Genomic DNA, 144,179 nt, shown 5'->3' on the forward strand with positions numbered 1-144,179 from the left:
ATTTTCGAATTCTTTACTGTAGAAACATCCAACAGAAAATGTGAATAATTCTGTCAAATACACGGTAACACAATACACGATACAAGTCATATTTAAAGGTCATCAACATAACACTAAAAGTAAGCGACCCCTCGGGAATTAATTACTTATATATTTCATACAACGAAACTCATAACAAACTATAATTTGGTCTCCCTAACATCGTAAACTGAAGGTAACATTACGTTAATTTCACGGTATAATATTAATTAGTCGTTGAAAATTATTGTGTCACGGTTGGAACAATTATAACAGGTGTAATGAGTAAGTAGTAACGAATGACTAGCCAGGTTGGGGATGGCCTGATAACCAGAAGATATACACCATATATTTAATTTGAGGACGAGGCCAGTCTTTGGCTTGAATATTTGATTTGGATTTGTAGCTACCTACTGCGTAAGCTTCTGTACGCCGTCTGTTGGCCATAATACCTCGTATACATAGATGACATAATAGCTCACCCAGCAAACTTCGTACCTTAACAGTCGATGATGATAATGCTGACAAAAATACAAAAATTAAGTACTTCTCGCCGCTTTTCCGTATTTTACCACCGATCTTCCATTGACGTATACAAATATTTCAACACCAAAACTTGTCTAATCAGCTCAGCCATTCTCAAGTTTGAGCGGAACCAACGAAGAAATTTAATTTTTACACATATAGAAGATTATGAAGTATGTATCAGAATACTAACGCAACCATGATGCCTAGTACGCAGAAAACTCTTATCGTGAACTTGCCCCGTGGCGCTGGTTTCGTATACTCAACTCGTAATTCGAAAGTTACACAAAAATGATGTGTTTAGTCAAACAAAATTAGCAGCTAATGTAAGTCAATAAGCGAGTAATAACATCCCTGTATCTCCCCTTTATCGGGCCCGGGTTGTCGCAATCTGTTCATAGGAATTACACTAATCCAATTACAAGCGAGCGACGAGGAAAATAATAAAATTACTCAATTTCTCTTGTGGAATACTTGTAGATTTACATTCATCATTCGTTGTAGATTTTCACGAGGGGTCCGTTTAAGGGCTAAATGGCCACGATCGGGTAACAGTCGAGTCAAAGTGAATGCTATGAGTATGCCTCAAATACGGTGTATTATAATATTCTAGTATTCTCGGTAAAGCTTCTATTTTCTATGAACAACCCTAATAATAGGGATGATGACTGGGTATAAAAAGATAAAATCACATTAGTCAATCAGTTAGATAATTGGACACATATTTATTCCTTTTTCAGAAAAACTAGATTTGACAAAGATTAACTGCTTTAAAGTTTAGGAGAGGGGGCTTGTGACGTAACGATATGGTAAAATTTATATTCAATCGTGACATCACGCGTAAGTTTCATTCACTGTAATTTGTAAACACATTATTATAAAAAAAATACAAGACGGACATGCAAAAAAAAATTGACATCATCCCTATTACATTCAGCCTATATACTACATTTGTTCCAATAATACAAATATTTTAGTTTGATACGCCAAACAGTGGTAACACCCATTTGCATTTACATAGCTTTTTTCTCGGTGGCTAATGGCTTCTATCCGTACCGGGCTTGGGGAGTCAGCGTGCGGATATATCGGACATGCACCGACTAAACCACCTCGGTCCCACCTTGTATGCATTGGCTCCGACAGGAACTACATTACGTATACATGACCGGCCATCTAAATGTATGTGTGTTCTATCGAACAAACGCAAACATATAAAAACTCTTTCAATTACTCTTACCTGAACATTACCATAATTATAAGTCTGGTTTTTCCTCCCGCATGTAACATTGCGCCAAATTTTTAACACACCCCATAACCGCTGCCATCGCGAGAACACCCTAAACTCCTATATTATTTACGAGATCACTTTACTAAACAATTCCCACTTAATGTCGTTACCATTTTATATTAGACAAGAAGCCTACACATATCCAGAAGCTGCCGAAACATTTTGTCTTCCTCAAAGGTATATTTTATTTATTTACGTATCGCAAACATTCTTCTTTATTTATTGACTCGTGTGAAATAATACACGTGCTTCGGGCATACAGTGTCTGAGGCGGAGCAATCATAGATACACAATCATCTTAGGCGTTGATATCTACCACCTTATTTATACCAGGCCAATTATTATCAGTGTTACCTACAACAGGACAGGTATATCCACGTACTGCCACTTTATAATTAATAAACTTCTGTTACTCACACGTCAATTGTACGAATTACAGTAAAGAGTATAAACCTTTTATTAATGTTGGCGTCGCATTATCCTATAAAACGTATGTCATTAAAACTTTTAATCAAAAATATTATGTCGGCGGTTCATGACGCCACGTTTTATTAATATAATTCACGGAATGTTTACGAGTGCTTTCACTATTATTGCGATAAATAATCCTTTATTTATACAGAAAATGTACTTTTCTATAAAATAGAGCTTAACTAATACCTTGAGTGGCTTATGACCTACATTATATGGAATTCTTTGAGCGGTACGAGAAAATATGTGGTATGAGGAAGGAATAAACGAAGCGAACGTAAAGGAAAACGTGTAATCAAATCAAGTGACTGCAGTGAAAGCTTTTGTAATGCCGTATACATATTCCTTGTTCGATCAAAGGGGCATACTTTCAATCCGAGTGTCGTCACCGATTGATTGATATACGAGCGCACATATACAGATATCAGACGCACACGAACAAATAATGGTCATATGTCTCTGCCAAGATAACGCTCCCCAGGTACGATGATCGCGAGTTTTTGTTTGGCGTGTGACAAAGAGAAAATTGATAATTCATCAGAAGCCTCTATTGTTGCTGAGTGGTATTTGATGGGGTAATTCAAAAGGAACAATTTATTTTATTGCCCTTTGTTTTTACCTCGCTTGACAAACATTCTGTGTAATATGATTGTACGAGTATGTGTTATGAGCGAACATTTTCTGGGAATGTTTGCGACAATACAGGTAAATGGTGCACGAGAATAAGTACTGGCAATATGTGGGTATATCCCAATAACTTCTTACAGGATAAACAAAAGTCATTTACTATACATTTGTATAAAGCTAGTGATACAAACAAGAATATTAACTTGTTTCTTAAAACAGAACCACTAAGTCGATCCCTATTACAGGGTGATCGATAAAACTAATATCGAAACTTCCGTCTATCTTTAATATCTTTGGTAGTGATTGTTGTGCCGCTTTAAAGAAAAACCAACGCTACCACACAAAAGCTTAGCGTTCAAAAGCCATTAGCAAACTGTAAACAAATTATCTTCGTCGAAAAATAACGTTCTAAGCACTACACCTATAATGGAAATTCAAATTTGATGACAACGTAAACTAGATGTTTGAAGGTTATTACAGTATAACATTAATCACTTTTATAGACCAGCGTGAAAATGGCCGAATATAATTTTTACCGACTGGAATTATACATTACATCAGACATTTCGACATTATTTCACTGGGGATTTGAATAACGGTCGATGTTAAATTTCGGTCACTGGAATATCATAAAACTTGTCAAGTTAGTGTTTATAAATGATAAAGTGAGGTGTGTTAGGTTAGGTTAGGTGTTTGAATACGTACCTACGCCTAGTCCTCGCATGACAGGATAGGTGTGTCTGTATCTCAAGGCGGTGTATAAAGCGGGGTGTGTCAGGGCCGGATTAGAAGCGTCGCGCGTCGCTCCGCCTGCACCTGCTAACACAGATGAATTTAGGCGACTGACGCGAGCGACAGCTGTCTGACGAGAAATAATACGCTACTTATTCGTCGGTGAAATATGAAATTCTTCGCAGAGGATTATCTAGTGACATACCTGCGCTGTCATAAGACATGATATCTACATCACTGTGACACAATATGTAACGGGACTCGGGTAAAGGGGCTCGTAGTCGCGCAATCTCAGGTATTTGTTAATTCTTTCTCGACTCCATAATGTTGTAACATGTTGTGACGTTTTATATGTTTTGTATCTCTTTTGTGTTTTGTTACGTTTTTCATGTTTGCTTGTGGAATGTCTACATCAATGTTTGTTTAGGCAACATACAATTCATTTTTTTATCAAGATTTTACACCATTAAAAAATATTTTACTATCTTCACCCTCCTTGCTAAAAGTCGTTGTAATTTGTTTCTATTATATTTTTGCATCAGAAACCCTAACGGACATTGTTAAAAAAACCTTCTAAAATTCAATGACACTGATCAAAGTCCACAAAAGCATGGAGGACAAATATACAAAGGATTAATTTCATATACCTATTGATATTGAACAGTAGCCCGTCATGGATGTTGTACTGTCTGTACACGAGTATAATACTCCTTTAGTCTCACGTGAACTCGAATAACCAATCACAGCGCACTTTCAGCGACTCAGCACCTGCCTTTTTTCTCAATTCAAAATTATCGAACGGTTCTGACAATATTACTCTAACATTTAATATTCATTTTAGTTCGCCACATTTTCCTTTGGTTTATTTAAAAATCAGCATAAAAAGCGCTTTCCGCGGAATGACGAAATGAACGGCATGGAGTGCAAATAAAATGGAAATTGTTTGCGATCAATGAGTATACAATTAGCGCTTACCGCCGGTCACTGCGACACGTTTAGCCCGCTTTCAAGACTGCAATTTTCCTCGGTTGAAATTCTAACTAAATCCATTTTTAGTTTTCTTTGAATTGAATTCTCACCTCATGATTCAATAATTGCATCTGTTTTGTTTTATGTCATTTGTAAGATAAAAGGATTCCTTGAATCTTTATTTCAAACTAACATTATATTTACGATTAAACTAGTGTATCTCATCTTTTATAGACAAAAACGCTTACTTAAAACATAATCTAATTACAATAGCACCTCCTTACGACATTACGGTTGACATTCTAAAAACAAACATTTACGTGCCGAGAGCGGCGAAGTATAAAAAAACAAAACACAAACGCAGTTGACAATACAAAAAGCATGATACTTGAGTACATTGTTCCGTACGTGAGCATTGTGAGACGTGGACGCTCATTTTCGCCATTAATGTAACGAAGTTCGCGCCAGATTCATTAGGAACCCATTCATCCCACTGCGCTCACTAACTACACCTTTATATTTAATTGAAAAATAAATTACGGAGCAGCGAATCTTTCGAAGGATTGATGTAATTTTCCGTTTTAAGCCCGCGTTCGTTTAAAGAAATTTAATTTGTATTTTAATTTTCGTCCGGGTTAATTGTACGTGAGATGTTTTATTTTATTGAATTTGTGTTAATGAACTGTAGTTACAGGCGTTTTCGATACCATTAATTACATTATGTAATACAATATTTTTTTCAGAAGAAAAACATTCATCTGTCTCCAAAAATAACACTCGATGTATTTTATGGGACTAAAAGACAGCTTTTATACGTTAAATGAATATCAAAGCTAAAGAAACAACCGAATCGGTTCATCCATAAGGACACAAACTTAAAAAAAATACTGACAAATTAGGAACCTCCTTCGTTTTGAAGTTAGTTGACAAACAGAACTTATCATGGAGAGCAAATGAACAAACGCAAATAATATTTATAATTCATAATTTCGACTCTATCGTAGTATCGTACTCTTGTGATTCATTGCACAGTACTTCATTATGCTAATGATATTACAATTATTCCGAACGTGACGCCGAGACGATATATTGAATTCATGACGTCGGAGTAAGATAACTAGAAGTAGAAGTACAAGAGGAGTGCATATTTAAAACTAGTATTTCAGTCAAACCTACATCTGGCTGTGGTCTAGTTAGTGCTGCGGAAAGTTTGTAACTTGACAAATGTAAAGTTGAGCGCTCAAACGGGACGGCCGTATGCATTTAGTTGAAACTTTTCGCTTTGTAAGGAAAGTGTTCAGTTTAAACCATGCGCTCGCCTACCCAATATCCGTCGCGGAGTAAACACCGCGCGCCGCGCCGCGTGTGTGTTCAGGCGAGCGCGTCGCGCCGCGATTGTGTCGCTCAGCCCGCGAGTCGCGCCGCCGATAACAAACTGCGCTCCGCCGAGCTTATTGTCGCTCGCACACTTCTCCGGACTATTCGCCTCATTGTTCTCTCGATATTTTTCCACAATATTTTGTTTGCACTCATAAAGTTTTATATACGCGACTCGCCGTCTCCACCCCAAAATACCCCGATGAGCCGGAGTCGACTCGTTAAGTTGTTGTACGTACGCGAGAGGCGGTGTTTGTGCGCCGCCCTCAAAACCAGCAAACAGTCTCAAGTTACACCCTCGCAATCTCTGAAATAAACATGCGACGAGGCCACTACTGCTAACAACCTTACCAACTCAGGCCGCGAGAGCTTTACTAACTCCAGCTGGAGGATTAATCTTAAGCAAGATTCCGCTCATGTGTGTAACTAACTTAAATTACGATCAAATATTAATGGCAAGTGTTCTCCGGAATAATACAACGTCGGTGCTTTGTGAATTAATTCCTGCGACGATCCGCTGAAATTGTTTTTGTTTAACCAATTGCATGTGCAAGCCCGCATGTTCGGGCACGCACTGTATAAAGGTCGCTTAGATAAATAAGTGCCACGTCATTAACATTTTAACCCTTACCTGTTGACATATGATCTGATCCGATTACGGGTTGTGCCCAAATGAGCTAAAGTATCGTCCTTATCCGTATCGGATTTATTTCCCGTATTTATACCTGTTCAAAGAGGGTTGCTGATTCGTAAATTCCAGAAAGTCATTTGTATAATATATTTACAAAGAAACCTGTACTCTTTACTCTGAGGGTTTATTAAAGGCTTTTTCAGACTTCTATTTATTCACGCTTTCACAGGTAAACAAAACATTAATTTCACTAACTAGAAATAATTACAACGAAACACAGTCACTTCTTTAAGTCACCTAACCTTTGCGCTGGGTTTCCAGTATATTTTTCTCTTTTCAAGCAATTAAAGTAATCATGTTACCACAATTTAAATTTTAGTGAGTGAAAACGCGGAGGCGAGATAAAGAATTTGTTACAAGTTAGGGGCCGGCAAACTCCTAGGGGCTAATTACATTGTTACATGACAAAACTTTTGGGTCGGCCGAAGTTTCTTTACGTTCCTTGCTCGGGCTTAAGCTCTGCTGAGACTAATAAAATCACCTCTGCATCAGAGAACATACAATGTTATTGAACAGCTGATTTAATATTAACTTGATCGCATTATTTAGCAGCAGGAAAGAGGAGAATTTAGGGTGATTTCTGCGCTTCTCGAATTGTTTACCGGTTTTGGAATGGCCTCCCTTCGTTCTTTCGGTTACAAGTGTTACGGCATGTACATTGTGTGTTGGTTGTGTTTGTCTGTTCATAAATTATTACGAGCCAGTTTTTACACTCTACTACGTTCAGCTTTCAGCTTTAACAAATACGAGAATTAGGCGTTATTATGATTAATGAAACGTAATTCGCTTTAAATATTATCTCGTTTCATGCGTAATATATTTTTAATAGAATAATTAGGTTCGTTTGCTGAACCGGCATGTTATTCGGTTATTAGTTACGCTAGTTATTCTATGTAAATTCCAATAATCATCGCTAATTATATTGTCATATCATTAAAGCTACGCAAACAAAACACGAATCATTCAACGTAAATAGTTGGTATCTGTTTGCTTCCGTGTTATTCGTCAATAGAAAGTGCGTGGATAATTAACCTATCAAACATAATGGAAAAAGGAACTGAAATGTAAAAGCTAGTTAGGCAGATATATAGTGTAACAATTCCTTAACTCGTTAATTCAGATCTCGTTGTAATCGACAGGGCGAAACCATTCTGAAATTACTGTTCAATGACTCGCCGTATTTCCGTCCATGCTATAGGCATTTCCTTCCAAATTAAACGCGACTTAGCAACATTTATTCTTACTTATTCTTTCTACGAAACCTTCAGACGTGAGTATTAGAAATTGACGAACAAATGTTAGTCTTGTCTGTTTGAACAGTTAATAACGTGAATTATTTAAAAGTACTACGGAAATTTAAGACAAACATATCATTTGACCTTTTTCGGAAGTACAAAGGTCAACTCAAAGACCAAGGTCTAAGGACACGTGGGCGAGTTACTTATTACTTTTTTAATAACCTTCATTATGTACTTTCATATTACGTTATTAGAGGCACGAAAATCCATTTAAAAATAAATATTATTTACAAAACGATGAAAAGAGTAAATAATGGAAAATATATGAAACCTTCACAAGATTGATTTCAGTGCGGTTTTTATAAAGCAGTTAGTTCACAAAAATATTTATCCTATCGCCTAAATGGTTAATTAATCTTCCCAATTCTGGTCTGGGAAATTGAACACCCGCCTGTTCAAAGAACTGTTTCTTTGAATAGCCCGAAAAAATATATAGCGGTCGTAGATAACCAGACTACAAAATTACTTACCTACTTACAGCTTGTTAATGTAAAATTGTAAAAAAAAAACATATTTTTTTTTCCATTTCCTGTAGAATGATATACTTAAATGATGTCTAAAAAAGAACAGTAGGTCAGTCATTAGGTCAATTATAACATACGGCCTCAAATTTCTCAATAATCACTGCCTTGCAAGTAGAAATTAAAAGTCAACATGGCAACAAATGCTTTGCCTTGTGACATTGTCTTAACAGAATTAGCGCTTGTGTGATCTACGAATGCTTGTGTAAGTCTGGGTGTCTTTGTATATGTAACTTCACTCATGAAATCCACCTTGAAACTTGGATAACATTTTTTAAAGGGAGAGAGTTTATAAAGTAAAGTGTTGGCTACCCAAAAAAATAGAAGTCCAGTGTTTTATATTGAGTTTAAATCTTGAGTTTATTTAGGGGTTCATTTGTTAGAGATAATAGAAAATCCTGGGCGTTCAATAGAAATATGTATACAACCTAAATGTGAATCGATCTCAGTGGCGTGCACTTGGAGAGGCCTATGTCCAGCAGTGGACTGCGATAGGCTGATGATGATGATGATGATGAAATGTGAATGGGTAAATTCGATTCTTTTTAGGGTTCCGTACCTTAAAAGTAAAAAACGGAACCCTTATAGGATCACTTTGTTGTCCGTCTGTCCGTCCGTCCGTCTGTCCGTCCGTCCGTCCGTCTGTCAAGACCCTTTTTCTCGGGAACGCGTGGAGGTATGAAGCTGAAATTTATATCAATTACTCAGGTCTACTGTCCCTTGAAGCTGTGAAAAAATCAAACTTCTAAGGCAACGCAATCAAAAGATACAGCCGTTTATGCCGCAAATTTTCGACACTTGCAAGGGAATCAAAACCTACAGGGTGCTTCCCGTGAACTCAGAATCTTGAAATTTGGTACGAAGCAACGTCTTATAGCATAGATAAAGGAAAAATTACGAAAACCATAAATTTTTAGTTACATTTCAAAATATATATTTATATGACTCGATTGTCGTAATGAACGAACTTTGTAAACCTTGCAGGTTTGTACGGAACCCTCGGTGCGCGAGTCCGACTCGCACTTGGCCGGGTTTTTTGATACAAAATTTAGTAAGCATATGAACCATGTACGGATTTCCCTTAACTGGGTACATTTCATTGTTATATCAATGAAATAAAAAATGCCGTATGATCACCGATTCGTACGATCCCCTTTTGTTTCCGAGTTCATTGTTGAAAACCTATATATTAATTTACAAAAAGGGCAACACCCCGCTTGATCGGAACAAAAGGGAAATATTAAACGCAAATTTTATAAAATTATATTATTTGGAACCCTTGGAGTAACGAACCTATCTTAATTTTAAAAAAGAAATTAAGTTTTTTCAGGAAAATTGATGGTTAGGAACTATTAATAGGCACGAGGAAAAAAAATAACGGTTATGACTTCTACAGACATATTCTTCTACATACTTCTTACTATCTCTTTATTTATTTATTCATTTATTTGTAATGGAAAACCAACAGCTGCAATAAAATGAATATGAAACAATATTAGGGTACATACAGCCAATAACCGCCATACGCCTAGGCAATAAGACTGTCATTATAAGTTGATTGTATAAGAAGTGTTAATAAGTAAATGACTATATCAATAGAATACACTTTTTGTTATAAAACAAAGAATAAAACAGACAGCGGATCCTGAGTTATAGAATTCGCTTTTTACAGGAAGCTTAAAAATAATAGTTCTACGTTGCATCCAAATAGAAATTTCCCATAAATACCTTATTCAAGTAGTAGATTTTGGATGGTCGTCGAAATCCTAAGCTGAATCTTCCGAACTATCTACAGGGTGTCAATAAAACAATGCGTACGTGTTTCGAACCCGTTGGACCGCGTCCCATATTGCTAAATGCATTACCTATAATTCAACAATAAATTGCACATATCGTGAATATAAATCGTTGTATTATTAAAGCCATAACCCGTAGAGTATTTTGTAAATAAAATTCAATTTGTGTATTTTTTTTTGGAAATTAACTTTAATATTGAATATTTAATTGTAACAGTGCCATAATTATATGTTTAATATTATAACCAGCCTGAGATATTTTTCTGATGTAACCCATTTTAATAATTAGCACATCACCAGCTAAAATATCATGCGTCATAAAATCTTAAAATGAATAATACATTTAAACAAGTTAAAAAAAGTCTAAATATACAAAAAGAAAAAATATAATAGCCTAAAAAAATCTTCTCTCAAATATTAAGTAGATATAACTTAATATTTCAGCATCAATTTTGACGCCTCGGAGAAGGCCACTGAATAAAATTAATAACCAAACACCGTTGCCTCCCGAGCCTTAGGAAACTTAATTTGCATTCCTGAATCAAAATGTTATTGTAATTATGTAGGGTCAGATAATATTGCCCAGTAGAGCCTGTCGTTCTATTTAAAATGGGTACCTTCACTTCCCACGTCGTAAATTTGTTGAGAGCTCTGAGAACGGTAGGAGTGCTGGTATTACTTTTTATTTATCGATTTTTTCATTTTTGTTGTTTCCTCAATGCAAGCATATTTTTTTAATTCTTTGCTAATGCTGTTTCATTATATATCGCTCATCAGAATGAGTAACAATAAGTGTCGAGATTATGAAGTTAAAATTTGTTGTATTAAACAAATTATTTACCTAAAGAAAAACGAGTTTCCTCAAACTACATAACTATTTAAGTGAGATTTGGACTCTAGGTTCCAAAAACGGTTTAAGAAAAAATAAATAGGCCGCCACTCGGATTTATGACCGTTCTAACCGAGATTTCGATTGTAATTTTTGTATGCATAGACACAAAAAAAATATATCACTGTGATGATTTTAACTGTCCAGCTATATCGGTTCATGAGATACAGATTGGTGACAGTTCCCTTTTTTAATTGTCTGTTAACCGCTTAACCAAGGTCAAACTTGTTTTATCATCTACCGTCAATCGTCTTTTAATGCATAAAAGTAGAAGAAAAAGTATAAAACTACCAGTACAGCATTGCAGTAGTAATCAAAGGCATAAAACATTACAATCCGAGCAACGATACAAAAGTCGACTACGACACTAAAGGAACTTGTTACGTAAAAAAATAGACTCGGGAAAGTCGAAGCAAGTCGAACTCGTCTCAACAAAAACAACCGTATTCCCGGAGATCAATCGCCATCAAAACGAAGCTGTTCTATATATAAAACGGAAAATTCAAGGAACTATAAAAGTGGTAGACATTTTGAATGCATTCGAAAGTAATAAGAAAGTAGAACGATGCAGATAACATAGTTTGCAGAATGTTTTTATTGTTTATTTTAAATGTATATATTATTATGTAAATTGTAAATAACAATTAAAAAAAATCTTTTTTAATTATTTCGTGTTAAGTAGTTTGAATAGGTGATTCAAAAAGCGGGTATATTTTAAATCGTTATGTTATACTAATATTATCTATACTCTTTTCATTCACGGGCTAACTTCATGAGAAGAGACCCGGTCCTTTTTAAAGGCGTGAACGGGGACACAGGTCCAACGTGCAGAGGCCTTCTTGAGAACTTTAATATACAATGTGACGGGGCATCTACTAGGGATAATTCACCTCCGTTCTATGGGAGAACAGAGATGAAGAATCCAAAGTAGATGCAAAACTATTGCAATATGTATGTAAAATTAAATAGGCTTTTATATAAATGAGACATGTTAAGTGGACCAGTTCCTTAAAATTATTCGGAGAACTATGACACCTGCCTTTTTACACATGGTAATGCAAACAATTAGGCAGGCGGTGACTCGCCGCTCATTTATTATTAATATTATAAAGTTGAAGAGTTTGTTTATTTGAACGCACTAATCTCAGGAACTACTGGTCCAAATTGAAAAATTCTTGTTCTTCTTCTTTTTTGTTCAATAGTCCATTCACCGAGAAAGGTTTTAGGCTATATAACATCACGCTGCAACTAATAGGAGCAAAAATAGAATAGAAAATGTGGCAAAAACGGGGAAAAATATTCATCTTCGAGGGCTTCCGTTCAAAAATTCCTAACTTATATCTTCTACCCACGTGGACGAAGTCGCGGGAAACAGCTAGCAATAAATATAAATGCGAGATCGAACTTCGTATCACTTAGCACTAATCAAGCTATCCTATTGTTCAAGGTATCCAACTCGAACAATAGGATAGCAAAGCTTGACGAAACTGCACACAGTGTGCAAAATTAATTAAAATCGGTTGAGTAGTTTAAGAGTTCATCGCGGACAAACAACGTGTCGTGACACATATTAGGATGATTTAACCAACTGTTTAGGACTGATATTTTTGAATACATAGTTCTAACGTTTCATATCGGACTTTCGCAAGAATGATAATTATCGACAAATATCAATACTAACAAGGATCCAAATACCAAAAAGGATTGCTCTAAAATTCAACAATACCCAAACAATAAACCCAGTTACTAACCTTTGAGAATGACCGGTAGTCAACCGCAGCTGTGAGTAAAGTGCAGAGCCCAGCTTTCCAGTGCTTACACAGCGTACTCCAGCATTGTCCCGTAATACCTTAATGGTAGTGTGGACAGGGTTACAGGGTGTTGAGCAAGGGGAACACGGTCAGTCGGCTCCTTTACATCTCGACACAGAGGCCTTTGTAATGTTATCCCTAGGGCGAAACTCCCTTCAAGACGACTTGCTCCTGTGTAGCTTAAACGAGTTTAAATGTAATGGACATCCAATGTTATTGTTGCTTGATGCTCTGAAATGTGTTGTTTGTATGGGAATGTTATAGGTTTTGGGTGGGATTGGAATGTGTGTTTGGGAATTTGAGTATTTGGAGTCAATATAGTAACGTCTCGAGGATTGGTTGTAATAAAAACTTTTTACCAGAAGTGGTAAGGTTATGTTGCTCTATATCTTGTATGTATGCAACATTATACCGTAGTTAATTAAAGTTAAATTCACTTTATGTACCTTATTTGTTTCACACATAGATTTTGTTGAATTCCTTAAAACTTATTCATTTCGATTTAGTATTATTACCTATGCATATATTGAATTCTAATGAATGTAGCTAAAATGACATTATCGTGTTGATACATTTATATAGTATTAAAAAATCAAGACATTTATTTTCAGTGTATTTACATATACAAAATAGAGATTAAATTAGAATTCAATTCTTCGATCTATTTTCATTGCTCATCAAAACAAAACACGGAACTTCTCACGCACCAATACACCGCATTTATTCATAACCACTTCATTGCACATTAGAACGGATAATGAATAAGGGGAAATAATTTATAATGGCCGGCGTTATCGCTCTCGGCAATCTCGCCCCAGCAACCGGCGGACCTTCAGCGGAAGTGAAATCACAAAGAGATAAGGCCCGTCTTGTACATCAAGTACAATGCAAATGTATGAGTTATCTTCATCATTTTATATTCTGTTAAATTAATGTGTGTTTTGTGGTTTAATGTTTTATATTTTAAATGAAAGCTTCATATAATTTGCATATTATGTTTAATGTAGGTATATGCTTTATTGGTGCACGTCAAGTCAAAAGCAGGGAATAAACTGCTTCTAAATCTCATTTTATGTTTTTATAATTTGTTGCTATAACGGCAACAGAAATACTTTATCTGTAAATAACTGTCAATCTATCACAGTTCATGAGATAGCCTGGTTTTTTGTAACCATAGCCTGGTCGCATGAACTTTTGTAAGTTTTCGTTGTCATCCTTTATTTGCGGGACAATAAAAAAGATAAGAAAGTATAGTTTACAAAAAAAAAATAGATTTTGTTTTTATGCATCCTTATTCCAATTAAATAATATTTATGATTTGTAAATTATTATTTAATTGTTATAATTGTAGCTTACTGAGTAATTAAAGTACATTTGTAATGATAAAGGGTCAAGGAAAGAAAAACTACTATTTGACTTTGAGACCCTTTTGCGATCACTTAATTTTTTGAGCTTATTCTTCCACAAACCATAATTTGCTTTAAAAACTTAAGTATTAGATAAAAGAACATTTTCATATAATCGTCTCCGAACTTCAACAGTCAAAGGTACATAGATAACAATCAGTTGACTAAAACGCAGGGGCATATGTTATCCAAACCATTACCGCCGAATAAAAGGGGTATTCAATGGTGTGGGGGTCTACCATCCCCTCCCGAAGTAAGATCGTTGCAGTTACAAAAGCGAGATGGCGCTCTACGTTGTGTTATGTGCTGTCTCGCTTTTACAATTGCGAGTTACTTTAAAAGCTGGTGGTAGGCTCCCTGGCGTGTATACTCGGACTCATTTTACTTCATAATAAAAACATTATGTGTCAAACATCATGTTTCAACTTCATCGTAATTTATTATTTAAGACGCAAATATTAAATTGTTTTCTTTAATATTTTGATAAGTCAAGCAAGGGGCAGCACATTTAAGGGTAAACATATTTATTTGGAACTGTTTTTTACCCCAGGTTTTACTTGTTGAAGGTCGGCTGTCAGAGATCATAGTCTGAGTAACCATCACATTTATACTATTAATACCGAGTGGATCAAAAAGTGTGTAAATGAGGATCAATTCGCATGAAATAGAACTAGTTAGCCTGATCCATCAAATATTTTTTGAAGACAATCCTAACTAAACTAAACGTTAACATTCCACCACTGAATATAAAAATCATTATGTTTTGTGACACAAGGAAGTCTACCAGTAAGTCTTGAAGTAAAATTATTGCGAGTATAAGAAAGAGATGCCGCTCTACGCAATATATCGCGCTGTCACCCTCCCACAACTATAATACTACTTTGAGACATCGTGGTAGACGCTCTGAAAGTTTTCTGTAACACGTGTAGAGGATAAAAAAGGGGCTGATATCAAATCAATGATTCAAATAGACGGATGTATGGTATTGGCGGTTGATATAAAACAATAGAAATAAAATACTATCGCTGAATGGTAAAAGTATTGAATGTTTATTTGAGATCTTAGTGGTCCAACAATTTGAAGTGGGGATTGGAGTTAACATGGCCCCAGGTTCAAATCCAAGCATCAAAATAATTTTAGGATTCAATACTGAAGGGGTAAAACAGACCCGTGTTACGAAGGTTCCGCTTTCTTGACGGTCCTAAACCAAGCTATATCTCGTATACAAACAGGTGACAAACAAACGGACAAACCATGATAGCTAGAAAGGTAAAACTGTCACAGTTTACATATTTTTTTTGCCTCAAATAACGAAAATAGAAAAAATGCAGCATTAGAATGATCGGTCCACAACGTTCAAATTTCGATCGCCTTATGTCAGCATCACACATCATCAACTGGTGCTAAGCCACGCCTCCTACACCATTTTCTTTTCCTTTCAGCAAAAAGTATTTATTTATCAGCGTCTATATAGCCAGTTCTAGTTATTTAAGGCGGTATTAAAAAAAAACTCATAGTGAGCCGCCAAATATTAGCGGGCGTGATCGTGAAACTAGCCAGTATTTTTTATATGATCGGTAAAAACGAAAACGTATACAGGCATTTAAAAAAACAATTAAATGCGTAACGTTGGACCCTGTAAAAAGGTTAAAATAAAGAGAATAATTACATATTGTCACGTGAAACAATAAAATTACACAATGATCGGCAATGTTATGAAATTACAGTATTAATTATGATGGATGAGGTGTCTCACTATTGATAACAATATGGCATATTATGTAAGAGATTCTCATATATGCGCCCATTGTTTAACTTTGACATTTCCATCCTGTATCATTAATAATTACACCACAAATACACAACATGATACAAATACAGTTCATTTTAATAATGGTGTTATAGGACAATTTAAACAGAGCTCAGCTTGTATTAAATAATGTTTCTGTGCATTTAAATATACATTTTTTGCTTGAAAATAAAAGTTAATTATTAATCTCTTTATAATAATAAATTTATAATTTATTTATAACGGTACGTTATAAATAAAATTATGTATGGTAAGGCTTTTTATCGGAACAGTTTACGTGAGAAAGTTATTCATTTCTGAGACTAAAAGTGGTATTTTTAAACATGACCTTGCTTGAAAACACGATGTATATCACGAAAATTGTTGACGCTACAAGCTCAAACATTAGGCAATAAAAATACCATCCTGTAACTTTTCAACTCGGGGCAAAGGCGTTTTTGTAAACAGCCGAGATACAAATTCAAGTTCAAAAAGTTTCGGTTGCGGCATGTAATCCTTCTGGATCATCAACCGCCTTAACTTTGAGATGAGCAGCTGATACGTTCACTGTTTAATCTGCAACGCAAACATCAATTGTTTTACTTATAATACCATATTTTTGCTAAGAGATAAGCAGAACTGTTTTTAGCTGTATTCGTAAAACGAGATTGCCATGTATTGTGCAGAGGACATATTATTGTGTAGTTTTAAAAGTGTATGTTTTATTTTTGGTAAAACTGATTATAAAAGTTTCTGTAAACCCTAGCAGGAACAAAATGTATACATTAAAAAAAAATACATTATTTGACAATAGAATAAAAAACACTATTTAAAAAATCATTAGAGCCACAGCCTACATTACATTACACTTTTGCCTTATAATCATTTCAAATTGGTCTCTTAAGCCAGCTATACCCAACGGACAATGTTATCTGTTGATTATAACTGGTCTAAGTATAGAAAATTGAAAAGTAAAACTAACCAAACCAGAAACCAGTAAGCTCGGAAGCCGCTACAACTTCATAAACCGCAGCATTTCAATTCTGTGTACGCGATACAACCTTGATTACAATTGGAAATCAGAACCGAGACCAAATCTTTAAAAGCCCGTATCTTTATAACCGCCGTATCATCAGTTTCTACAAACGGTACGGTTCGCTGGGATCGCTCCACCTATTATTCTATTATTGTGCAGTGCTATTTTCCAATAAAACTACCCGCAAGTGGGTAGACTATAAAAGTTATTATCTTTCATTGTATTTGAACTAGCTGCGGTTGGATTTGTATTATTTATAAAATTTTATTTAATCAAATCTGTATCTGTGCAGAGAATGAAATGAAAAAGAAATATTAATAAAAGAGATCCCGAAGTTAATTAAGATTTTTATCGACGTTGCAAATAAGTGGAACAATTGTTGTGTAATCACGGTTGCACAGCTATGGTGAACCAAACCATCGCCGGTGATAATTGCTAATTGAATTGCTATTGAAAACCAACGCATGTAGTAAATGTCGTGCTAAACGTACAACAGTGCTTTGGCTAAATCGCATTGTATTTGTTAATACTAACTCTAATCGATTTTAGCAATAGTGAGAGAATTCGATGTTTTGAAATTGTCGTTTTATCTAGGGGTCAATATAGTTGTAATTGTATATTTAACGTTTTGGCATTTTCTTTTTTAAAAGCAACCTCGGCTGTATAGTATTTAATCCTCGTGTCGTGGGCAGTTTCACAAACATTTAACTTACATGCAAAAAGACACCCAGACTCAGGACTATCATTTGTGTGATCCTCAAATGCCTCTCTCACGTGATATGTCTCGCTCCGTGGTCTCTGGCGTGGTGAGTCCTACACAACTATTCGTAAATATTTAACTTGAACTTCCTATATGAGGGAAAATCATCACACGATTGTGTTAAACATCTGTAAAAAATGCTGTCCAGCGCTGTGATTGACAGGGTTTGTGGTCAACCAATCATCAATCAGCCTTGAAGGGTATAAAACTCGTACAATTAGTGTGCTTTTTTAAAACGTTTGTTGATGTCTACAGAAAGCATTCCAATAAACGATTCAATTTTAATCGACCTATTAGCAAGAAAATCAACCTGTCTTCGTGCAAATTATAAAATCAAAAATTTATCAGTTAACTAATTTATTGTGGCCGCAACACCAGGGGAGCCTTATCCATTACCGGGGCCTGATTTGTCACGGTAGCTGATTCATTAGAGGGGCATTAATCTTCGGTGGAGGTGCGAGAGGGGGGGCGCGAGGAGTGCGAGGGGTGCGGGACGCAGGCGTCAACTAGCGCGGTGATAAGACTTTACTTTGTTCAAGAAGCCGTGACGAGCTCGAGACATCGGGCTCCGAAAGCTCGACACTGGAATTTAATTAACCCAAATTTGTCCTTTTGTTTCGACTGAAGTGGCAGTCTCCGAAAATGTTTGTCAATATGTGGTCACAGTGACAATTCCGAGAGAAGGAGAAGATTGAAAAGCGATAGATCTTAGCGCTGCAGGGCCGAGAGCTCTCCGTAAACCATAATAATGGTCCAATTTAGAGTAGGCAGTTCCCATTTCTCTTGGTTCCTTTTTATTGAGCCATAAAACGGCATTCAAAATAATCAAGCTCAAGAAAAATCGCTGTAAACTGCTGTAATACTTCTTAACGTTTATCCTGTTCCTACTTATGTTTAACCTGTGTTTTTAATACAAGTTTAATGCGAACTAAATTAAAGAGAGTTTCTGGATCATTTTCAATTTGGACACAATACAAAAAAAAACAACATACCAAAATAAAAACTTTCAATGGAGCAGCGCTCTATATTTTTATCATACATGTACTCTACCCGCTCCATTCTCCACACATATTCAATTTACCAAAGGTAGAGACTAAATCGGAAACCAATGCAGCGTTCATCTAAAATCTAAATGCGTGTGTTCGAGACAGACGTAAAGGCGTGTCAAAATATCTGAGTGACGTACGGAGAGAAAATCCGGAAATAGAATAGCGAATACACAGAAATGAAATCAACTAGCAAATGAAGGCGATCGCTTCAAAAAATTTTCACGTCGGCCGGCGGGGAACTTTGTGACAGCATAAGTGATTTTTATTATAATGTCAGGAAGCAATAGGATGGCTTTATGGCTTTTTTGTATCCCTGACACGTGTGGGTGCTCGAATTATTCAACAAAATAGTTCTGTATTAAATAGTTTTACACGTGTACAACATACAAGTTCTATTGGAATCTTACCTGTAACGTAAAGGAATGTAATCCCCACAATCAAATGCACTTGGACAACCACACTTAGAAAAACCTCATAGTCAACTACTCACCTGTCAGTGCAGTCATTTTCAATTGGTAACTCCCTAAAAGAAAAGAGAAAAAAATCAAAAAAAGGAAAAATAATGTGCATAAAAACTTTGTTTTATTTTCAGTTGTTTATAAAAACAAACAAAAAACGGTTTAGTCGTTCACATCGTATTCACTTCGCTGCAACCATTTTTTTGCAACTTTTGAAATATGCTCACAAAGGATGTTTCATCAAAGAATATAGGCTATATCCTCACGCCACTGCTACTAGAAATAGTTACGTTGGACCAGTAACACAGGACATACAAGTATACATCTTTTTAATATCATTTCTGAACCATTTTTATAATATTTTTTTATAATAAAACAGAATAAAAATTAAGAGTGGACAACCCCTATCACTTAGGGGTATGAAAAATAGATATTAGTCGATTCTCAGACCTACCGAAGACCCATATAAAGTTTGGTAAAAATCGGTTAAGCCGTTTCGGAGGAGTACGGTAACTAACATCGTGACACGGGAATTTTATATATTAGAAAGTAGATAGAAACAAAACACCTTGACTATTAAAAGGAATGGCGAGTGGCTGTCACAGTGGGAATATGCTATAAAACAAATAAATACAAATTTTATTTTAAACAAAATACACAAAAAAATCTATAAAATAAAATAAATTTATTTGATACCTTCGCATGATTAAAATACTTGCAAACTGCAAGCATGGAACATTTATAAAAAAAGAGGCACGAAGCATATTCAGATATCGCAGACAGCTTCCATTCGCTCACTAATCCACTTCACTTCACCACCACGGGTTTATCAAAAATTCAAATTAATATTGTAATCAGGCTTGCGTAGTTTAGGCTTTGTGCTACATTGTCCTCATATAACTTTCATTGCGGGAACAATGTATTCATAAATATTGTAATATATTCCGAGTTAGGGTAACACCGTGTGAGTTTGTTGGAGTCGCTCTTCTATTGAGTGCTAGTGTTTGATAAGTTAGGGATTATGGCACGTGGACAAGCAGAGGTTTATGCAATGATTCTGTTGAAAATATATGAACAATGGCAGTATAAGTTACATGCAACGCTCAAACAACGCTCTAATCTAATTACCCACTAGTCCGATCTGAATAATTATTTCAGTGTAAGATAGACCATTTATTGAGGTGTATAAATCGTGCTATAGTTAATAGGAGCGGAGTTGTTTCTTACGTACACGGGGACAAGATGCGAACATTGTTTTAATAATTTACACATAACATTACAATATCACATTTTTTCTGTTGGCTGTGACTATAACTGGAACGTTTTCAATCATCTCTATGACACACACCAGTATAAATCTCGTTCTCTAATATATCACATGAGCAAAACAAACGGATGATAAATTGTTAGTAATAAGTCGCTTCAAGCCGAAAGAACAATTATGAAAAATTACAGTTCTTTGTTCAAAGCAAAGCTTCCCATTCGTTTAACAAGACAAGTAAAAAGAAACAAATAGCGGGGAATGTTCTCCAACTCTTTTTATGACCGGAATAAAGTGTGATCTCGATGCAAAGAGTGTGGATATTGGAAAGAAATCATAACTAACAGTTCCTTCCGGGCACCGAGGTACGCACTCCGAATATAATGCAATTACGTGAGATGGATTGCTTCACTTCGAGCCGCGAGGAGGTCGTATAACTTCCTTATCTCCGTGACGTATCCGCTTTTATGTCGTTTTTATAAAAAAGAGAATAAAAATATTATTTCCATGCTGATTTGGGGATGAAAGAAACACGTAACATGTTAGTCCCATGTCCCTTTTGTCGTTGTCGTATGTCGATGTACACACGGCGGTACATCCCTAGGCGACGGACTTTTAATCATGTCATTGCTCATTATTGCTGGCATTATTTTATCTTATCCCTTCTTAATCCGCGCCTTTTATGTATTGTGCTTCACATTGTTCGGGGAAGATGAAACACAAGTAATCAACTCAGATTAAAATGTTACAAGTACGAGTTGTTGAAACTGGTCTACAATGTTACTTACAACTGGTAAGAGCTTTAAGGTTGGCTAATTTTATGAACATATGGCTCGAATTTTGATTGCTTGCATCGCTTAATCTTATGACGGAAATGATTACCATAAACGAAGTCCAAAATCTAGTTATGAATTGCTCATAAAATATGGTTTGAATTGTACATGTCTTAAATCGCTTACCCTGTACCCTCACCCTGTACCAAGGCTTATTTTAAGATTATGTTTCTTTTCTAGAGCTATAGTAAAAATAGTTATGAACGGAGTTCAAAAGACAAACTTAATTATCTCTTAACATTAAAATAGGTACAGGTTCTTCAAAAAAGTATACATAAACAAACGCGTTCAAAAATAGACATCACTTAGACAGGCGTGAAGCACCCCAATTTGTATGCCATTGTTGTCACATAGACTCACACGAAAAAACTCAATCACTCATAACAATTACGGTGCAACTGGTATTGCAGCTAAAATTAGCTAATCTCACTATAACCCAATCCATAGTTACACCAAGGTAGACAACACAATAGGATCAAAGTAGCACTAGCTCTCGCTCCACTGGTACGCACACTCCATCGACCTCAAGTCAAGACAACAAGGTGACAAACACCCTTACATCTGCGCTAACACCCACCTCCTTTGTATCATTGTGGTTAACCAATTGTACTTACTATTTGCAGTCTAGCATGCGTGGGACAGATGTTGGATGAAATTAGGGTGTTTCGAATGTAGTAAGGCTGATTATTCATTTATTTTGAAGCCAAGTCAACAGATCAGGATTTTTCAACAGAATGCAGGGCATACAAGCTTTTTTTATGTTTGTAGACTAGCTGTGCCCGCGACTTCAAATTCAAATTCAAATATATCATTTATTCCTCTCAAAAAGGTTTAGATACAAGTTACAATAATACAGCCTATAATAAACCTTTATGAGAGCTGGAGTCCGCACTAGGTTCAAGACCTGTATGACGGATCTCCAGGCTCTCTGCCTCAAACTGTATATTCATAATCGCTGGCTTATAAATAATTACAACAAAAAGTATGTAATGATACGAAGTAGATATATTTTTGGGCATTAGTTTTAGATATAAGTAATAACATACGTATAACATGCGTATGAAACTTCGTACGCGTGGAGAAGTGACTCTGGTGGATTCTTTTGGTTAATTTTGAATTTTCGACTCTTCGTATACATGGATATCAAAGTACTTATAACATAGTCTAATGATGTTGAAGAGGCTAAACCTTTAATCCAGATTAAAAAAAAGGCTCTTTTCTTCGATCAATACTTCAGACTTGCTTATTCTTAGGTCAGTAGTATTCATGTATTTAGATATCAATAAACGGGTCCTCCCTGATCTTTATTTTTATTGTAGCGACAGCAGAAATAGGTCATCAGTGAAAATTTTACTGTCTAGCTATCACGAATGCATCACGGAGCCTACGTTATAAGGTTCCGTTTCTACTTTTTGGGTAACCGAAAGAACTAGTTATTTGGGTAAAAATCCTGGTGAAAATATTTATATTTGGCGAAAGTACACACATATTTCCCCATTGAATGATCAAAGCAAATTGGAAATACAGGAAGATTATTTTTAATGAAATAACCACAACATGTCCAGCTTTTTTAATTTTCTTTTTTTAAAGAAAACTTACTACGATGTGTAGTTTCATACTGCCAAATTAATATTACTTCATCAAATAGATTGTTTATTTATAAACATCGAGATTTTAATAATATTTCATAGAAGATAAGACAGCACAAAGCCTGTGGGCGCATTCAGACATTTATATTTCATCCAAGATTATTGAAATTATTTCTGACTTCACTTTGAGTATTTTCGTTTCATATCATTAAGTTTTATATGCCTATTTATAAAACCACTCTGCCCACTTAAAGGCTACTGAAATACATTGTTTTAATTTTCTTAAAAGCCTATAGTTACCACTTTAGCGCCATTTTACAAGCTTCCGAATGATGTTAATAGATTTAAGAGATTTATGAATATTAAGTTCAGGATTTTCTTAATGTATGTTCGTGTTCAAGTTTATAGAGAAATGTACAATTTTAAGTTGTTTCTTGGAGCTTAACCAAACTAAGAAAATAACTAGTAATTAAAATTACTTTTTTATACATTCCAAGACGATTTATTTAATTAACTAATATTTATCAAAAAAATATATTTTACAAGACATCTAAGAAACGTAAAAAACCTGAAAAATAACTCACTAATCAAAAATCCATATCCAAATTACTCCTACGTGAGATTAAAACAGACTTTTAATGCTACGAGTTAACGTAGCGCTACGAAGTCGCGTAGACGGCATAGCAGGAGGCATAAACAAAGTAAAGCTTTATCATGTGCCGCTGTAACCGCGTTCTAAGATTAATGTGCGCATAATGAATCAGCGGCGTGACAAATCAGTACCTATGCGGTAATGGATGCTTTTGTATGCCTCCAGCTATTCTGCAACTGTCTTATAGCCAGCTATAGCCGTCTACATATGTAAGTCGGAAGTCGTAAGCCACTGCGTTAATTAGGTGATTATCTTACCAATCTATGTCTAACTGTGCTTATTACGTGATAGTTTAGACGTCTGTCTGTTTATCAATCAGTTACGACAGAATTTTGACAGGTGAGGTTTATAATATGCATGAAGTGGTCGGTATATAACACACTAGCTGTTGCCCGCGACTTCGTCCCCGTGGGTAGAAGATATAAGTTACGATTTTTACCTGCCCTGTCTTTTTTCACATTTGCCATTGTATCTTCGCTCCTATTAGTCGCAGCGTGATGGTTTATAGCCTAAAGCCTTCCTCGATGAATAGTCTATTCAACACAAAAATATTTTTTCAATTTGGACCAGTAGTTCCTGAGATTAGCGCGTTCACACAAACAAACTCTTCAGCTTTATATATTAGTATAGATATAGATTAAATTTAATTTTGCAAGTTTATATTCGTAAAGTCATACTTTGATGATAAGATTTGAGGAGACATAAAAGACTAAAATTTAATAATATCAGTACGACTACTACGAATTCGCAATAAGCGAAAGCCTGTACGTTCTGCTTTAGGATCCATTGAAGGAAGATCAGAATTAATTCAAGCATATTCTGACAATATGAGTCGAGCTGCTAGGAGCACTTAGCTTTGAGCCATTCGCTAGCATTGCATCTGCATCGCGTGTTCACGGGATTAAACGGATATTATAACTAAAATTATTTATCTTATACCTAGAATTATATAGATTAAGGTTTTGCGGAAAAAGGTAAGCAGGCAACTTCACGTTAAATGAATGGACACCGATTGATAAGGGAGATGTTTTATTTATCCTATTTATTACTTAAAAAGAGGTTTTATGATCTTGGATTAATTAGAACAGTATTATCCCATCAAACATAATAATATAATATATCCTGGGACAACTCACACACGCTTATCTGATCCCAAGCTAAGCAGAGCTTGTGTAATGGTAACCAGACAACTGATAAACTTACTTATATATTTCTAAATACATACATAATATAGATAAAAAACTATAGTAATAACTAGATAGATGTTAAAACACGCGAAAAAAACCTCATATTGAAGCGCAACGTAACTCAATTTACGCGACCTTTTTGATTATGAAAAAGATTAACATACATTTACTTTAAGTCTTTATAATGAGGACAAGCACGTTTCCAACAAGATAACCCTCAATCGTACAATACCTACATAATATCCACGAACGGCTCCAGATCACTTAACGCCTACCTGAGCAGGTAAACCTTTAGTAACAACAGATGCCAACTGTCTCACCGCCGACCTACAATCTAAATTTTAACCCGAAAAGCCGGGTCGAGTTATAACTTTTAAGGCCAGGATAAATATTTTATAGAAGTCGAGTTAGGTAGGTAGGCAGTGTGAACTCTTCTAGCGAGCGGCTTAGAGCCCGCGGCCATCCACGGGGATCTCGTTACAAACCCGCGATTGAAATATTTCCGAACCAGTAGACACGCAGGCACGTAGCTCTATTTGTACACCGTCAATAAAGGAGTCACGCCTCTCAAAGAACTGTATTGTTACACGGAGTGGGTAAGGTGGAAGGACGTGGTTATGGCATGGTTAAGAGATGATGATCAGCATCGTCTAACAAACATCTGCCGAACTTGAACGAGTTTTTTTATTTTATATAATTAGTTTGTTTTTTTTATATCAAAGAAATAACTTTGTTAGTCTCACAGACGAAAAGTGCCTAAAGACGAGACGAAAAGCGAATAGATGAAGTATAGCAACTGGACTAACTGGTATAGCCAGGAGTTGCAGATTAGAGGCCTATCTAAGATGTGATGTTATCATTATTGTACTGTATTATTTGTATATAATTAAGTCAATGGTAAATAAGTATGTCTAATAAAACTATTTCCAGTACCAAGTCGCTCCCCCCCCCCCACCATTCCCCGGTCACGTGACTGAAACCACTTCTATTTACTTTTCTATGTTCTATGGTATTGTCCCTCGAGTGCACTGCCCTCTATCGCGGCCCCAAATGAAATTCTTACTTTCATAACACAATCTATTTGCCAAAGCCAGCCAGCGTTTGCTCGGCCACCGCGGTCACTAATTACATCGCAGCGCTAACTGCAATTGTGTTGATCACTGTTTAATGTAATATCACCAGTTCGCAATAGTTATCTCTTTAACTATTGGGAATTATATCTAAACTACGCAACTGTTTAATTCACAATCTATACGTAAGTTATTAAAGCATGTCATCATTGGCTAAGCCTTTTCCCAACTATGTTGGGAAAAGTCTAACCGGTTTCAGCTAAGTACCAGTGTTTTACAAGGAGCGACTGACTATCTGACCTCCTCAACTTGGGCGACACGATAACCCTTGGTTAGACTGGTTGTCAGACTTTTCAAGCTTCTGACTACCTGTAACGACTGTCAAAGATGTAAGAATAACAGCCGGTACCCATAATTTAACGTGCCTTCCGAAACACAGAGGAACTCCTAATGACAAAGATGGTCACCCATCTACGGACCAACCGCGTCAAGCATAGCTTAACCTGTGACCCTTGCACTCATGCGGTTATAGCTTAGCCGCGAGCTCCTCATCCTCCTATTAAAGCATGTAAGTGTGTTAAATTCTCGTACGTTAAAATAGCCTTTTGATTTATGATATTGCAGTAGACTTTGGTTGTGCCGAACGCTTAGTCAGTGCCTTTTAGGGCTTTAGATAATGACTCAGTAAATAACTAGTAAAGCTAGGCTCAATGAAAAACGACGCGTCATACCCAGAAGGCAATTAATAACAATTTGTTCACTAATTTATTTGTACTGTACTTCGTTAGTCGTTATATTTGTTAGTACGAATTAAAAATGTTTGATAATAATGCAAATAGTGTATTTGTTCCCCAATTTTACTGCACGGATAGCCAAGCGGTTAAGGTCACATTGCCAAACCCACGGAGAGCGAGATTCAATCCCCGCCTAGGTCAAGTGTATGATCCACGCATGCTGAGTCTGGGTGTTTTAATGTATCTGACTTAAATGTTCAAGAAATTCGCCGCGACACAAGGATTACAGAGTATTTCATGGTAAGATCCCAACCCAAGAACCCATTGATCATATTCTCCTCAGAACGGCTAGCAGAAAGCTTAATTTTAACATATTTAAAATGAAACCACAGAAACAAGCAGTAATAAAATTGAAAGCAAATAAAATGCGAAAGCAAAAAGACTAATTTTCCAATACACCGTAGGTGTTCCTCATATTCGTTTCCTGCGAAATTAAATATAAATTATTCCATTAATGTTTGCTTTCATGGCGAGAAAAGAGAAACATCTTTTTGATTAATAAAACGAAGCGAAGCCACAAGTAAAATCAAACTGCAAATAAACAATAAATCGCTTTTTATGTTAAAATTTACATTTGACTGCAATATTCACGAGACAAAAGTGTGGATGACATATTTTTCAGTTGAAATTTATATTTTCCTCGAATCGTAGTTATTTACAATCGAGCCAACATTTATATATAAGTGTTACTGAGTTTTCATTAAAAGTATCGGCTCATGTTTGTGTAACATAAATAATGAATTAAAAATATGAAAGGTTTCGTTATGAGCTCTCGAAATAATACTATCTGTTTAATATGAAAACACACTACAGTAAAATGCGGGCGCTTAACAACGGCTAAAAATCAAGAAGGTTCAAAGATGACAACCTTATGGGAGGTCGTGTTAACATGGATTAAAGGTACAAAGGAATAACTTTAGAATTACACGGTATTCAAATGTATTCGGGCGTGGATTCTCCAGCCAACATTAAACGCGTGCTAATAGAGGAGAGGGAACACTGTGCCAGATCGCATCGTTCCGCGGAACACCTATTACGTTCTCATTAACGTGGCCGTAGTGCGTTTTACCCTCGTTAACAATGCCCTACAGATGTGCTTAAAGCCTACAGCCTTAAAATAAATGCCGACGACCTTTTACTGATTGCAATCTTATATCTTAATTATAAGATTGTTAAATGTTGATGGTCGATCTTTTCTCTATCGTTTCACTCTTGGCAGAGTGACTGGGGTCATGGCAAGGTGTCCATATTGAGAGCCATATAAAAGCGTACACAGCTCTCTACCCAATCTCTCTCCATCTACGACGACGATGATGACAAACCAGTTGTTCTTTTGAGTGTTGTCGAAAGAAACTGATGACTGTACTACAGATGTACCCAACTCCTGCAATATCGACTCGCTGGTACCACACTCTGTAAAAAATATCTTGAGAATATCTCCAGCAATAAATGATGGTCGATAGCTGTTCATTAATAAAATCAAAGAGCTCGGTTGCCGGTCCACATTCCTTGCTCAGCCGGCTAACTACAAAGGCCGTGTCGGTCTGATCGAATGACGGGAACAACGCTTTCCAGTCACTGCACTTATCCCGAAGCTTTGTTTGTATCAACTTTATCGGTATTTAATTGAAACCCACAGAAACCATTGTCCATTAATCTTTTATCGTCTTTCTGAGAAAGCTGCAATTATTGCTGTATCACTTAAGTTTAATTCCGTTTTCGATGGTCAGAAATCAACATACAACCTTTATAATTATAGAGTTACTAATCTTCTGCCTAGCCTTTAGTTAAAAATCTTATTTTACATTGGGCCTAAACAGCAAACCATACGATCGAATAATACATAAACTATATCTATATGTTTATATACCTTAAAAAAGGTAGCCAACAATAAAGATTACAAACCTAATATACCACTCTAAATCAATCGTTTATTTGTTTAATATAGGTTCATGTACAACGACACACCAAGACTTAGATTCTTTATTAATTTACCTTCTTGTAGCTTAACAAATGGAGTACAGTCAAGGTTTAGGCCTTAAGGCTAATTAGTAACAAATCACGCTAAGTCACTATTTATAGAACCGAAAACATTATTCACACACGAAATCTTTGCTACAAGTCATTGAGTTTACGAAAAGCTTAATAACGTATCTAATTGTTTCCATATTAGTTATAACAATGTTATCTAACTGTGCAGTTTAGTTTTGCTCGGAGCGCTTAAATGCAGCAAAACAACATTCCCTATGGTAAACAGTTGCATGAATTGCTCTGGGTGATAATAAAAACAAACGTTCTAAACTGTCTCGAGATACTTCCCTGTGTTAGACAGTGTTATAACTATGAGTATATCAAGACTAACACGACTTACGGTACGAATCTGTTGTAAATATCAAAACAGAGTACGTAGACGTTTTGAGTATATTTTTAAACTAGCTGTTGCCCGCGACTTCGTCCCCGTGGGTAGAAGATATAAGTTATGATTTATACCTGCCCTGTTTTTTTCACATTTTCCCATTGTATCTTCGCTCCTATTAGTCGCAGCGTGATGGTTTGTAGAATAAAGCATTCCTCGATTAATAGTCTATTCAACACAAAAATAATTTTTCAATTTAGACCAGTAGTTCTTGATATTAGCGCGTTCAAACAAACAAACTCTTCAGCTTTATATATTAGTATAGAAGTATAGATATAACGCAAAAAGGAGTAGTGTCATAAGTTTGACCTGTCTTTGGCACCATAGCTCCTGAACGGATTCAGAGATTTCAATTTACCTTGTTTTTTATTATAGGTGAGTTATGTAAGAGTGGTTTCAACAAGGTTTTTAGATAAAAATGTTCGGTCAGCCATTTCAAAGCTTACCCTCAACTTTTAAATGGATGGATTGTTTTTTTTACTGCCAGGAATCTTTTTTTCTAACTATATCTCGTATCTATTTTCATGGATTTCAAGTAGGAATTAAAATCAATTACCGAATTTGCCACTGTTGAACAAAACCTATAAGAGAAACATTCAAAAACATGATTAAAACACCGTAGTCACAGGTACATACATCAATGAGGACGACCACATAAAACTGCTAACAGTTTCTTGTACAAGAATTTTACACATTAAGCATCCATTACGGAGCGGGAGGTCTTTTTATTTTTGTTTAAAACACGTGTCTGACGATGCAGCGGTGTTCAGGCAGCGGTTGCAAGGGCCAGGTGCGAACGCCCGATACAGCTTTTTGTATCAAACGATTCTATTTTTGCCGTCGCAACTCGACGAGGAAAATGTAAAACTATGAAAACTTATTTTTGAATCGCTCGCCGTAAAAAATCCTGTTACCTATGAAATGTTCGGAGTGTGGCTTGCAAATATGAAAAGCCGTTCGGAAAATGAATTAACAATGAGAATGGTTTTGAATGTTTCTCTTATATGCAGTAGGGTTGGAATTATTCGCTTTGATCGTGTACGGTGATTATGCAGGTTGTGTATGGATGGGATATGCGATCAAAAGAGCCTTTATCTATCCGTATCTAGGAATATGTAAGGGAATTTATATTGAAACGCATATACATCAAAATGACTAAAAGTATCGTTTGAAACAGACTGATTATCTGGTATTATATTGATACTCTTGCTAGGCCTGTGTACGTCATTAATCTTTTGTTTCAGTACATACAGCCGTCGAGGCTTACTTGCTCCGGTGTAAATCACTCGATCTATGAGGTTAAGCCGTGATTACCGCAGTCAGGTCTCGAATGTATGGCGTTAATTTCAGACGCATACACCACAGTTGCCGCTAATTAATAGCTATAGCAAAAACTACCTTATTCTTGTGTTCATAAGATCTATTACAATCATGCTTATTAACACAAAATTACATCGATTTGAAAATCCTTTCTTTTAGGTTTTCTAATTTACTTCAATAAAGTGCCTATCCATTGTTTCAATGGATGAATATAAAACATCTAAAATAATGAAACTCGTTGAGTTTAAAAAATAAAAATCAATCTTCGTGTAAGTAATTTGAAAACTTACTGGACCAAGTGACAGTACCAAATGTATTCGCAGTGAAATGTTTTCAAACGCTACAGATGAGAATACTGAAACAATTGTGTTCAGAATAAAACGGATGATTGTGTACCGCTATTCAGTTGGCTCTACAAAACCAACGGCAACATGAACTCTATAATCCCGACGAACATTCCGAATATATCACAATCCATTATTAAACGAGACGAATCTTAATAATAATATGTAATACATAGAATGCTAGGCGAGTACCCTCGGGATTTCCCGTGAAAATCCATTTTCCCCCTATTTTCCTATCCCGAGGTCGGATTTTAAAAGTTTCCTTCTTAGCCGTTTACGTTATGGGGGAAATACATTTACCAAATTTCATTTTTAGGTTCGCGGTGAGCTTGATGAGTAAGTCTGTTCACTTTGCGTTATTACGATTTAGTAACTGAGTAAATTCCATGATGTTCTGCCAAAACAGGATGTTTTAAGTAGACAGATAATGTAATTACTTTTTCGGTAACCTTGTTTTGCTTTTAGAACGTTTGATGTATTTTGTCTTTGTTAGTACGAATGCTATTATCAAAGAGCAGATTTCGGGGAAGCTTTTTCCACATACCAGCTGTTTTCCAAACAATCATACGTAACTTATAGTAACACAAAAATACGACTATATCAAAATCTATACAGATATTCATAAATAAAGGAAGAAGGCACAGAGTAGTCACACGCTTCGTCATCATCTGAATAACATAAAATTCATCACAGAAAATTTTAGCACAAAAGTCCACTTTAACGAAACCATATATTCAGCAAACAGTGCGCAGCGCTTTAAAAATACTTTGAGTTTTCTAGCTCTGTGTCACCCCACATTTAGCCACACCTGCGTCCTCCAAACACTGCCCACATTTGGCAGTTAACGGTATAGAGTATATCCTATCTTCGTTTCCCAAATAAAATTCGAATTCGAAACTGCAACTAAGCTTTTTTTAACACATCAATGTAACTCCTATCCATCGCCACTTTCCGGGAGTATTTTGGGCAGAAAATATCCCAGAAAGCAACAGTTAATTATGGCCCCGTCAGGCGGTATAAGTTTAGCAGGTCAAACATAGAGACTCGTTAATGAGACGGCTCCGTAGTGGAGCGGGTCCCGCGAGGACCGCGGAGCCAGCGACTGGGACACGTCACAATTGGACTGGTAACGAGCCGGGATTATTGATTGAATCCCACATTCCCATGCGAATTGTCGTTATTAGTGACGCGACACTGTTACTATAGCTACGCCTAGCTGACTAGGTAACAGCCACCATTTTCAATTGGAAATTTCCAATAAACAGTCGAACGATTTGTAAATTTTGGCGCTAGCCCGGAAAATATTCGAAACGCTTAAATAATATAAATGCCAAGTAAATTTCATACTTGACTTAAGTACATAATATTTCAAGTTTTAACTCAAGTTTAAGCAAGTTTGATAAACCTGGTAGTAAAGTGCTTTAAATAGAAATAAGTACATTAATCGCTACATGAAATTTATATTACAACCCTAAAACCAGTTTGAAACTTTGTAAAATAATATTTCGAATGTTCATCACATCGACTTACGAGTTTTGGGGTACATAAATCCTGGCAACATTGTTGTGTAGAGAGAAAATTATGAATACAAAGTGTTTTGCAGTTTATATTTTTTATGAACAATTATGCTAAGGATGTCACTTGAACGAGATTTTCCATTTAAGCCGTAGAAGTGGTTTTAATAAGGCTTCCCTGACAAACTCAACTAGAATCAAGATTAAACTACCGTACGACGTCTTATATGAATATTTAATATTATAATTCGAAAAATGAGTCCATATTTTATTTCTAAAAAATAAAAGTGTAAACAAATCTCGGCTGTCATTACTCGGGCAGTTGTTGCGTTAATCTGCCTTGGATTATCAAGCTTTAATATAGATAAGGCCGTAACCTCCTTTGCTCAAAAGACAAAAGATTGTTCAAGGTATAATTAAGGCCATTTTCGGCGTATTTACCTTCTAAAATCATTGGACTGTATGAAAATTAAATGACAGTATTAATACAGAGGGGCGGTGGGGCCGTGATTGCCTGTCAAACCCAGGGATAGTTGTTATCTGACGCACGAGATAATTATAAGTCGCTTTACAAGTTCAACACTGTTGCGGCCGGTGAATGGGTTATCTGACGTCACTCATGTTCGTAGCGTAGGTGACGACGTAAACACATCTAACCGCAAGAAACCCCTTAATGAAGTTCAAGCTTCTTAAAATGTTTTAATATGATGCTATAAACGGCGGTCGTCAAAAACTAGTAAAACTGTTTTAAGACCACTTTTTTTAACAAAAATAAGACTCTTTTAACTTCCCTAAGCAATGGTACATTTTAAGGACTAAATATTTTTAAAAGGTATTAAAATTTCATGTCTTAGAAAGTATGTCATTCATTTTAATTTGACTATAAATATATATTTGCGTTTATAAACCCAGAACATGGTTTAAGACGGCATATAATTAAAATCGTCTAAATTTATTTTGTATTACTGACTATTTTTGTAGTTAACTACTGAAATTGAACTTTGACTTGAAATACTACTGAACAGTGTATCACTAACTTCAATACACGACCAAGTTATCCAACGACAAAGGTTATACAATTAAAAAAGAATCATCATCAAACTAACAAAACACAGCTACACAATATCCAGCTTTAATATTTCTAAGAATACATCTTTAAAGCATGTGAACATTGTTCGTTCCGTGGTTCTCGTGATGCCCCGACCGCAGAGATGACGCAAGTTCCTCGGTCTCCACGCATGCAATGCTATCATTAGGCCAGACTCAGAGTTCCATTTCTGAGCGATGAAGACAAAACAATATTGATATTGGATAATGGAAAAATGGCGTGCTAGAAACGAATTACTAGCGAGGAAAATTGCCATTTCCTTGCTATTCTCCTATCTAGAGATACTTACTTACCGGAGTTGTTAGATTATACTGCGCTTGATAGCTTTCACCGCTCCTAAATACTTTTTATTGTATTAATTGAACGTTTTAAATAAACTGGTTTGGGCTTGACCTTCAAAGTCGTGTTCTTAAACCGTCAACGTCGATACACTGTGTCTTGCGAACTGGCGCTAATTTCAATATTAATCATAGTGAATGATCAGACTGGTAACTTAATGAGATCACTCTCTACTTTAAGTAAACTTCTCTAATTGGCGGGACACTGTCAATAAAAAAATACAGATTCATTCAAAATTAGATTTGCTTCTTAGACTGCGAACTTAGGACAATCTTTTAAAGATTTTGGTATGCTAAGCTATGATGATTGAATCTATTTTTGCTTAAAAGAGTGTCGAACGTGCACGTATGATCAACCATCATTGCTAATAAGAAAAAAATCAACCCAAACGCTGACAAGCTGCTTATCACCATGGCAGTCGTGTCCTGCTCAAAGCTTCCATTCAGGGTTTCAAGTAAGTACTTTCAACGATAATCCCCCTTACGTGTTGAAGCAACTCAGATTGTTACAAAACTTAATTATTTTCGCAATCTTTAGCTTACTCGTATCAAATGCCAAGATTACGCGGATGACACGCGGAAAAAGTTGAACTCAACAATTTGTAAGAGTCCCGTGCACAGTACACTGTAATTTAATGTAACGCGCACCTTAATTTAGGCAGATTATAACCTCAAGGTTCAAGTCGAGTTGCTTTGTGTTACATAAATAACATTACCTTTATAAGCCATGCTAATTCTAGCTTTGAAAGGCTGTTACAATAAGTGTTTGGCACTTGCCAACGTAAATAGAGTGGTTGGTTGTATAAATAGGGTACTAAGAACTTCTGTTGATACTCCCTGTAAGTACCTTTGATGATTCGTGTTTCTACCTACGTGGTTCGTGGAACTAATTGATAATTTCGTTTTAATTAACCAGTCCATATGTGGGTTTGGTAGTTTAGCTATTTTCATATTTATAATTAAAAATGCTTTTAGATGTTGATTCATTTATTTTAATTGAGTACTTTTGGTAGGTCAAAAATAAACAGCCAACGACTCGCCCACCTTCAATGCCTCCAAAATTCTCCAGTTAAACTACATTAAACTCCACAGCAGCAACAATACAGTTCAAAAATTGAACCAAACTGGCGCACTGTTTAAAATAGCTTCCATATTGACTTCGGTTATTTTAACCGTGCTCTCCGGGTTTACCGTCCTTTCTATTCACGAGGTTCACTCCGCGAATATTATTTCTATGACACTAGCAGCGATTGCCGCCTCAAGCAGACTCAAAAGCTAATAAAAGTGCATTCGCGGCGCCACGTGCGACGCGTATAACGACACGTACCGTCATAGCAACCAGAAACGTGTAGAATAGACCACCTAATATAACGCAATATGAAGCTACATAGACCTATAAAGTTTTACACCCCGCACGTAATGCGATGAATGTCGTGTGGATTTACGGTTTTATGAACGGCTTTGTTTGTGGGGTGGCGGGTTCGAACCCAACGTAAGTAGGTAACAATGTTTGTAATTCAAAGTTAAATGTTCTTTCTTAATTGGCGTATTAATTAACGTTACGAGAAAACCTTGACTCAAATTATCAATTCACTTTTCCTGTCTGAAAAAAGAGGCGTGTTTGCATCTATGTGACATATACAAGCTAGTATAATAATTATGAAACTACATAGACCTATAACCTTTTAGACAGCGCACGTACAGCAATATAACGTAATTATAATACCGTTGCTAACTAGGGTTAAGACAACATCGCCTTGTTCGTGTTACGCGGAGGAACTCCCCTATTACCGATACAATAGATAACAAGTTTCGATAAGGAAGTTCAATAAGGATGCCACGATATTGCGTAGGTATCGCCTTAATTTTGCGAACCTCGAACTTTAGGGGGTCTACTATCAACTCTTAAAGTGAGACAAAGCAGCTGAGGAAGAGAGATGGCGATCTACACCTCATGGAATAAGATCTCGCTTTTAGAACGGCAACAGTCTTTAAGATAATGTAGTAGGCCCCCAGTGTTTATTTTGTTAGGCGCATATTACGTACGTTAAACATGTTTGCATTACATCAATTAAGGAACGTTGATTGGCGCAATTAAGTCAATAAACAAGAGACTATTAGGAAGATTAAAATTATTATATAGTTTTTTGAAAGCTGAAAAGTTTGTTTTTTTGAAAGCGATAATCTCAAGAACTACAGGTCCGATTGGAAATATTGTTGAGTCCAGTATTAGATAGCCCATTCACTGAGAGAGGCCGCTGGATATACACCAGCATCATAACAAAAAAGAGCAGAACAGCTATGAAATATGAAACAAAAAACTGGGAGAATTTGTGTCTGCTGTGTAAAAGATATAAGATTACGTCAAAGACATGTATATCTTCATAAAAACGCAGAAGGAATAGCGCACAGCAGCTGCGGATAGCTCATGACCTGACGAGACAGATTCGCGATTCGAACTGTCGATGTCGACTCGTGACACCAAGTGCCATGTCTTGATTATGGACTCAAGTTGGGTCCGAAACTAGTCGGGCTGCCCTGATATATGCGTGAGAAAACGATTGTTACATATGTATGTGTGTTTGATTATGATTCAAAATCATGCAAGTCATTATAAGTTTAAAATTAACATATAAGTACACTACAATTTTTAAAATGTATTTAATAAAAAAGAAGTATGTAGATAACAAATAGTAGTTGCCTGCAGCCAAAGCGAGTCCGAATTCAGTAAAATTTTCCTCAAATGCAATATGGAATAGAATGAAAGCATAACTCATTTTAGAGACGTCGTTGCTAAAATAGAATATTTAAGCAAAAGATAAAAAAAGGCCTCCAAAAACAATATTTTGAAAAAAGCATGCGCTTTGTTTGCTCCAAATTAACAAACAAAAAGTAACTAAGTTTCTAAGTATTCGATCTATAATTTCGTTATATGAAAACCTAATTTAGTACGTACGTATGTTCACTCGGTAAGCTTTTAGGGTTCCGTATCCAATTGCAGGTTCCGTAGGTTACGGGACCATCTTACTAAGTTACAGATTTCCGTCCATCTGTCACTAGTCTGACTGTAAGTTACTCTGATAATAAAACTATAGAAATTATCAGTTACGGTATAGTTACGGTCTTAAATTTAACGGTTGTCCTGTTTTACGGAACGCTTTAGTAACCGACTCCTAGTTGACGGGTTTTCCAATTTTATTTTATTTTAATTTCGCTGCAGCTTGGCGTCCATTACCAGCTACTATTACTCAATAAAAACTAATCCTACCCTCATAAAAGACAGCTTAAAACCAATCCAAAAGAAACCATTATCAGGTACAATTTTTGATATATATTCTACTATCATCCAATAAATTTTGAACGAGAATATGCGTACTCACCATTAAGTGTGATTTAAAGGGCCGTAATTCAAATACGACACATAATCGATGGTCGGAAGCTACATGGGAAGGACATTCCACCCTTTCCTTACGAGCGGCAATTAAATTTAATTTGCCATTTATTTCTTTTAAGATCTGTTTGATTACTTTCGGTGTATATAGGTCGTACGTGCGTGGCTATTATGGTGGGGAGGATTTATTTCACGCCAGTTTTAAAGTTGCGATTGGAATGTGTTTGGCTTCTCTTGTTTTTGTGTCGATGGTTGAGAGAGATGGGATATCCCTTAGGTTGGTTTTTAGCTGATTTAGGTTTAACTGTATAATGCTCCTCAAGAATTATGGTACTGAAAAAGTAACACGGAGAAAACAGTGGTCTATCTCATCGGATAACTTACACACAATTTTATTTGTTATTGTATTAAGTTGATGAATAATTAGGTAAAAAAATATTTCTATATTTTATTTAGACTCATATGAAATTGTAAAATTAAACAATACTAAAAAAAAATATTTATGAGAAAAATCTCCTTTATTCACGAGCTAAATTCATTTATATTACTTTTAAGCTTACTTTTTAATTATTACATATCATATATTCACATTATCGAAGACAAAATATCAGTAAGAAAAACGCTTCATAAATTCATGCTTGAATCTACTTATAAATTATCTTAAATATGCAGCATTGTGTTCAATTAATATTTCCGTTTTGGTGTCAAAATGCAATGTTTCGGGATATTAAACATTGCTTTTATTGTTATTGTTTGGTTTAAAACATTCATATATAATGATTTCTGCGGTTAACGCAAATGTTAGGCATTGAAATTAAATTATTTTCAAACAAATACTATTTTGTTTTATTATTCAATACATAATTTTTAAAGTAGCTTTCGTGAAAATCATATTTAAATGATGCATAGGTTTACCAATTACTATTTGTCGGGATTGCCCGACTAGTTTCTGATCCAAACGGAGAACTGAATCATGAGCTGAAGTGGCGGCGGAATCCTAAGTTAGTCTTACAGATGCGAAATTTTTAGAACCTCATACTAATATAACAAATCGCATTAAAGTGTTTGTCAAAATTTTTAACTGTCGACGTAGGTAAAAATAAATCTTTGCAAAAAAGATGTCCTTACTTTGTTTCAAATATACCTTTATCCAATTATACTATTCAGTTTTAAAATTCTGGCTCCATTAGGTACCGTTCTAATTTTATAACAATATGTGTTTTATTTCACAAACCATACTTAAACCCTTCTTCGAAAATGTATTTTTAAATTGAAGTAGCAATTAAGTTTAAATTGAGTTATAAATGTATTTCGATGTCATTATTTACTAGTCTTCAATTTAAAACCTTTTTACATTGTGATCTCATTTGTTTAGAGGTTGTCTGAAAGAGGTCGTTGTGCGACGAGACCGCCTATTGTGCATTATATTAATAATTTATTCATTTTTTATGTTCATTGTTAGTTACAATAATAAAACAATAAACTGTTTTATCTTTTTATTATAGAGTTTTTTATTAATATTTATTAACGTTTAATTGCCTATTTTAAGAGTAAGAACCTATTACTTTTTATTATTTTTTGCATTTATTAAATTAAAGCGTTATAAAACTTGTATTTGTTATAACAAATGCCTGAGTAAAATAACGCCATAGTAAAAGATTTTGGTAGTACATAGTTCTAATTGTGTTTAAAGTCAATTTGAAATTTAATAACTAAAAGGAATCGCTGTTAAACGTCTATAGATTTACCTCAAACGCTATCACAATAATAAAGGCAACGCTTAACCACCAGCGAACATTTTCGAAAGCAATTTCTTGCCATACGTACACACGACGAACAAACAAAGGCACCAAGCAAATGTAAACTTACCTATTCCCCAAAGAACCATTGATAACATACCTCAAACTTCGATCAACACACGAGGTAAATTACATTTTGTAAAATATGTTCCCAGACACTCGAACAACAACAATATTATGACAGCAAAATAAACGCGCCAATACGATCCAATACGAGCCCTTTTACGTTCTGATTAAAAACATTGTACATCTCAGAACAGCAATAAATACACGGTGTCGATATTTGTCGCGGCGGCAACGCGGCGCGGTACAACGTGATAATGTCGTCATGCGCCGCGGATCTACGACAGCTCCCTAGTTATTGCGTTGTTAAAGTAAATTATCACACCTGCGACACGTTCCGCCTTCGAGGCCTTACCTGCCGAATCATCTCGGTACCTACGGATATTCAAAATAATCTCCGATATTTCCAATTAGGCCTATTCGTGACGGGTGTAGGTGAACCTGGGTAAACAGTGTAAGCCGCTGTCATTATTCACATTCCCCTTTGACGCACTGTTCTCGCTAGTTCGCCACACCGTGTGAGGGGATTAAGTGCCGCCCGTCTACAGCTGCGTCCTGTCGGATAAACATAATTTACTAACGACATCTGCCAACACTAACTTAATAATGTTACAAATTACGCGCACCTACATAATGCTATCGCGGTGGATTTAGTTGACGTAAACAAGCAATCTCGGGGGCACGTGGCGTAGGGTTTGTTTTCGTCGATTATTATAGGCGACAGGTACAATGGCTCGCTCGCCGGATTCTTTAAAAGAACGAGGTAAGCATTGCCCCTCTTGTCCGACGAAGATTTATACCCGTACAATGGACTAATCCGCTGACGATGGGATTGCGAAGGACACCTGCTACTCACCAAATGGAAACTGCTTTTCCTAGATTTTTTTTGTGACTCGAACTAAAAACTTGCTTTCATTTTATTGTGCTGTTGGAGAGCTCTGTAGGTAGGTATCGCGAGGCAAAGGCACGTACTATTCGTTGAGCACCAGGTGCGGACACTGGTGCACTATGAACGCAAATTATATTTAAATGTTTGTGCTTACGAAACTCGTAGTAAGCTACGTTCTAGACTTAGATTCAAAGAACATGTGCAACTCTTACACAGATACAAATATATCAGAAATGTTTGGACATTAATAATATTGTCACGTCTGAGATTACACGTGAGATTTTTCTTCAGATTTTATTGGAGTTGCTCGTCTTTGTTTCAAACCGCTAAGTCTTTTCATTATTTTGATAAGTACGTACCTAGCTTTATGAGTAGTAGTCACTCAATATTGTAATGGGTCATCATTATGTGTAATATTATATGTAATAGTCGTGAATCCTGTAGTGCACAGCGAAAGTGCTATAAAGGTTGAATGTAATACTAGGTAAGTATCGCGGGTAATTAGAAATTACTAACAAAGTTTTCGTTTTCTAATCGTACATCTAAGTCTGCCTTCCAAATAAATCTGTAGGAAACTACCCGGAGCCGGAGCTGAACATCTCACAGTCGACGTAATTATTCGTTCCATCGAAAATATTAATATCAACCCTTTTAGCTTTACGTAATTGGGCTTAATCAACTTTTAATTACATATTTCATGAAACGCTTTTGAGATATTAACATCAAATAATTTGACATTAAAGTGGAATTTTCAAAATAATATTTTTTTCATCAAAAATTGCTGCGAAGCGATAATAAGTCAAAAACATTTTTTTTTTCTATTTCGTCCACTTATCTCTGTGTTTGTGCACTCTTTTCTCAAAAATTGGTTATCCGATGTAATTTGATCTAACTCTGGGTGTCGCTATTTCACACGGGCACTTGTATTAATGGAATTCTTGCCTTGTATATTTATTCAACGTTGGGTCAATAAAAACAATGCTTAATTAAAAAAAATCAAATAGCGGACATGGCTAATGACACGTTAGTAATCCATAAAACCCTCGTGGGAAGAAATGCCGGTAAAATTAATAAATTCGAGTATTTCCGCCCGCAGTTAAAGCGAACTTTGAGAGTGCTCTGAATATTAATACACGGGTCAGAGCGAAATTAATTTATACGAACCAACCAACCTCTGTTTTACCGGAATTTTCTATTTCAAAATTCCGTTCTCGTTCGATTCCAAAATCACGATCATTCGACGTTTTTAATTCATTAATATATCTCACTAACGTTTTCAATTCAGATAGGTCTATGGTTTTAGATTTCGAAATTATTTTGCTATTTAAATGTAAAGCGTGACTGAAGCATCATTAAAAAAAAGGTTAAATTGGTTTTAAATCCGCAATTTACGTTTTTAGATCTAGATAGAATATAACAATACGTTTGGTTCTAATCGTTAAAAACCGTTATTAAATAATTTAATTTACTTTTTAGCAAAACGAAAGTTATTTCTTTTTTTAATCACGGCTCTCTTAATTAATGAAATGTTTAAAAAACGTTCAAGTCTCATGCACAAAGACACCCAGACTCACAACACTGATTCATGGATCACACAAATGCTTGTACACGGGGATTGAACCTAAGACATGTCGCGCACGGAGGATTTGACGTGGTGAGCTTAACCACTCGGCTACCGGCGCAGTAATTAAATAGTGTCTGTTGGACATACTTTTTTCACCGAGAAAAATGGTACAATTAAAGGCAACAACCACTAAAACTATTAAACAAACAAAGGATTTCAAATTTTCGATTCATACGGTCCTTAGCATTTCCATAAATACTTCCCGTCGCATTAATATTAGACATGAATTTATAATCTTCGATTAATTTCAATTCGACACGACATGACTTGTTATAAATCAATGGTTCCGACGATAACCATTGTTTATGTCAACTTAAATCATTAAAGCATCACATTATTCATAGATTAATTAATTGGTTAGTGACCGGTGAATGTACTGTTGCCATTGCGAAAGCGAGATGGTGAACTATACAACGAGTAGTCACATCTCGCCTCTACAACGCGACGGCGCCACGTGACATTTGCGCAATGTTAACTCTAATATTTGATAAAGTTGTCTTAAACAAATCCAATCAAAGATTTCCATTGTAAAATGTAACAAATCCTAGAATTAAATATAATGCAGTTGTCCACTCCCGCGTATTTATCGGGATTGCCCGACTAGTTGAAGACTCCGGTTACGACCAAAACTAGTCAGGCTATCAGAATGTTATCCTTACGAAACTTATTATAAAATATCTAGAATAATAGCTTTATTCATTTATACAAAAAAAAAGTGTCATCATCAAGTGTCGCTGCTGGAATAAAGGCCTCCAAAGTTGCACGCCACGCAAAAAGAAAGTATTACATAACCAAAATGAAGCTTAACTTGAAAACATAGCACTCTACAAAAGTAGTTAAAACGTAGTAAGCGCGCAATACGATGACATTTGTTATTTTAAATCACACTCATTCAACTACGGGTATTGAGTATGCATAGTCATACCTTGAACACAAACCGCGATACGATTTGAATAGCAACACAAATTCGTACAATCATTTTCTAGGCAGTTACCGTTCCGCGTCCCGAAATATGTTTACTAAAGAAACCGCCAAACTGTTTTGTCGCACGCAAAGCGTCGGATTCAATCCATATTCTATCAAAAATTGAATGTTCTATTTCATGTATTGGATTGTAGATTTGTATACTTAGCGATAAGACCGCCTATTGTGGCACCAAAAGGTAACTATTTTTGCACTCCCCAAATCAGTTTCTATTTATTTTTAGTAGGCCCTAGATCAGAAACTTTCAAATCATTAATTATATGAGTTTAGTTGTATTATTCCAAAATGTAATTTCTATGCAGCAGATCTGGCAAAAAAACACCAAACTCATGTACAATTTTTAGTATGCAGTTCAGTTCATACTTCAGTTGGCTAAAAATAGTAATTTCCAAACAAAAGAAAAAGTATGTAGCCTATCGAACTGTAGAGCATCTTGAGTGCTGTAATTACTGAACTATATCAAGTAACAGGCAACGGTTAGAATTTGATATACCTAGCACTTCGGCTGTACAACCATTATCTATCAAGACAACAATATCTCTGAATATCAATTATCAACCTTTGATTGATATTTGACTAGTAACTAAGCCTAACATAGTAAATGTTCATACTCTTCCTAATTTGTTAGCAATTATAATTACGGTACCTAAATAAAAATCGAAAGTTTTTATTTCAAATTGGCCATTTTTCAGGCAGTTTTAAAAACGTTACAGTAATAACTCTAGTTGTATGGTTCCAAATTGCCATTACATACCCTGGCACGCTTGTGACGTTTTCCAAAATGAATTCTAAAATCTTCACCCCGCAAAAGAGCCAGTATTATTTAGGTAATTATTGTTTCATCTAAACATAGAAAAGGCCTTTGCTCATCAGTGAGAAATTAATCGGCCAGTATTTTAGAAAACTTACGACAAAAAAGGACTCTTTTCCGAGCTTTCCACACAAAAAATAATACACTTAAAATGAAACAAAATAACGCGATGTCTATCCTTATAAAGGAATAGGAAAGCCTTATTTTTTACAGTGAAGTTCAGTAACATTAGCTGCGTATTATATGAAACGGCATCTTAAATTTCCGTATTGTAGCAAAAATAATATCTTTATTCCGCTTTTTATGAAACGATACCTGTTTTTAGTTCGCCTCATGTTTGTAAATTGACGGTTACCACTTATTCGTTAGAAAGTGAATCTTTATTCAGTTATTTCCCATGATTTTCGCAAACTCTATTTGTGTTCCAAATATGCTATGGTATACTTAATATTATCAGTCTTACGTCAACATTTTGCTAATAGTTTCTTCTCGGAATCAAGGGACTATTTTCGAACTCAATAGGAACCCTTATGATATTATAATCCTAGTTAAATTGCTAAGAGCTTTGCATGTATTCAAGCATTGTTCGTTTAGAACATTACTCATCACTTAAATAGTATATTCATGAATCGATCTTAAGATTTAGCTGGTGAAAGATACTTGTAATAGAAACAATAGGAAATTAAAAAAGCTCTTTATTTTTATTCCGTAAGACAGATTTTGTATAAAATATTGGACACGTATCTTCTATACTATTTCCAAAACAAAAAATTAAGAGGATACCATGATTTAAAATCTCATGTCACGTCACTTACCACTACGCTTTTTAATAGTAAGTGATGTTTTTAGCAACTACTATACTTAATTAATTTTTATAAACTTGTAAATTTGTAAAAAAAGAACAAAAATACGTATGTCTGGTGGACTAAACAGATTTACTTCATAAAATTTTATCAAATACCTTATGACTGTTATAAATCTTACGAAAGCTTTTCAGAAAACGTTGTCAATTCAAAATAACAATGTTGAAAATAGATTATAAGATTCACATGATATTTAAAATGGGTGTATAATATGGATTTATTGTGACTAGTATGAAGCACCTGTCTCTCTACTAACAACTCTTTCCCCCGTACCACAATCATTTTAACAGCGCGATGGCGAATAACAAACGCACTTCGCGACTCGCGATATCTTGATTTAACACCAACAACAGTTTACCCTAAACAGTTTCATAGTACAGGGTCAGGTATGTTTTATGTAAGACGTGGGTTGTAATGAGACTAGGTATTAGTCGGTCATCAATCATACAACGGCTCATGTACGGGGATTGTCTGTAGTCGACGACGCCTCATACGCTATGTCATCTCACACCTTTAAGATCGTGGATCACTTGCGGGCTATATTTTTAGGTTATTAATATTGAGGTGAAGGTTGGTATTATCCTTGTATATATATTTATTAACCGTAGGAATTTTTATTTGAACTTATAATAGATACAGCTTTAAAGAAGCCAGGTCTTTCGACTGGGCTGTTAATCTAGTGGTTTGTGGCCCTGACTGCTATACCGGAGGTCGTGGGTTCGATTCTCACCTAGAACAAATATTTTTTGATGGGGACGATCATTTTTTCGGTGTCTTGGTGTAATTTATCAAACCAAGCTTTGTTTATTTTGAAAATAGGTGGCGTTGTGTGAAAATTGTGGATTATTATTATTACTTACACCTGTATAATTTATACTAAAACACGCGCATTAATTATTTAACGAACAGTAGGAAAACCTCAACGTATCTAACAATCATATAAAGGTTTCTACGAAAAGATCTTATTAATTAAGAAACACAGCGCTCACTGCGTAAGCATTCCATTTATTTTAAAAATGCACATGTAGTTATGTTACCACAACATAAAATGTTCAACGAAAAGTCTAAGAAACCGGAGCCAGATAGGAACGTCTAGCTTATTACTTTTTCGAAGAAACCGGCATCAACTCAGACTCATCCTCATACTTCGCGTGTAATTTACAATTTAAGCAAAATTGTATTTACTTGTCGCAACAGCAAAGTCCAAAATTAATAAACTGGTTCAAGACGAACTACTTTCGTATACATTGACACTAAATATACTTTTAAATTCATAATTTTGGTACGTCATACCTTGATTTAATTAAAGTACTATTCGTTAATAAATACCCTGAGAAGTTGATGTAACACAAACAGCCGTTAATACAAGTTAAAGTACGTAATTAATTAGGTAGTGAGTCTGTAACAAGTTGTAAGTAAGAGGAACCGATGAATGAATGATAACTGAAGGAGCGCTCGAACCGAAAAGTCGCTGGGGAAGGAGAGGCCGGTAATTGACAGTGGTTGTATCAGCGCTGCAAACTTTTTATGACGACATAAACACGAGATGAAATTATATCCTAACGACCCAATAAACGGGAAAAACTCCTCTTAGCTACCCGTTATTACATGAACGGAAAGGATCAGTCCGCATTCGCCCGCCGGTTGTATTCGTATTTATGTTATTAGCCGCCTAAACTACTAACTTAATTAGCCTTTTTAACAGATAAAATGCGCGCGATGATTGAAGCATCGCCGCAATGTTTGTGCACAGCAGACGGACCTTACGTTACACAGTATAATTGGATTTGTCTTGCGCATCATTACACCTTATTGCTCAATATCGTTGCGCAAGCGAACGAGGCAATCGAATCCGTTCCCCCTGCCTTCGCTGAATCTCCCAATTAGCATTTAATTTAGTTTTTATCCCTCATTTCATTTCGATGCTGAATAACACCGAGCGACCCTCGTCAAGAAGGCTTCCGCGGGAAAATAAAACCTTTGTTTATTTTCTCTATCTTTTCGCGCGAAGTGCAGCTACTAACAACAATTACTCTCGGTAAATTAAAACTCGATCTTCTAAAACAAGTCTCTGTGCCTTATCTCAGTTACGCTGACTCAAACAACACGTCTTCAAGTTCATTTCGGAGAACGGCTGCACTGGATTTAAGACAACGAGATGGAACGTTGAACCGAGCCGTAATAAAGGCGGATCATACCTTTCGGTGAAATATTATTACGTGCTTTTGAAGTACTTTTAAGAGACGAAACCTTAAGATGTTTTCAAGAAAAAGACGTCATCGGTGAAGTATTTTAAGTCAATACGTTACACCGGCTGCCGGCGGGCGCCAGACAAACTTCACCAGCCCAGAGTTACACTACTCTTTAAATGAACAGCTCTTGTTGGAGTTGCGAGACTACTTCTACTCAATATTTACTCACCAATGGTTTAAAGATGCTGATTTTATTACGAAGTTTTAAAAACTGCACTTTCGAAATAAGGCTTTTGTTATTTAAGGTGCAGGTAGAAGATGTGCTGTGATTTAATAACGTTGGTACTCGGAGTAAAACCAATTTAAAGAAGTTATAACATAAATCAATTCTTAACCATGGCGGGAAGCTGAGGTCGAATACGAAATCATAATAGACGGTCTCATTAAAATTCATCGAAGCTATGCAATTCAGATTGAGAACAAAAATGTAGTCTTTTGACACGCGGAGCTATGAATAGACAATTAAGTTCTCAACTTTGTAATACCTGTTTAGTGGAATGTAGGGACCGTGGCGCAATCTGTTTAATTATTTTGTTGCTAAAGCTAAACTCTGTTCGTACCTATTTAAGTCTAAAACTAACTTAGAATTTCTAGAGAAAATTTCTTAAGCAAAATATTCAAGATCCAAAATTGTTTTCGTACCTTCTTGTAAATTCAAATATTATTTAACTTACAATTCGAACATTTAGTCACAGCATTAATATTGAACGCCCACCGTAAAAACGCATCGCATTATTTTTTCTGATAAATTAAAAGCCACAATTAATTGGTTACAGACCACCAATCAGATTAAAATATTTATCGTCACGAAAAGCAATTTACAGAGTTCGCCACAGCACAATACACGTCAGGGGCAGCTTGCATCTGCAATATCTGGTTGAGGTAAAACTGCACATTTCCCTCGAAAATAATTCCACAGTTATTATTTTTATATAAATTGCTTCCCATCACCTTTTAGCAGATTATGGCGAGGTAACGACTGCAGTGGTTAATTAAATACTTAAGTTATTGTTAAACAGTTTCATAACGCGAGACGTTAATAGGATTAAAAAGACGTTTCGTTTCAGAAGTAGTGCTTTTCTTCATTGTTCTTATTAGTAAAGGCTGGTACACGGTGCCTGTTTAATTTTTTTTTTACATTATTAAATGAGTTCTTTTTATAGACATCAAGCTCGTCTAATTTACACCTGATCTTCAAGCACCAGATAGCATGTATCAAATTTTCTAGAAAATCTAAACAGCCTAGTTTTAATATTGCAATTGGTATTTCAAAGTAAAAATACCAATACTAGAACCTCTCCGACTCGATCAATATAAATATGAAACCAGTTAGCAGTAAACGTTCAGCAATGGTCACATAAAATATGTGTAAAAAAAATGTTATATAGGCCAATAAATAAAATAAAGCCGTTATAAATTCAGCGTCACCAAAACCATTTGACCCACTCCACAAATAGTACCTTGAATATAACTTCCAAAGTCGATCGCAAATAAACGAAAAAGTATAAATGGGAAGGATTTATAGCCGTTTTTATATCCTAATACAACTTTCTGCTACTTTTGTTACAAATTGACATCTTAAAACCGACATAAAATAAAACTGTTTTACGGATTGCCAGATTAAAAGGAATATTTAAAGAGGAACGGTTTACTTCTTTGACTTACCTTTTTCCTTTTATTACTTGCGAAGCTTACGTATTGAAAATTGCAGCGAGTTTTAAGGTTAATTCTTAGTTAACGTAGCACTTATTTTATAGCATTTCCTTCGTCGAACTGGATTCGAAATATCGGAATCTGGTATCACCAATGCACGGTGCAGAAGCATGATAATCAATGTTCTTGCACATTCATTTCCTTATGAAAGAAGGAACAGATCTTTGCCCCAAACTGACATATTTGCAGTCTGATATTATTATTAGACATTACTGTTGCACCTGTTAAAAAGAATCATTTATCCCGTATTAGGCCATTTAAAGGCTGATACTTGTTTTTCAGAATCTTAGTTGAAGCAGACTGGTGATCAATGCTCATACTACTAAATTCCGTCACCTAGTACCTAGTACCGTCTAGCGCCATTCACAGGCTAGTATTATTATTATTACATTTCTCTACGAAATCTCGAAATAAGGTCAAATTAGCACATACTAGTACGTAGGATCCTAGCTACCTGTAATAGCACGATCAATAGTTAATCGTCTAACGATTTAGTTCTCAGTTCCAGCATCACGTCGTTGCGGCTTCGAGCGACAGTTGATCTATTGACACACGAAAGTTTAACTGAACAGCGCGCGCCCCGCTCAAAGCGTCCCACAAATTTCCCCTCTATAAATAGATACTCGTGATCTAAAGGATCATTTTCCTTAGCTAATTAGATCTTATTACTGAACATTTATAATTAAAACTATATTTTGGGATGAGTTTGTAATTAAGTTCGTTTCGTGTTTTGGTAAATATTTTGTTGTTAACTTAATGACTTACTTAGTGTTACAAAGTTGAAGATGTTCTTTTATTTTGTTGCTGGCAGTCTCACGAAAAAGTGATGTAATGAAATCATTTATTCTGCAAATAGGATAGATGTGATGCAGATATGATGACTTTTACATGCAGTTTTAAGCTAGCTGGAGTCGACATTTCATAGCCGGCTTCTGAAAAACGTCGGTCAATATGATCAATGAATAATAAGCGTTGATAATTTTAAGAGCACGGTTTCGAGTAATCCTGTGTTATCTGTACGTTGCATGAAATAGTTTCACTATCCGCCAACTCTCAACTAACCACATACGTGCCACCTAACCTTGACTAAACTTTGCTGTTATGGAAACCCTGCATTAACAATATGACCAAACGCAAATTGAAATTTACTTAACCGTTGATTCATAATTAAATATCCTTTCATGAAATGTCCAATCTTAATGTCTGAAGTTTGAATACTCGAAATCCTCTCGTAAAGTGACGAACTCGAAATTTGACCACAACATCAACATAAATTCATCATTTGAACAAAACTTGAAAGTGGAACAGGAAAAAGAAAAATTTAATACAGCCCTAATTTAGCAAACTTTCCGATTGTGAAAAGACAATAATTAACTAAGTGAAATTGAATTCTCTCATTACGGCTATATGGTTCGTACGATTGATTTATAAATTGATTTATTTATAAACGAGATTAGTACGGTCTATTCCGGCAAACCCCGATACAAACCGAGAGATTTTCGAATAGGCGAGCGAATGGCGCGAAAGCGACGCTCCTATTTATCTCGACTTAGATAATTCCCGCCGAACTGACGTAGGATGAGGGTAAACATCTTGACGTGATTAATAGTAATCCTCAGTAGTTTAATAGTGAAGGATTTAGTTGTTTGAATAATATTATCTGAAAGCGGCCACGGTAATTTGGTAACGGGGGCTTACAGCCCGTTTAAAGAATTACTCCTAGCCTTACAGGTCTAGTTAGCAGTTACACAAAGGCCGTTAGGTGTTTACCACAAAAGGAAAAATATAATCCAAGTCGTGCAGCCGTACGTAAGTTCAAACAGCTATCGGCTTTTGTTTCGAAGCTGAGAAATACGTATTATGAGATATCTGCTAACAAAGAGGCAGGGAGTGCACCTGAGACGTCTCACTATTTGTGAAACGCATTTGTTCCGGCGCGTGTACTCATTACAATAGACGGGGATTTAATTGACAAGAATTAAAAGGAAATGCTGTTAGAGCACTACAAAGGTTGTAAGTATGGGTATAAACAAACATTTTCAAACTAGACAAAAGTAAAATGTAATAAAAATTATGAACCAATTTCTTTCAATCGTTTGTAAAAGGTTATAAATGCAGGCCTGTAAATGTTCCACTCCCACTATTGGGAAAAATAAACATTAGAGAAGAGTAACCGCCATTGATCACGACGTCTACAAAGTAACATTGACACTAGCATGCCTGGTTTGAAACTGCAACCACGTACATAACACTGCCGGAAGTAAAATTGTAATAAGATAGTTTTTTTTTTATTCCGGCTAATCGGAATTGCGACACTGTACAATCCGTACAAAGAGGATAAATTCAAGTTGATTTCTTGGCTTGAGTTTTTTAAGTATCTGTAACGGTTTATGAGATACACCCTGATGACCGCCGGTCAAATAGTGGAGCCTTAGTAAACCGTTCTGTTTTTACCCTTTGAGTACAGAACTATAGAAAATAGAAAAGTCCACCCAAGCTATTGTCTAAAATCATGCGACATTTAAACACTTACCACTAGAAAAGTTAAGAATACTAAGTTATAACTTATACATACATGTACCTATGTATAAGTTTCTGTGAGTTCAAGTCAAAATGTCTCACTTTATTCTTGTAGTATCACTTGGATGTGCCGTTTGCGAGTGGCAGGTGCAAAGGAAACGTTTTTGAGTATGTTTTTACGAACTCACGAGCTTTTCAACATTGATGCCAGTGTAAAATGTACAAGGAAGACTGCGGTTCTTAAAACCCGAATACTGAATCGCAAACTAGGTTTGAGATGTTTTAAAATGTCTGTTTGCGAACAAACATTTATTCAAAAAAGGCTTAAAAGAAGCTTCTGTTAACGACACAAAATATACTATAATCTAGCTGTTGCCCGCGGGCCCATTGGGCACAGATCAAAAATGATCTCACTGGAACATAATATCCTAGTAAAAACTATCCTATGTGTTAATCCTCACAATCTGTGTATCAAGTTTCGTCCGTTTAGTGGGTTTTGTGTGAAAGAGGAACAAACATCCATACATGCATATAACCATACATACTTATTTCTAGAACTCCTTATCATCCGCCCTTCATCAGCTAGTGTACGCTTGAGAGTGATAGAGATAGAAGACCTTTTTATTCATTATTCTATCAAAAGGTTGCCAAAAGAACAACCAACTAATCATCCTAAAGTTGGTTCATGTTGGTTGGTTGGTTGATTGGTTTCATGTAATAGCTAGGGATGTAAGAATATTTAATAGTAACATGACAAAAACAGAACTGCTACTGATTAAGAAATTATTATGGATAAAAAAAGACATCACACATGCCCTGATTATATCACTCTTTTTTGTAGAGTTGTTTTACAATCAGTTTAATGTGAGACTTGTTACCACAGATATTTTTCATTTTTATAAATACACATCAAACATATTATCAAAGTAACGCGATTTGTCCAACCTCAATATTTTTAGTAATTTCAAAACCATCACCTTTTAACAATAATTTTCTCTCCTTTCAAAGTGGGTGACAAGCTCTAAATTGATTTTATACCGATGACAAGTACTCTGAAGATAGCCCATGGGGTTTCCTTTCGGTAAAATGAGAATTTTCTTTACAAAAGAAGCCTCCCTTTATGATCAAAATAAATTCAAAACAATTTATTCTTTTCAAATGGCCAACAATTGTGTAGGAATAGACATGTATGTGTATTAACTATGCGTTTTTATAAAGATTAATGAATAATCAACGAGCTCTATTAAAATGACATGTTGCCACCCTTTTTCAATTCCTCTGTTGAGGTTGATGTCACAAGTATAATTGCTTAATATGCTAGTTTATATAGCGAAGTGAACAAGCCACAGATTAGGAAAGAAATGAAGTGCTATTCGCTAAAGTATCCTCTAACGAAATCGATCACGCATATGTCAAAATATAAAGCGAATACCAAATGGCTCAAAAATACGCAGGTACCTAAATATGTTTATACCAAAATTAGTTATGGACGTCGAGCATTCGCAGAAGACGAAATTGACAATTTCGTTTTGCGAACTCTACTTCGTCTGCAGCTGAGACAAATGCGTATAATCTGGCTGCAATTTTGAATACTTAAAAACCTATCTTTTTTCACAATTTGACAAACACATGCTGTAACAAATCACCAAGAATCTAACTAGTGTAATTTATTGTAACCTTTTACAAATAAAGTAGAAAATTACCTAATTTGTGTAAACACTTCATTTAATATTGACTCTGTGTTCCAACCCTTTGTGACACACTTAACATATGGAGCGTGACACAGTAACGAAACACGCACAACGCACATTAAAACCTCTTTAGAGGTATATAGATAACTTTGATCCCAAACTACTGAGGGCTCTCAAGTGGACTAACCGACACCCCTAGTTAAGTACACATTATTCGTCGATATTTTCATCGACCTAAATGATAGACAATCATAGGGATTTCCATGTTTGACAACTGAATCAACTATTAACATGTTTTACTTACACTTAGTGTAAAAAAAATTACTTAAAATGTCAAAATAGTTTTTCATCTTGAATATCGACTTTAGTGATATTGAAATAACCGAATGAAAAAATAGAACTTAAAGTTGCAATTGTAATTAAACGTTCCTAACTAAATAAGTGCAAGGTGCAGAGATACCTGAAGCTCTCACTACTCGTATTTGAGACGGCCCATCGCGGCCTTAATCATTTGCAGAGATTTTTTATTTATGGATATTATTCTTAAGATATGTCTCTTATTTTCTCGCGTTATCCCCGGTAACGAGATTACGCAGTCCTTTGGAAGGCTTACGTGAGGTCATAGGTCCAACAAGTATTGGCCATGTCAAGAACGGAACTTTCTGGGGGTCATCCACCCCAAAGGACCTACAACTACAATTTAATGGAAGATTACTGCAGTTTTGAAGCTAAATGCCGCTCTACCCGCATAGCGCGTTGTCGCGATTCTATAACTGAATTTAAAATTGTGTCAAACGCACAAAGACACTAAGACTTCAAACAAGCATTTGTGGCGTACAAATGAGTGTCGTAAGTGAAGATCAAAAACGCGACATTTTACACACGGTAGGTTTGACGTGGTGATCTTATACCACTCAGCTATCCCTGCGAAAAACTGGCTTTAGGAACCGATGATAACAAAATAATTGCTTTTAGCTAACCGTTTCTCGCGGGCCTTTCTACAAATCACAAAAGTTCCCACGGTAACAACAAATCAAATCGGGATAAAAACTATCCTATGTGTTAATCCTTGTCATAAACAATCTGTATACCAAGTTTCGTCTAAATTCGTTCAGCGGTTTTGCGTAAAAGAGGAACAAATATCCTTACAGCCATACGTATTCAAACTTTCGCCTTCATAATAGTATTGAGATTATGTTTTCTTCGCACAAATATCTCTACAAATTATTACTATCATGTTTATTCGAGTATTGCTCTTGTAATTGGTAAGTGGGAGTCATTCAATGTTAACTAAATGTAGAGTACCTCATTAGTCTCGTCGTAGAGACTGTGACTGTCAATCTAAAACTGTTATTGAGTTTTTTCACATGGATATTTTCAAAGAAACTGTTTTCTGTTTTAACAGAAAACCGACTATATTAAACAGCTTATTCATCTCCATCTTTACCTTTGAAAAATGAACCATTTTAAATTAAAAAAAAATGTTTAATAACACCGCATTAGGTTATTTGTGGTGTTATATTAGATCCTCGTGCAAGTGTCGGTATCATTTTTACTTGATTGTTTCTATTTTTCTTCGTTGAATTCCTTACAGCGGGAGTCTGTTGGCAAAAAAAAGTCTATTGTAAAATAACTAGCTTTATTTTTATGCATGCAAAATTGGCATTTTTTTCAGTTTAGGCGCGACTGACGAACAGCAATAATTTTTTTACTCATAGATAGATAAATGAGAATACAAAAACTTAAAAATTACTTTGAGTGGTAATCAAACAAAGCCTTCAGGACATAGAGAGCGCCAGCTGCTTTAATCCGAGCGCTTTATTAATAACTACAACGATAGGGTTTCCTCCGTTTTATAGACTTTATAAAGAATATACTACACTTAATTAAACCTCTTTGCACTTTTATGGATACCTACTAAAATTACTACTATTTGCTGGACATTGAAACAACTTAAACAAACAATTGAACATCAACCCTTTAGCCCCTTGAAAATTTAATAATCGTAATCGTTGATCAACAAAACAAAAAAGGTCAAATGCGAGACAGACTTCCGATATCCGATGTCTTAGTTTTTAGATGTGCTGTTATAACGGCAACAGAAATCATTTCTGACTCACTGGACGTCATCGGATGGCATCATCAAATTTCGATTATCAACCAATCAAGGTTCATAAGATACAGTCTTCTGACAGGCGGTAAGACAGCGGTGACTTAGAAATAGGGTTCCAGTTTTACCTTTTGGGCATGAAACCCTCAAATGTTTGAAAATTACAAATCTAAATCACCCGCCCTGACGAAACGAAATATCATATTCTAACATTTAAGTGTTTTTAAATAAGGCTACCGACTTTGGAAATGCAATTTGCGTACAGGGGCAACATTTCGGATAGAAATAAGGTAGGTTGTCACCACATCGAAGCGTTCAAACACATCACAATATAATCTTCTAATAGCATCCAAACTTCGTGATACTCTGTGCATGTGTAGCGTCATAACGAACGTTAATAAATCAAGTCCCACAAACACATTACTCTTATACTCGTCAGATAAATATCCCGTCCAAACTTTGCCGCTAAACCTCATGTACACCGCCGGAATTTGCATCATCCGATTAAATATAACTGCATAACGTTTGTGCACTTTCAAAAGTCGTAGAACCTAATTGCAATTTGGGGCCATTCACCGGCCAGCGCTGAGTATCATGAATGCGGATGACAACCGCAATGGCTTTGCGGTCGCACGGGCCGTATGCGGTCCGCATACACTGCACCCGTTCAGACTCCCCTGCCTTAGGAGTCGCACACACTTCATGCACCAGTGGACTAATACCAAGTAGGTACCTAGACTCGTGTATATCTCACACTATATTTGCTGAATCGCTGAATCAGGCAAACGTGATACGTCTTTGACGAAAACCTAAATAAAAATACGTACTTCGAAATAAATCAATCAATAGCTTGTATATAAATTGTCTATTAAAAAAAAGGAGACAATTAAACCCATCTTAAGATAAAGGTCAGATATATTTCTAGTATCCAACACGACTTAGACAACTTTTAAACGAGACGTGACAGTCCAACACACAACAAGAAATTTCAAAGTTTAAGTTTCCCACTCGTATAGAATCGTGATATTGAAGAGCTTTATAAAAACTACATTTTAATGACTACATATTTTTATTTTTATTCTATTTCTGTCCTCATACATATTACATAAGATAGAGTCAAATAAAATGCAACACGGCTACCGTACGGTACGTGACTTCGTTCTCACCACCAAACCACAATGCGCCTCGCAAAAATTGAATAACGAAGGTAGAATTAATATTACAATTGTCACGTTCATGTTCTTTGTCCTGAAGTATTTTTATATACAAATAAGTTTCTTGTTTGGACGAGGATAAAAAGTGTCTATTTGAACATGAATTCACATTAATCTGGTTTGTATACTTATTATATATTGTTGGCCATTATTTCATAGTTTTCTTACAAAAAGAATTAACGAACTATTTTTAACGTCCTTTAAAAAAAAGGCAGAATAAACGAATGAAAAACAAATGACAATCAAAACAGAATAAGAACAGCAATCGATGACACACGAGTGTTATATAAGTACAATGCTACAATCACAACATTTCCGTATACAGGGCGTAAGGTATATACACACACGTAAAAAGGTTGATTTTTACGACAGGGCGCGATGTGGCCCTTCAAGTAATCAATAAACTACAGAGTGGTGCTTTACAAAATCAACCCCTCTTTCATTACTCTATCCGTCACCGCTGCTTAAATATTAAACAGTTGAAGCGACAATCGCTTTGTTGGTCGACTTATTGCTTGTATTGTTGTTTTTAAACTACATGTGATACATCAAACTATAATTATAAAGGCGCAAGTTTGTGTGGTATGTTTGTTAACTCTTTACTCTTAAACGGCTTGACAAACTTTGATGACGTAAGTAAGTGTGCAATTGGGGAGGCCTATGTCCAGCAGTGATGACGATGAAGTAAGTGTAAACGCTTTTAGCTTTAGTATAATAGCGAAAGTTGACGCCCTACATTAACACAGGCTACTTATAATATCGTTTTTGTAGTTGTAACTAATATTCACGCAGGCGAAGTGAATGCAAAAAATGGTTATTAAATAAATCCTGTATTTCGAAAACTGGACAGGGAACGTGAATGAAGTGCGGTTAATATGGGCTTTAGTAGTTCACAATATTAACTGTCGCGTAGGTGCTCGTGTGGATGACTCTACACCGGTGTTAATGCGTTGTGGAATGTTCTGTAGGTGTATGTACGTCATGTTATGTTGACCTGTTGTCATTGATCTGATCTGTTTTTTTATAAACAACGCCATCTAGCGTCAAATTAAGCAAAGCTGATACTATGAGTACTAGATAAATTGATAATCACAATTATGTATTTCGAAATAAATACGAGGTATAAACAAATTACAAACGGACTAGAAACATAATCGTGCTCATCACACGAAAAATTGTAATGAGTGGGAATCGAATCCATGACTTTAGTATAAAAGCCGGGCCACTAATCATAAGACGAACAGGCTAGTTGGACAGCACTATTACGACCATTTTTGTGTCTTAGAAACAGGATAAAATATAATAGTTTCAAAACAAATACTGAGGTAAAGGAACTGTGTTATGTCGTTAGTCTTTTAATCTGATGTGCAGCGGGTTTGATGCTCGCCTGTACCACAGTCCCAATTTCCATACGTTCTTGCACTAAAGCTTTTAAGTCAGACTAAGTTTGTTACAAATAGAAGCAATGCTGTCCAACGTAATTATCATATCGGTATAAAACCTTTCCATATCCACCCTAAAACAAACATCAAAATCATCATTAGAAAAAAAAACAGACGTCCTAAATTAAAATAATGAATAAGCCCGTTATTTAATTTAGAATAATAAACGGATATATGAAATGGGCGCAGGTGTCCCTGAGAACAAGCCGCTCACCGCAGTAATGGGCGTCGGTCTCGGTCGCGCCCCTACCTGCCTCTACTACCTGCTAATTAGGGACGTAACGCATTAACAACAACAAACCTCTGTTTTTCAAAAGCCTCTTTTTTTCAACTCATTAAACTTAAATCCAGTGGCCTGAAATATTGCTCCCGTAATTAATTATTAAAAAAATCGCCCAAGTGCGAGTTTTGCGCCGATGAATCTTTGCCTTATTAAGAGAATGAACACGAACTCCTAAGTAAACAATGGTCTGTGTAAACATTTGCTAACTACTTACAGCAATAGTAATTAGAGAGTATTTTTATGTTGGCAGGTCGGTGCTTTGTAGGTTCAGCCGACAAAGTTGGTAGATAAAGATACACATTAAGTTCTAACACGTATTTCAAGCGTTACTGCTTACTACATAACTTGCCAGGTAACAAAATTTTACTATCCGATATCAATACTTATTTTAAATAGTAAAAACCGATCCTTTTGTTGTCAAATGTGACAAGTACAATATGGCGTACACGATAAACTGAAATAAAATATGTATATCCGAAAATAATAACACATGTTTAAATACACCTAAAATAATGTCAATACATTCGAAACTAAAATGGTCATCATTAAAACGTATTTTAATTAATCTGAATGACGTAGAATGACTCTAACCAATGTTTCTACCGTCAATACCCCCTCCGTTCCACCACAAAAGATATTTTGTTTTCAAATAATCGAAAAAAAATCGAGGACCTAACGTGATCTAGCAGGATTTGCTTATATCTTTCTTATTTCTACTTTTGCCAAAAAACAGAAAACCCTCGTCAAGAAGGATTTGTTAAATGAAAAAAAGATGTACAATTTGGTTTTTATGTTTTGTTACGTCACCTGATCAAGATATGTGGCTTGTTTGCAAGAACATTTTAAGGGTAACGAGGGCTTTATAGCGGGAACTATTGATTTGACGTGTGGTAGGCGTACTGTTTGTCACGTACTTTCCTGAAGCAAAACATACATCAATGTTCACAATAATCTGTTGAAACCCACCTTTTCCAGAAGTCACGATGGAAGCATTTCGGGAATGGATTTCTCCCTAACCTGTCTAGCACCGCTGTATCTCTACTGATCCACATCAACATGAGGTGAAGGTATCCCCTGAGGCATCACAAGACTGGCTTTCCGCATAGAGCAAGAAAAGGTATACGGAGAGATTTATAGCGTACATATATTAAATAAGAGATAGTCTACGAAGGTAGTGTAAAGTCTTCATTGAGTAACTAACTTCTAAAATACCCGAAGCGAAACTTATCAAAACTTTAGAAATGTTTAATTATTTTGAGAACAAATAAATAATATAAAGTTTGTTATTTGAATAGAAGTATTCGAATATAAACTTCGGATAATTTATTTAACAAACAAAGAGTACAATAAAAGTTCGTCCTCGGTAAGTCAGAGTTTTCCTCAAGATGACTTCAAAACACAGACCCAAATTAGAGGCTTTTTCGTTTACAAATCTCCCATGACAAGGGTTGCCCTCCGGCGCCACTACAGATCTACATAGCGCCGGATCCTCGATTCCCGGAATATCACGGAAAATACATATACTTGATACCACGTGGAAGCTGCGGATAAAATGGTTTATTCTTCAATTTCGACGTAGTGGGTTGATACCTTGGTAAAGGTAAAAATATTTGTTTGTGTTAAATAAATAAATTCAGTACATTTATGTATAAAAATAGTACTGTGCAACTTAATTAATTATTAATTCTGAAAATGCTTTTGAATTTACACTAAAAGCGAGTAAAAAGACATCTGAAAACAAGTGACTGTTTTGCTGAACATCTCATCACCATAAAATTTTACTGTAACCAAATACAGGCATCCAAAATCCAAATCCTCTCTGAAAGAACAATAAATACTTTTTTCAAAGCATAAAAGCGCATTCCACCAAATAATAATCCTATCACGAAAGTGGTTTCTCTCATAAACAAGTGCGATAATAAAATTAAGGCTCACACGCCATAATCAGCTGGTCGGCGCCACCGCGCACCGCAAAGATGTCGTAAAGTTCGTCCAGAGAAGATAAGAAAGTTGCGAGTTGCCGCGAGTCCCCACAAGTCCCCGCAAGTCCCCGCGAGTGACCCGTGTCTGCCAGCCGCGATAAACTCGGAATATCCATCATACTTAATTACCTTACTCTTTTAACAGTTTAGAGTCGCAGTGAAGAATTAACGCGCGCTTGTCACGTCGCAAGCCCGCTGTTTTAGCATTTCACGAAGTCGCTGATAAATCTTTACTTCTACCCCCAAGTTGGCGCGGTGACTTGAATTTTTAAATTAATTTTATATCTATCTGCATTAATTAATTATATTTGACTGTTTTTTTTTGCTGGCTAAGTGATTTGGTCGGTTCTAGCTCCGCTTTTTTATATTTTTACTTGTATTATACAAAAAAAATGTTTGCACGAGAAACTCTAATGAAATCTGTGGTTTGCTAAGTGCCTTTTTCTGGAATTAAAATACTTTATAAATATTACATTGTTGAAGAAACAATATATTTGTTCAGACCTTTTTTAAGCTCTGAAAATGGCGGCATCAATTTTGATTTTGAGTGTAAGGAACAATAAATAAATTAAAAATATTGTAATACCAAACGGACATAAACAATTCAAATCAACAGAAATATCACACACGCAGGCTTGTCAGCAGAAATACTATTAATAGTACTCTCAACCAAAACGAGTAGTTATGGCGCTGAGCCTATTAAACATGACTTTGAGTTGAGCGGAATAATAGATTCGAGTGGCGGTAATAATCCGCAATACGCCATTACACGGTCATCGGTCGGCGGGCATTTTGTTCGGGCCTGATCGGCGATCGGGTCCGTTAATCACATTCGGTTGATTCGGCGCAGGTAATCCGGGCGGTGGCGGACCGTACGCAAGATGGATCGCATGTCAGGGGCCAGTCTAACGAAACACGTTGACCGCCAATAAAATGTCACCGTCATTTACCGTACGGACCAAGAAAGGGACCCGGTTGGCCCGCTTGGCCCGGTTTAATCATGGAGGGCATCATTTTTCTTATTGCCTGTTATTTTTCATGATACGTACTAAAATAAATAAAAGACGAGACGCTTTCGTAACTGATATTGGAGATTACTAGAAAGTGGAGGTCGATTCAGCGGTTTTATAAAAAGATTAATTATTAAACTTTTAAAATAAACAACCTAATGTTATCATTGTAAAAAATGGGAAAAGGTCTAAGACTATTGTATTTTTATTGTAATTCTGTTCTTCTTTTTTGTAAAACATGTTTCACACTTTAATTAGTTCTGTTATACTTTATTCTAGTACTAGTATCAAATAAACTAAAAAGTAATCAACTATAGAACTGTTAGTGTAGCTGACAGTATCATAAATAATATTTCAAGCAAATGCCTACAAGACGGACCTTCGACGCGACCTTCCAAACAGCGAGGGTCGGAAACGTTACTCCGAATTGGATCGGTTCAACGTCAACTTGAAGCAGTCTCAAGCCAAGATGAAACTCCAAAAAGGATTGTCCAATACCGTCTAAGAGCGACAAAACAGAAACAAACGCCTTTGCCTCTTTCCCGATGTCTTTTCGTCTTACTTTTTTCCAATCAAAAGTTTGTCTATTAGCTATTCGATCGCTAAAAGACACAAATCGCAATGGGAAGAAAGCCGTATAAATTACTTCAATTTTTATAGATAAACAGATTCTCCAAACGCCTTCATAAAGGTGTATTTCAGGCCCTATCGAAACGGTGCCAAGACCCGAGTTGAGTTTAGCCACAATAGCATTCATATGGAAGAAAGCGAAAAGCAATTCCATAAACATTTATAAATACTCTATTAGTTGTATAGCTTAAAAGGTAGTGGTCTATAATATAATGGAAACTCATAGTTATATATAGCGTACTAGCTTTTCGCCCGCGGCTTCGCCCGCGTCGACGTCGGTTATATCGCGTTTCCAAGAGAATTCTTTAAAAGTCCGGAATAAAAACTTTCTCAGTTCTTTCTCAAGGTCAACTCTATCTCTGTACCAAATTTCATTAAAATCGGTTCAGTGGTTTAGACGTGAAAGAGTAACAGACAGACAGACAGACTGAGTTACTTTCGCATTTATAATATTATATAGTAAGGATTAACAAAATACCTTCTTGTTAGAGATAACTCAGTTTATTCTATAAAGAATTTTAATGAGCGCTCAAATATGTTTAATAATATGAATTTTTAGAACAGTGCAACAGATAACGGACGGTTCTGCAAATTATGTTAAATGATTTTCAAATGAGATTTTGGGTACTATTTCAGCTGAAAATATTTTGTTCTCCAATTTATAGGAGATTCTAAACTGAAAATTTATATTTATTTACCTACAGTTACAAAATCGCGTAATTCATTTAGACCCAAATTTAAGCTTAGATTGCGTCTAAACGTCTGTTACTTTGGACACAATTAATAATCGTTTTATCTAATTTCAGTTCAGTTTCATTCAAAGTAACATTTTATTACAAAAGAACTTCGATTCCAACTGCTACTTAGTGACAAATTACCAAAGAGCTAAGGAAAGAAACAAGACGATATTAAAGCATCGGGTCATTTCTGCCCCGAAGAAGTTCAACAATCCATCATCCGTAATTGCTACAGTTCCCTAAACGTTTCCTCTTTGATTATTACTCACTTCCCTACTTATGTCCACTCTGCGAATAATTAAGATTTTATACAGACTCAAAAGATGAAAGATCTGTGTTATAAGCAATAGTACTGAACTGTACACCGACAAATTCCACGTGCAAAATATTTACTAGCCCTCATACACCGTACGTCGAACGTAAAAGGACGATTCAATAAACGATCGACGCTCGCTCGAAATAAAATAAAACCAATGGATTTTAAAAGGAAGATTGCAAATTTCGCATACAGAAAATCAGGATGTTGGACATCCGTCAGGCAAGTCGAGAGCACACAAACTTTGAACGGCAACTGTAACCGGATTCGCTAACGAGTCACTGCACGGGTGAGGGCACTTCATACCCTGCTCTTTTAAAATAAAAACGCCATTTATTGCTCAATCTAGAACAACACAAACTATATTAAATTCAGAATGAACCGGAGGCGGTAAACAATTGAAAGCTAGTGTGATAGCAGTGAACAGCAGCAAAACCATGACTTCTGCAACCTTTGTATGTTTTGCTGAATCGTATTTGGGCGTTATCGGGTGCACGCAGCGATCGCAGTTTAGGACTTAACGAATTATCGGGCCGGCTGTCAGAGCGGGTATGGAAGCCAATTGTGAATAATGGAGCGGTGAATTTATAATCGTGTGCGGACTGACCGAGGGGCAGGCGTGTCGCAGCCGCGCCCGCACCCGCGCTGCCGCTAGATTGCTACCATTGTTTGAATGTGGGTTATGCCACATACCCTTAGCTACAATTTCTAGAGAACCGCTATAATTTGTCTCTCGTTATGTGCTTGTAGCTGCTGTTTCGTCAACCAAATTATTATTTCCTTTTAACATATATTTACTTTTTACTCTGTTTACAGCAATTTTATGACGGATACATACGTTTATTACGACTTCTGTCTTGATATTTACGACTAAATCATGACCTGTATCTCATGGTACCTGCTAAAATGCTAGTACGAATAAAATGTTTGCTTTTAATGGATTGTAATTATACGAGTTAAAGTAAATGGTCCTGACCCTCAGAAGACCTTAGTAAATAATTTACCGAGCCCTTTTATTGTTAATTTATTTTATTGTTCGAGCATTATTTAACAGAAATCTGGCGAAAAGGGTAGTTTTGATTTTGTCCTAATTACACCCAGAGCTCTCAAGTTAGCATACTAAGTGCCTTAATTAATAGCCTGTCAAATTATTATTTCATTAAAGGCTATTTTCTACACATAGCAACTAACAAAAGGAAGTAATATTCCTAATTATATAAACATTGATTATCAAGGCTGTGCTTGTATTCGATTTGAAAGCCTTTGAATTTATCAACGGTGTTCCGTGCTATATTATCTAAGCTTCAAGTGGGCTCTGAAATGGTTATATGAAAAATCTTTAAGTGGATTGGATGTTAAAGTCAGCCTTCATGTTCACCTTAGAACCACACCACCTTAAAGTGATTTTCAAGCTGTTGTTGAAGCGTGACAGAGCAATACACTGCATAGAGTGGCGTCTCTCTTCCACAACACAATAATATTAATTCAGTATTAATCATCGATCTCTGATTTCAAGATTGGCACTTACAAAAAAATATTTTGCTAACCAAACCTCTCAAACATGTACATGTTATTACACCCTTTCCAAAAAAAATCGTTGAGAAAACATCAATTTGAACATACCATCAAATTCTGCACACCGTAACTACTAACTACATATGTAATATTCATGGCTACGGCCTGCTATCGTACGTCTATATTCCCAATTTCTAGCATATATTTCAGTGTAATATCGATATTGTATACAATACTGCCTAAATATACTGTAGCACAGAAATCTGAACCCAATGCTAAAGGTAATATGAGCGAATTAGTGAAACACACAGATTCTCTACAGCAAGGATTAATTACTGTCATAAAATCAAAGAATGCTGTATAAATATGAATATGAAGATCACACTAACAGTTTTTGTTTCTCGAACGGCAAAGTACAGTCAACAAAAAAACCATTATCCCTATCAAATTAGCTTTGCTCAAGAAAGAACTAAAACACCCGAATTTCAATGAAAAACTGTAACTGAGTCATAAAAACAATTTTAATAATTTAATTAGTTTTATATCATTTTTAAATCAGTGCGTGTGTTTATTGACTTTCGTTACTGAATGTACAAACACCTTAAGTTCCAGCGATGACGGTGCAATTTCAGCAAACAAATGAAAGAGTAAACGGTGTTACAGTGAATCGTGCAACGCTTGCTTATTACCAGGCCACGGTTATACCCCAATAACTAGTTTGCGAACAAAACACCGCAAAACAGATAGAGATAGCACTATATAGCTTAGAGTGCCTTCCCGCTTGCTCAACTGCAATAGCCTTACTTTTACAGGTAGTAGTAGGCTACCAGAAAAACGGACAGATGATGCAAACAGCGCTCGAAACTAAACGGAGATATTGTTTAGCGTTGCGTTATGTTTTCTATGAATTAAATCTATACGATACTTGTTCAGTTTTGGATTGCCTTATGAAGAACTAGTTAGGTAAGCCGTTTTGACTGTGGATATTTAATTTCAATTTTATATTGATAGTTAAAACTATAATTTAAAAAGCGGTGAAGTACGAATTCGAATCGCGACACTGCACCGATGGAGTCCTTAATAAAATTAATGAGTCAATTAAATAGGTTAGTTATAACTAGTTTTTATAATACCTTAAATATTTTCTGACTAATAGCCTTACATCTTGAACATTACAAGTAAATTCATTTTTTAAACTACACCCTCTGGCATTTATTGAATCCTTGTGGCTCGAGGACTTGAACAAACATTCAAGTCACATGCACTGAAACACCACGTTTTTTGGATCACACAAACACTTCTCTTATACGGTGATCGAACCCAAGACACGTCGCGCACATTGGGTTTGGCATAATTTAGAGCAGTTCAATACCTCAATACGGCGTAGCGCGACGATGCTACGCCGTAGCGCCATCGTAGCTCGCCGTAGGTGACCTAAGCTCAGCAAAGAAGCAGATGGACACACGGCATTGCTGCAAATCATTTTTTAGGTATTATTCAAATTCAAACATTTATTGAAAATAATAGAAATTTCACATACCAAATTGAATGTCAGCATTAATAGACCGCATGTTGTCGAATGTAAATTATTTAAGGTTGTTTCATCAAAGTAGGTTTAGTTGTACCAGACAGGGGTATTAAATTATAATACACTCGAAATGAAAAGCCCGAGGGCATACCGCAGTGAGGTACAATTTACAAAATTACATTTTATTTTCAGCTTTCTCTATTATTGTGGATAGATGTAGATCCATATGTTTACGCTTGATTTAATGAACTAAACTTATTTTAATTTTGTGGAAAAAACTAGTCTAAAATTGTGTTTATTTGTAGAAAAAATAATTGAAAAATGGGTATCGTTTAATTTGGAAATAATGTTTTTTTATAAGTTAATTTAGTTGCTCCTATATGGATGTTCAGGTGTAGTTAGGTTATGACGATAAAAATAATTACCTTTAGTGTCAAACGCTTTCGCATACAAATTAGTATAGAATATTTTATGCCCTCTCTTTGCCATAAAAATATGCCTTATTTATGTGTGTGTGCTGTGTAACAAAAGGTATACTTACCTAAATACTTTTTTTCAAATTTTCGGCAACCAAGGCCCCAAAAGAACCAATTACACGCTGCGCTAATATAACGAGGTAATACAATCACCAATAACTCCCGCAACCGCGGTGATTATAGCAATATTCTTTAACGAGTGTAATTGAAGATTTCTATTAAAAGGGCCTTACTCAGCAAAGGGCGTTATGGAACGGTCGGTATGATAGTCTTCAGTTTTATACTTTGTAATAACATGTTAAAACTTTTTTTATGGTATCTTGTTTGATACAGGAGATATTTTCTTGTGACTGAAAAATTTAGTTACAAAAATTGTGAAGAGAAAACGGGTTCGACTTCCGACACCCGGCGTGAAAAATCCCGCTTAAATAAACTCTCAAATACCTAAATATTAAAGAAAACAAAATTAGCTCTATAGTCTTAAACAAAGCACCGCTTACTTATGACCTAAAAAATGTGATAAATACTACTAAAACAAAAAGTTAATAAATACATTAAGTTGAGTATCTGAGAAACGTTTCTAACATAATAAAATGCTGTTACGAAGGTGTTGCCTTATCTCCGAGGCGCTGGCGGCTAGTGCCGGCAAGTCACCTTCCGCGTCAAGGAAACAATATTTTCCACAAAATAACTTCCCTTTACTTTTCTCTTTAATGTGTATGGAGGGATGGAAACGTAACGAAGGGTCCACAAAAAGTTTTTTTCCAAAAAAAAGCATATTTTCGCTGTAACCTGAATATTTTTCGTCGCTGTGTTTGTATGGAAAACCGCGAAATGTTACATACAATGGAAGTACAAGGATTCTAAAGCGAAAATAGGTTTCAACTTGTACATGAAATGTGATAAAACAAAGAGGTATTTTGTACCTAGGTGCGTTAAGTGGAGCGTGGATAAAATCCGTCTATATGACCTATGAGTAAATACCACATATACCTATATATGCCTATTTTAAACGGTCGATTGGCCGCGTTCTCGCTAACAATACTGGATTTCTGCATCGGGTCAATATTGACGACGAGCTAACAAATATATTGATTTGTCACTCCACAAATATATTTATAAACGTAGCTGATAACAAATATTATTACGGGAGTATATAAACCTGAATCCATCCCTTGTGTGTGGCAGTTAAGCATTCCCACACACATCCACTTTGTTGAAATTTGTGATGTACTTACTTCCAAGGTGAACAAATTACATTATTTTTGTCTACTTTTTTCAGTCGAGGTACATTTCACGCAAGTGGTATACACTTCTTGAAATGTTTTGGAGGAAACTCAAAATCTACTTTATGATATCATCCAGACTAATACAGAAGTATATACATACGCTGACATCATAAGTTTAACGAATAATCACGAAGTGCTTATAAAAGCACAAGCCATAAAAGAGGATCAGAAGCAAAAGGCTTTTAAAAATAGGCTTTACATTTTTTCACCATTTCAATGTGCTCGTATTTTCCGATTCAGAGAAGACAGGGTTAAGGAATGCGAACAATTTGGCGAAATCAAGCGTCTGACAGGTTTGGCGGAAACACACGCAGCGAATGGTGTTTGCCCGGATATTGCTTGGCCCACACGAATCGACGGTTCCTTTACACGGCCACCCACTGCTAAGCGTGGTTTGAATCAAAGTACAGAAAAAAAAAGCGCTATTTACAGAACCTATTTATGTAACAAAGACTTTTTTAGAACTTCTTTTTTGTGAACAGAAATATTCTCAAACACTCAGTTTTTTCTTTGACCTTACAAACCTAAAAACCAGACGACTTTCTTTTAAATACCTTTTTTGTGATCGTCAAACGATTTTTATATTAAGCTTAACATTCGGTATGTTTTTGTATGTGGCGTTAACTATGAATATTTTATTCTACCGCGGACTATGTTGCTGATATATTTTTCTAAAATACCACAAAAACGATGTGTTGTGGAATTGTGAATCAAGCTTTTAGCTTATGTCATTAGTGTGCTATATTGACAATAATACCTACTGTTATCATTATTCGTTTTCCAAAAACGATTGAAACACGTCTAAAATAATGAATTAAATACTTATTCCAAAATAAGCTTTCTTCTTTCTGGCCTTTAAGTTAACCTTAAAATGATTCACTTCATTCGAGTTCTCAATCGTATTAAAAGTACAGACGGTATTATTTTTAGGATTTAATCCTAATCTCCATTTTCCCAATTACCAATATCGTTAACACGGAAGTTCGCTCGTTTGTAAGTTTGTCCGTAACGTGGTAACTTAGCAACTCCTTGACCATTACATAGCCTTTGGTTGTTCAGAAATCCGAATGGATCTTAAAATTTAATCCCATTTTGGGATCTATTAAGTATATTAGCTATCTCTGTGTGCCTTTTTCTCAGTTTGAAATATCAAAGAAAACCTTTCAGAAGTAATCATCAGTCGTTTCCCTAATATGTGGGACAGCTTCCAGTCTTGCCGAATTTAGATAACTAACAAACCAGTGTTATACGAGGAATGACTACTTATCTGAACTCCTCAACGACCTCAACCCAGTTACATGGGCAACACGATACCCCTTGGTAAGACTGGTTGTCAGGCTTTATAACTACCCGCAAGGACTGTGAAAGATATATAAATAACTGCTGGCCACAATTTAACGTATTTTCTGAAATATAGAGGTTCTGGTTATGGTAACCAGTCCACGGATCGAAAGTATTAAGCGTAGCTTAACTTGTGATCGATCAGCTGTACAAGCGTAGTCGATCGACTTCATTTATTTTTCTGCTAAAATATTTCCTATATAAAAATGACGTGTTAGTGTGTAGATAACCTAAAATCAGGACTAAAAACATTACTGAATTCTTTAGCAAATTAACTTTCGTGCGACAAATGCCACGTACAATAGTGTAAATATTTAATTTCTAATTCCAAGCAAAGCTAGAGCAACAGTTAGCCTTTGTGACCGTGGAGGTCTATTTGTGTGATTGTCCTGAATCATGTCCCACGGGGTCAATGAACGTCGATGAGACTTTCAGAGAAGAAACTTGACTTGTAAAACGACAGCCGTTAATTTTTGTCCCTTAAGGCTTGGACGAATTAATAACTGTGGAAGATAAAATAACAAGTTCATTCAGTTTATTACTTCGACTAATTAATCTGTAGATATGAATGGAATTTTAACGATGATTTTAACTGTACAAGTTGCCTGTTCTGTGATACTTTGCGTAGTGTCTGCTACTTGAAGCTACGATAAAATGTTGGTAATTAAATTAAAAATGTACGAGTATGACGGAAAAAATATGTAGAGTACTTCATCTTGCACTTGTATGCTTGTTTCGTACTTATCTATATCATTACAATACTTCTGCGTCAAGTTTTATAAGATCAACTATAATTGCAAGGCTTGGATACCTAGCCCCCTAAGCAAAAATGGTACCAACTACCAAGAAACAAATAACTTAGGTGCTTTACCGTCATAAAAATTTCATTCTTTTTAATTTTAGTCTAGCGTTCGTAGGCGATTTCATATTGAAGAATGCTGTATCTATTTAATTCTGCGCATGTCACTTGGAAACTGCTCGTCTTGCGTTAGATTTGCCAGTCAGCAAGATTGAAGAGGCTGACTGTTCAGCGACACTACACGATATACTTGATAAATATCTATTATCAAATATGTGAAGTAGTGCTTAAACTTTAAGGTTATAATATTCTTAATTTATTGCTTGTCGGACATAAAAGTAATTTGATTTTTAAGTGTGATGGTTTTCGTTTTATGGACTATAATGTAAATTACTTATCTAGAAAATTTAAACGTCGTTTTTTCTGAACTTCATTTCATTACTATAATGTTTAGGTTAAATTATAGGTAAAAAAAAAACACATGTTGTTTGATTTAAGTAAATAATGGAAAAAATCTTCTAAAAGTAGTATATGCTATCTACATAATAACATGTGATAAATATTATTTAAATAGTTTGTGTTTAATTACTTTGCACTGCAACACCAAATTAAAACCTCCAATCGATAGCAATTATTTTTAAGGAATAACAATAGTTAGATAATCAATGTAGATACAATAGATGCAATTGATCTATCTACAATAGAGGGATGAGGAAACTTACGTTAATGACCAGGCAGGCGGAATCACGGCACATAATAGTATTAAACGCAATCCACTAGACGCTCCATAATGGTAACAGATGTAGATGGTAACAGTTAGCAATACTCGATAGATTATCATGTATGTTTAGGTAAATACTAGTAACATAACTGTATCAGGTACGTAGTATAGTGAGCTTTTAAGTATACATACCTAAAAATAATAATGGTACTTAATAGAACTTCACTTTTACTGTTCGGTATCTATCGTTCAGCATTGTTTGTGCATTCGGGACTATACACATATGCGTGAGATTCACAGCGATTGTTCATAATTAGAGATTTATATTGTGTGACAGAGACACACAGATATCGTGTCACTGTCACACAAATGAAAGCTGTATTAGTAGGCAATGTCACTTTATATAAACAATTGACTATGCAATATATCTTTTTGGGACTATGCACTATGGAAGCACGAAGGTTGCAATTTCTAAGAAGAAATACCGCGCCGCAACGCGCAATGAAATCTGCTATCTCGCTTGCACGAGGGCTGGATATCTAGTGTTAGAGCGTACAGAAAGGATAGCTCGTTGGCAGAACTATTTCGATATTTAAAATCTTTACATCGCTCCAAATGGTTTCAAACAAAATAAATTTCATGCAATAGATTAGAATATCGATATGAATCCGATATTGAGTGATGAGAGTATCAGCTGCACGTTGTCAGTCGATCAGTCGATAACGATACAATCGATCGCATCAAACGATGCTCCATTGCCTCCAAACCCGATTACTTTTATTTTCTGTGCACAAATTTCGTATTGCCTGCATTTTTAAACTGCACGTTGAAATTGAATTTCTGTGGTGCTCAAATATTTACGCTGTTTTACTTGTACACTAACTAAATTATATGCATTTCACAAATGCACACGTTTCCACATCCTATAGGTAAAAAAAGCATAAAATGGTTTCATCATGTCATTTATATACATCGTACTTTTAATAAAGAAATAACAATGAAAAACAAGACCACTACTACAACATTCAAAGGCGTGAAAGCAACGGGCAATTTAAAATGTATGCAAAAAAAAAACAATTTCAAACTTTCGACGTAAAACAAAAGCTATTTTTCAAAACAAAATTACTATTTTAGTATTCGATGTTGTTTCTCTCGACTACGAACAATTATTTATTCAACGCGCGAATTACAGACGTCTGGTCGACGCGCTCCTAATTGGGTGTTAGAAACAAAACATGTTGTTCAAATCCAATCGTTTATCGAAGTTCGATGTCAACGGGATCGCATGAATTCTTAATTATTCTGTTAAGGTATTCTCTGCGAACATATCTTTCGTTTAAAGTGAACAAGAAATTGAATTTGTATTGTTTAATTTAAACATGTATTTGTGGTCAATGCCTGTATGACCTTTAAAGCAAAACTGACACTTTTGGATGTAAGATGGCAACACAAATACAGGACTAAGTCACATTTCGACAATCGTTGATGTTGAAAGAAAAACTTCGAATTTCTGAAAATGGCACGCCCCTTGTCACGGAACGTGACATTTCGTCAAACCAAACGGTATTTTGTATGTTGATGACTGATCTGAGTCACTTGACTTACAGAAACAAAAAGTATACATTTAAAGGTTTACTAGTGACACTAGCGACGGTGACACTATGTCACGTGAAACTGAAATTGTAAATGAAATGTCATTACCATACAACATCAACGTTTAGAAATATCACTTAGCTGCTTCAACGTTGCGTTCAAAAGTTCTATTACCAAATCTCTGATTGATACTTCATATTATAAAGAAGTCCTGTGATAAAGCGTCCGATTCTTCATGTAAAACGTCTTAGTATCGAGAAATCCGAGTGGAATCGATTGTTGTCATTGATATGCGCATCATAACCAGTTCTAGGCCTCAGTAGGGTATCGATACGACTCATACTTTATCGATTGGTCTGCGCAGACTCTGAAACTATCCCTGACCGTAGACTATTTATATCACAGACTACGTTAGGTCAGCGGTCCTAAATTAAATCTATTACAGATGCAGTTAAACTATTTTTATTTTATTTTCCTGTTTTTACATGATAGTTTTAGTAGATACCTAAATGTTTAATAATTAAGCGTTATTGCCTCTTTTTACGACACAAATATAATCATATACATACAGAGCTTGTATTTATCTTTTAAGATTTCTTCAAATGAGTCGGTTAAAATAGGGGCCAAATAATGAGTCTACTTCTTTTTTTTTGTTAAGACAAACGTCTAACGCTTTAAGGAATTTAATAAGAACCCCCAGACCCAGAACAAGCTTTCTTGGTTCACACAAATACTTGTCTTACGTGGGGATCGAACCCACTACACGTCGCGCTCATGCTTTTCATGGTAACCTCAACTACTCGACTATCCGCCTCTATTATATAATTAAACTTAAATAATAAAGAAAGTAGGTACAACAATTCCACACAAATGCGAAAACAAAAACAATCTTATATATTAATTTTTTTATAAATATATTATATAGCTATGAGGAAATAAGACTTGTTGAGACGAAAAGTATTAAAATTAATTTAGCTCAGTCAAACAACTTCCTTGTCTCGACTTAGTTGAGCTTCCGTGACGATAACGTCGCTTATATCAACCTAAATAGATATAACATTGAATAATATAAATTATAAAAAGTAGGTAGAATATTCAGCTAATTATCTGTAAAAAAATGCCCGTAGTTTTCTGTAATATTTAATCACGTCAGATGACCAAAAAATACATACCGAGTTATATACACAATTTTTCATTACTTTCCATATGTGAATTCGGCTGTTGTAACAAGATTCAGTCGTGTCAACAGGAGAGCACAATACTCCCAATCACAAATCATTCAATCGTCGAAGCCACCACGTTAATTACAGCGACGGTAAGTCTAGGTACGAAGCAGACCTACACAATTAAAGTTGCTGACGCAGGCGCGCCTAACGAGGCCTTTCTTGACGAGCCTCGCCACAACCCTGCATCCACAAAGACTACGTTACAATAAATCTCTCTGGCATTACCATCTGAAGGAAACGGATCTCTTCCGAAAATCAGACAAACATTTTATTCCGCCTCGTACTTTATAAAGCTAATGTTCCCTAAGTATTGCTCGCCAAGCCTCAACCTAAATTGAAAAGTTGTTACGATATTTGCATAAATCTTTTTGGGATTCACTGAATTTTGTTAACCTTACATAACCTCTACTTCTGTTTAAGTTTTCGTCAGGCTTAGTTCGCTATATACAACTTAAGGAATAATAAAAATGAGCTTACCTTGTAAGCTAGGCCAGGGAATGAGATATAAATCCAAATAATCCAGTTGGAGATCAGACGACGAGATTTTACAGCCTTTCCCACTAAAGCCTTGTGACTTGTACTTATTTCATAACTTTGATGTCACGAAAAGGTCCTCTCTAAAATATTAAAGATTAATAAGAAACCATATTAAACAAATACGATAGTACCTACACTACCTACATATTGATGAGGATATTTTGAATGACTCAACGGCTAAAATTATGCGACTATAATTTAATTCAATTTATTCAAAGCTTGGACTACGAGGAAATTGCAATTATTTCCTGGGATTTTACACATCTAAGTTGTTAGGTGAATTACAACAGGTAGTTACGTAAGTAATAAAAAATACAATTGTTCCTTTTAATGTTTTTATAATTTATAGGTTATGACGAGATCTCGATCTTTTAATTTGTTTCCTCTATGGGGTCACCGTTTTGTGTTCCTTATTTAAAATGCAAACGACTGCGCGGATTGCTGGGCGTTTCAGGTCACCACGCCAAACCCACTGTGCGGGACGTGTCGAGGGTTCAATCCCCGTGTAGGACAAGCGTTTGTATGTTCCAAGAATTTTAGTCCTGATTCTGGTCTTCTAAATTAAGGTGATTTGAATCTTTGTAAAATACCTCACGACACAAGGATTAATTTCCTTTTTGTAGGCACCATTAAAAATATCATTTACAATAGAAGAATATTGTACTTGGTTACTATTTGTCCTGGTTTTGGTATGAAAATGAGTTTCGTATCTACCACCTTTGTAACTAACTAAATACACTAACACCTCTACCCATTCGGGGAACATAAAATATAGACAATATGGACAAACCCAAACATAATAACATCCGTTTGCGGTATCCTGCCCACAAAACCCATTTATTAAGTACGAAACTTTATTATTCAATAACAAGAAAACGGCACGAGGATTATGGCTCAGCGGAACCAGAGTCAGGACGACCCGGAACCGAAAAAAAACATGGGGTATAAGCTAAATGGACATATATTTTGACCTTTTTACGAAGCCCTGCTTAATTTTCTTCTTGATCGCTTTTCTGACCTGACGTTAAAATAGAGATGTGCTATGTTATAACGGTGTTTTTGTGGGTAAGTACGATTACGACATAGTCGATTTTCTTATAGTTCAAAAAACAAATGTAGTTCAGATGTTTAATTACATAATTGATTTACCTTACTGTCAAACTTACTTTATTACGATATCTACATTTTACTTATATCACATAAAATATGTATCTATTATAAAATTATGTTATATTCAATGAAATATTAACACAGTCATACGAAAGGAATTTAGAAATCCCCAATGAATTACTGATTTATGAGAAATGTATCTACCCACTCACGAAACTGCCCCAATCATTTGTAGGATTCCGGAATTTGTCATATTGTCAAATACCTCTCAATATTAGCCGACGCGTCTATCTAAATATCCTTGTCGGACATCTGCAGGTATGTAGCCACAGTACTGAATACCTTTCCTAATGCCCAATATCTCAGCCATTGTTGATATGGATAAAATAATATATTTCGCTACTACATATATAGGCAAGTATTATAAATACCGACATTTTTAACATTCGTATTTTTGTATTACGGTAAGCATTCAACTCAGAACTGAGTAATTTACGACCATAAACTAACTTCGTTTGTTTTATTTATTGTTCGTTTGTAAAGATTAATTTGATGTTATTTTTCCACTAGCAAAATGTAAAAAAGAAAGCCAACCTTTCTGTAGGTATTTGTATTTTATACAAACTCCCAACTGTGACCGCAATTAACTCTCGGCGGTGCGTAAACAACGTAAGGACACGGTTAATCGGCGATTAGTCGCTAACCGGTGTAGTGTGGTCAGAACCTTAGTTCTTAAATCGGATTTGGGTATACGAGGCCGGCGTTTTAATGTCAAGGGTCGTCCATATTTTTCGAATCCAGTAAAGATGTCATAAAGTTTCCCTTCAGAGGTAGATAAGAAAGTTAGATGGCGTGACCCTTAAGGGCGCATCTAACTCTCACTATCCATCACAGGTAATTGCAGCACTTCCTTCAGTGTTCACAAGAAGCATAAATGGGACGACCTGCACGTGACCAGCCTTATCTAGCTATTTATTACGTCCACGTTTTCTCTTAAGGATATCGCGTACGCTTAGCAATCGTGTTGCGTACCACGAACGTGTGCGTTAAAGTGCAAAAGGTGTTTTAATAGAGGACACAATTAGAAGATCACTTTGTTATTAATATCATTAAAATAATCGTATCGGATCTTCCTCAAATTTAAATGTTAAACGGATTATAACAGACTCCACTTCTGAAAAAAATCTTAGATCAACTTAAGTCCAAAGTTAATTTTTGTTCAGCTTAATAGAGACTGCCTTTTCTACAACGATTTTACTACCTTGAGTATCATCACAGTAGGTATTTCATACATACATCAATAAGGTGAGATTGACCATCAGAATTGAAAGTGGTTACAGTCAGCAACTGAAATTGGCAAAATAGAGACCGATTTACAAAGTGTTAAATATATTTTTGCGGTACTACGTGTAAAGTCTATTTTGCTAGCTCAACTTTTTTAAATTAATTTAAATTGGCGTTAGTCGGATTCAATATTAATTATTTGTTTGCGGTTTACGATCCTACCGCACTCCTTAATCATAAGGTAACGCATCGGCTGGGTCGCGAGCCGAACTGGTCAGATTCTTCGCTAATAAATAAATAATCATTTAATAGACGTAAACACTGGTTTTGAAAATGTGGTTGACTTGACCAAGTTCTTTTGCAGGCTGCACCAAAAAAAAATCAGATCAGATGATCATACATCTATGGGCCAACCCTGGCGAACCCAGCTTGACCTCTATTATCTAACAAACCCTGTATGGTCCACCATGTGTAGGGTTTCGTCACATTTGATCTGATGTTTGTTGTGGACAGCAATAACAGACCAAATATCAGTGTTTCATCTATAGGTACCCCATGCACCCACGCAGGTTTACGTATCGACTAGCAAGAAAACAATTGCTTAATTGGCACTAAATGTCGGCTCTTTGCGGTTATTACTCTGCTGTCGAATAATAATGTTGGAAATTAATGAAACCATAATAAGTTATTAGAGGCATCACACAGGAGCTTTTAAGATCAAATCTTACTACTAACGCCATCTATGAGAGTTTCTTTGCAACAATATAGTACTGAATGATGCCTCTAAACCAGAATACCCGTTCGAAAAGATGATTAATATCTTGTACCTAATATGTAATTCATTTAATGTTCTCTGGCCTCAATCTTTCATACTTTGGGTAAATATTTGATACATAATAATATAGGCAAATAGAAGAAATACAAGTATTTAGGTACCTTCACTTACAGAAAAATTGTAACATGCATTTATAACTATAAGGATTGCACCATCATTGAACAAGCTAACTGTAGGTTTTCTTACAACTTTAATCATATAGTGTTAATAAAGTTTCTCCAATGACTGCCTAACATTCAGGATTTAGAATAACAGACATAAATTTGCTTACTTATGCATTGATTTAATAAAATAACATCAAAACTAAATTAACTAATAAATACATTTACAGCTTAAGTTTAATAAATGTACAAATAAATGAAAGATTAACAATAAATTAGGCTAATCCTTCAGAGGATCCCTCAGCAAGGAGTTCTTTCTCTGCGGCTTCTTTAGCTGCCTGTACTTGAGGTCGGACATATTTAAAATACTTATAAAAATGGTCGCCTAACAACAGAGACCCATAAAGAGTTAGTCCAACACACACCAACACACCACCTCTATGTAGTTTGTCATACAGCAAGTTGCGAGCTTGTTTCTTCATTTTTCTGTAACAGCAATAAAATTGTAATTATGTAGTACTTAGTATTAAATATGATGCTGTTACCTATGCCTACTCAATCTGTAGGTAACGCCACTATGAGATCTATACAGTACAATACTTTATGTTATGTTTTAATTTGTTGTTATTTTATGTAATGTTTTTGCAGTACTATAAAAGCCTGCATTAGATATAGAATAGCCCGGATAAAATGTTGATAACAGAGTAAAATAAATTACTAAGTATGGTATTAAATAAGGACAGGATAATAAAATATATCAATACCTAAATAGTACAAGGAATCCTTTTTCTTTTAAAATCGCCAAGCCAATTCTTTCAATTTCACTTTTGCAGGTTATGTTAATGTTGACAACTTTGACATTTGAATTCGGCAAGTCTAGTGTTTGATCAGTTTGATGCCTGCTTACTAAAATCACTTTTAGTGTACTTGCAAACCAGATTTCATGCGACGTGTTTAAACAGAAAGACATTTTACTGTATTTTTTGGCTTTATTGACACATTTCCAGATGTTGTTTTATATATTTTGGTTTTATTTAACAACTATCCTATTTTCAATTTCTTTTTTAATCATCTAACGAATTGTCAACGTGCATTCTGACACTGACGTACAGAGATTTGAAATAGTTTTCCATATTCTTTCGGTCAAATTAGGTCTCTCCAAAAAAATATCATCAGCAAAATAACTACAACGTGTTTACGCGACTATTATTTTCAACTAAACCTACTCATGTCATGTCGTAACCAAAGTTGTAGTTATTTGTTTTTTATAAAAACATTCAAAAACCAAAATAAGTATGATATTTTTCAATTTGATCAAAAGAACACCCAGAACCTTGAGCTTAATCAAAACTTCATGTAGAAACCTAAATTCGAAAATCCCTACATCGCCTACCCCGTCATTGGCGATTAACCTCCTAGATCCAGTAAAAATAGACCGGCATACCGTCCTGCTTCTAGAAAGACTTTCTTTAGTAAGTTACAACACCGAACAAGGAATTAAGATTTTGGAAGATACCATTGCATTTGCTGATCAAGTTCTCCACATCAACACCGACGATGTCGAACCTTTGTACTCAGTTTTAGAAGAGGAGTAAGTAAATCTTATGTCTTATGCTGGTTAAATCATACATTTTCTCACATAACTGCCATTTAAAAAAAAAATGGTCTAAATGTATGTGTTTATGTACATATCTATTTGGTAGGCTCTCGTTTTCTGCACTTAGGCTCCAAATTGGCCAATTTTGTGCATTGTGAAAATGCACATATTATAATTTCTGTAAAATTCAGCAGTATTTGGCGTGGGGCCTTAGCTCCAATACATCCTGTTGTGGAGTCAATCATGAAATTAATAATGGGCTAAATGTTTATTTCAGAAATTTATTCCTAAGACAAGATCAGATAACTCAAGGCAACTGTCAAAAAGACATTCTCCGAAATGCAGCAATGCAAGAAGATGACTACTTTGTAGCACCAATAGGCAACATACCATTACATGAAATAGACGTTGATTACCTAGCACCCAGAGCCAAGCAACATGAAAACTAATATCTACAAAGTATTTAATATGGAACAGTTCTTTAGAGTCATGCAGATAAATGAACAAGGTGTAAGATTTACATTGAAGGAACCCAGTCAGATATTAATGAAGAATATTCATGAAAATTGGCTACAGTACATTTATGCTAGGACACATAAACAAATGCCCATCTATGTTAGCAAATACATGAATACAAAAGAACAACCACCGTCAGTCTTTGGTACGATAAAACAGGATGTACAGGTGTACAATGCACATAGAGCCCTGGAGCTAAATTTTGATGGCACAGCTCCAGCCCTTAGGTCAGAACTGAAGTTAGATTTAATGGTACCCCAACAACTTGCTATGCAATACTTCGTCCAATGGCAGAGATATAGAAAATACTGGTGGAGTTCTGTGAGTATTTTAATTCAACTAAACCTTGCATGCTTCTGCATTGTCACTCCAACAAACCATAATTTATGCTATGTTTCTTAAAAATTAAGTGGATTAATTAAGATTGATAGAAAAAATTTCAAACAATCTCAAAAATTCATCACTTTTTTACTTAACACTGTAGTAATTATTGGCACTGTCATCATTTTTATTACAAAAACTGTCAATAGCCATTAAAGTGTTGAAAAAAATCTTGTTAGTACCAGATTATTTGTCATGTTCTCTACAAAAGTGTAAATGTTTATTTTCCTTACAGATATCAATGACACCCAACCTGTTTACTGTAAGTGATTACGAATTTAAAGATACAACTGCCAATGTCGAGATTGTGGCTCAGTTCTTGTTTGGTGCCCAACCAGTGGAAAGTATTACTGTTCAGCCGGAAGATAATGTAAGGAATCTGAATGCATCCCTACCATCACCACCATTATCATTTTAAATAATAGGGAACATTAGTGAAAGCTCTGCTCAGATGGCGCCACTAGCGCTTGAGTCAACATAACAATGTCTTTTTTTATTTGTATAGTTACAATGTGAATGTGTAAAGTAATTGAATATTAACTAATAAAATTTGACAAATATACTTAACTATACTCATTTTTATTGTGGTTTGTTAGAAGTGATCATTAATACATTAGCCTGTATAATTAATATCTAAGTATCATAATGAGTAAAGTAAAAGCCAATTCTTTGTATTGTTATGATATTTTGTGTCTTTATAATGAGAAATTTAATTGCTGACCTCTTTCTTGGAAGTATGTAAGACCTGACTTAACAGAAAAATTTGCATCTTTTATTCATTTTTATTCAGTGACAACTCTTGTTTGATACAAAGATGTTTCTTTTTTAAACTCTTTTTTTTGCGAAATTTGTATAGAGGCTAAATTCAATTTTCATCTTGGCTGAATAGAGTTGTTATAATATTTCCTTATTTATTTTCAGAATAATGTGTCCCATTTAAGTTGTGTTATGACTTTAGAAGATGCATTAATAATTCTATTACTCGATGGGGTAACTAGTAACACTAAGGAAGAATATTTGAGGCTGCACAGAAAAATAGCCCCATTCAAGATTTCCTTTGCACTGGAGATAGATGGTATAAAACTGTTTGAACAATTTATTAGGCTAATTATTAAAGTCCGGAATGTTTGATGCAGTAGAGAAGAAATTAAAGTTTCTTATATAATCATTTCTAGAAAGATATGTGTAAGCAGGACTTGTTAACGTGGAAGCAGGAGCAGGACTCTGCGCATTAAGCCCGGTGTTTTCTCGTCGTATTGCTTGTCTTGCTCAACTCCTCAAAGTAATATTATTATGGTTGTACACGTGGCAAAACGGCATCTCTTTCCCGCACCCAAAATAATAACCCCAAATCACAGGCACTGAAAATTGATCATATAATTGGTGTATCGCCAAAAATATTTTTAAATATTTTGTTTTAGATGACACCACCGAAAGAATCACTCTACAGAAGTTAGCCACTCTTCTTAACCACAAACTCAGATCGAAGAGGATAACAACATGGCTACCTACCTTTACGTTACCATTCGACTTACAGGTAAACAAAGTATTTATTTTTATAGTACCTATAGGTGTACCCAACTATATTTTATAGCAAGTAAAACATTTGAATGTGGCAATAAAATACGTGAGGATACTAACGATTCCGACTAACACGAAATCAGATTAAGAATTTACAAAAAACATTTACAAAACAAAAAAGGTAAATTTAATACATGAGAGCCTGTTGCCAGGTCTTCTAGTATTCATATTGCTCTATGAAAGACAGTCTGCGCCGTGCAGAGTAATGCTTTCACAACTACAAAATACTTTGTTACGGTACAGATTAGATTAATAAATAATAACATAATAAGGTAAAAAGTATGCTGATGTATAGAACTTATAGAATAAGATGACCTTATAGAACCTTGCTTCTACTATGCATAGTTGATAAACTAATTAGACGTTAAAAATTAATTAGATAAAAAACAAATCGTGTGCTATAACTGCTGTAATCTGAAATGTGTATAATTTAACGTAATGAAAAGTGGTTACTGTTCCAGTGCATTTAAAACATATAAAACCTTATCTAAGATTACAGTTTGTTAATACTATAGGTATTTATAGAAATCTAATAAGTATTGTGTTTGTTAAAACATAATAATATACACACATCAACGTTCTTGCGATAGTAATAATAAAAAGCGACTATATCAACTTTTGGAAAGAAGTTGTTTTGGTTACAAACAAACCCCATAATTGTGAGCATATACCAATCACCTGCTAGTGCTAATATGTTGTTTAACTCCCCCCCGCCCTCGCGCACACACACACACACACACACACACACACATACAAGGAATCTCTTTATAGAACGAAACTTCAAATCTCACACAAACTAACAATACTATGTAGTTAGTCATTCCAGTTAACCTTGTATAATTAAACTCGTTTTTCCTTGTTTACAGATGAAAGAAAATCTTCATATGGGTGTCGCTTACACAGCAGTCCTTACTGAAACCACCCTCAAACATGGCCTCTTCAGATTAGTGAACAGTAGCACTATGTTGGGGGTACTTATAAAATTTATTTTCAACAATATTTCCCTTCTTAGTCCTGAATACTAGAACTTTTTACTAGTAAATATCCACATGGCACTACTTAGTACTAAAAGCAACAATCATACAAATCCTCCACCGCGTATCAAGAGACCAATTTCTGGCTACATATTCGTCTCTTTTCTCCCACCACAGCTAGTTAACAGAATTGTTTTAAAATATTAAACTATTAGGCGTCTATGGGCTGTATGGTCGTTGTTTAAAAGTAGAAGACAACATGCAACGAAATGTGAAATCAAATCCATTTAGCATATTAGTATTCAGCCATTCTATTTATTAATGCTTTTGACAGTAATTATTGTAAAATTGCGTTAACTAAAGTATCTAGACTTGTTTTCTATACTACTTACTTATCTTATGCCATAAAGTAAGTGCCTTAATGTGCGGTATTATGTAAGGTCAAGTCAAAGTCGTGAAGACGGTAAAACAGGGTACTGGTGGTTAGAATCGGTTATAAGACGAAAACCTGTCATAGTCGGAAAAGACGCGAAAGAAAAGTCATCTTCATCCCAGGGTTTATGCTGATGCTGATTGTTTAGTCATTCTGTTTAAATCTAGAACCTAGTTTGCCCTACCATATTTTTTTTTTAAACTTCAAATGTAGTAATTGATTCATAACTTCTTGATATAAAACCTTTTTCTTTTTTTTTTCAGGAACATGTACACTTAGCCGATTTCCATAAATATGCATCAGTGATATTTGAAAATTAATAAAAAATGTAGTAACTAAATAAATATAGTAAAGAAATATTTGTCTAAATTATTTACCGCCTCGTGATGTAAAAACGGAAGTTGCGTTTTATGTAATGTTCCAATTAGATAGCTGTTAAATTATCAGGGTCGGTTAAAAGTTATTTACTTGATAAAACGTTTTTAATAATATTATTCCAATTTTCTGAATGTTATGAAAAGCGTACGGCAACTTGTTTGTTGCCAACTGTTGCAATATTTACCGACCTTTGTGGAACGCAATGAACTATTGCATAACCTTTGAATCGCGTTTAGGTATTGGCATCTATAACTAGTTCAAATAAAGCTGTTTATTATTTACAGTTGTTGCACTATCACTAGCAATAACAATTTCAAAAACGAATATTATTCACTTCCAAATTTAATTTATTCAGAAATTCTTATTAGCAAGACAATTACAATAAGATCTTAAGACTAAACTGTATAAAACATAATGTTTGATCTACATGAATGGAAAACAATACCAAAACCTGATTGCAATTTCGATTCGTGGAAAAAAATGACTAAACATATTTATTATCAGTAAATTAAATTATGGTTGGTTTTTATCTAACCAAAATCACCCGAGGCGATATGAATTCATGAAAAAAGAAATTGGAAAAACGTAAAGCTAGTTTACAGATTAATTATACAATTATTTCTAGGCATACTAGGTAGTAAAATATTCTATTCGGAACTTTCAATAAAATGCAGGTCGACCATCGTTCTTACGATTTTGATTGAGTGTCTAATGACATTAAAGTAAAAGAAATGAAGGAGAAGAAGCAATGATATATTAACGGACTATATGGCAGCCACCATCCTCATTACCTCTGCCCATGAATCCAAACAGCGAAAAGAATAAACAAAATTTTACACTTAAATACATATTTATTAATAAGTTGTGTGACAATGTATGGAAGGAGTGTTAAATACAAATGGAATAATTGACATCCCATACATTGATAGACCTTGCAGAGGTTTGGCCATTTGCACACAAGTCAATGTAATACTAATATTGGTCTAAGTTTACTCATAGAAGAATTCAAAAAACCAGATAGGTACCTCAGACAACTGTAAAAAAATACCACATGCAAAAGGAATATAAAGATCATACATCATAAGTACATACATATCTAATGCATTATTAGTTAAGCATTGTCCAATTCATTCGTTGCCAACTTCTTCAAATGTAAAACAGAAATCACATGACAAGATCCGAAATTATATTTTCTTGGCAATATTTATTAGTTATTTAACTAATTGCGTCACAGTAGGTGGCTATTAAAATAAAATTGCACTGAAAATATTGTCAATAACTATGCAAGTTTTAAAGATAATTAAATTAAGTACAGTCACGAACAATAAGAAGTGGTTTTGCCCTATAACTGACTTTTTCTTAACATTGGTATATGCTATCAGTTTACTAGAATCAAAATAGTTTTATGCAAAAAAAAAAAATAGACTTTAAATACCTTCTAATTGATGAGAAACTCAATTTTAAAGCAATTAGTGTAATAATAATGAGAGTAAGAGCCTCTAGTCATGTTATATAAATAGTAACTATGCAATATAAATTCCTTAAATTTTTAATGTCAAAGACCAGCACTAATCATTGCAGTGACCAATAAATTCATTCATTTTATTCGTTTAATTAATTCATTCGTTTCAAGACCAAATGAATGAATACTAAGGTCTTCACTACACCCACCTCAATAATATGAAGTAATGAAAGTCAAAGTTCTATTATTCTTTATAAAATATTGTATTAATTTATAATAACCTTATGGTTTTAAATAAATAGGTACAAAATGTTCTATGAATCCAACTTGAATATTACAAAGAATGAATAAGTAAAACATGTAGTCATATAAAATGTTCCATAATTATGTACATTAGCCAATATCTTTGTGATGGTAACAGAACTTAGTATATAAGATTAGGGTTTTAACACAAGAGACCATTTATTATTGCTTGTGGCTGTACATGTTAATGAGGATACACAATCACACTTAATTGCCATGAATAAATCAACATTTTCACAACAGTACAAATACAGACAATGTTTGTACATCTAGATCTTAGGTAATTTATTGGCTCACACAAATATATTCACAGACATTACTGTCATATTGATTTATTGCAATCTCCCCTGCTTCATTAAGCTGGCAACTGCAATTTCTTTCCTTTCAATACTAGAACAAAAAAGAAACTCATTAGTAACTAGAAAGAATGTGACAACTAATTGGATGATATGAAACATTAGATGCAAATTATGATGGGCTATGGATTCCAATAAGACAGTTACATATAAAGCCATTGAAATATAAAGCTCTTAATAAGATTTGAGTAAGGAAAATGAATATTTACCTTTAGTAATGTACAGATAGAAGAAGTCACAGTATAGAACAGTTTGCACAACTCCAGAGATGATGGCAATCAGCTCGTAGTGATCTTCTACCACATAGCGGTAAACCTGAAACAAGCATTCATTCATGTAGATGGTTTCAAAACTAGCTAGGTTCATTATCTTAACCTGAGGCACTATACAACCTCTTTGGTTTATTGAATTGTGGAAGAGAGATGCCAATATGTTGTGTTATGGAAGCATAACACAACATATTGGCATCTCTCTACTACTACTCTACTACTGCAATAATAATTCTATAAAGATATTGTTGTTGATGGCAGGCCCTCTCCTTTATTTATGAAATGAACCATCATGTAAATATTTATATAAATTGATCATCAACAAGTTACTTAACAACAGCTAATCTGCATGTATGATACCTAAATTCCATGTATAAATGAGATTTAAAACCAAATAACATAGTCAAAAATCACATTTGAAAGATTGATAAGAAAATTTGATGTTGAAATTAAAAAATGTTATAAATCTAAATAAATTACTTTTCTTACTAGAACAATAGCAGGTAGAAAAAAATTTGTTAGTTCATATAAATTACAAATAACAATTACTTAATATTTAGATAATATCAAAACATAAGAAATAATCTGTTTATTTTTAGTTTAGCAGTTTATGTTGATTCAATTTTAACTATCAGTAAATGTGAGGATTTTTTTATAATATCAACATTAATTTGGTTTTGTGCTCATTCTGCCATATCAGTTGAAATAATTTTAATATTGTGAATTAATTTTAACACATTACCTTTCCCAAGCTATGTTACAGGGAAATTAATCTTATTGGTTTTATCATAATTTCATAAATCATCTAACATCCAAACCTCATGTTATTATGTATCAATTTGAATGGCATAGACAGGCAATAAACCAACCAATTTAAATGAAAACCAATATACAGTATAAGCTTATCAGCAACAAAGTGTGATAATATTGTTTATATCATATACAAAATGTCTTACCCAATTCAAGAGGTATAAGGCTCTGTATGATCCTAGAGCAAACAAGTAGTGGGAGGTAATACTTTCGGCTTCACCAGTCTTCGACACCAGGAACAGTTGCGGAAGGATGGCAACGGACTCCAAGTAAATTGAGAATGTCCATAATACCTTAAATTTCAAAAACAATATTGTTTAATTTGTTTCAAATCAGTTAAGTGTTGTTTGTAATGTTTTGTATTATTCTGTTGAGATTATGAGTACATAGAAATGCTGATGAATAATAGCTATATTAAGTATGTATACTAACCTCCATAACTGAGAATTCGTGGTTTATCAACAAAGCCATTACCAACGACGGTATCAACAAGAACTCAATTCTAAACGTATCGTGGTTGTGGTCATATGTTGCTTTGAACTTGACATACATCAGGTAAACAGTGGCATATGAGGCCATAATGAATACCATCTTCATAAACGTATTGTAAGCTGAAATATAGTTAGTTAGCAGATCCAAATAACGCGCCGTGTACACGACGGAGAAAAGTATCTGAGATTTTCCCGATATTCCTGAAAAAGCAAGTCAAACATGAAGATATGATAGCAAAATACATACTGTATGTGCCGGTTGATCGAATCAACTCACAAGTCTAGCCAACTTACCCGCACATGATCTGGTTTTCCAGATTTTAAGTAGTAATATTATAATAGCTAGGAGATGGGATAAATCACCAAGTAAACGGAAAATATTCATTTTTCACAAAATTGCTTATCTCAGTTACGCCGCGTACACTCTATCATTTAAGCAAAAATGACGTGGCTGATTGACATGACACAATTGACACAACTTTTATAATTAATCCACCAGGACAAGGCACTAAATAATTATTGATATGGCAATAAATCAGACACGTTTCTCACATTTTTATTAGTCGGTTTTATTTGTTTGAATAAATCTGTAAAACATTACATCGGTATAAATGATTACATATTTTGTTTTTCTCTACAGCTTCAAGGTAAATTTGACAAATTTCAAAATTCATAATATATTCTCACAAAAAAGTTTTCTGCAATGTTATTTTTTGGAATACTGTTTAATAAATCAATAGCTCAATCTATAAACTGTTATACTCAATTGACTGGAATCCGAAACCATTCTTTCACAGCTTATGACATTTTAGGTTATTTTGTTATTTCTGTCAAAGTAACCAAGTAACCGTTTAACCGTGTGGTAAATAGAGGTTATGATATACATTAAATAATTATTATGTACGTGTTATAAAGATTATAGTGCATCAACTAAAAACGAGTTATATATTAGGACCTAGCACCTAAATAAAAGCTATCAAAATGGTGAGACACAACAATCAGCTGCCGAATAATCTGACGCAGTTACAAAACTTAATAAAAAGAGATCCAGAATCTTACAAAGAAGAATTCCATCAACAACTTTCTCACTTCGAGACAACATTGGAAATATTCAACTTGAACCCTACCCAATACAACAAGAAACTAGATGAACAAGCAATGTTTTTGGCCCAAGTGGCCCAGTGCTATCTCAGTGAAATGAAGTTATTCCCACAGAAAATTGTCGACATTCTGAAAACACATAACACAGTATTGCACAATGATATGCGTCTGTCTTTATGTAAATGCCTTATTTTGCTAAGAAATAAGAACTTTGTCACAGCATTTGATTTACTTGAATTATTCTTCTTACTCTTAAGATGTCAAGATAAGCATTTAAGAGAATTCTTAAAAACTCATATTATAACTGATATAAAAAATATTAATATGAAACATAAGGACATGAAATTTAATTCTACATTGCAGAACTTTATGTTCTCAATGTTGCAAGACTCCAACCCTAAAGCTGCAAAATTGTCTCTTGATATACTTGTTGAGTTATACCACAAAAATATTTGGAATGATCAAAAGACTGTGAACATTATTGCTGACATTGGATGCTTCTCAAAGATTACTAAAGTTATGGTTGCTTCTTTGAAATTCTTCTTAGGCAGAGATGAAGAAGAAAAAGAAGAAAATTCAGATAGTGAAGAAGAAATAGATCCAAGAGACACCATGATATCAAATAAATTCAACAAAAAGACCAGAAAGAGGGAAAAAATGGTAGAAAAAGTTAAGAAGCAAGCAAAGAAAATTAAAAAGAGGAAACAAAAAGCACCAGTATTCAATTTTTCTGCCTTACATCTTATAAATAATCCACAAGGATTTGCTGAAAAATTGTTCAAGAAACTAGAATCTTCTAATGACAGATTTGAAGTTAAATTAATGTTGTTGGATGTTATTTCAAGGTTGATTGGTTTACACAACTTGTTCCTGTTCAACTACTACCCATTTATTGCAAGGTTACTTCTACCCCATCAGAGAGAAGTAACTCGAATCCTACTGTTTGCTGCTCAGGCTTCACATGAACTGATCCCCCCAGAAGTTCTAGAACCAGTCATGAAAGCTATAGCAAATAATTTCATAACAGAAAGAAATTCCACAGATGTCATGGCTGTGGGCCTCAATGCTGTAAGGGAAATATGTGCAAGATGCCCACTTGCTATAGGTGAAGACTTACTCAGAGATTTAGTCCAATACAAAAATTACAAAGAAAAATCTGTGATGATGGCTGCAAGGTCTTTAATCCAGTTATTCAGACAGTCAATGCCTGACATGCTTCATAAGAAAGACAGAGGCCGGCCAACAGAAGCATCCATTGAACTTAAAAATAAAAAATATGGTGAAATGGAAATCAAAGACCATATACCTGGTTCTGAAGTGTTATTGGAGAAAGAGGAAATTAAAGAGACTGGTAAAAATAAAAAGGTAAATAAGAAGAAAAAGAATCAATCAGATAGTGAAGAAGACTGGGTTGATGTTGCTTCTTCAGATTCTGAAATAAATATAACTGACAGTGAAGAAGAAGAAGATAGTGATGTTGAAGAGGGAGATGAAGAAGAAATAGAAGAAGAAGCAGAGAGTGGTGAAGAAGAAGGTGGAGATGACAAAGAACAAGAAGGAGATGAAACAGATAATAAAAAAGAAACTCCCAAACCAACTCAAGACAGGAAAATACTAAAAGCAAACCGCAAAGCACTGAACCAGAAAACTAAGGAGGAGAAATTACAAAGTGCTCGTGAAATAGCTATGGAGACAATCTTCACTGATGAAGACTTCAAGCGCATTGAAAAAGCCCAACTTAAGAAAAGTATTAGTGCTACTAAAAGGAAACTAAATGTAACAGAAGAAGAGGATGAATCTGGAGAACTTGTGCAGCTGTCGGCCATAGAAAATATCCATAAAAAGAGGAAACACGATAAAGAAGCAAGGTTAGACAGTGTTCACAAGGGAAGGGAAGAAAGAGACAAGTTTGGGTACAAAGATAGAAGGAAGAATATTCATTGCTCCAAAACAAACAGGGAGAAGAGGAAGACCAAGAACTACCAAATGGTTAAACATAAAGCAAAGGGAAAGATAAAGAGATCTTTCAAAGATAAGCAGATTGCTTTCAGAAATTATTTGATCAAACAAAAGAAGATGCGTTAATAATTTTACATGTAAGCCAATAAACGTAAATGTATGTTATTGTTTTAGTTTTATTTCTGCTATTTTGCCTGCTTCATAGAACTTAGTTTTTGAAGTACAGGACCATACAGACTTTGATTAAATTCGTGCAAATAGGCAAAACCAAAATTGCACGAATTGAAAGTAAGTAAGCCATTTTTACTATGGATTGTTATTATAGTTGCAGCACAAATAAATATTCTGCTAAAACTAAATGGCAAGTGAGACAGCCAAGTGGCAGACGGAAGGACATGCAGACATTGAAGCTTTAGTAATAGGGTTGCCTTTGGGTCCAGCATAATGCTGATCGCAAACCTCAAGTATCGCGAGGTTTCGAAATACAGTCTTTCTATTTACGATGTCGTGCAAATTGGAACTAAGAGCTTAAAATATCGTGTGTCAAGTACTTTTTATTGAAATTAAAAAATAGGTTATTTGTCAAAAACGAGTGACAATAACAAACGTCACACAATGACACAAGTGGTGTAACAGAGAACAGAAAATAATAAAAGTCAACAAAGATTGGAGGATTATTAGCCCTAAAACAGATTTTAGTGTAAATTAATTTTGATTAACCTAATAATTCTTCCACCATGTTGAAGCCAAAAGCGTTAACACAAGTGCTGAGTCAGGCGAATACGGGAGGTGTCGAAAACACATTGTGGGTGTCAAAATATTTACATAGTGTGAACTCTTTTGTAATGTCTGCTAATGTAATTTTTTACTGTTACAGGTTGTTAAATCACCAAGGCGCTCTTTTGGCATACTCTGGGTATAACGATAAAGATGCTAGAGTAACAGCAGCAATTGCAAGTAACGTGTGGTCGGCGTATGAGAAGCACGGACGAAATGTTTTCAAAGAAGACAAACTTCATCTAATTTTAGTTGATTGTTTGAATGGCAAAATTGCCATAACACAAGTAGCGAACTTGTTATTGTGCCTTTATGCTAAAGAAACTGTAGGATTTGGAATATTGAAGGAAAAAATCAATGCTATTGCTCAATACCTTGAAGGTCCCTTAAAGCAAGTTGCTAGCTCATAACATTCCTCAAGCGTTTTGTAACAAATATGACACTAAAATAATTGTGTAAATGTAATATATTCGATAAAAAAATAAGATTATGTTTAGGATATGATATGTAAATTTTATATTAATCTTTAATAAACTTAAAATTAAAAAAAAAATAACAAAAGTAATGATTGTGACTCATTGATAAGTATCAACACCTCAACCCCATTTTACACCCATAAGCATGACTATTTCTAATAATATCCTATGTACCTATGTCTGTGACACAAGATCAAACTTCAGAACCAAATACCTTTTTATCTAGTATATAATATCTAGTACTTATTATTGTTTGTTGGGTCATATTTGAAACTTCTTTCTTTTATTTAATTGATTGTTACTTGAAATCATTTGCAAGATACGTTGGTATGTTATGAATAGGTTCTTTGAAACTACCTACCTACCTAAAAAAAGGTATGAAGTATTTATTAACAGATAAAAACCATTTAAACTAGGCACTTTTGGAACCATGTTATTGTTTAAAACCACGTTCAGCTAACGGCCGCTTTCTATATTCGATCTCAATCCCTAATTTACGGATCGAGATTGACATTTGAATCCATTTTCAACTTTTAGTGTTTCTATAACCGATCCATGGATCGTTTTGTCGATCTTTTTCTTCAATCTATCTTTGGGAGGGCGGATCGAGATTTTAGATTGGTATTTGTATGAAAGTGACAGTTATGCGTTTTCTATAACCGATCTCTGGTTTTGACAAATCGATTTTTGACATTTTTGATCTATAATCGCGATCCCCATTTTTTTACGGATTGTACTGAGAAATCTCTGAAAATGGAAATATTTTCAAGTGATAGTGATAGCGATCTTGAAGTATTAGCTCAGCTACCGGACTGGGATAGTAGTGACAGCGAAATAGAACAAACTCTGTCCTTAAAATTTGTAATTGTGATTGTGATGTAGGTATCGAGTGGTTGTTCTGTACTTTACTTGTAAACGGGGGTCTTGTAAAGGATTTAAGCCGAAGACCAGCGCTCAGTAATTCTTTTGGATTGCTAAGCATAAGCTGTCGCTTAAACTTTTTTGCTCTCGGTATTATAGTTTTTGTGTACTAAGTACACTTTTACCAATATCTATAATACTGGAATCAATAGATAACGATTATAATATTCTCGTTTTGATTTATTTATTTAAAACCATGAGTATCATTACAGGGTTTACACTAATGCGACAGCTAAGAACTTAAACTAAACAAAAATTGCAACACATTACATTATTAAAACATATAAACACGTCAGTCTGCTTTTGAAGAAGTTGGTGGTGTGGAGAGCTCTTGTAAGGTGCTTTGGGATTCTCGCTGTAGGAACTATCAGTAGGTGCGGGTTTCGCCGCCGCCACACGTAGCGGTCCGGTACACACACTCAAGCGCTGCAATACTTCCGGGTGATTCTCCACTCCACGAAGCACCTTCACCAAGTAGACGACCAGTGCAAATTCCCATCTCATATACAGTTGATTATTGCCAACCATGCCCAGAACAAACAGAGTGAGATCCATGAGTAGGTAGAACGGATACACCCCATACAGTTTCTTGTACAGATGGCGCGTGAACTTATTCTGAACGCGCTCGAATATTACCGCTGTATTCTATTCAATAACAGACACAGACAGAGAGACATCGGAAAAACAAACAACAAAAAAACTTGCGATTTTAAAATGTTAATGTCAAACTGACTGACAACTTTTCGATTGACTGACGTTCCGTTGCTCATCAATAAACGTTTATTGTCGTTTATGCTTTTTCTAATCTTGAGGTAGAATTACAGTATTTTACCGCTACGACTTCTCCATCTTTTATTTTTGTATTTTGTGCAATTTCTAGTGATTATACATAAAATAGATAAGCTTTAAGAAAAAAAGCCACCATTTTAATCATTAATAATCGCTGAAGTACTTTTTCTGCACATGCGTAAAACAAGACGTTTAGCAGGGCGATCTATCCGTTTTTTTTCGATGGATTTCGAGACGAGATCGATTAATGAAATGCAGATTCAAGCTCAATCGAGGGATTGAGAAAAATCTGGATTGATTTGAATCTTAGATTCGAGATCGAATATAGAAAGCGGCCGTTAATCATTGTCGTACTTTTTATTATAATACTACTGGATCTGAATACTTAAAAAGCTACTGCAGTCTGAATGCATGTCTTATAAAATAAGCAGATGCTGATCTTAGAAGCGGATTGCGGCAAAAAGAAATCCCTCTTAATCCCTCTTTTTGAAACACCTACGGAATTTCATTATAACTGTTCTAGTCGTTAAGCCTAAAGAAGTTACACATTTACCCAGTCAATCAGATTGTAAAGAAGTAGAACTAACAACAGCCTCTTATGATGGCGTTTTTATTTGTATATTTTTTTTTCATTTACTTATCAAGTGCCCATCCCTTGCATGCATGTCTAAATAAATAATTATTATCATTACTGCCCAGATAAAGATATCGCTCTATTATCAAACTTCATGTATTTTATTAATAGACCAATTTGGTAATCGTATTTTATTTAATAATTTTCCAAAATTAATTTTGTGACCATTCATATACAGAAAAAACAAAGAGATTGGATTGAAAATAATCAATATTTCAGATTTATTAGGTTTCTGAACATTAAATATTAGACAGGAACTTTTCCTACACAATTTCTAGGTTGGCAGCTCCGTAATAAAATTTGTTGTCAAATCGCCGCAAAGTTGTGTAGTGTTGGGAAGATAATAATTATATTGTTTTGCTATAAGATTTTTGTCATAATCTACGATAAGTTCGCACAAAACACAATGAATTTATCAGAAGAGAATACGTTTGGGAATGGTCTTCTTTATGTAGGATTTAATCAAGATCAAGGTAATGGTAACGATTTAGTTGTTGTTAATTTGCTTGCACTTGGTATAAATCAGTTTACATTATATTTTTGTTTTGCAATTTGCAGGTTGTTTTGCTTGCGGAACGGAGAATGGATTTCGGGTGTTTAATAGTGACCCACTTAAAGAAAAAGAGCGACAGAATTTCGCTGAAGGCGGTCTTTCTTACGTAGAAATGTTATTCCGATGCAATTATATGGCATTGGTCGGCGGTGGTAAAACCCCCGTGTATCCACCGAACAGAGTAATAATATGGGATGATTTGAAGAAAGACTCGGCGATATCTCTCGATTTCAACAGCCCTGTTAAGGCTGTGAAACTGCGCCGAGATCGTATTGTTGTTGTGTTGGGTAAATGTCGTAATACTTTTTTGTTTTTGTTCACGTATTTTGTCTTTTAATTAATTCAATTATGAAAGTTTACACGTCTAATTGGAACACGTATTAATTACTTACTGTCAGGCATTCTCAAGTATTTTAAGATGAAAAATAAAATAACAATTGTGTCACTATTATAAATTTTATTTATTTTGTGATGTTCTGTTAGTAACTTATATAATTGTTATTTACAGAGAATCTAATCAAAGTGTACACATTCACTGCTCAGCCACAGATGTTGCATGTGTTTGAAACATGTCAGAACTCAAGAGGACTGTGTGTGGTGTGCCCCAACAGTAACAATGCATTACTTGCATATCCCAGTCGCAAAACAGGAAATGTCCAGGTAAGAATTGACTGAGATTATTTTCATTAATAGCTTTGTATTGGCGTCCCAAACAGAGAAAGTTTTTCAAACTGTCCTTATCCACTACTGCCTTATTTAACTAAATGTATGAATCATTATCAAGATTGTATCAATATTATCTTGAGCACTGTATAAGGTGCTACTGTGTATAATCTGCTTTTGTTCATGCCATTCTCCTCTGTTTTGACCATTGCATATACCCTGCAATCTTTATTTTATCTTTCCGTCGTATATCTCATCATTTACTTTCCTCACCTAAATGATCGCCGCACCTTTGCAATCAGCAGTTTGCTATCTGTTATATGGCAACAAATTTTACTTATTTTTTATGGTGAGATATAAATAACCTATGGTTAGCCAGCTCAGCATTTTCATAGGTAATTTTATATTTTTTTATTATAAATTTCTTCCTTTGTTTATTCAAAAATGTATGAGCAATATTAAAATAGGTATAGGCATACTTTAATTCCATATCTTAGCCCAATTTTTTATTTTTCTTTTATATATTCATCTTAAATAATTTGTTTGTACTGGAAATGACAATGCTTTTCTATTTTACTAATTCTCTAGTAGCAGGCCACTATTCTGTTATAGAACTCAACTGATTCAGGTATTCTTTTTGCATAGTTTAATAATTAATGTGAAAGTAACATAGTGTGAAGTTTCTTATCTCAAGTTTTCTATAGAATTTACATTTTTAAGGCACTTTTTAGTTTATTTATAAGTGCTTGAAGATTAGCGAATTAAAAATATTTACATATATGACTACAATACTCAAGCTTAAATTTTTATTTAATACTGTCATAGATTTCCTCAAAGTAATGCTTCAGGGTTCTGTACTCAAGGTGTAAAAATTAAACCCTACTGCTAAGGCTCTCATGTCTGTCTGTTTCTCTGTCCATCCTTCTGTCATTATTCTGTCATATTTCTGCTACCTCTAAAGCAAACAATTAAAATTGAGGATAAGCAATGGTTGTCACATTTTGTTGCTTTATTTGTCACCAAATAAAGTTGATAATGCCCCTAGTTAGGCTTGCACTCAACCAATAAATATTTAATAAATAATAATTATCTAAAGACATGTTGAATATTTACAGTTGGTAGAACTTAGCAGTCATGCAGGTCCAAGCACGGCACCAGAAGGTCATCTAATTGCAGCTCATGAGGCACCTCTCAGTTGCTTGGCACTTAATGTGGGTGGCACCAGACTCGCCACTGCTTCCACCAAAGGAACACTTATCAGGGTGTTTGATACAGCCACTGGACAGAAGCTTGCTGAACTTAGAAGAGGAGCACATCAGGTAGAATAATTGTGTGAATAATGACCACACAGCTAAGTTATGTTTACTGTAATCCTATGTAATGGCCTTGTCCCTCGTTTTGAATATGCTATATTATATAGCATATTCAAAACAGTCATGATTCTATTTCCCGATGATGTCACGCCTTTACAGGTTCATAGTTATACTATTTTTTTTTTAATTCAATGTTCTTAATAAGCCCTACTTAATATTAAAACTTGTTACAGGCTACAATTTATTGTATAAATTTCAACCACTCAAGCACCAACTTATGTGTGACGTCAGACCACGGCACAGTTCATGTGTTCAGCCTAGAAGACGAGAAGCTCAACAAGCAGTCCAGTTTGGCAACAGTCAACTTCTTACCAAAGTATTTTTCGAGTAACTGGAGTTTTTGCAAATTCACTATCCCCAATGGTCCTCCGTGCATTTGTGCTTTTGGAGTTGATAAAAGCTCTATAATTGGTGAGTAATCAACATATTTATATACCTTGTAAATCTCAAAAAGTCCTAGTTGGACATACACTCATTTTTTTATTGTCATACCTTCCATTTTTATATTTGGGTCACAAACACTGCTTCCTATTTTTACAGTAATCTGTGCTGATGGATCTTACTACAAATACAAGTTTAACGAAAAAGGAGAATGCACAAGAGATGTCTATGCCCAGTTTCTGGAGACGTCAGAAGACAGATAAGCATGTATCACCTCAGAGGGTATGAGATTTTAAAGAATTGTCATGTCACCGGAAAATACAGTGTATAAATGAGGTTGTCTCCTCCAGACTTATATACTCAATTTATGTTGGAAGTTACTTGCTGTAGGTTAGTGAATGAAAACCTTAAATATAAATAATATTCAACATTTAAGTGACAAATATTTCTATTAAAACTTATGCTGTGCGTTAGGTTAGCCCAAGAACTTTGACAAGCATATCTTAAGTACTTTTTCTGTTACAATATAATGATGAAAAGGAGGCAGTCTCATTTCTAAAAAACGATTTACAACTTGTGTGTACCAACTTAACACAATTTGTACCCTAATGTGCATTGTTTATAGTGAAACTATTCCTCTTTTATATCATGTGATGCTTAGAATCTACGGTGATAAGACAAGTTTTAGGGTGGGAATTGTGTGAGCTTATATCACAGTGCGACTGTGATCATAGCCATTAGCCTGTCCTGGGAGGCACGTAGATTTGAAGTAGACTACGGCGGCTTATGGTCAAGTGCTCAAACCAAGACACGCGAAAGATGTAGGTTAACGAAGCAGTGAAACGCACGCCAAATTTCGACATTCTCTGCCGAATGCAGACAAAAAACTGTAGACATTGTATACATGATTTCTTTTTTCACTAGGCCTGCTTTTAATAGTAACGAAATGATTATATCTTAATATTTTTTAATTAAAAATATGATATACTTACATAAATTTTGTAAATTTATAAGGCAAAGAAATATTTTATAAATGTAAGTTAATAAAGATTTTTTTAACCTTGTTATGAAGCCATGTCTTTCATGGTTAATTAAAAATTTAAATTTATTGCGTTGTTATTTGCGTGGTCTTTGTGTTCATTTAATTAGTCACTAAATTTAACAAAATTTAAGGGTTTTTTTTTATGAATTTGAAATAAAACAAAATGTTAATTTCGCAAGTGTTTTTCAGCTTAAATTATACTTACGGCAACCCGAGATTTAAATCGATCTCTCTATTTACTTAGATTGAGAATAATTGAGCGACTGTAATGATATTGAATTTGTTAAAATTTGAGACTGGAACTTTGATAAATATATGTAAGTAAGTAGCATCGCAAAAGTATTTGAAATAAAAATAAGTAAGTAATATTTAATTTCCTTCTTTATACATGCCTACATTGTTTTGTATTACCATATTTTATTGTATTTCTACCAATTCAATTCTTTTATTAAAAATATAATAGAATTGTAGAACATACTGTATATTGATTACTTATCTATCTAGTGTTGCAAGTAAAAGCAACCAAGTTTTAAATGCTTACTAAGGTTAATTCGCTCCCAATATGCGGTCGCAGTAACCTGGGGAAAGAGTTACAAAAACGAACTGAATCAATGCCCGTATTGTTAACTGTAAAGCAGGATTAGGAACGCGCAATATATTGCCGTCTCTTTTACACAAGAGCAAAAGTCCTGCTTTACGAACTTATGGCAAGTGTGCAAGTCTTCTTTGCATTAAAAACTAACCTATGCTTAATGCCTACTGTAATGAAGTATGTACTACTTTTTCTTCTACTGTGCCTTTCCCAAATTGTTTATATTATTAATAATAATAAATTGGTATAGTTAGATTTACGTCGAAAGCTATGAAATTAGAATTTCATAGTCTTATGTGATCTCGGCTACGACGTTCATATCTCTTCGTGATGACTTCCAAATGGATTATATATGTAGCGGTTCATTTTATTTCGTGTTATTTTTAAATTGATAGTTCTTTATGCTGTATATTATGTAGACAAGTGACGAGGCTCACAACACTGCTTTAACGATTTAAATTATTTTTTAAGTACTCAGATAAAAATTGTTGAATTATTATCTTGTTTTGATGCGCTCGATAAGGCAATATATCTTGTTCAATGCTTAGATTTGTTTACGCTGTTATTTTATGTACGATTCTCGGTGATTAGCAGCTGAAGATTATATTTTTTTAAGAATCATATATTATTTTTGTGATGTTTGTTAACCATGCGATGTCCTTTAATTGTAATCAAGTAATTTTATAATAAATTAAGTATATTTTTCAGAATAGACTATTATTTTTGTATTTGTTGACAATATGCAATAGTAAGCCTTATATCATAAAAATAAGACATTAGGTCCATACTCCATACATAACTAACATTCGTTTATTTACTATCTCTTTAATACATCTATAAAGGTATTTCTTGGTATTCTAATGTTGGCAACACTGCGCATTTTCTTTTTTCCTTCTGCTTGCTGCTTTAGGAGCTTCTTTTTACGCGTTACGTCACCACCATACTAAAATGAAAAAGTTAAATTAATATTTAACTGGTTTCAAAAAATACTGGTGTTTTTAATAGATATAAAATACTTACAAGTTTAGCAGTCACGTCTTTTCGGTATGCTTTTAAAGTTTCTCGTGCCAAAACTTTACCACCAACAACAGCCTGAATAGCGACCTGAAAAAATAATAGTGATATTATCTTAAGTTTTTAAGAAAACACAATGTATTGTCCACATTCATATTCGTACGTAAACCTCAGTGTCACGAATCCAACTTGCAATTGATTGTTTTCTCTTATCATTCAATATTTATCTATACTAATATTATAAAGCTGAAGAGTTTGTTTCTTTGTTTGAATGCGCTAGTCTCAGGAGCTACTGGTTCAAATTGAAAAATTCTTTGTTCAATAGATCATTTATCGAGTAAGGTTTTAGGCTATATAACATAAGCGCAACTAATAAGAGCGAAGATACAATGGAGAATGCGGCAAAAACGGGGAAAAATATTCATCTTCGAAGGTTTCCGTTCAAAAATTCCTAACTTATATCTCGGACGAAGTCGCGGGCACAACAGCTAGTATTCAATATGATCATAAGTAAAAGATTACCTGAACCATCTGCCTCGGGATCATTTCTTTAAGTTTTTCCGTCAATCTTCTGGCGTTGTATTCTAGTCGACTCGTGTGTACAATAGTTGATAGCTCATCGACCAATATTCCATTGAGAAGGATATCCATCTGAAATATATTATGTGCGAATAGTAATATAAAATAACCCAAATTTAAACTTTAAGCTAGATTCCTGTTGAGCATTTCATTTGGTGGATGCTATCGTGATATTGACACAATGAGACAAGCGATGATCTCTTAGGGTCAACTTACTATGAGTTCTAAAAGCACTGATGTATACTGACAAGACTTAGTCCTTTTGGACTCCTTGAGGAAATGTGTCTGTAAGCGCCCACCCCTCACTTCCCGTAAGAAAGGACGACGCGCCCTTCTACCTTATAAACTGTTAGCTGATCAAGTGGTGGGGTGACCTATCGCGCAATACCCGCGATCTAGTGTTACGGTTCCACAATAGCTCTACTTTAAAAATCAGCAGCAGAAGAACCTAGGGGATTCACGTGACCAATGTTATTACTTTTGTTAATGATAGAGACCAACCGGCGCCGCATAGTGCGCTGTCACGCTTACACAAAGATAACAATCCCACAGAGCTGGGAGTTAGGGGGCACTGGGCCAGTACAAACAAGTGACCTTATAATAGATTAGACAGAGAATCTAAATACCCACCTTTTTCAATGTCAAATTTTATCAACCTTTGACAGCTTTAATAGTTGTAAAGTGCATTGTCATTGGGTTTGAAACTACCCTGAAAATTTCAGCTTGCTAGCTTATCGGGAAGTGCCTCAAAATTTAGTTCTGTATTTAAACACAGACAAGAAAATGAGTTTATAAAAACGTAGGAAAATCGCTTACCCTGACCAACGCACTGGGATGGAATCCATAATCCTGGTAATCGAAACTGGCGAAACCAGAGGTAATGCTTTTTAGCGTGTCGTGAAAATCTATGACGACTTCGCTTAGAGGTAGAACGTATTGCAGCATGGTCATATTGTCGTCTACCGCGTTACTGGGCAGCGGGGTACCTCGCCTGTCGTGGCAGAGTGTTGTGACCGCGCCGATGTACTCCACTGGAGTTATTATTGTACCTGTAAGTGAAATAGTAATCTTGTGTTACAGTGTGTATTCTTTCGAAACGGCTTGCTCGATTTCTATATATCTTTGATGCTCAGTAGATTGCAGAATAGGAGAATTGGTCGCAAGATATTTAAATATACAATATTGCTAATTATGATTTCACTATTAATAGTTATCCGTTTTCTAGGGATTCGTTGGTAGGGTTTGAGATGCCGTATTATACCGTTTCTTACCTATAACAAAAGGTTCGTAGTACTCCTCTATGTTCTTGACATCAGGCAAGAGTAAAGGATTCGTCACAATAACCTCATCTCCTTTGTACTGTTTGATTGCTTTAGCCCCTTTTATCCTGTAAATAAAAATAAAATGATAACTGTAAACAAACCATGCCACCGTGTATCGTAGCCCAAAATCAAGGGATACATATTACTAAATATGTACTCAATATATAATCATCTCAGCCTATAGCAGTCCACTGCTGGACATTGGCCTCTCCATAAGTTCTCCAGCGCGACCGGTTCATTGCCACCTGCATCCAACGGGACCCAGCGGTTTTCACTAGGTCGTCGATCCATCAGGCAGGTGGCCGTCCCACGCTGCGCTTGGTGGTACGTGGTCTCCACTCCAGAACTTTTCTGCCCCCCAATATATAAAATTGTCTTATAATACCTAAACTTGTTTATCAAAATTTAAAACGCAGACATTTTTTTAGAGTGCATAATTCCCTTCCTTAGAGTGGGTCTGAGTTAGCGAGCCGTAATACGTCGTTTAGAGAAGCTTACGCCTCACTTACCATATTTAAGTATGTAAAGGAGCAAAATTTGTATGACAAATTGTAAACTTACTTAACTTTATAAGGCACCGAAGGCGCAGTCAATATCGCTTCAGCTTTGTATTCTTGAAGTAAACGTTGTGTGAACACTTCCAGATGCAAGAGTCCTAAGAAACCAATGCGCCATCCTTGCCCTAATGCGGGACTGTAATAAACAAAAAAAAATACGAAAATGATATCAAATCTGTACTCATATAAAGACTAGAAAGTTCGTTTTAATGTTTTGTTTGATAAAGAGGCTAGTTATGCCGAGGCCTTAATTATTTTTATGAGTCTTTTACGGGCAGGAAACTGGAGCATGAGGAAAAATATAGTCTATTTTTATATGATTACTACAAAATGGTTACTATGCTAAGTGTTAACTTAACTAAAACAGAAGTGTATAGGTATACATATATAATTTAGGTGCAGAGCAGACGGCATACGTTTTGTGCGATCGAGTCTTCCTCGCTCAAAAAGTCTGTATAGCGCGCTTGTGCGTTACTGTGTATAATTGCATAGGTTCTATTATCACATACTAAAAAGTGCGTCACGGATGGTCTATCGTCTGTGCTGCACCTTAAAAAACAAAATCACTATTACCTAGAATCTGGAGTAACAGTCACCGCTGAATCATTCAAAGCCAGTTTCTTAATGGAGTCACTGAGTTGCGGATGCTGTGATTGGTCTGCAGGGAATATACCTGCGTACACCATATGCTTCACTGGAGGTGCTGAAGAACCTTCATCATCATCGCCTACTTCCTTCGCAAGTAGCTGATCGCCGACTTTGCCGCCGGCTTTTGGACCGCAACCTGGATATTGCATAATAGTGTGAACATTATTAAGCCCGTAAGTTTTTATAATGTTGGAAAGTGTTCTCTTTAGCATTTCCACGAAAAAAGAACAGTTTGGTTGGTGTCGTAAAGGTATGGCAAAAATGGCAGCAAGTGACGTCAAGCGAGATCTGCGAAAATACTGTAATCAGTGATTGAGAAACAAAATAAAGTATAATGTTACGTAATCTATCTGGCGCGCATAACTTAAAGGCATTATCCCTAAGATCGAGAGGTAAGCTTTATTAAGTTCCGTTACCACTCACCTACCATAACAACTTGTCCAGCTACAGCCTCTTCGACGGGGTCCTCACTCGGTCGCAACATCGCGAGGAACTTCACAGTGTGTGGTTTCAAATCCGACTTCCACTTCACAGCTTGACCTACTTGAACCTTACCAGAATGTATGTAAATGAGACATAGAACACCTCTATACTTGTCATGCCACGTATCTATAACGTGCGCGCGAAAATGACCCTTCGTATCTACTGACGGTGGCGGTATTCTGGTGATAACGGCTTCTAGTAACTCTTTAACCCCCCATCCTCTTTTTGCTGAAATACTCATAACACTATCTGGTTCTATCTTGAATAGTGAGTGTAACTGTGATTTTACTTTTGCTGGGTCAGCTCGAGGTAGGTCCACTTTGTTTAAAGTTGGAATTATGAGTAAGTTGTTCTTTTTAGCCAATGAGTAGACTGCTACTGTCTGTGCTTGGATACCTTCATTTGCATCAACCAGCATTATGACTCCCTGACATGCTGTTATACTGCGTACAACCTGTAACAGTCACTTGTATTATGAAATATCATTAAAATAATAATACATATGTGAAGAAACATAAATGGGGATCTTGAATCTTGTCTAGCTCTGCTTGATGCTATACAAATGCATGAAAACAGGTTAAAGTGTAACAAATGAGATGTTTTACATATACATATACCAAGTTTTTATATTCAAGTAAGTAAGTAGTAAGTTTAATAGGTAAAATCTTAGTATTGCTTATAATTACCTCATTAGAAAAGTCAACATGTCCCGGAGTGTCAATCAGATTCAGAAGGTATGTTTCATTGTTGTAAGTATAATTTAATGATGCAGTTACTGCTTTTACTGTTATACCTCTTTCTCTTTCTACCTGTAATAATAAGCATGCAGATCATTTTAAGACATCATTATTATTTCAATTACTATAAGCTTTAAACATTAGCTTCTTTAAACCGGGGATAGGTTTAGAACAGACCTATCCCACTACTGCCTTACTGAGTAGAAACGGACCTCCCAAGCATGCAGATCATTAATAATCAACTTTTAGGATTGTCCACACATTCATATGGAAAAAGGAATAAAGCATATACTCAGTTAATCTAATCTCCAGGCATTTCAAACCAAATTTTAGAAGTTACGAAAAATTTGATGTTGTTCACTTATCATCTTTTTCCATACCTGACAGTGAGATCTTCAATCTTATTCACACGACACATTGTTTAACAACATTAATTGTTTTTTATATAGTATATGAAAACACATCTTACTTGCAGTTGGTCGAGTACTTGAGCATTCTCCGCGCCTGGTTTGATGGTACCTGTGATTTCCAGTAATCTGTCGGCAAGTGTACTTTTACCGTGGTCGACATGAGCTACTATACTAAAGTTGCGTATTTTCTTTACATCTATATTTTGTCCTGAGGCATCGGAGCTGTTTAAGCGTCTTGTTATGATTCTAAAACAAAAATAATATCATTTTTTAATATTTTTTACTCGAATGTAAGAAGGGGTAAACAAAAAATGAAAAAGTGCGTACCTTGCATATCTACTAGAGTTCGTAAAGAAGAGGCTCTTTATATTATTTATGAGCCTAACCATTTTCAATTCGATTCATGAAAGATAAATGAAAAATGTATTCATAAATGCATCAACAACATTACACCAAGAGGACAAAGTGAGGTTATATATTGGTGTCAAGTTATTGTCATCTTGACAATCAGCTGTTCTGTGCTACGTTCCAATGTACTCAAAAATGTTTTCCTAAGTTAGCAGATACTTCAAATACTAATGTATATACTTCTTTTTCACTGCCTACGTTGTCCCAGCGTCTATTATACTTATTACATTAATAATTGTTTAGTGGGTACTTTGGAAATATACGGGGGATTTACGTGGTTGAAAGTAAATAAAAAGCAATTTTATTCTCATACTTATGACGATGAACGCAATTTAATTTAAATATATTCTTACAAAATCTTCGGACGGATTCGTAACTAAATTGGACGGATACCATTAAATAACTTAAAATTAACATCTACTAATCTTATACAATAAAACAAAATCATGAAGAAATGTTATACGACTTCTTCAATACTGTGGTCAGTGGAATCAGGACTGAGGCTTTGTTCCTCGGGCTGTTTGTTTAATGACTTCAGTTGACTTTCTAAACCTGCAACAACAGTAAGTTTGTGTATTTTAATAGACCGAAACGGGTCTCATTTTTATACATCTATACATATCCCTACTTCCCTACTAATATTATAAATGCGAAAGTAACTCTGTCGGTCTGTCTTTCTGTCTGTCTGTTACGCTTTCACGTCTAAACCACTGGACTGATTTTAATGAAATTTGGTACAGAGGTAGAGTTGACATTGAGTACATAGGATAGTTTTTATCCCGGACTTTGGAAGAGTTCTCTTGGAAACGCGATATAACCGACCTCGACGCGGGCGAAGCCGCGGGCGAAAAGCTAGTATATTTTATAAATTGGGTTACTTACGCGGCGCATCCGGATGATTTGGTGCATATTGTAACAAAAGTCGTAGAACTTTCTCTTCTGTAATCAACCCAGGGCGGCCCGTCACGGCGCGAAGAAGTTGTTGTCCAGCAACCACACCTGATAGCATTAAACAATATTTTGAATTTAAATCGGACTGGATTCGGAAGGCGGTGTTGTGGAGCAAATTGGGGGAATGATTCAAAATATTACATTTTAAAGCTTGGTCCTTCTATTACAAATGAAACTTATTTTTTTAGTTTGGTCAAAATCTTACCTGGATTAACTTCCCCAGTTTCACACATTTTCTTTATATCCATAAAGCGTTTTAAAAGGGCGCTTTGTTCCTGCAGCGCTGTGGTCTGAGCACCTGCATTTAATAAAACATGATTTGTAATACAAACCAATTTTCTTTTAAAGATTTGTAACAGTAATAATAATATGTAGGTCAGGGAATTATTACCGGTATCTGTATCAGAAGATTTAGCTAGACATCTGACAGCTTCTTTCAGGGCTTCTAAGGCTTTGTCGTAATTCTGAAAATTATAAGTCTAATTCAATATCTTTTTTAACTTGAGGAAACCAACCTTGGTGAGCCAAAACACCCAAAGCTACTTGCGAGAAATACTGAATCTTACAGTGCCGTGCAGCTCTAGTATAAAATGTGATAAATCATCGATGTACAAACACTTACATCATACTCATCAACTTCAACTTTGGCGCATTCAGCGTAGAAACCAGCTAGCTTCCCATAGGCCTTCGCTCTGGTGTAGAAGTGTAGGATGTGCCTCATGAGATCAGGGCGCGACCGCCAGTCGGCGCGGCGCCGCAGGTAGTCGGCCGCCATGAGCTGCGCGCCGCGGTCGCGGGTCGCCGCCGCGAACGTCGCGATGCGGTCCGCGTCGCCTGAACGCATCAGCCAGCGCATTGCTCCTGCCTGTGGAACAAAAGTCCTTACTTCGGTATAGGTATTAATGCAAAGTTATATGATAACCATTTTTTTAAACGACTCCCGCAATAAGGAATTTAATCCTTGTGTCGCGTTTTACAAACATACAAATCACATGAACAATGACACCCAGACTTAGAACAAGTCGTGAATCACACAAATGCTTGTCCTACGCGGGGATCGAACCCGCGACACGACGCGCATAGTTTGTTTGGCGTGGTGACCTCAACCACTCGGCTATTCGTTCAGACAGCCAATAGGCACTTACTGTTCTAGCGATGTGCTGGTATACCTGGTATGAGTTAGTGCCAAAAAATATTTGATGGCTGGAGTTGAGGGAGGCCCCGGCGGCAGTGCGTCTCACGAGCTTGTAGCAGCTGGTGTGGCCAGTATCTGATAGTCGTAAGTCAACATTGTCGGCAAATTGTTCCATTGTCTTTAAAGTAGTTCAGCTATTTAAGTTACCTTATCCCCGGCATGAGCCAATCGTTTCGCCGCCTGGTGGTACAGCCCCCTCGCCCCCAATACGTCAGCCAGCCGCCGCAGCAGGGCGTCCCTTCCTGTTGTACCAGCTGGTGCCGCGAGCCTTTCACTAAGCTCCTCAGTCAATGGCGTTGGTAGCTGTTCTACTATGTCTAAGGCTTCTTCGTACTGAAAAAAAGTAATCCTTTGTAAAATCGGCCAAGTGCGAGTCGTACTTGCTAAAACACACATAAAATGCGTACTGCAGTCATCAAGAGGCGCATAGAAGAGCTGAACACTAGCACCTCTGTAAACAATAATTGAAAGCAGTCACCACAGCCGACATCGGCTGGGAAGTATATACAAACGGGCAAAAAAGACTAATCGGCTTGGTGACAAATAAAGTTTTAAATACCCATTCAAATATATTTGCCACCCACTATAACAAATGTATGACTGTTACAAAATTGTTTAACCTCAATCTATTTAAATAGTTTTGTTTTTATGAAAGTTTTAACTGTTCAACTGCCTGGTGTGGGATTGACGGTCGGATAGTGGACACGCAGTAATAGGGTTCTATTTTTTCCCTTTGGTTTCGGAATCCTAAAGAAAACTTCGAAAGTCAGTAATTGAATACCTGATTTAGAAAGAGTTATTACCTTGCCAGCAGTTGCCAACAATGCAGCCGCATGTGAGTGCTGGTTGGCCTGGCGCAGATGAGCGGCGAGTGTGTTGGCCAGCTCTGGATCCACTCGGTCACCTAAAGCCTCTACTGCTGCGATCATTGCGTTGGTATCACCGCTGCTTATCGCTAACTTTAAGGCCATGTGGACTTTACCTAAAGAACAAAAAAGTATAGAATGTTCAATTATTTTTTTGTGACTCACACTGAATTGATAAATAGCATAGGGTACTTGGATTGAAAAGCTGGAGGAGAAAGTGCAATGTTTAATCATTCCCTATTTTATAGATGATAATATTTTTGTCATGTTAGAGATCTTGTTTTTGAATCTTACCAGCTTTTTGGTAAAGAGCAATTGCTTGTTCTGTTTGGCCAGCGTTCTCTAGAATGGAAGCTGCGTGTAGAGCGTGGGTTGGTGAAGCGGACCCAGCCCGCCATACAAGGTTCCAGGCACTTGCTTCTGCCGCCACGCGAATCGCTGACGATACCGCGCCGCATTTTATGTACATCTGTTGAAATACATGATTAAAATAACTCATAAAACTTTATATTACGGGGTCAAAAATTGTTATGGTCAGCCACGAAAGTCTGTAAACAAAGTTCTCACTAGATTTCGGCAGTTTGTAGACATATAAGTATGTATTGCATTTCGCTAAATACTAGTTTGTAAATCTGTTAGTGTTCATAGAATTTTGCTGCTGACTGTTACATTTAACTAACCTTGACAGCGCTTTCAGTTTTATCCGGCTGCATTTCCAAATAACGAGCCATTTGATACAGCGAAGAGCGATTCTTTTGACAGAGCCTCTCAGCTTCATCAATTCTGTCCATGTGACACAAGAGTCTTGTCTGCTCTCCAAAGTCGTTGGCACGGGCATACGCTTCTAAAGCGCCATCTAGATCACCAATACTCTCTAAGTAATGGCCCCACCAAGTAATCAAACTAGTGTCATTAGAATTCGCGACATATTGAGCGAGTACCGGCGACTGGCCTTGGGCAACGAGCATTCTGGGAACATGGGGTACCAAAGTACCTGCACTTTCAAATAGCTTTAGGGAAGCATTTGTTTCTCCATTTGACCATAGAACTTTGGCCAGTTTATGTTGTGCGCTCTTTATAAGTAAGATATTCTCGCCTTCATGGCTTCCATTAGTAATTTCACTAAGACCTCCTTCCTTGGCTGATATCAACCTGGTGATCAGGTCCGGTCTTTGTGCTTCCCGGAATAAGTTTTCAGCTTCTTCGATCATACCCAAGTTGACAGCAAGTACGGCGACCTTGCAAGTGTCGTCCATACTAGCGTCACCCATAACCTTACGCATCATTAAGGCACCTCTGATGTTTCCCATCTTGCCTAAGCACACAGCTCCAACATCAGGCCGTTTTCGAGCAACGCATACTTTTGCCAAGCTATCCCATATGATTGACGTTTTACCTCCCGACAAAGAAGTTCCCACTACTACTGCTTTTTCAAGATACCCTGTTGTCATATAGTAAAGGAAGTCTAGGACTTGTCTAACGCTAGCAGCATCATGTTCTGTCATATCTTCAAATTCGTGTATCAGTATCTTTTTGATGTTTTGTTGAGACAGAATAACGACGTAGGGTGTATGTAACGAACATAGCAAGAAGTCTGTCATAAAATAGTCTTCGGAGGGTCCGTGCCAGTTTTTGTATTCGTAAAGGCTACCTTCATGGCATATGAATAAGTGTACACGATCCAAATCAGCAGATCTCATATGTACTGCAACAATCCTTGGATCATTGCAGTCCCAAATTATGGCGATTGGAACACTTTGATACGGAGGTGTCGTATTTTCCGAAATCAGTGTATTTGTGATGACGTCATTCGCTACATCCCAGAGATACAAGCGAGGATCAGGAGCCAAGCCTGCGTTAGCAATACTTAAGCATATATAGCGTCCAGTACAGTTAACAGAAGCTCTCATGACTTCTCCAAAATCTTCGATCATTTGATAGCAGTTTTTTGGAGGGTAAGGCATCCTGAGGCCTTTTTTGGTAATTTCTGCTAATTTAAGCGTGCCATCCATTGTTGCGATAACTATAAACTTGGCTGTATTGGTTACGCCGATAGGCTCGCCTTCACCTTCGGTGCTTGGTAGTATTCCTAAGCTTATGCCAGATATTGAGTAGCATTCTATGTGAGGATTTACCACCCCAACAAGAACATCATTGTAAATGATCAAAACATCAGTTTTCCATGAAAAACTTCTTATAAGAGAAAATTTCATTTCATTATCTTTACTGCACATCCAAATCTGAAAAAAAAAAAAAATTAAAAAAAATATTGTTATTGCAGAATCAAATAATAATTAAATTGATGGTATTGACTTAAAACTTAAATCTCTAATAAAAAGTTTGTATTATTTAATGAGCTTTAATTAAAATGTATTTTTAGTCCTTTTTAATCTTCTTGGATTTGAAGACTTGTTACTGTAGTACATGCTATTTGGTTTGAAAAAAAAACAAGGTAAGTCACATCCTGATTCACACTAAGTAAGTAAATAAAAATTAGTCATACCTGCACTTCTTTTCCATCCCCTAATGCAATGTACTGGTCTTTAAATGCAAAAGCTCTGATAGTGATTGAGGTATTTATCATTGATGTAACATTATTTCTATTTGTTATAGCTGTTTCATTAGCAGACTTTTGGACCATGTAAATGTTAGGTGAGTATCCCCAGCACACAGGCTGCTCCCGAAGAACATAGGCACTTGTGATACAGTTGACATGCAGTAATGGATTCATGAGACCTTCAGACCCCCAACTGACCTCTTTGACAGTGCCTTTAACAGAGGTGCTACTAATAAGTTTCCAATTATTCCGATGGTCTCTTCTCCAAAGATACAAGTTACCCTGTGATGTTCCACAGCAAAGAGTATCACTCAGATTGCTGTAACTAATGCTTGTGAATATGTCTCCTGGAACTATTTCCTCTTTTTCATTGGGTAATACATCATTATCTCCAGTGTCACTATCCCAAACCCTGATGAGGTTGTCTCCAGTAATAACAGCTACATAGAAATTCCCTGCAAGAACTATACACTGTCCATTTCTGGCAGCCATTCTTACATGAGTGTCTGTTACCAAGGAACCATCATCGGACATTATGAACCTTGTTAAACTTAGGGCTCCACCAGCCTCCCAGGCCACAAGCAGATATATATTGCTTATTATACCCATGAATATAATGTTACCAGGTGCATTTAACACTTCAGAACACGCTCCATTATAGTCTATGTATAGTATAACTCCATTATCTTGAGCCGCATAACAAGAGTGGTTGTCAGGTTGTGTACCTTCTCTTACCCTTGCTGTTGTCCGAGGCCTCCAAGCAGCAAGTGCATCCAAGGCATTCTCATCACCAGCTACTGCTGCGCGCGCTAACCCTCGAATGGAAGTTTCTGAGCTTGGTTGAGGTGTACAAAAGGTAATGTGAGTAATGACATCACCAAGTTGATGATGGAAGGATGTAAGTGGTGCTCCTGCACCAGACTGCCAACCAGACAGAGATCCTGCAGCATCTGAAGCCAGAAGTCTTCCTCCTCCTAAGCTAAATGCTACGGTTGTTAGTGCAGCATTATGAGGAGCTTCTAATCGGGCCCAAGAATATTCTAACCAAATATAAAGTTCTCCTCCATCCCAGCCGACAACCAGCAAACGTCTTGTGGGGTGCCATGCTAGGGCCGTCACTTGGTTCGATAATAATATAGGCCACTCGCATCCTTCTAGTGGAAAGCCCTAAAACATATAATAGATATGTAGTGATGAAGTTAAAACAAACGAAACAAAAGTTCAAGCTAGGCTTACGTTTTCCTGGAATATTGTGACGAATCCCCCTTTTTCTTGATTATACGATCCTACAGCAAGTAGCGGTAATGAAGGATGCCATGTACCAACGGTGGACACAACATTACCGTCAGTAAAATTAAGTTTTGTATCAATATATAAAGTCATTGCGTTTTTGTTTGAAAGTATCTTAAACTAATGTAATACAAGCTATACTGCTGTAGTCGTTTTAGGTCAGTTTTTGAGTAGGCATTTTTAAATTATTTTTTACTCAGTACCTAATTGAAAGCATATAGAACTATTATAAACAAGAAAACTTTCCTATAGTGTTTTGAATTAATATTTTCTTTCGTTGCCATGGAAACTTTGACTTTGCTTGTATTGTAGTTGCTACATTAAAAAACATATTTACTTGCAATCAAAATTGAAGGATGAAACATTAGTTTTTATAAGTTTTGTTCAAACGAGGTGAGTTGATTTACTTTTCTGATGCAAAATTCAGATGAATAGCTTCACTATACAGCCTCTCTCACATCGCATTGATAACCAGAGTGAACCTATCTTGGTATAATCCGGGTAATGAACGAAAACGTCAAGTTCTAAGAGTAGGTATGTATGTCAAGTTTTTCATGACATTTACTTGACATGTCAGTTTTAGAGATTTGTTTGTTTGAAATTGCGTGTACGAAAGTTCTATCAGATACCGGGAGATAAAGTATAATTACTGTTAATAATATAAAGTATACGGCAATCATGTGGTACTTAACATCACAGAATGATACTAGAATCATTTATATAGTTTCATCTAATCAAGTCCTAATTGGAAGAAGTACTGATAATGAGGTTTGCAACTTTGCCATCGCTGATGATCCCTCCATTAGCAGAAAACATGCAACTTTGACAGCGATGGACAATGGTTTGTTTTTACAAGATCTCGGTTCGAGATACGGAACTTACATTAATAATTCTACCGACAAAGTAGAAATGAATACCAACACCAAATTAAAAGAGAACGATATTGTTAAGTTTGGTAAAATGAATAGCATTTGGAAAGTTAATGTAGCTAACCTTATAACTTGTACATCGACTTTAAAAGGAGACAACTTACAGAATCTAAGGTTAACTTTGTCAAAATTAGGAGGGATATTAAAGAGTGATTGGGATGACACTTGTTGTTACCTAACAATGCCAGGAATCACCTTGACTATCAAAGTTGTGTTAGCTCTAGTACAAGGTTCAAACATAGTAACTACAGAGTTCTGGAACAAATGCCTTGAAAATGTTTCCAATTGTGAAACCCTACCAGATCCTCAAGATTTTGTACCCGAGGTTATGGAATCTACACTTAATAAGGAGGTTGTGTCATTCCAGCCTGATAATCGTCGTAGTTCAATATTCACAGGCAAGAAGTTTATATTTTTTTCAAGAAGACAGCATGAAATGTATAAGACTGTACTGGTCAAAAGTGGGGCCACTCCAATGCTGCTTAGTGAATGCAGAATGACAATATCAATGCTCTGTAGCCCAGATGTGGTTGTTATACAGTATACATCAACTGGTGTCAGTCAAGAGACACAGTCACAGAGAAGCCAAATGACTGACATTGTCAATCAATTAAAAAATAAGGGCAAAAGAGTGGTAGCTGATGCTGAGATAGGTCTTGCTATATTATTCTGCTCATCCAATAAGTATTGCAATCCTAACTTCAGCTTTTCATCTGAAGTGGTTAAGCAGATATCTGCTCCTCAAAAGAGTTCAAAAGTACTAGCACAGGAATCTCAAGAACCTACATCACAGCAAAAGCAGCCCAATGTTAAAATAAATGAAAGTCTTGTGTCTGAAGATGGTTATGATAAACTTTCTGTTAAAAGAAAGTTGAGTGATGTCATAACTGAGATAGAAGTCAATCCCAGCAAGAGAATTGCAACATGTTTTGTAGCAGAAGTGAAGGTTGAAAGTGCCAAAAGGGGTTACCCCGATGACAATGATGAATTCTCAAAACCACCCAAGAAAATGGCTATAGAAAATGAGAAGAATAGCTCTGAACAAGCTAGTAATGATGATAGTAACATGTTTAATTTTGTGAAAGCTCCTACCACCACTGAATCTGAGAAAAAACCTAAAAAACTCAATTTATCAAAACCACAGAAAAGAAAACTAAATGATAATCAGCCTGAAGGCAATCTATTTAACTTTATACAAACTGATGAAGATGATGTTAATGCTAGCACAGTATCTAAACAAAGCCTTTTTAATAATGATAAAAATAAGAAAGATGATAGTGAAAATGTGGTACAAACAACAAATCTATCAAAACAAGAAGTTTCAGCTCAAGATATATCTGCTATGAGAGGATCCAAGCTAAAAGAATTAATGCAACGTAATTTATCAAGCAATTCTAGTCCAGTCAATAATACAAGGAGAATAAAAACTGAAGACTTAGAAGATAAAATGAATAAGCTAGACTTGTGTAACACTATTGTTACTACCTGTAGCACCTTAATTAAGAGGGAACCATACAAATATGAGACTGAGAATACATTTTCTAGTAATGTTAAAAACTTTAAGAAATTCAAGAAAGTTTGGCCAATAAAGAGACAATCTTCTGTGATACAGACATCTTCAATGAGCTTGATAACTTCATAATAAATTAATACTTGATTTGTTGCATGGGACTAAAATTTCATTCATAACTTTTGTCCAAGTCTGAGCATACAATTGAGTTATAAGAAATGAAAACGATTTTATTATATTGATTATAAGTTTATTTTGTAGAAATGTTACAAGTATGTAATGTTAAGATAATAAAGATCATTTAACTAATCATCATTGGCTTCTGATTCCACTTCTGACTCTTCCTCATCTTCTTCATCTGAACCTGAATCAATTTCTTCTTCTGCTACCTCACTGTAAAACAAAATTGCAATATTACAATTTATTAATACTTACATATAAAAGGATAAATTTAAATAAGCAGTTGTTTTTCTTAATATGTGTTATGATACTGATGTATATGTTTTATGATACCAAATATTGCACAATATTATGATAAAATCACTTTCAACATGAGATAATGCATGCTTTGAATAACAGCATGGCAAGAAAACTGCAGACTTTCATTTCTGTGGTATAATTATTATGACTATCTGCACTTTACCCCATGTTAGTGTAAAAAATAGTATAGAAGTACAGCTGAGAAGCATATTCATGGATATCTGTTAATGGGAAATGTACCTTGCAACTGGTGTCTTCTTTATTTTCTTCAACTGCACACTGCCATCAGGAGCTACCCGGACAGTCTTTCCAGGAATGGTGGACAGCTCATCCTCCAATACATTGTAGTTTTTAGGTCTCTTCTGTGTTAGTTTCGGTGGCTTAACTGTGCTTGATGGACCTGAATAACATGAATGAATGTATTTTAGTAAAGGTAACACATTATCACTATTTGTAAGTATATAGGTTACTCCTAGAATTCATTATAATGAGATAAATTCTAAAAAGTAAAAAGGTTGATTATTAGGACAAATTTAGATGATCAAAGTGATTTTGGGACAATCAGCAAGCTGTTAAAGTTTTATATAGAGTATAGATACTTACGCAGAGTAAGATATAATGGTAGAGATATTGATAACGGCAACTTTATAGAGATTGCTCTAATATTAGCTTCTCCTCCAGGGAATTTAGTTGAAAGTTGTTGAACTAAGGACAGAATGTTGGCCTTCAATTTATCCTGAGACATAGCAGTATGGCCAATAGTAACCGTTGAGGTTTCCCCTTCACTCAAACGTAATATAGCAGTACGCAAACCCGTTTCAATACTTTTCTTTATGTTTTTTTCTTCATTTATCCTTACTGGTATAAGCATATTGTGTTTTTTGAAGAACATCTTTCCTAATATATGTGATACATGGTTTAGGACTCTAGTGTCTACCATGATAAAGTCATGCTGCGTGAGTAGTCTGCGTTTCAATTCATATTGATCATACTCTACTCGTAACTGTCTCACTGGAAGAATTGTTTTGACCTGTAAAAGCATTAATATTTATGAATATTTTATTTGATTCTTATACAGTGAAACATGAGCGTAAAATTGCCATACTTACACCAGTAACTTGTGCTTTCCTTAAAATATCTTCCCAGCGTTCAATGGTAGGTTCATGGTCATGTTTCCTACCTTTCTTCACATCTGGTGTTACTAGGCACACTTCGCCAGTAGAGGCTACTGTGCTGTGTGGCAGTACACTGAAATTTGAAGGTTGCATTATATTTATGTTATGATATGAAGTATATCAGCATTTTTACATGTCACATTGTAGTTTTATTGCTCTGTGTTTCAATACATTAATTACGTGTTTATTAAACCTATCATTCTTAAAGTACTTACAATCTGACATTGCCTCTAGTATTCTGAATTTTAATGCAACGTATTTCTGCGAATATTGGCTTCTCGTCGTCAAAGATTGCTGACTTCTTCTTGTCATGATTAACTATAACGTTGAGTAAAGCGTTAAGACAATTTTCAACGACGTCTGCCGTAATGCTCTGTGTCGGCATCACATATTTCCCTGTCTTCTTCGGTGACGCCTCCTTTTTAACTTCTACAATTACAGCTTGCTTTTCTGGTTTTATGGACACAGTTTCTAGCTTTGTTGGTACTGCTAGCTTTGTTGGTACATTGCTGACGCTTAGTTTCTTAGCCTTAACTTTTTTATTTATTTTCTCAATTTTAGACTTTTTCATCCCATTTTTTTTAATTTTCTGTATCGTGTCCTGCTTTACGTTCACCATTATTGCCGTTTTTATTTATTTCGCTTCTTTTTTGTTGGAATAAGAATAATAAATTATGTTAAAAGTATAGATAAATTCACATGTTATTTTATAACCTCACAATAACACACCTCGCACTTCACAGTGAGAGATCGCCGCAAAATGTCAACTGTCAAAAAATCTATTCTACCAAAAACTTTGCTGTCAAATTGACAGTCTATTTTTAATTTAGAAACCAGATTTGAATATTTGAATGAAATGAAAAGGGTAAGGGATGATTTACTCTCATGCAACAAAAAAAAATATTTGTTTAAATTGTTGATGTTTTTCTACTGGCTTCTATGCTACATTGCATAGCTCACAAATACTCACAATGTCTTGATTGTCCTAACATTGTGTCTAAGGCACTAAAGGTTTACGTAAGTAGGCATCCTAAAGTTTTTTTTAACCCTGTTTTACTGTTCATAATAGTTCATATGGCTCAGTTAAATTTGGGTGTTTGTTACTCCTACATTTATATTAGTTACCGCGACGATATAACGATAACCCATAAACTGATAAATCAAATGAAAGTAAAGCAGTTAGAAGCATCTCAAATTGAATACAATTATTACGACATACACGCAATACAATCGTTAAGCTTAAGGCAGTGTTAGAGTATTATTTAATTAACGTATCGTGTGTTCTGACTCCATTAACTGAATGTCTTACGCAAAGATTCCTGGCCTAATGCCAGTTTTCACTTGTTGTGTTTAAGGACGTGTATTAATTAACACGGTTTGGGCAAAACATAGGTATAATTATTTCTAGTCATCAATCGAATAATTAAGTAACGAAAAACGTGAATTTTACTATTCTGGACCTTTTATCGGCCTTAAATTAAGTAAGATAATATCTCTGCATAAATGCATAAACATATATAGATACCTGCCATCTTATATTTATTTCGTACTGGAATAAACATGGGTCTAAAGAGATAAGTAGGTACACATGACGAAGAATAATTCATTGTAATAACCCAACTATGATAGATGAGACGGATGAATCTTTGAGCAATTTGCTGTGTGAGGGAAAGTGTAGGCTACCGCCAACTTGAAGGACTACTTGTCTGAAGAAGAAAAATAATTGCATAAATTGTATTTTTGCAGAGCATACTTCATTTGCTTAGGTAATTAATAAAAGGTAAGTAGACTTGGTGTCTTTGTGTCCAGTACTATTGTTTACACCACTAAAAAACATATTATCAGTTGTTTATTTATATAAAGTCATGTGTAATATCATATGTCTGGATTTGACACGCCAAGATTGTTGAGCTTACTAGCTCCAGCTCGCGTTTGAATGCTTCCAGAACAATAATTGTATCCTATACCAACAATCTATTACCTGCCAATAAATGCGGACAACATCACATACATTGTTCTGAACCCAAAGTAAGTTGTTAAAGCACTTGTGTTATGGAATCCAGATATAACGTCCAAACCAATCTTTGCCAACTATAACTATTATGGTCATACCTACATATGTACATTGTAATTATCTTCATAGCAAATTGAATTAATTTAAGCATGAACATTACTGTACTTAGCTGACTATCGTAGCTGCGCCAGCTTTCAAATTATTATATTTATTAGGTTGATATAGTCCCCGAAAATTGCTAACCAGAAACCTGGTCAGATTAAGGAAAAAATTACATTAGCCCAACATAAAAAGCAGCAATGGGAATGTACTGTCAATTGTCAATTCACGTCATCATACCTCCACCCTGTGTTAATATTTGTGTGATGAGCGATAATTTGTTCTTTGTTTGAGTGTAATTTGTACATAAAAGTAATATGTATCTATGTATTCAGAAATATATAAGTTATCAGTTGTCTAGTACTTGTAATACAAGATTTGCTAAGATTTAAACTAGATGGCGCTGTGTGCAAGTTGTGAAATATTATATTATTATACTACCTACGAATAGTCATCATAATTTTATCTCAAACTACCAACGCGAAATGTGGCAGAGCCTTTGCGAAACTGCGTTTACCGTACAATTAAAGAGGTGCGATATTGCTTTCGGTGTTTGGCAAACATCCAAAACATAACACCTGTTTGTAAGGAAATGCATTTTCGGTCAAATCTTTTGCTGCATTCGTTTGGAACGTTGGCAACTTAAAACTTGAATGTTTACGGTTTTTGAGGATTTTCTTTTCATGATTTTACATTTTCGTACCTGTTTTATAAGCCCCCACGTTGAAAGAGGTTTGTTGTAAGTTTGTCCGTCATCTTTTGTTTTGAGCACTGTAATCTTCATGCGAATTTAGATGATTTTAAAAGCTTTTATTGAACTTTCAGTGTGAGTATGTAACTATGTATGTTTTGGTCGGCTGTAATCTGGCAACTCAATTTTAAAGTGTTCAACTGTTTGAATTGAAATGTATACTCGTTCAGTTTGGATAAAAAACATTTAAAATTAAATTACTTGTCATACAAATTGTGCAATGACGCTAGAATTTAATATTGGAGTATTTAAAGTAGAATTAGTCATTTACAAGTTATGGGGAGGGAAAAATTGGTCTGAATAGAATTTTGCTCCTGTTTTTGAAAGTGAGCTAGGCAGTACAAGTTCTATCTCTTTACTGTGTTTAAGTATGTGCTTATTTAAAGCAGTAGCTTAATAAATCATTTAAAATTCCCGTTGCCATGCAAACCTGATGAATACCGGCTGAAATAATGGTAGCTAGCTACATACCATATTATTTTGAATATGCGATACGCTTCAGCGTAGTAACTGGGTAAGCTGCAGGATATTAGATTATCAATGCAATATCCCGTAGCTAAGGTTCCTTAAATGAATACCTAGTACTTTGATGTACCTGTATCATAATTGATTAGGCACTTCAGTTAGTTAAATTAAACAATTTAGTGATAATTTTATAAGTTTTGTTTAAAAACACCGTTTCAAAATAGAATGTGTAATCAAATGGACTAACTGTAGTTTATTTGCTAAATATGTGTTTTTGCAAAAACCAAATCAACATTATTAACTATAATTTAAACACATAACCAAATGATGGACATGCCATTAAAAATATAGGTGAAAATAACGTAGTTGGTAAGTACTTACTTAATTAATGAGAATGAGTGCAATGTGTCAGCGGCTCTTTATTCCGCGCCAGTTGATAAACTCAATTGTACGAAAGGGCTTATTACGGTAACCAGCGGCCTGTTAGTAATTATGCAGAATGGTTTAAAGAAGATCTAAGTACGAAAAATTACAACACTACTTTCGATACTTATCTTTGATAGTGTATTTATTTATCTGAGTGCGTGAGTTTAGCGAGTTCGTGACGCCTACTGCAGTGGAAGAAAAACACTGAACTACGTCGTGCTACGTCCGGTTACGGCGTGCTACGCAGCGTCATGACATGCTACGCCATGAAGTGAGCCGTTTGCTTTCAGTCTCAGTCAGTCAGTTTTATTTCATTTCAAAAGATGATGTTAGAGCCTGAAATAAATACGGTGATTTGTCTTCTGTGAAGATATCTCGCAAAATGTACACGAGTGATTCGTAAGTCACAGTATATAAAAATACCACCTCTACACGGCTCACAATCAAGATCTTTTTTAAGACGATCGTCAGATCTTAAAGGGATTCACCGTTCATGTCAGAACGTTATAGGAGAACATCAATCAAACCAATCAATCAATTCAGAGAGCTTCCACAGCCCGCAGATGGACATGGGATCTCAAGTGAGTGAACATGACAAACAAAAAAAAACATTTCTTATGTCGGCAAAACATCGTGAAATATATCTACTATAAAAATTGGAAGGAAAAGGATTTTGTATCCACTTAAGTGCCATTTTCATTTTTAAACAAACCGCTCTAGTCAATCGAATCAGCTGAGTGATTATCCATCTTATGTGCCCACAACCGCATCGTAATTACTAAACTCTTACATTATACAGAGCGCACTGCAAATGAATCAGAGCCGCAAGAGCGAAAAGAAATAAGTATTGATCACTGCACTACCTCACAGCGTTTAGCAGTAGCCGGCTATCAAACTTCTTGTTCGATACTCCTTGTTGCGTCCAGCGTACGCTATCTTAATTAAAATTAAAGTATTGCTGTCTTTTACTAACGTGCAGCTTAAGAAAATGACACAACAGTTAACTTAAAATGTCAAATTGGTTTATGCCGTGAACTATACGAGTAAATGTTAGTGGTCACATTACCAAGGCCGACAGATATTTCCCCTGCCGTAATTCTTGTCCATTTTAAAAAGGTATTAAGCGGGACAGTTTTTGTACGACACTAAAATGACAATAATATTTGGAGAAGAAAATTTGAATTACACTAGACTTATGCTTCAAACTTGAATATGAAAGTTTATATTAGATAACAACATTCTAATAGAGAGATATTATCACAAAAGTGGTTTCCGTTTAATTGGCTATTAGTTTAAGTCCCCGGGGCATAAACTATTTGAACGTATTGATCAAGATACCATCTGCCTAAAAATAACTAATTATAGTTTCATTTTACGAAGATTAACATACGAGTTTGATTTGAATATCAACATTGCTTTGGTCTCCATCATATTGCGTCAATGTACACACATCATCAAGTTGCTAAAAATGTTTATATCTATACTTAGTATGCTTACACGTGTTACACGTGAGTTGACTCGCTCACCCGCCGCGTCAGCTCATGATTAAGGACTCCGGTTGGGTCCGAAACTAGTCGGGCACTCCCGATAAATACGCGTGAGTAAACCGTTACATCATTTAATAATGAATGAATGAGTCTCACGATAGTTATTATAAAAAATAGTGTTACACGTGGTCCAGAAAAGCAAGTATTGGGCCGCTATTTTTTTGTTATAGATCTTTTCACATTTAATTAGTGCGGATAAAAATCTATATATTCTACTATATATATGCCGTATATCCAAAATTAGACACAAATCGCACTCTTTATTCTTTTTTCCCCGCCTCCTATTCTAAACTGACCATACCTCACCAGAGCGGATTTGAAGTTACTGATTCGTGCCAAAGTCTAAAAATTCTCGGCCCATTTTCATACCAGCACTCAAAATCTGAATTGATTTCGTTACTCGTACGGCTAGCCCTGGTGGTGCATTTTATTCACTCGGGCATTGAGTAATAAATAGCTTAACGTCCCTGCCTCGACGGGAACATGGCTTAGGCTTAGATTTTCAGGTTTCATGGTATTTTCTGGGTCTAAATTACGTCACAGTACAGTACAGTTGTCTTTAAAATGTTCTATCGGTATTAAGTACTGTAATATCTAGATATAAGTAGTCTTGTAATCTGTAAGTATTTTGTGGATTTGTGATTATGTTAGTTTATAAGAAGTAATGTGCAATTGTTTGTTAATCCCGAATAAATAAGTAAGACCATTTCACAAAAAGAAGTGTTACTCTAATTAATTATTTTTCATTTTATTAAATTTTCATATTCTCCCTAGATAGAATACTCATTACAAGAAGGGAACGTTAAAATCGGATACTATACACAAAGATATACATTAAAGCAATACTAGCGAAGAAATGTAAAAATAGTTACTGTTAACTCGTTGGTAAAAAAATGAGTCCATCTCGTGCCGTTACACTTGCAGTAAAAGTACATTAATTTAATACATTTGTAAGTAGCGACGCCCGTCGCGTACAAAGTTGGCCCAATCCGAGTTTCTGCTTCGTTCACTTCGTTAAATTAATGAAATCATAACACATGACTCGACAATAGAAGGTCCTTGTGTATCTGAAGGAAAATACTTTTTTTTATTGCATTTGTATTGCGAAAAATACTGTCGGTGACAACTTACATGAATGAAACATATTTTATCAAAAGACGAATGATTTTTTCTCTTGCTTCCTGAAAGTATTACCAGTTACAAACAAGAGTTATAACGAATTTTAAGCAAAGATATTTGTATTAAAGATATTCGCATGCCAACACTAAGTTAAATGACTGACTAATATTTTCTGCGCATTTTTCACGAGCCTAAACCTCTCTTCTTGCGTCATTAATTCATTTTAATGTAAAACACTAAATGTTTAAAGTCGTAAAAGGCTGCTCATAGGTGCTCGCTACATTATGTAGGCTCTACCTAAATAAATAGGTCAAGTACATAAATGATACACATCAGATTTTATATAAAGTTACGATCGTAAAAGTGTCAGACTTTGTGTAGTCATAGGCAAGGTAACATCTGTTTTATTGAGTCCCACGGGGCTCGGAACCTTCGGTCGAAACCAAATGCAATGCGGTTTTCGTCACCTAACGTTTTGAATTATTTAACTTAAAAGGATTCCGAAGAAGAATAAATCCTTTTGCTCATGAATATTAAATTTTTATCTTAATGTATTATTTAGTGCTTTAGCGTTAATTTTATTTTGTTTCGAGAGGACATTTTTGAAGGGAATATTTCAGTTTAGTATTGAAACTTTTTGATGAAATAACATAACATGGCGTTGTTTGTCCTGTACCTACAACGTATAACAAAGCGAAAGTCAATAAGAGCATTCCGTATCTTAAAAAACGGCGACGAAGTTTTTTTATGGAAATGTTTCGCTGTCGGGTTTTGTGAGCGCTCGGCAAAGGCCAGGCCCCTCACTTCGTGCCCCGAGGCTCTATTTGCCATTGCGTAGTTACAGTCTTGTTCGAGCTAACTATTTATTTAAGAACGTAATGTGGTACGAATACACAGCAAAAGATTCGTGAACCGGTATTGTGTTGGGGACTGTTTGGTTATAATTATGTGGCTTGTCGCTTGTTATAGATGCTGTTGCTATGTGGATGGTTGAAATAGGTAAAAGAGTGTAAAGACGTTATTAAAAAAAATGATTTTTCTACTGATACAGTTACAAATAAATATCTACATTATATTTATTACCTACATTTAATACACAACACATATATTGCTGTAAAAAGAGAGCTTCATCTTTTTGTAATATTACATACCTACTAACTATAAGGGGGTACTACATTTAGGCCGATATTTTTTTTAAAAGAGGTTTCCAAAAAAGTCTTTATCATTAAGCAATCTCGCTCTTGTTAACACTAAAAGTAGCCGGACCTTTCTTCAAGACAACTTCATTCCAAAAAAACTGACTCACATTATTCGATGAACCGAGAAATCGTATCAGACAGACGGAATCACTTTCACATTTTTAATATTAATGTAGCCATCTTGTCTGGGTACTTACACATGATTGCTTTGTATGAACGTAACTTGGCTACAACTAAGAGCAATATTCTCTCGGTCGGTTTTAACCACGGAACGTGGAAGATATATAAGAGTATCCCTACATGGGTGTGGCATTGGGACCAGTGCTACTTAAATTATTCGATTTTTGATTCTTGCCGCTATATCGACTGTAAAATACTTAAAGTATCAGTAGTTCCTGAGATTAACACCTACCATGTCATAAACTCATAAACTTTGCCGCTTTATAATAGTCGTTTAGACTATGCCTACTTGTAAGGTTTTTATAAAAAAACGAAGGCTATGTACCTACTCAAATTGTATTTTTTTTACATGCTGTAGTTGATATTCACATCCTTATATAAACACAAGCCTAGTCCAAGTATGTACATCCTTCTTTTCGACGTTCCGTGGTCGTTCCATTTCTATGAAATAATGTTTGCACGTTTACCACTTATCATTTGTCACGTTGTTTTTACATTTATCAGTATATAAAGTAATGTATGACATAATCCCGGTTTATTCCCTTGATCCCATACACAAAGCACGAAAGAAGGTATTTGACAGAAGATAAAGTAGAGATCTGGCGTCGAGAAAGTCCCGCGGGAGTTGCCAGGCGGAGAAATGCTGTTTGACCAATTTGTTCAATATTTTATATAATAGTAATAGCTTAGTAATGGCAGGAGATTATTAAATTCCACTTTGTTGATAGAATGGTATGTTGATTGTGTATAAAAAGTGTATGAAAATCAGTTTAGCTCGTCAATAACATTAAAAATATGTATTTTTTTTGGAACCACTTTAATATTCTTAATAAAACGAATGTAAATTAAAGAGCGGATTCTCATGAGTCATGACGTCACTTGCAAATGACGTTAACTGAATATAATGACTGTATCGGCTAATGACTAAGCAAGACTTCAATAACTACCTTGCTACATCTGAGTACTAGAGAGTACAGCAAGTACTTGGAGCATACGTATCTAAAGGGTAAAATTGGAACCCTATTATTAAGGCCCGCTGTCTGTCTGCCTAGCACATCTGTTCGAACTTCTGTCCACAGACTCTACTTAGTTGAAATTTTCACAAATCTTGTATTTTTGTTGCCGTAATTCTATTTTCCAGCCTGTTTTCACGGATCCCTGAGAGCCCTGAGTCCATCTCGCATTTGACCGATTTTATTTAATTAACCTTCTCGATCAATAAAAAAAACGTTATTATTCTTCCTTCATTCACCGGCCATAACGACTACGTGAGTAAGACAGCGCGAAAATAACTGCTAAGCGAGATGTAGAGATCTGGTTTCCAAGTTGGACGAAGTTTAATTAGGTTTTTTGTTAATTAATTGTCAGAAGCAGAGTTTGAAATTGAGCCCGGTTTGTTAAACGATTACATATGGGGCGTAATATCGACATTGTTTACGAAAAAATATTGTTCATGTAAGATTTATGTTGTTCGTTCGTAGTTAAATAAAAATTAGTCTAGAGGGTTGTTTTAATATTGTTTATGGATGATATCGATTTTATTTTGCAGGACTGGAGTGAAATAGCTTAAAACTAAACAGTACAGATCCAAATGGGCAAAATTCTTTGCCCAGTTGTGGGACGTAAAATAGTCCTATAAAATATTTTGACTCTATATTTTTAGTATGCTTTATTTTATCGATGCTATAGAGGTTTTTCTGACCTTTATATATTACGTGCTCTCCAAAAATATATTCGACCTTACAACGCACGGAAACCTAAAAGAAATACATATGAGAGTACAATAAAGTATTGTATTGTATGGCTCTCCGGCGGTCATCCTCGTTTCTCTGTCAATGGCGTCCAGTTTAGACGGCACTCTATATTATGTGGTTGCTACTTTCGTCGAAATACGACTGTCCATTTTAACCGTGGTTTCGTTTTTATTCTTTAGAGCTGTTAAATGAGTCTTATGTTTATAATGTAGAGTCGATTGTTAAGTTATATTAATATGGTCAATAAGTACTAGATTCATTGTGTATGAATCTTATAAGTATTTACCAGATTTGAAAACAAATATTTTTCGTTCCACTTATCGAGCAACACATATTATGTAATTCAATTGAAAATTCACCGAAAATGAGAGTTCTATTCTACAAAGTTTCTAAATTCAAGTAATTAAAACAAAAGAACCTCAATCTCGTATTGCCCAGGGTATAATCACACACGAGTGTTGAGCGTACTGCTTTGCACAGAATGGTGTACCACAGCGGACGGCGAATCCCGAGGTATCTCTTACAAATAAATGCACGGTTCCAATCTAACCCATTTGCACTGGTTTGCGGCGGCTTTCTTTGAGTATCCGTGACCCGTAAGAATAGTCGATACAAAGCGAACGTCCAAATGAATACAGCGTTAGCGATGCTACGTTTAACTAACTAGGGAAATAAGAAAGAAGTTTGACTGCAACCTTGTAACATTCATCGGGAGTAAACGTAATTACTTTAATAAAAGCAGAGGTAGTCGATACTTTGTTTTTAAGTTCGTGTAAGGGGAACGTAAGACTATCAAACAAGTTTAATTCGAACTCTACATGTTTGCTACGTTATTCTACAAGTAAGACCTGTTTGAAAGTCCTAAATTCAATCTCATCAAATAAGTACAATTCAATCCAATGAAAAATGAGTTGGATGGCAAAATTTTAAGATTTCATCAATTTTTTTTTGACCATGAAGTAAGCCTTCGTTTATAAGATTTTGACTTCATTTATTGGTTCCCAGTCTGACAAACATTACTAATATGTGTAAATGAGTTTTTTTTAGTGAAACCAAAAACTACTTTTTTGAGTCAAACATGTTTGATCGTTGTGAAGCTGAACATCGTATTCCCCGGGGTGTGCGCCGGCGAGCTCGCTGACCGCAAGCCGGCGCGACTTCTATACTCCTATACTTGTACCTACATCTATACGTACGAGTATGTATTGCTAAGGTCCATGCGAAATCTATCAGCTGCTTCATCGGAAACTTCAATTGGAACGTTCTATCGTGTAATATTAAAAGTTTCGTCTCACATTTATACTGTTAGGAATTTCTTGATCCAATCTTTGATATCGAAATAGAGGTTTTGAAAAATATTTATCAAAATCATGTCTTTAATTTAGCTGTATCGTAAATTATAAATAAACTGACATATGTCTAAACACCAAATCTTAAAAAATAGTTTTTCCGTTTGGGTGTGGCTATGAGAAATTAAAATGTAGAGCACAAGAATACACACTGACGACTCGCCACCGTTCATTTTTTTTAATAATTGTGGAATTTCATTAGTGGATAATTTAAATTTTTATTCAAGTAATTACAAAGAACCATCATAAGAACTACACGTTTTCCAACATTGTAATAAATAATAATGGCCACCGCCGCACATTGCATATTAAACTCGTTGGTAGCGGCGTATTGTTATTTCCCGTGACAATATCGCATGCATATATTTGTTGCATTCGAATCCACTGTTAACAGAGCTTACTGTGTAAAACAAAACTAAAATGTGTAAGTTGAACGTCCACAATCGGGCTTTGTCAGAGTAATTACATTGGTTCGTATTGGATAAGGGTAGTAGTGGTCTGATGTAAAATATTCAGTCCGAGGGTGCGCGGCGTGCGGCGGCGGTGGCGGGCTGCAGTGATTGCCCTCGGGCGCCGACCAGTGTCCCACGCAGCCTCCGTACACAGTACACGGCAAAGCGTTTCATAAAAATAACATTTGCATACACCTGTTTATTATTTAGGTAAGGGGAACGTTACCTCGTTGATACAACAAAGAAAACATTTACCAAAATTTGTTTAAATTGTTTTAAATTTCCCATTGTTGACTTCATGTGAAATATATTAACTTAATGTTTACTAAGCTTTGAGTTGCAGTTTAGCAGAATGAAGAGAATCAATAACTAGCTAAATTTCACGTTCGCTTCGCATTCTGCGCTAAGGGAAGCGAGTACATATTTGTTTCCGTTTGTGTGACCATATTATTTGTCCCGGGTTTTGGTATTTGCGAAACCTTAGTATTAAATTTAAGATAATACAGCGTAGGTATAGAGATATATATATACATTTATATTTCGTGAACAGATGCATCGTTTATAAAAAAAACGGTCTGGCGTAGCTTGAAGCGCAGCGAAAATGCTACGCCATGCGCTACGCCGTAGCAAATAATGATGGTTGAAAAATTAGTAAGACGATTTTTTTCACATTATTTAACGAGTTCCGTTAGCCATTGTTATTTATTCTAGTGTGGTCTCTTATAATAATAGATGAAAGGGGTGACAGATGTTTAAATAAAACGAAAGGGTTGGTATGTTAATATTGTGTTTATTTAGGTCGGTTACCAGTTGCTACGTATCTGTTTATTACTGCTTTCGTAAGTACTATTATCAGGTATCTCTTTTAATTATTATATGTTGAATAGTATTACACTAACTTATAAGACTTTGGGCAGTATTTTTTTAATTTAACTTTGACATATTCCATTTAATTTATGAAATTTGGAAATCAGTTGAAAACATACTTGAGACAAAAGGACAGTTATTTAAAACCAAACACGCACATATTGTAAATAGTATGCTTGTCGTAAAAAAAACTTTTTTATTATGTGTATTGCTTTACTCAAACAAATGTAATATGAGATTTGTGACTCGGTCCCGCAACAAGTGTATTATTATATATTTTATAAGCCTTACGAATGTTGGGGCTATACAAAAATATACCGACCTCATATTCTCGTTTATTTGAATTGCATTTTATGTACGACTTTTATTATACTTCACTCACACAAATAAGTTTTTAAACTAATATTTAAACTGTTTTAAAATTCACTTTTAACTCCAAAAACCAATCGTCGTAATAATATTTCAATGAATGTAGAATAACGTACTAAAATATTTAAACGACTCTAAAGTCGTTTTGTCCTTTGAAGGCTACTAAACAAAGTTTATTTCTAATACGTGCTCTTATGCTTATACCTAAAATACTACTGCTGTCCGTAGAAATGAACAACACTGCCAAAGAAAAAAGGTATATTAAAAAAATGACCTCCCGTAGAGTATGGTTAAGTAACGAGTTTCTGTTGGTTATTTAGGGGGTTTTATCAGTACATATTACCATTGATATCTGAAAATATAATAATTTTCAAGCACAATTGTAACTAAAATATGACTTGAGTTGAAACTTATTTACAAAATGGGAAACTGCTGAATACCAAAACTACGTGCAGCGTCTATTAACAATTTACGAACTAGCCACTGGCCCCTCACACTAACCTGCTATAAAATGTTCATAAAACGCTCCATAAGTTTCATTTCACATACACAAGTCCAAACTTGGAGTCACACGTCAAGATAAAATGTTGTAAAGTCACAAAACTTGTTCTCGCATAAAGAGATTTATACGCGCTGGTGGCTAGGGATAAACGGGGTTGGGTACGTGATCGTAGCTCATACCTTTGTCTCTTTGTAACTCATATCGACGTATTTATTTTGTAAGAGCTAGCTTCGATACTCGTAAAACAAGTCATGTGATATTTAAGGACTACGGGCCTACCGATACTGAAAGTTTACTGTAAATGTGGAAGCGTGACAGAGAATCACATGGTGTAGAGCGGCGTCTCTTTCACACATTTGCAATAATATTACTTTAAGAGTCGTTGGTCGGATCTCTGGCCATCGATTGAGTGCTCTACAAACTGTGTCTCTACAGACAGGTGCAAGAATATTTAACAACGTCTAGTACTAAAATATACTTGATAAAATCCTTGACTAGACTTTCGACTACTTTTTATATAGCAAAACTGAGTCTTAATACCATAACTTATAGCATTTTTTGTTATTGAGACTCTGTTCCTTAAAGATTTATTAATTAACTTTGTTTTTAGCTGTTGTGACATAATTTATTAAAAAAAAAGATTAACTTAACCTTTTAAAATCCGGTGAAAAACACCTTCAGGTAGAATCAATTCTCCTAGATTAAAAGTACTTCGTCATTAGTTTATAGCTGTCTACAGGAAAGGACTTTGCAATGGCGTGCCATCCATTTCCTGAGCTTTTATCTAACAGTGACTGAAGAGCGACCTGGATATAGACACTTTCATTCTATAAATAAGAGTTCTGAAAACTTCTATTTCCAAATATCTATAAAGAATAAAGGAATCCCTTAATACAATTTGTAGAGTCTATTACTTAATAGAATTTAAGTATAAACCTTTCCAGTCAATTTCAATGACGAAAATCTTCGTTTGTTTTGTTCTACTTGCATTCACATTTAAGAAATATGACAGCAGAGCGAACAGCGCTACAGCACGGGGAAACAACAAAGGAAGAGACAGGCCACGTTTCAATTTCGCCGACCGTCTTTACAATTTCTCAAGCAAAATTATGCAAGCGGTAACCGAGTTGGCAACTGCAACTATGCTACTTGGAGTAGACAAGACGGATAGCAAATAAAGAGTTATACGTAAGTAGTTGGGATTGGATAGGCGGCGGATAAATTACGTATAGTGCAGCTCTCCTTCCCGCCGCTCTTGGTTACTTACATCCCATTTATCGCCGATAAATGTCAATAAAAACACCCCCTTTGAATAATGTCATTGCACCAGATGTTGGCTCTCCAATTCGTTTTGAAATAAATTGTATTATTTGCCAAATAAATGCTAGCTTTGTAGAGAACAGGCTGGAATGTTGTTTTCTATCGCATATTCGTGTCTCTAGAATTTTGTGCAAACATGAAATCAACTCGACTGGCCTGTTTGTTTTACCATTTTCTCTGGGAAGGAAACATTTTAACTTTATAAAGTAGGTGGGATATTTTTTTTTACCAAATCTTCATCACAGGATCATCCACAGGAGAAATAAAAGCCACATTAGGTAAAAACATCAGGTAAGTTATGAATTCTTTAACTCAAGTCTTTCCAAAAAAAGAACTTTAGAACCTAGACATTTGCATGTTAGTATGTTAGTTTTTTAGATTAGAAAGAGAGTTAGGAACGACTAAAATCAAGCATTTTCATACTCAACCTTATGTAACACGGGACTGTTTTTAATTGTGTAAGAAAAACTAAAACCTTTGTGGTTGCCAATAGTTTACATATGCTGCGAATAAGTTTTTTTATATAAAAATTCGAAGACAGTATAAAGAAACCTGCCATTGCGATTTGCTCTCAGTTGTAAAGAAACAATGTTTTATTCAAAAGATAAGACTGGCCTTTGTGTTACTTGGTAGAAGCTCAAATAAATTATTAAGGACAAGGTAATCACTCTGTTTGCCAAGAAAATACCGTGTACAATGAAAAATGTCTTTTAGTGGCTATGCAGAATACGTTGCGGAATGTTAATACGCACGAGTGGAGGTATAAAAAGTTTAGAATATGAAAGACGGAGTCTTGCTGGGACGTTATAAATAGAGAGTGACGTGTAGTTACATTAAACGAGGCTGTGAGCTTAGCCCTTACGTAGTACTGGTAGTGTTAAATTTGTAACAGTTCCCGGCTACCAAGTAAGGTACGAGACTGAGTTGTGTTTTGCGAGCCGGGAGCGCACATGGGCGTTAAGGCGCGGCTGTCGGCCGGGCCGCGGCGGCGCGCGAGCCCGGCGACCCGGCCGCCTGCCGCCTGCCGCCGCCGCCTCGCTCTCACTTACCCACGCGTACGCCACCAGTCTTCGCCACCCTGAGTGCCGCACTCACATTCTATTGCGAGAGCTTTAAAATTTAAAACAGTCAGCTAAGGTTACTCAAAAAATGGAAAATGTGCCGCTGAATACATTGTGGTGTGCAAGTAATGCTTACACTAGGCGCTTTTATTACAAAAGTATTTTTAACATTTGTTTTTAATTTACCCCATATCGCTGCCAAAGTTACGAAGGGGTACTTTTTGTACTGAAAGATTCAGATGCAAATAAATATTATGGTATCATTTATGAGAAGAACCTATTCACTAAAATTGATTTTTATTTAAGGGCTAAATCAAACTCGGCTGTATGGCGTATACCTAAGCCTGAGTATCTTTTTATAACTCTTATAAAATAATACGTAAAGGAATCGTTTGAAGAAGTTCTAAACTAAAAGGTTCGTCAGTACAGAAATGTATTGAAGGATTCAATTAAAAGTTTTTATCAAGTAATATTATGGTCACGAGTACCTGTATAAGCTTGTTGGGTAAATCTGAAACTCTCTTAAAACGTAGGTAAGTAACGTTACCTTTCGTTTGACAGCTGCCATTCATGTTTCCAATTACTCGAAAATGGGACCGAAGTGGGTGTTTCTATGAGGGTATTCGTCATAAAACACGGGTAATGTCATAAAAATATAAACGCCAATGACACTTCTGAAATGTACGGTGAAGATAAAAGCATAGTAATGAAAAATATGAAAAATATTCTAATCTCGAATTGAAATAAAACTAATTTTAAAGATAAGGAGCTGAGTGAATTATTTTAATGCAAATTAAAATAGCTAGTTATTGAGCAGAGCTAGTGTTGAGAGTTATTACATACAACTTGTAGTACTTACAGATGTTTCTTAACATCCGCCAGGACCGTCCTCTAGATTAATTAAAATGTTTAAACGAATCATATTTTTGTATTTTCACTTTATCTAATATCAACTATCATAGGGTAATTTAAAAAATCGCGTTATGTCACAGCCCTCTACAAATTATTTCGTTGTAATGAGACTTTACTTCATCAGGTGTAAGTCAGTAGTACCTATTATTTTAACAAAGAAAAACCACGTTTTACGTGACGGGTGTTAAAATAAAGCAAATCCATATTGTTCAATAATTTCCTTAAAAATATATACATACCTACTAAGAAAAGATAGTGTGATCAAAATACATCCGACATTTGGCCTTCTCTTCCGTGTTTTGAGTTCTTTACTCATAGGGAAAAACGGCCCTAATACTAGCACTCCGTTATCTGTCCAACTAGACGTCTGTCCATTTTTCTGTCAAGACTGAATCTTTAGAACGATATCCAGGAACCTTAATTGCTGTAGTGTAAAAAATAAAAATCAAGATAAAGCTTTACTAGCTAAGCTATAAAGTCACTTTGATCAATGTCCAAATTTTAGTTTTCATTTTTTTTCCTATTTGTGACTTAACTCCAACTCTTATTTGATCAGAGTTATTACTCTTATCAGTTTGCAAAGAATACTTTGATTAAAGAATATCACACAAAATGTTATCACTATATTATAGTTGATAGTGCGAATATTCGCGCACTCGTACACAAGCTGAGATCCATTAAGGTCACGTTAACCTCCGCGACTCGCAGAGATAAACTGCTGATGATCTGTATGAATACATACGATATTTTTGGCAAACATTCACCAAAATATGTGTGTTGTATTATTGTAAGTCAGTTGGTTGAATTTATTTGACAATGTTATCTGAAAAGGTTTTATTTGAGTTGTTGAAATGAATATGAGTTTGTATGATATTAAAATGAATTATAGAAAATTGTCTTTTTTGTAGGGTGTTGATAAATAATTTAAGAAATGAAACTGAAAATTTTATTTACACTTTTATTAGATAATTAATTAATTCATCATATGAAAACATTTTAAAATTATTTGATAAATTAGTAATTTGTTTTTCAATAAACTTTGTTTCTGTTTATTTCTGTTTTGTTCGTATTAACTTTTGAAAACATCCGTTTGTTAAGTATCTAGACAACCGCAATAGTAAAGGGCATTAACCTATGTATGTTGTATGCAGATTAACTCACAGAATGTACGTAGGTACTAAATTATGTGCCGAGTTATGCCCGGCATCCAATTGTGACTCAGATTACATTGCTACATATATTAATACTCTTCTTATAGCGTGTACACTATTAGCATAATTAAAAGAAGAACAAAATCGATTGCGATGTTCAATGTTTGCTTGAAGGTAAAGTTAATGAAGCACTATTTCTTGTTATTTTTACACTGGCCCAAAAAATGAGCTTAGCTTGTATCTTACCTGCTCGGTACCAGAACGGACCTGCCCCCAACGCTCAAATTTAATATTATTATACCACTCATCATTTCGATAAGTCACGTGGTTTTACCTAGTATTTACTTTAGCGATTAGAGGAAGGTGGAAACTAGAAATGTCACTTTCTACACTATTTATGTAGGTATGAATGAAATCACAACTTCAGATCAGTTTTTAAGCTAATATTTTTAAAAGGTTCTGTAAACTTTGAAAGTGACTGGTAGACTTGAGGTCGAGACGGAAACTTTATTTAATTTCCTGATTGCGAAAACGAGAACTAGCTGGGAAACGAACCGCACCCCGCATGCCTGACTAATGTTATTCGAACTCGCCTCTAACTACATTATTTATTTTAATGTGCCTTTATTTGAATTTGTTGGCAACGCGGCGCGTTACTGCATAAGATTTGGTGTACCTATTTAAGAATTAAACTTGTGTTATGTTACGAGTAGTTTCTACGTGGCTTGGGTGAGAATCAGGTTTCTTCTGACCGTTATCTAGGGATAGGAAACTATGTAGAAATCGACGCAAATATCGTGTTTCCGATATACTCGTATGTATGTAGATTTATTAACTTATTAGTGCAAGATCGGTGACTCATGTTTTCCATCTTATCCGTTACGCGGTCTTGGTCATCAAGTAGGTTCAATCAAATAATGTTGGATACACCTTTCATCGATGTTTTTGATAATGGTAATTAGCACCGAAGACCATTCCATTGATCATCATCGGCACAAAGATAGTTTGTATTACTAAGATATAACAAGCATAAAACGAAATTGTGAATTCTTATTTGTAGATTGTTTTTTATAACATTTAATAAAAAAGAAAACTGTTCATTTAAAACAGAGCAGACCGTCTCATCGAAGCGCATTCTTTATTCAAAACAAACTAAACACCAATTGCTAGTATTCTTCGTTGCAAATACCGTCTGCTACGTTTATGTGTAAGCAAAACTGCAGCAAATTGAATTGGTATTTGTTATATAACAAGGCGAACACTTGAATAAGCTCAAACAGCCGGCGACAGTAGCTTCCGATCCGATTTGTGTTGGCTAGACGTCGACTTCGAGATTAATTTTATTACTCTCTTTGAAGTCCAGTAGTTATGAATAATTAGTACAACTTTCTTGGTTTTGATTAAGCGTTCAAGTATATTTGTGATGCTGAGATGAAGTTGTTTACGGTGTTTGGATAAATCTGGTGGGATTAGAAGCTAGTAGTTAGCTTAGGTAAAGCGCTTGGATAATTAAGAACGTGGATAATTCTAATAAAGTTTTGCTGTTAAGGTGATAGCTTGTAAAAGGTAAGAAAGGATAAGTAGAGATCAAAACAGTTTCTGAATTGTCTTCAATGTTAAAAAATATATCTAATATTTACTTCTCGTGTACACATTCAGCTGTAAAAGTGCATTTATTTTTTGTTGCTTTCGTGATTTCTCTTAAACCGTAACTTAAATCAAGATCAAGTAAACACAACACATAAAAACGGTGTCAAATAAAGAAAGCCGTCGTTTGTCACAGATAAAACAGAACTTGGAAAGGTCTCGTCAAATACGTACTTGATTTTATTTTATTACGTTTTTGATGACGCGTTTTAAACATGACCCGCGCTCTTGTCAGGTTCTTCGTTCCAAATGATTTTTACGGGAAAAGACGGATTCAGATTTACGTATTCTTGATATCAGCTAAGTGAGAAAAAAAAAGAATACTTAGTTTGGCAAAATAAACGGATATAGTTAATAGAAATCGTTCAAATGTATGGAAATAACATTTTGCTTCATTTAGTCACGTGACTAACATCTGTAACTTACTAAATAATGTAGTAATGTAATTAACTAGCTAAAATACATTTGAGCATTTTTTCAAGTGACGTCAAAAAGGAGGGGGTTTTCAATTCGTCGTAATTCTTTTTCATTTGGCTCCATAATTTTATCATCAAGTTTGGTTTCAAGAAAAATTTAATAGTTTTCTAATTGAAGGTCATGGTGCAGTTTTGTAGTTAAAAAAAATATCTATCAATGATCGACAATTGTCACTTGTGTCTATAGTTTTCTGTGCAGAGTTATTTCTAACTTGTGGATTTTAGGCAATATAGGTATTGTGTTTTTAGACTTAACGGATTCTGTACGGACTCGAATGACAAGCGGCTGAATGTCAACTAACAGCAGGCAGTCGCCCGTATGGACAAACAAAGTGGGCTATAAAACAAGGAAAACATTGGAAAAACTCGCGGTATTCGACATTCGCGATGTGGACAACTCCGTAACAGAATACGTAAGAATAACTTTCAATAAACCTCCCGCTGAGAGGTGAAGGAAAACATTGTAATTGGAATTACCTACAGAATGGAGAACCTTCCACGTATTAATATTACGAAATAGGTAGGTATTCGGAGAAGTCGTAGTCATTAATTTCTGACTTCATAAATCGATTCAACACAAAACTGCAACTCAAACGAAAACCCTTTTCATTCAATACGAAAATTTAAATAAACTAAAATCGTATGAAAAATAATATTTTTGAAAATTGAAGAGAAATGATAAAATTCGAATAAAGCTGTCGAACGAGATCTATACCGACATTCGCTCTACGAATACAGATCGCAATTTTTCACAGACATTTTTATAATACACACCGACGTATGCATTGCCTTTTTTGCATAGTGTGAGCTTCCAATCGGTTCTCGAAAACTACAAACACTGGCATCATGACTTATGTATGTACGTCATACACTCACACAAGACTCTAGGGGAAGCGACATTACACCCTCCACAAAAAACTCCGGACCTAAAACTTTTTCGAATCCCACTATTTATCTCATAACTGGGACATTTATATGTGTAATAAATTTCTTTTTTATTATGAAAATAATACGGCATCCTGTGTAGCCACAAATACATGAATTATGAACAAAAACAACATTCAGGGAACTGTAAATAACAGGTTTGTTGAGCTAAGTGTTTTTACGAAAACCGTATTCTATTACAAAATTAATAAGGACCTTATGTATGATAAAATTAAGAGTCAAATTCTATAATTTTAAAATTACATATTACATTCCCTCTATGAATTTCAAGTAGGTACTGTGAACAGTGGAGTACTCTCAAGCAACATCGAGTAAATACCAGGAAGAGCCGCGGGGCGAACGTCAACCTGTATTCGACGTTGATGGATCCCAATCCAATTATACTGAGAATAACTCGTGTAGTCTAGTTCTGAAATGAATTTAAATATGAGAGAATACGTCCATACGATTGTGGCCATATTGTATGCTGAGTTTTGCCATGTAGGCTTCAGTGGTGATATAGAACATATAATTTTGAGTGTTTAATGCTCATGTAGGACGTCCTCAGGAATGGTGGAGTGATGATCTGCGCAAGCTGGCTGGCAGGAGCTGACGAGCAGCCGAAGATAGATCTCGATGGCGTGCAATTGGGGAACCTATGTCCAGAAGTGGACGAATATGGGATGATATGATGATGATCCTTCTTGTGAAACGAAATATGTGAATGTATCATAGGGGTCATGTATTCCCTTTGGCATGACAAAGTGTATTCAAAGTAAAAATCTATTTAGTTTGTCGGATGAATACTTACAGAATGCAACACACGTATTTCTGCCGTTACCTAAGCAATAAAAATTGACGAAGATTAACTGCTTAAAAGTTTGTGACGTAGGTAGGAGAGGGAGTTGCTGACGTAACGACTAAGCAAAATTTATACATAAAAGTGACGTCACGCGTAAGTTCTATTCGCTGTGTTTAAAGGACAAAAGGAAAAATACTTGTCCAAACTTTAAATAAATTATCTGACGGACATATAAAAAATAGAACTAGTAGAACACAGAAAGCCTTCACTGTTCATTGTTGTATTGTTTTAACATTTTAAGCAACATCATCAATCGTCAAACTTACTTTACTATTCGAAATGTACTAGTTTGATAATTCGTTAATATATTTTGAAGTCGCTTCCTCTCTTCGACTTCATTTTCAACGATCCAATTATAGGTAGGAAGTTACTTACAGCCAATACAAAATTAACGACTACGGATAGAATCGTTTGGAGTTAATTACTTTCTACACACACGGCTTTCTTCGTAACTGCGTAATACAATAGATGTGGTTAATTAATTTGATGAATTCTTTATAGGTTTCATTTCGTTTTTGTAAAGCTAATATTAGAGTATTGCCTGACTCAATAATTTTCGACCAGTCAATCCGTAAACTCAGACATTGGTCTACGGTTAGGCCTAAAATAGGCTACAATATCTAGCCCACCAATATAAAGTGCACCTTTCATATTGACGGCTCATAGACAACTGGTTACTGGTTATAAATGGTAAGAAATTAAGTTTCTGACATTTAGTTGTTGCGATAGAAAATTATATAGACCTTGTACAGCCCAGCTGCTTTTCAGGTCATCGTTCGTTTCAGCTCAAATTTGAGGTTGTTTTTTGTAGATTTGTCACTAATTCGTTTATTATTAACCTATTTCTACAGAACCCTAAGAGCCTCGAAACCAACTTGAATTTTGCAAGTATTTATTGTAAACGTGTTCCTTCTTTTTTAAAACCTTAACAATGTTATTTAGTAGCCCGCTCACATCGCCGGCGTTGTTAATTAACAAAGATATCAAATATTGCCAGTTAAAATGATCATTTTTATTTTGAAATACGGCTTCTAGTTTTTTCCTGATTCCCCTGTTATTACAGGGACTTTTAAAACAGTCTCAGTCGGCGCCCTGTTTCCAAAATAGGTTTTTGATTACCTTTTAATTAAATAAGACCCACGCTTGCGATTGTTTTTTTCTTAGGACAATAATGAGATTTGTAATTTGAGGTTATTGGGACTTGGTAATTACTAATTCAAAATTAACTGTCTTAGTTAAAGTTTGCTTAGTCGGAGTTAGTTACTAGAACTTAAAAACCTATGAGGATGAATTGGCCAACTTTTTACAACCATGGCTTGATCCGAGGCAAATGTCATGTTCAGTCCAGTACATGATTCTTGAATTTTATTCTATCGTTTTCTTGGGCACCGGTTCTTTGCAATAGAAATATCAAGAGGTGAAGCGTAATACGAGATTATGATGTAGAATCAATACAGCATAGTAGAATAATGTAGTGTTGCTTTGCTGGCTCTCGACCCGGCGGCGCGTGGCGCGCGCTCGTCGCTCGACCCGGCCGCCCGCCTTCCGCTCACACTGAGTGTAATTGTAGCCTGTGTCTATTGAATTATTGAGGAGTCAACATTTTAGCCGCCTCTCGCGCGAAGCGCTCCACGGATACGTGTACTCTAAAGTTATTATATTTCTTAAAACATTTTGAAGTAAAGAACTAAATTGTTTCCGACTGAAAAATACGATCAAAAAGTTGTATACAATAACGTTGTTTGTATATTGGTGTTGTAACGTACATGTTAAATGTATTTTGTTTTAATTATTGTTTTATATCTGAAATTAACACCCAATATATGTATGAGGTAATTACGAAAACAATAACAAAGTTAACGAACAATAGATTGCAGTGCACTAACGACGCACGTTTCACTTAAATGCATTATGCAGCGGCAATCTGTGAATATGATATTGAAACAATATCAATAAACGGGTGACATTTCACGTTTCAGCGCAGTACCGCGCCATATGTGAGCCAGTGCCGTGATTTTAATACAGATACATTATGCCATTCTCGTGGAGATCAGAACGTTTATTTTTTGCCAAGCTCTGTATGGATTGTCTCCCATCTATTATCGCGAGTATAAGTCGACGCGAGCTTATAATGATGGACTGAGTGACAGAGGGCTTCAGTCAACTTATGAGTTCCACGTTCATAGAAACCAGCCAAAATGTGGCTAGTAATGTGGTGTTAGACTATGAAGACAAACAGTTTTCACATAAAATTCTCTTTCTTATGTCGAATGTTTAGAAAATCATGTCATATGTAAATCGTATCAAATTGGATTTCCTTGACAATTTCTTCACATTGTTAACGAAATATGAAGTTAGGTAGAATCTTTTGAAACCAACGACCTACTTAATAGAATTTTAATTACATAACGTAAGTACATAAAATATGAATGTGAATACATCCTGAATGCTTACGCAGAACATGAAAGTTTGTTCCTTTGTAATTAACGTCAGTACTTACATACGCAGATGTGTACAAAAGAGGCTTTGGGTAAGAGCTCTCAGTACCCGCATCGGACCCACTTGGTTTAGCTACCTCGCAATTAAGATACGCCATTTTTAATATGGATACGAATTCATACAATAAAAACTTCAAGTATTCAAGTAATCCGATTCACTTAATACTCATTATAATTGTATTATTCGAACCATTTTCCAATCAGCCAATTGAAAACGCCGGCCGCCATAATACTCGTTTTAATTGGAATTTATGAAGAGAGGGAACTATAACTTTACGCACGATGAATAAAAATTAAATTGGCATAGTGGAGGGAGAAGGAGGCTTCGTAGAATACATCGTACGTCACTGTCGTCTAGTGTATTCCTTGGTGTAAGTAAATTAATCTGTATGAGAGGGCTGTAGGACGTGACGTCGCCGCACCACGTGCCGGGGTGTCGGGAATATAGTGGGTCAAACAATGGTTCTCATGCAAAATGCAAACGTGAGCCACCACTCCGGGCCGGAGCGAATAGCTCGCCCGTCGAACGGAACTAGCGGGACCTGCCGCTCCACTAAACAAACGCGTACCTACCGCTACCACATTTACTCTAACCTATTTAAAATTTAAGCACTAGCGTTTTTTAGGTACGCAAGTAATATATTTCGAGTTAAGTGCGGAGGAATCGAACATTGAAAGATTAATATTTAGTCAGTGTTAACAAAAGAATGTCGGGGACGTGAACTTACGAGAAAACATGTGAGTGGGTAATGAGGAGCGCGATGTCCTATTACACTTTTTGCGTGAGTACAAAAAAGGGAATGTCAATATTGCGTGCGGGCGGAGATAATGCGAGTTTGTGTAATGATAGAGGCTCGGAGCGCGGCCGGGCGCCGCCAACGCGACCCGCTAGGATTTGTTTAGTAAATTACACTGTGTACCAAAAGGTGAGTCTGTTTTCATGTCTTCATCCCTTCTTTTACTTAGTCTAATTTATTGTGCTTTCATTTTAATTGTTTTATTGCGTTATTTAATAAGAAATTATGTAATTTGCCTCTATCTAATCTTTATGTGTACATATGTTAACATGTGTTTGGGAATAAGGCCTTTTTTATTAATGAGTAAAGGATAATGTCTTGCTGTATTTCACTGAATACGAAATAACTAACCGATTTCTATCAATCATGGCAATGAGATTCTGATTACAAATTGAATTGATTTCCTACGTGTTGGTGTTAAGGAATGATTACGGTATTTAAAACAACCTTGATATTTTTAAACTACTTTTTCCGTGCAACAATTGTCATGAAGCGTAAACAAAAGCGATACTAAAACGTATACGTTTAAATAAAAAGTACATGAAAATATTTTTTTATATACCGTAAAATAGTTGCATCGTTTGAACGCTGTTATCATGCAGTAAACTTCACGTTTTGCGTACAGCATTTACGTCAGGACATTACATGTTAACTTCACTATCAGTTGCACCAGTTCCGTAGGTTTTTTATTATTAGAGCGGAGTTGAGTTTGCCTGCATCGCTGTTTCGGTGTCGGCGTGTTTTAAAACCGCCATAACGTTTGGTTGCAGCTGGTTTGTCAGGAGCGACCACTCGTAAAGGTATTATATACAGTGGGGCTAAAATGTTCGGTAGCATGTAGCTGTCCGGAGAACCTACAACAACCGTTTGAATTGATACTGTTGTAATTGGAGAAGCGAGACAGCGCGCTACGTGTTCTAAAGCGGTGTCTCTTTTTCGCAGCTGTTATTGTTTTGTTCTAAGGTTTTTGGTAGGCTGTAGTGAAATTTGCACCGTTTGCGTGTGCATAGCGCCGCAGAGCTCGCTTCGTTCATTATGTATGCGCGTGGCGTTTTACGTATTGTCAGGAATTGTGCTTTAGGCTACATAAACGTGCTTTGCTCAAAGGAAGATCAGTGGTAAACGCCTGGGCGCAGGACGTTTGCATTACCCTGCGGTTGATTGGATTCGAATGTATTAGCATTTATTCATGGATGGAATGTTCTATTATTAAGGTTTTTGTTTCTGGCTAACATTTGTATAGTTGTGTTTTAAGCAAATGGTTAACAGTCATGGTGATTAGATTATGAATGATCGTGTATTATTTACATTTTTATCATCAATTTCCGTTATACAGAAAGATGACTGTATATAGTGTTTTAATAAAACTACCTAGTATCACCATGATACTGCAGCAATAACCATAAATTGGTGAACTAGAACATTTAAACAAATTAGCTTTATTTTCCCATAAACATCATGTTAGAATGTATCGTCATAAATATATATCTTTATTTTACTTTTAAAATGGATGTCGAATAGGTACACAGGCAGGAATTCAGTTAGCTCTTTGTATTTTATAGACAGCTTTTTATGGCAGTAAACTTGACTTAGTTGGCATTATCCCAATCGAAGACAGACTATGCGATAACTTAAAAGACAGACAATGTCTACATTGTTTTGTGACAAGAATTGCACTTTAATAATGTGATCATTTTTTAAACTTAATTTATCGTCTAAATAACTGGTATACTGTTGGGAAGATGGTTGATAAAGGCCAAGTAAATATATGTACTATGTATACTAAATATGAACACAAAATAAACATACCTATATTATTTATAAAGCGTTCAAGCTTTATGTGTACTCCGTCAGTTACATATTAAAAAAATAGACCCCAAAAAATGATTAAAATAGAGGATTTTTTAGTAAGGTTCGCAGTGAGATCTGATGACGAAACTGCTTATTAAAAATTGTAACAAGTAGTGACGTTGTTTGTTATTTCCATTTGATAGATCTTTACAATTTAATGTGTTCAGAATAAAAGAAAATACGCGACCAATGTTATCCATGCATCAGACAACCAATAAATAATGTGCTTACCAGCCTTTTATAGGTAATTTAAATGCTGCAGGAAAAATGTAGCCGGGAGCAATAAACCCTCTGTTGCCGGAGCTTCTAGGAATTTATAACCGATTGAACGAGCAGCCATCAATGACCACCCTAGTCGGTCAACCGCACGAGCCAGCGCGCCAGCCGTATGAAGGAAGCTGCTAATAAGTCCCGTCGAATCCTTTGAGAGACCGCACTCCGGACGCCGGCATCCACTATCCCACTATAACATCCCTAATAAATCCGTATTGCCGGGATGATAATTAAAATCGCTTTATTTAACTAGAATAATCCAGCAAATAGTTTCGGAACGGAATGTTTCATTTAAAATTATTACTACCGGCTCCGTTCAAATCTACAAAATCCACCGGCGTAACAATTAATTATGAATGTAATACATTAGCCAAAGCAAGCTAAGGAGTGAGATAACAAATAATTTAAGCTGAGTAGTTATGAAAGTTGAACGTTAGAAGTTTGGCGATGCAATATGTTTTCTTATTAGTACCGTACGTGGACTGTAACTACTCAATAAGTACGTGACTGGTCGTCGGCGGCGTGATGTGGTGAACAAAGCAAACAAACTTTTATTCCTCCATTCAACACGTTCTATGGCCTGGAAAAATGAGACTAGACGGCCGTGAGCTGGGAGAATAACATTGTGTAACACCTCAGCATTGTTTAATGATTTCTGAGGAGATTATGGCTCTTACTTTTCATTTATATAAGCTTAAGTGCTTGTTCAGTGTTTTATAATAAATTGTTTTTTCAATAGCTTATTAGCCTAGTATGTCCTGGTATGGCGTAGGTCTAATGGGAGAAATTCTCTAGGATATAAAACTCGTAACTATGCTTATAGAGTCATGATGTCACAGGGACATAAAAAATAGATTTAATTTAGTCCTGCAATCCCCTTCCGAAGAGTGTTACAAGAAAAGACACGTAGTCCATTACATTTTTTAAATGAAAGTAAACGAATTTTTCCTGTGTTTATCATCCAATCTTGAGTGGATCTAAAAGATAAATCTCTTACACAAACATTCAATTTATATTTCAAAGCCCGAGACGTGGACAAAATATCTTTGAACTTCATAATTATTCGGCCATAGAGAATTAATTACCTATGCAAAACTTTTTCCATTATGAACGACCTGCAAGTGTCGAGAAAGCAGACTACCTATTCAGGGGCTCTACCACGTAATAAAGTTAGACTGCAGCAGCTGTTAAAAAGAGATGGCGCTGTACATCGTGTAGCGCACTGTCCCGCTTTCATAATTCCAACATTGACACGTTGAGAGGTGGCGGAAGTACCCCAGAACTTTGTTACTGTCTCGAGCTCAAAAACTTAACGTAACTGAGAATTTAAAACAAACTGCTTACTGACGTCGCTAATATTGAATGGAGGAATTTATTATTGGACGTTTGTAGGAGAAGTTCCTCACTAAAGTATCTTACAATGTACTGACTATAATACTGCAAGACTCATTTCAATTTAAAGTTTGGCGAAGCAACTAAGACAGCTTAATTCATCGCTCGAATCTATACTAATCTATACTAATATATAAAGCTGAAGAGTTTGTTTGTTTGTTTGTTTGAACGCGCTAATCTCAGGAACTACTGGTCCAAATTGAAAAATTCTTTTTGTGTTGAATAGACCATTCATCGAGGAAGGCTTTAGGCTTTTATAAACCATCACGCTGCGACTAATAGGAGCGAAGATACAAAGGAAAATGCGAAAAAATAGGGCAGGTGTAAATCATAACTTATATCTTCTACCCACGGGGACGAAGTCGCGGGCAACAGCTAGTATCGTATAAAATGAAGGAATATTGTTAAACAAAACAACACAATACTTTTAGATAAAAAGGTAAATAAATTTTATAATACATTCCTTTTCCCTTATAACTGAATGTATAGAATTGTCTTTGATGATACGATATCCGCTGTAAGCGAAATGGGAAACTAATCTTTTGTTTCATCTGTCCCTAGAGACCGGTTCTTGCATCGGTAAGACGGTCCCAACAATCGGCCGGCTTACAAAACAGTGGGACAGTAAAAATCCGTCCACACATACACATATAGAGCATAAGGTCCAATAGTACAGTCACGTGCATAAAGCCACAGATTTAGTATCATTTTAAGACTTATATTCCCAGACAATTGAAATCGCTACATTTTATACAAAGAATATTTTATGCTAATACTTTTGTTCGGATCATACCTTTTTACGTTTAGTTAAGAGGATTTTTGCGATTTCTCTTTTCGGCGTGATTGTACGTACTGTTTGAAACTAAATCGTCGGACGTTGTATGTAAATCGAAGACGGCTCAACGCCTTCCACGTCTCCGGAGCATTTCAACGTAAACTAGAGAATGTTTGGGAATCTCCGTACATAGCTACATAAGTATTCGCATACTTCATGTATAGCATGTATGTTACTTGTGTTCTAATTTAGAACTTCTCTCCTAAAGCTAAAACTGATGGAACTTAATGGTTAAATAATTAACAAAGGCAATTGTATATTACTGAAGAACTTCTAGTTATCACGGTGACGGATAGACAGACAGTAGAGCTTTAGAAAAGGGTTCTGTTCTGACTCTTTGGGTACGGAACCCGTACTCTTGAGCAGCTGTGGAAGAGGGACGCTTTTATAATACAGTGTAGAGCGCTGTCACGCAATTTCACCTTAAGAAGGGGCGGTAGATACTTCATTCGGTCATCGCATTAAAGTAAGCCATAGAACACAAGTCTATAAGTTCTATCCTTCTGGTTTATTGTTACCCTTAAATATGACAAACGTTAAAGAGTTTA

General features: G+C 35.4%; 10 protein-coding genes across 10 annotated transcripts; 6 read left to right on the top strand and 4 right to left on the bottom strand.

Moving 5' to 3' along the window:
• The first annotated feature begins 77,722 nt into the window (after positions 1 to 77,722).
• Positions 77,723 to 78,837, top strand: LOC113492165 (glutamyl-tRNA(Gln) amidotransferase subunit C, mitochondrial). The gene is made up of 2 exons (XM_026869510.1): positions 77,723 to 78,207; positions 78,491 to 78,837. Exons 1-2 carry the CDS (start codon positions 77,912 to 77,914, stop codon positions 78,660 to 78,662), a joined length of 468 nt encoding a protein of 155 aa, XP_026725311.1. The 5' UTR covers positions 77,723 to 77,911; the 3' UTR covers positions 78,663 to 78,837.
• On the top strand, positions 78,579 to 82,455 carry LOC113492163 (DNA polymerase subunit gamma-2, mitochondrial). The gene is made up of 6 exons (XM_026869507.1): positions 78,579 to 79,050; positions 79,346 to 79,480; positions 80,032 to 80,185; positions 80,532 to 80,647; positions 81,558 to 81,662; positions 82,362 to 82,455. The coding sequence occupies exons 1-6, from the start codon at positions 78,652 to 78,654 to the stop codon at positions 82,416 to 82,418; spliced, it is 966 nt and encodes a 321-aa protein (XP_026725308.1). The 5' UTR covers positions 78,579 to 78,651; the 3' UTR covers positions 82,419 to 82,455.
• Positions 82,456 to 82,802: 347 nt separating this feature from the next.
• On the bottom strand, positions 82,803 to 86,640 carry LOC113492164 (ER lumen protein-retaining receptor). The gene is made up of 5 exons (XM_026869509.1): positions 86,462 to 86,640; positions 86,109 to 86,368; positions 85,823 to 85,969; positions 84,807 to 84,912; positions 82,803 to 84,631 (listed from the first exon to the last, which is right to left on the bottom strand). Exons 1-5 carry the CDS (start codon positions 86,550 to 86,552, stop codon positions 84,597 to 84,599), a joined length of 639 nt encoding a protein of 212 aa, XP_026725310.1. The 5' UTR covers positions 86,553 to 86,640; the 3' UTR covers positions 82,803 to 84,596.
• Positions 86,641 to 86,980: 340 nt separating this feature from the next.
• Positions 86,981 to 89,392, top strand: LOC113492162 (protein SDA1 homolog). The gene has a single exon (XM_026869506.1). It carries the CDS (start codon positions 87,149 to 87,151, stop codon positions 89,351 to 89,353), a length of 2,205 nt encoding a protein of 734 aa, XP_026725307.1. The 5' UTR covers positions 86,981 to 87,148; the 3' UTR covers positions 89,354 to 89,392.
• A 436-nt stretch (positions 89,393 to 89,828) lies between these two features.
• LOC113492166 (ragulator complex protein LAMTOR2 homolog) lies at positions 89,829 to 90,543 on the top strand. The gene is made up of 2 exons (XM_026869511.1): positions 89,829 to 90,032; positions 90,105 to 90,543. Exons 1-2 carry the CDS (start codon positions 89,965 to 89,967, stop codon positions 90,412 to 90,414), a joined length of 378 nt encoding a protein of 125 aa, XP_026725312.1. The 5' UTR covers positions 89,829 to 89,964; the 3' UTR covers positions 90,415 to 90,543.
• Positions 90,544 to 93,096: 2,553 nt separating this feature from the next.
• LOC113492167 (WD repeat domain phosphoinositide-interacting protein 3) lies at positions 93,097 to 96,336 on the top strand. The gene is made up of 6 exons (XM_026869512.1): positions 93,097 to 93,297; positions 93,383 to 93,664; positions 93,886 to 94,037; positions 95,156 to 95,359; positions 95,587 to 95,824; positions 95,954 to 96,336. The coding sequence occupies exons 1-6, from the start codon at positions 93,231 to 93,233 to the stop codon at positions 96,055 to 96,057; spliced, it is 1,047 nt and encodes a 348-aa protein (XP_026725313.1). The 5' UTR covers positions 93,097 to 93,230; the 3' UTR covers positions 96,058 to 96,336.
• Positions 96,337 to 98,209: 1,873 nt separating this feature from the next.
• LOC113492169 (translation factor GUF1 homolog, mitochondrial) lies at positions 98,210 to 103,658 on the bottom strand. Its single transcript, XM_026869514.1, has 11 exons — positions 103,506 to 103,658; positions 103,238 to 103,424; positions 102,718 to 102,840; positions 101,972 to 102,485; positions 101,474 to 101,684; positions 100,905 to 101,036; positions 100,293 to 100,408; positions 99,838 to 100,070; positions 98,965 to 99,093; positions 98,449 to 98,532; positions 98,210 to 98,371 (listed from the first exon to the last, which is right to left on the bottom strand). The coding sequence occupies exons 1-11, from the start codon at positions 103,565 to 103,567 to the stop codon at positions 98,246 to 98,248; spliced, it is 1,917 nt and encodes a 638-aa protein (XP_026725315.1). The 5' UTR covers positions 103,568 to 103,658; the 3' UTR covers positions 98,210 to 98,245.
• A 93-nt stretch (positions 103,659 to 103,751) lies between these two features.
• On the bottom strand, positions 103,752 to 110,727 carry LOC113492168 (intraflagellar transport protein 140 homolog). The gene is made up of 11 exons (XM_026869513.1): positions 110,392 to 110,727; positions 109,102 to 110,322; positions 107,279 to 108,838; positions 106,893 to 107,067; positions 106,536 to 106,714; positions 105,880 to 106,065; positions 105,160 to 105,402; positions 104,929 to 105,001; positions 104,743 to 104,835; positions 104,469 to 104,585; positions 103,752 to 104,138 (listed from the first exon to the last, which is right to left on the bottom strand). The coding sequence occupies exons 1-11, from the start codon at positions 110,536 to 110,538 to the stop codon at positions 104,044 to 104,046; spliced, it is 4,089 nt and encodes a 1,362-aa protein (XP_026725314.1). The 5' UTR covers positions 110,539 to 110,727; the 3' UTR covers positions 103,752 to 104,043.
• Positions 110,728 to 111,024: 297 nt separating this feature from the next.
• On the top strand, positions 111,025 to 113,196 carry LOC113492170 (nibrin). Its single transcript, XM_026869516.1, has one exon. It carries the CDS (start codon positions 111,124 to 111,126, stop codon positions 113,014 to 113,016), a length of 1,893 nt encoding a protein of 630 aa, XP_026725317.1. The 5' UTR covers positions 111,025 to 111,123; the 3' UTR covers positions 113,017 to 113,196.
• On the bottom strand, positions 113,118 to 115,313 carry LOC113492171 (ribosomal L1 domain-containing protein CG13096). The gene is made up of 5 exons (XM_026869517.1): positions 114,755 to 115,313; positions 114,474 to 114,612; positions 113,968 to 114,394; positions 113,605 to 113,764; positions 113,118 to 113,277 (listed from the first exon to the last, which is right to left on the bottom strand). Exons 1-5 carry the CDS (start codon positions 115,156 to 115,158, stop codon positions 113,190 to 113,192), a joined length of 1,218 nt encoding a protein of 405 aa, XP_026725318.1. The 5' UTR covers positions 115,159 to 115,313; the 3' UTR covers positions 113,118 to 113,189.
• Positions 115,314 to 144,179: the final 28,866 nt, after the last annotated feature.

This window comes from Trichoplusia ni, chromosome 3 (genome assembly GCF_003590095.1).
Source record: "Trichoplusia ni isolate ovarian cell line Hi5 chromosome 3, tn1, whole genome shotgun sequence".
NCBI lineage: Eukaryota > Metazoa > Arthropoda > Insecta > Lepidoptera > Noctuidae > Trichoplusia > Trichoplusia ni.

Bases quoted from the DNA above. Each gene is read 5' to 3' on its own strand.
- LOC113492165 (XM_026869510.1), top strand. From the start codon at position 77,912: ATGATATTTTTCAATTTGATCAAAAGAACACCCAGAACCTTGAGCTTA. The intron at 78,208-78,490 runs GTAAGTAAATCT...TGTTTATTTCAG, and splicing joins TACTCAGTTTTAGAAGAGGA to AAATTTATTCCTAAGACAAG.
- LOC113492163 (XM_026869507.1), top strand. From the start codon at position 78,652: ATGAAAACTAATATCTACAAAGTATTTAATATGGAACAGTTCTTTAGA. The intron at 79,481-80,031 runs GTAAGGAATCTG...ATTTATTTTCAG, and splicing joins CTGTTCAGCCGGAAGATAAT to AATAATGTGTCCCATTTAAG. The intron at 80,648-81,557 runs GTAAACAAAGTA...CCTTGTTTACAG, and splicing joins CGTTACCATTCGACTTACAG to ATGAAAGAAAATCTTCATAT.
- LOC113492164 (XM_026869509.1), bottom strand. From the start codon at position 86,552: ATGAATATTTTCCGTTTACTTGGTGATTTATCCCATCTCCTAGCTATT. The intron at 85,970-86,108 runs GTTAGTATACAT...TTGAAATTTAAG, and splicing joins ACGAATTCTCAGTTATGGAG to GTATTATGGACATTCTCAAT. The intron at 84,913-85,822 runs GTAAGACATTTT...TGCTTGTTTCAG, and splicing joins CCTTATACCTCTTGAATTGG to GTTTACCGCTATGTGGTAGA.
- LOC113492162 (XM_026869506.1), top strand. From the start codon at position 87,149: ATGGTGAGACACAACAATCAGCTGCCGAATAATCTGACGCAGTTACAA.
- LOC113492166 (XM_026869511.1), top strand. From the start codon at position 89,965: ATGTTGAAGCCAAAAGCGTTAACACAAGTGCTGAGTCAGGCGAATACG. The intron at 90,033-90,104 runs GTGGGTGTCAAA...TTACTGTTACAG, and splicing joins GGAGGTGTCGAAAACACATT to GTTGTTAAATCACCAAGGCG.
- LOC113492167 (XM_026869512.1), top strand. From the start codon at position 93,231: ATGAATTTATCAGAAGAGAATACGTTTGGGAATGGTCTTCTTTATGTA. The intron at 93,298-93,382 runs GTAATGGTAACG...TGCAATTTGCAG, and splicing joins AGGATTTAATCAAGATCAAG to GTTGTTTTGCTTGCGGAACG. The intron at 93,665-93,885 runs GTAAATGTCGTA...TGTTATTTACAG, and splicing joins TCGTATTGTTGTTGTGTTGG to AGAATCTAATCAAAGTGTAC.
- LOC113492169 (XM_026869514.1), bottom strand. From the start codon at position 103,567: ATGGTTAGGCTCATAAATAATATAAAGAGCCTCTTCTTTACGAACTCT. The intron at 101,037-101,473 runs GTAATAGTGATT...TGTTTATTACAG, and splicing joins ACTGTTACTCCAGATTCTAG to TCCCGCATTAGGGCAAGGAT. The intron at 98,533-98,964 runs GTAATCTTTTAC...TTATTTTTTCAG, and splicing joins TCCCGAGGCAGATGGTTCAG to GTCGCTATTCAGGCTGTTGT.
- LOC113492168 (XM_026869513.1), bottom strand. From the start codon at position 110,538: ATGACTTTATATATTGATACAAAACTTAATTTTACTGACGGTAATGTT. The intron at 104,586-104,742 runs GTAAGATTTTGA...TAATGCTATCAG, and splicing joins AACTGGGGAAGTTAATCCAG to GTGTGGTTGCTGGACAACAA. The intron at 104,139-104,468 runs GTAAGTAACCCA...CTGTTGTTGCAG, and splicing joins AAATCATCCGGATGCGCCGC to GTTTAGAAAGTCAACTGAAG.
- LOC113492170 (XM_026869516.1), top strand. From the start codon at position 111,124: ATGTGGTACTTAACATCACAGAATGATACTAGAATCATTTATATAGTT.
- LOC113492171 (XM_026869517.1), bottom strand. From the start codon at position 115,158: ATGGTGAACGTAAAGCAGGACACGATACAGAAAATTAAAAAAAATGGG. The intron at 114,395-114,473 runs GTAAGTATGGCA...ATGCTTTTACAG, and splicing joins GGAAAGCACAAGTTACTGGT to GTCAAAACAATTCTTCCAGT. The intron at 113,278-113,604 runs GTACATTTCCCA...TTTGTTTTACAG, and splicing joins AAGAAGACACCAGTTGCAAG to TGAGGTAGCAGAAGAAGAAA.